This window comes from Chiloscyllium punctatum, chromosome 8 (assembly GCF_047496795.1).
Source record: "Chiloscyllium punctatum isolate Juve2018m chromosome 8, sChiPun1.3, whole genome shotgun sequence".
Classification (NCBI taxonomy): Eukaryota; Metazoa; Chordata; class Chondrichthyes; order Orectolobiformes; family Hemiscylliidae; genus Chiloscyllium; species Chiloscyllium punctatum.
This window is the reverse complement of record NC_092746.1, coordinates 39,136,985-39,281,163: the sequence shown is the minus strand read 5'-3', so window position 1 is coordinate 39,281,163 and position 144,179 is coordinate 39,136,985. Positions and strand designations below refer to the sequence as shown.

At 41.7% G+C, this 144,179-nt stretch overlaps 1 protein-coding gene across 1 annotated transcript; it reads left to right on the top strand.

The window, feature by feature from the left end:
* The first annotated feature begins 95,432 nt into the window (after positions 1 to 95,432).
* Positions 95,433 to 142,270, top strand: c8h7orf78 (chromosome 8 C7orf78 homolog). The gene is made up of 8 exons (XM_072575395.1): positions 95,433 to 95,470; positions 113,937 to 114,437; positions 120,913 to 120,997; positions 122,850 to 122,992; positions 124,143 to 124,220; positions 135,389 to 135,453; positions 141,784 to 141,863; positions 142,137 to 142,270. Exons 2-8 carry the CDS (start codon positions 114,018 to 114,020, stop codon positions 142,151 to 142,153), a joined length of 888 nt encoding a protein of 295 aa, XP_072431496.1. The 5' UTR covers positions 95,433 to 95,470; positions 113,937 to 114,017; the 3' UTR covers positions 142,154 to 142,270.
* The last annotated feature ends 1,909 nt before the right edge of the window (positions 142,271 to 144,179 follow it).

Genomic DNA, 144,179 nt, shown 5'->3' with positions numbered 1-144,179 from the left:
ATTTAGATTTTTATGTGGTATATCTTCTAATACAGGAATCAGGACACTATCATTTGTGTGTCTGTAGTTGTTTACATTCAATCCTCTAAATGTTACCACAATGATAGATCCTTATTATTTCTGTAGATGACTTCAGTGCACAGGTTTGAGGTATGTGGGAGAAGGAAGTGGGGAGAGAGGGGGATTTAAGGGAAAGTGGTGGTGTATAAATGGGAGTGGGGGAGAGCATAGCATTTAGGGTGAGGGACAGATTGGATACAGGAAAAGCAAAGAGAAGAGGAGAATGGATGGAGAGGAGATAGTGCAGATTTATTAACAAGAGTGAGTATACGTGGAGTTAAAGTTACTTTTTGACTTTGATAGGAAAGAGTTAGAAGATAAAGTACTGTAATGGATTTACACTCCATTGACAGAATGTGATGAATATTGTCCTCAGGGATTTGAACACAGTTAAGAGCTTTTCACTACCTTTACAAGTGATATGAATGAATGGACAAATGAATGTATATCTATCTGAGTTTACCGATAGCACTAAGTTCAGTGACAAATGGAAATGAGGTAGGCAGGGGCAGAAATCACCGAAGCTGAGTGAAGACTGTGGCAATTGAAGTTCAATTTAAAAGTATTTTGGGTCATTCACTTTGAACCTAAAAAAGACAGATTAGACAACTTTAATGGCAAGCTAAGAAAGGAGATTTACAGAAATCTACAGAAATATGATGTACAGAAATCCCTGAAAGCTTGTAGATAAAATAGAGAAAGTGATAATGACATGTTGCGGCCAATCTCAAGAAACCTCTCGTATACAGTTTTAGATCATGTTGCAGTTGTACTGACGTTCTGATGTCACAAAGGAAAAATTGGTCTTGGAAAAGTGCAGTGCAGATTCACAGAATATATTGACACTGTATACTTGGACTGAAAAGATTAGCTATTGGTACAGTTTGCACATACATGGCTTTCACTCTCTACAGAATTAAAAGATGATCATAATTGAGATTGTTTAAGAGAATTAAAGGAGTGGACAGAGTAGATAGAGAGGAAGTACTGTTTCTGGTGGGTGAGTCAGAACTAGGGGCACAACCTTAAAATAGGAACTAATTTGGTCAGGGATAAGTATTTCTCCACACTAATGGGATTGGGAATTTGAACCTGGTTTCCCTCAAAAAAGCTCTTGAAGCTACGTCAATTAAAAATTGCAAAACTGCAATCATCAATTATTTGCTGAGAGATGACATTAAGGTTTTAAAAAAGGTGGGTGGATGGACTTAAGTATTATGAATTCAATAGAATACAATATTATTATATTATTTGTTTTTCATCTTTATCGAACTGGCTGTATGATGAATGACTGCAGTGAATGTGCCCCCAGTAGGACTCACATGACTATGGCAAGCCACAAGACACATTGGTTTAGTAATGCATTTCTGTTCCAACTACCTGCTTGCATAGAAAAAAATCAAAGTGGATGCATTATCATTTGCTTTGCGAATTATGCAAATTTCCCACGATGCACACAACCACACTCATGCATTAGCAACTTGTTTTTCTCGTCAGCCTTCTACATGTGTTATGTGCATTCTTTAACATAGAAAAATACAGCGCAGTGCAGGCCCTTCAGCTCTCGATGTTGCGCCAACCGAAGCCTACCTAACCTACACTAGCCCAATAACCTCCATATGCTTGTCCAATGCCCGCTTAAATGACCCTAAAGAGGGAGAGTCCACCACTGCTACTGGCAGGGCATTCCATGAACTCACAACCCGCTGAGTAAAAAATCTACCCCTAACATCTGTCCTATACCTACCACCCCTTAATTTAAAGCTGTGTCCCCTAGTAACAGCTGACTCCATACGCGGAATAAGGTTCTCACTGTTAACCCTATCTAAACCCCTAATCATCTTGTACACCTCTATCAAATCTCCCCTAAACCTTCTTTTCTCCAATGAGAAAAGTCCCAAGTGCCTCAGCCTTTCCTCATACGATCTTCCTACCATACCAGGCAACATCCTGGTAAACCTCTTCTGCACCCGTTCCAATGCCTCCACATCCTTCCTGTAGTATGGCGACCAAAACTGCACACAATACTCCAGATGAGGCCGCACCAGAGTCTTATACAACTGCAACATGATCTCAGGACTCCAGAACTCAATTCCTCTACTAATAAAGCCCAGTACACCATATGCCTTCTTCACAGCACTATTTACCTGGGTGGCAACTTTCAAAGATCTGTGTACATGGACACCAAGATCCCTCTGCTCATCCACACTACCAAGTAGTCTACCATTAGCCCAGTAATCCATCTTCTTGTTACTCCTACCAAAGTGAATGACTTCAGACTTAGCTACATTGAATTCCATTTGCCACCTTACTGCCCAGCTCTGCAATTTATCTATATCGCGCTGTAACCTGTCACATCCTTCTTCGCTGTCCACAACTCCACCGACTTTCGTGTCTTCCGCAAACTTGCTCACCCAGCCTTCAAGCCCCTCCTCCAGGTCATTTATAAAAATGACAAACAGCAATGGTCCCAAAACAGATCCTTGTGGAACACCACTAGTAACTGCGCTCCAAGATGAACCTATACCATCAACTACTACCCTCTGTCTCCTTCCAGCCAGCCAATTCCTAATCCAAACCTCTAATGCACCCTCAATGCCATACCTCCGTAGTTTTTGCATTAGCCTGTCATGGTGGTCTGTTAATGGTAAATGAGCATGTTGTAATCGGTTGTTCATCTGGTTGATATTCTTTTCCTGTAGACTGCCATTTCCATAGACATTGTTGCTGTCCATGTTCATTGTTAAGTTGCTGTGAACCACTGTGACTGAAGTGGATCTGTGATCTGTGCAGATCACTGAGTTCACACTTATTTGATTGCTCACCTGCAGGGAAGTATATCTACTCATTGCTTCCAGTGTGTACAATCCAGGTGAGAACTATTCTTTTGGGTTATAAGTTGTCAACTGGGCTGGCTCTTGTGAGAGCGTTGAAGCTTTCTACCCTGGATGACTCTCCATTGCTCAAACCTGGCAATAGTTTGGCAATTTTGTCAAATGAAATTTTGCTTTCTGCCTTTTCCCCATGACTTTGTCACTTGCTCCTATTCCTACTTCTGGCTTCAGTAGCTTTTTTGCTTTTGGTAAAATAGTTTGAGCATAATTTAACCTTAATCTTTCCACTGGACTATGTTCCATATCTTTTGTAGGTATGTTTCGCCACTTGGGAATTGTCCTGTGTTGTAATGTTCAAGTGGCATTCGAAATGGAGAACAATTGGAAGTACAAACTAGGCAATTGTTCTGCAGTACAGCATGCAGACAGGGGACATAAAATAAGACCAACTTCCCAATAAAAATTCATCTTACGCATTCATATAATTTACAATCATGTCAGGTACTTCAGCATCCCAATTATTGTCTGACTATAAGTTGCCTGAAACCCTTAACAATCTTTTGTAATTCTATGTGAACCCTGAGGAGTGTCCAGTCAACACATTCTACTCTTTCACATCCTTTGTGAGGCCAATCACTTCCTCTCTGTTGTTCATTCCACAAAGCTTATGGGGTGGCATGGTGCTTCAGTGGTTAGGACTGCTACGTCACGGCACCAGGGTCCCAGATTCAATTCCAGCCTCGGGTGACTGTCAGTGTGGAGTTTGCACATTCTCCCGTGTGTGTGTGGGTTTCCTCTGGGTGCTCCAGTTTCCTCCCACAGTCCAAAGATATGCAGATCAGGTGAATTGGCCATGCTAAATTGCCCATAGTGTTAGGTGCATTAGCTGGAGGGAAAATGGGCCTGGTGGGTTACTCTTCAGAGGGTCAATGTGGACTGGTTGGGCCGAAGGGCCTGTTTCCACACTGTAGGAATCTAATTCTGTTGTTTTAAAATATTTCGTTACTTTGTACAATAAATTTTCATCTTTTTACAAGGACTACTTCTTTACAACATTAGATGTGTTTTTGACTTATATGTTTTAAAGTGGTCAAGTCATCACAGTTGTTTTAAATAATCTTCCACTTTGTCTATTTACTGTGATCATTTCTCCACAAGGTTCATTGACTTCCTATTTTATGCATATTATCGTAGTCATGTACTCCTTTGTGATGTCACAGTTTTGAGTCCGGTTTATCTTGACTCCTTTTGATGCCTGCAGCCATGTATCATCCCTTCAATATACTTTGCTATTAATTTACAAATCAATATTTTCCATTCAATATATTTGTGCTGCATTTCATTTACTTCTTAATGATCCCATTTATAATTCTTACTAATATCTCAGCCATTCCATTTGACTGGGGATAGTGTGGAGATGATATACAATTTTGAATTTCCCAATGGTCTATGAGGTGACTGAATATTTTATTTGTAAACTTAGGACCATTGTCACTATCACATTGTCTGTAATGCTCTTAAGACAGTGTTTCCTGAACATTCCACAAACTCATCCCAAGTCAAGTTGTCAATGTCCAAGGAGTCAGAATAGTAGCCTAACAGGAAAAGGTAATCAGTTCTTGTGAGGGTGAAAAGGCCAACTCCCAACTTCATCCATGATCTTTTTGGGATATTATGACATTGTAGCTTGCTAACCTTAGTACTTGTTACAAGCACTAAATTGGTTGATGTGATCCTTGATTTCAGCATTCATTTTTGGCCAGTGGAACACTTCTATTGCCTTCCTGAGTCTCAACTTAGTTCCTTAGTAACTTGCATGGATGCATTCTGCATCTATTCCCTCAATTCTTTAGGGATTTCATTTTTTTTCATTATTTCATTTTTACAGAGTGCCAACTTGAGCTGTCAATTCATCACTGTATGCCCAACACACTTCTGTGATCATAGGAGTGCCCTTGATACTTTTAGACAATCCTTTCAATCCTACCTCCAGCAACACTTGGAGAACTGCAGCTTGTTGGATTATTCACTTGATTTGAATAAGGTATTTGTCCATCAGATTAACTGTCTCTGCTGGCTTCCAGTGTAAATTGGCCGGATCTTCAGGTATGTCTGGAAGATTTCACACACTGTCATGTCATCCTCTAGTTTCTGCATGTGAATAATGTGGATGTTCCACTGCTTGTATGCCAAGCACAGATGATTTCTTTGTAACCAGAGTATCATTTGTTGCAAATGCTTTGGAGCATATCATAATGATTTAAGAAAAATTCTTTGTGGTTGGACTCGACTGTCAATTTGTCTCTTCCACACAGGTATCGATGAAAATTTGTACAAGCAAAGACAATGCTGTGATTTACATCAAAGTATTCATCACTGACATTGCCATCAATAGTTAACAAACTCAACAAATTATCCATCAGTAAGTCATTGAATCACTGCTACAGCTGTCATCTTTTTAGAATCTAGGTGGAGATCTTTAGCTGTAATTTCACACCTACGTATTTCACTTTGCTACCATTAATTGCAATTTGCCTTTGTTCAGCTTCAGGTTCATCTGAAAAACTCTTTTGAACAATCACATGATTGCTTTCATCCTGTTTCATATCCCAGTGACTATCCTTCGCATTTAGGGTAGTGAATTATTTTGTTTTTGAGAATTAGCACCATGTTGTGAGCAATGTTTCCTCTGAGTGAAGCAGTCGTACACGTGCACTGATGCTGTAGGTCCTGTGAGCAGTGATTGGTGTGCCAAGGCCATTTGCAGCATTGACTTCTGATTTTTGAGGCCTCTGTCACATATGGACCTTGAGGTTCGCACGGAAGAAAAACATTAACGGGAACTTCAGATCTCTTCAGAGATTTATCTTTATTATCTGAGTCAATGCATGTTCTCAGTTTTACAGATTGTTTCACTGCTTTCATACTGTGAATTATTTCATTTTCTTCATTGTTCCCTTGTTTTTAAGCTCTTCTGGATTAGTGGTGCTGGAAAAGTACAGCAGTTCAGGCAGCATCTGAGGACCAGTAAAATCGACGTTTCAGGCAAAAGCCCGTCATCAGGAATACTCTTCTGTCTTGTCTTTTAGGTTAGTATTGAGGGTAAGTCAAACTTATTTTGTCAGATATCATATTGGTTTTAGACTGTCATCCACTTTGAAATGAGACTACGAGGAAGGCACCCTGAGGCTACAAACACATCACTGTGCTCCTCTAGAGTCTGATCCCGGGTTATTGGTTTAATGTGCTACAAGACATTATAAATCTCTTTGAAGGTTACCATCCAAGCATTAGGTTTCCTTGGCTGGGATGAGTGGCTTGATCTGCAATTCCATATCTTCATTATTGTCATTGTACTGGGCCTTCAGAGTTACCTGTCATCTTGGCACAGGCATTGTGCCATCATTACAGCTGCATCCTTACTTTCAAGGACTTCAAGGGATAGCCAATTTGCTAAATTCTCAGAAGGCACTGGCATTGTCTGATGCACTGGTGTCTATCTAACCCTTTACGTTTGGCTGATGTTTTCTTTCTGCAGTCATCATTCCAAACGTCACAAATCAGTCATCACTTATTGGCCTGACTGAGTCAACTTCTTATACAGCGTACAGTGATTCGTTAGAACCTTTAGCCAATATCTGTCCAGGTAGCCATTGGTAGCTGCTTGTGGTACTTCCTTATTACCATAACTTGTATGCAAAATTATGTGCTCCATGCAGTGAGAGCAATGATTTCCCCACACGGGAAATGCCTTCTTTTCCTTGGTGTGATTTCTCTGTAATATTAACATCCTGTCATTTGTCTTGTTTTGTTCTGCCCATTCAGACTGGAATGTCTCCCAGAAAGTAATAAGAGTTATACCAGACTGGTAGATATTGACATTGAAATCAGTAGAAAGTGGTAAATCCCAGTGATCCACTGATAGGCCTTTCCCTGGTTGTTGCTGGGTTGATCACAGGTTTCCAGTTGCCAGTAGCAGTTGAAAATGGTTGTCACTGGTAATTTTTCAGTAGACCATATGGTACTGGCTCATACTGATATTTTCTGGTTGTTTTATTCTGGTCACATTGAGCATATACACACTCTGGTTCTGATTGCTTCCAGTGTGTGGATTTTAAACATATGTTAATGTGGATAATAAGCTAGATTGATGTAGTAAACTTGATGAAAATTGCAGGATCACGGCAGTGGCCTGTATTGACTTGACACTAGGCTAAAATGTAGTTCAACTAGAATCTTTCATTAATCAATTCGAAAAAAAATTCAAAGTATCAAATTAAATTCACATGCATGGAATAATTTACATACAACTGCACAAATTATTTAAAGTGTACATGATTCTAAACATTATCAAGTCAATGTCCATGGCATGTTATTCAAATCTTGGAACTTGTTTGGAATGCAAGTGTTCATCTTGCATAGCTCCTTATGGCCTCCTCTCCATGTAGCCCCTGAATGTGCAGGTGGTATCTACGTCATGCTGTGAATGTAAAGGGCAAAGAATTAGCCATGTATGCTGAGCCTGAAGTCTAAATTCATAATACAAAATAAACATCAGTGAGATAAATTAGAAAAGCCGCCAGTGTCAGGCCACCAGAGTTGATACTTCCCAGCATTCAACTTGAGAGATGAAGCGCCAGCTTTGCACTGTCCCCACCGGTCATAAGTTGTGATCACAGCTTGCTGTGTGCGCAATCTACCACAAACCAGCCTTTCCCTAGAGCATTTCCGTTCTCTAGATTCCAACACCAGGCACTTGACAAGCACTGAGTTGGTTGCCTTTCTGCAGACCACTTTCCACAGGTGCTCCAGAATCCCTCCCTAAATTGTTCAGTAAGTTTAGAAAAAGATAGCAATGTTGGTTGAGGGGTGGGATGCATCGTGACTCACTATAGATATATATACTGTGGGCACGGATCATAGTGTTGCAATACAACAAAATGTAGTGCTATTAAAAAGGACCTCAGTTCCACAAATAGCTGCGTAGCCAACTAAAGAGAATTATTGCTTACCTGATTCTGAGGATGTGAAGCTTAATATTACTCCTTGAGAACATGTACTCTTTGCAGGACTTGCCCCATCACCACTGCAGGGCTGTCTCCTCATATTTCCACCTTTGCCCTAAGATACATCACTTTCTCCTGCAGCTTGACAATCTTCCTGTCCCTCCTTCATAGCAACTGAGTGGAGCTGGGGGCCAGCTACACTGCTGAGGGACCGAGCTCTCTCTCCTCACACACAAATCCTGCCAAAAAGGTTATATTCACACTCAACTACAAATCATTTATTTTCATCCTGTTTTGTAAGCCAACAAAGGAACACTGGTGGAGGCTTCTGTCGATAAAGATGGCACTTCAGGAGAATCAAACCTAAGCATGTTCAATCATCTTGACTGAATCTTGAGGTGTTTACAAAGTGGTAGTCTCAACACATGCTCATGTGCGCTCACCACTCTTCAGGGTCTATATCTGGACCTGGACCATGAAAGTATTCCTGGAAAGCTCTGGAGAAGTAGCTGCTGATGTTCGTAAAGATTTTACATGGTGGGATGAGAGAAGGTTACCTCCCATCCAGGCTTCTACCTCACTTTTGTTTGCTCAATATGTCATGCTAATGAAAGTGAAGATGTGGAGGTGAAGAGCATTCACCTGAAGGAGGTGAAAGGGCTGTCAGATTTTCAGAAGTGCCATAAAGAGCTCCTCTTCTATAGAAATCCAACATCGAAGGCAGGGGAACTATTATTTGCCCGAACTTTTGCCATAAGGCACTGTTTATCATCAGCAGTGGTGATACATCTCATTCAACTTGCGAACATTTTGTTTGAGAGATTTATATTTCAATTTGCCAAAACAATTCTTAAAGAAATGGTCTGTAAAAATAATGTGCAAATTCCATTTTTATTGTCTTCATTGTAGTACCTTTGTCTAGTTTTACAGAGGTCTTGAAGACATACAAACTCAATGCTCTCTTGGTGCAGAGGGATGCGACATTAAAGATGTGAACCAAGGGAACATTTTTGTCACCTCTGATCTCAGGACACAGGTAAGAACAATGCTTCAATGAGATACTGCACAAGCAGATGTAGCTTATGGATTGAAAACACAGAACTGGTGCAGGCAAACTTTGAGGATAATATGGTCATGCAATTACAAGGAGAAGACTTCAGGTGGACAACCACTGAGTAATCTTAAGAATTTGCCATAAATCATCAGCTCCAAAGGCCTTCCAGTATTCAACTCTTCCAAGTACACATTGTGGCAATCTATCTACTGATCAATGAGCTACCTTCAAAGCTGAGAACCACAAATTTTATCATAGCAGTGTATGGTTCAGAAATTTGAAATCAAAATGACGATGTTCTTTCATGAGTTTGTTAAGGAGGCCAGAAAGTTCTCCAATGAGGGAGTGAATGTATTCAGAAGCAGAATGTTTACACTATGAGACTGCATTGCTTTCGCAGTGTGAGCTGCAAGCCAAAACAAAGTGTGATTCATTAGTTATCTCCAAGATGGTGGTGGAGTAGATCCCTTCAGCTGGAGCTCATCCACCCACTCATTTTCTTTTCTTCTTTCTCTTCTCTTTTTCTTCCATCAATTTTTTTTTTCTTTTTCTTCCACTTCTCGTTTTTTTTCCCCAAAACTTATTGCTTCCAGTGACCTCTAGCAAGGAGCAATGATTCCTGGCTTCGATGACAGATCCCAGGCTCCAGTGATGATTCACACGCTCCAGCTAATGGTAATTCCCGGCCTCTGGCAATGATTCCCAGTAATGGCACAGGGGCCATCTCATAGCAGCCTCCTACCTGGCCCAGTGACCTCCTCTTAAAGCAGCCTCCCAGCATGGTGAGGTGGCCTCCTGGCTTGGCGTGGCAACCTCCCGGGCTGGCATAGTGGCCTCCCAGTATGGCATGGTGACCTGCTGGCCTGGAGTAGTGGCTTCCCCGAATGGTGTGGTGACCCCCTGGTCTGGAGTGGTGACCTCCTGGCCTGGAGTATCAGCCTCCCAGTGTGGTGTGGTGACCACACTGGGAGGCTTGGCGTGGTGACCTCCTGGCCTGACGTATCGGCCTTTCAACATGGGATGGTGACCTCCTAGTCTGGAATGATGACCTTCCGGCCTGGTGTATCAGCCTCCCAGCCTGGCGTGGTGACCTGCTGGCCTGGTGCAGTGGCCTCCCAAAATAGCGTAGAGTGTCTCCAGTGTGATGTGGGGCCAGAGCCAGGTGCAGACTGGAAGCTAAATGCCAGCATGATCTGCTGTATTGAAATCTTATCTGTAATGCTGAACACTTTATTTCTGTATTATCTAAAATCTTTTAACAAAAGAAGCTGTGCCAAGGTACATTTGTATCTAAGTTAGCATTGTAACTGGCATCATATTGACTTTTTTTATACTCATTGAGTATGTGTGACAAAGGCTATCCAATTCTGTTCTACTCTATTATCGATGTGGCTTGTGCTACCATCCCAGAAAAATGGTGGACTGGCTGTCAAATACCCAATAAACATTTGAGTTGCCATGGATAGGACAGACGAATTGGTAAAGCAAGATATGCAAAGGGTACAGATATAGGGGAGGATAATGAGAGGTGGAAAACGGGCCTTTAGCTTTTGTCAACTTGCTGCATTTGTTGCTATGTTCCCTCTGATATTCTGAACTATCATCCACTGGGCATGGTTAGAAGGTTCACTGAACTGAGCAAGCAGCAATTTTTATGTTGCACTCTCTTACTGTAGCTGTGATAGATAGCCACTTGAGATCCATTTGGCCACCACTTGAAAACTATCTTTTACTTCTAATGTTAAGACAGGGAAAAATGAGATACTTGAGTTGTACAGCATGAACATTTTCAATCAACCATAAAATTTCTTTGCTGAGACACTGAAGTAAAAATCATATTGTCATGACTTAACTGGAAAAAACACACACCAATAACCAAGTCCAACTGTTCCACAAGCTGTCACATCCTGGATAAGATCCCAAATAAATTACTAACATGACCAACTTGTCTGTCTGTTAGCTACTCCTGGCAAAAGCAGTTTGCACCAGGTTTTATTATTAGTAGAAAATAACTATTTATTGCAACACACTTAGCTGTGACAAATGGCATAGAAAAGAAAGATCTAATATTTGTAATTGAAACTTTACAACTCTGAATATATGCACTCATTCACAACCAAGACAGACAAAAGATAGAAAGTTTGACACAGACATTATAGGGTAATAATATAAACTGGCATAAAAATTCTGTAGGACAAAGGATGATGTGGTGGCTCAGTAGTTAACACTGCTGCCTCATAGTGTCAGGGATCTGGGTTTGATTCCACCCTCAGGCAACTGTAAGTGTAGAGTTTGCATATTCTCCCCATGTCTGTGCAGATCTCTTCCCACAATCCAAAGATATGCAGGTTAAGTGAATTGTCTGTGCTATATTGCCATTATTACTCTTTACAGTAATAAGAAATGACATTTATATATTACAACACAATTACTATGAAAAAGTAATGCTATAAATCTAATTAACTAACTTATACTTTACCTTAACTTTGAATGATCATATACCACCACACCAGATCTTGGCACTGATCCATGTGGCAATGATCATCTGGTTTCTTCTTCTGGTGGTCCCAGGGTCATCTTCACTTCACAGTTTTTGGTCTCGACTTACCACTCCCAAGGTTGGTGTTGCAGTTATTCTTATATCTGGAAGCTTTTGCACCCCTTTGGGAGGGTCTTCAATTCTGACTAATGGATCAATCAGGGCTTGATCACTCTGATCAGTCGGGCCCAATCAGTCATTGATGTGTTGATGGCACGATGGTCCTTGGGCCTCCATTCTTGAAGGTATTAGAGGCACGTGGTCAGGTAGCCTTTCCCAAATAAGGGTTGTGAGGCATCCCTTTGTTCTGCAAAACAACTTAATGTTTCCTATTGTCCTGGGAATGGGCTGAGTTAATTTTATATGGTGCTGTCTGCAGCTGTTGCCTGTCTAGGTTTGTAGCTTGTTTATTTCAGTGTTTTTAGCACAGGTACTTTTGGCCAATGCTTGGCTCGATTTCCCAGCATGCTTTATTTATTATTAGGATTTCATAAGTCCACCATTTTGACCATCTTGTCTGGCCACAGTTCCATGTGAGAAATGGGCTGTAGCAAGTTTGGGACTATTAGAAGCATAGAAGCTTATGAAATTGAAGCAGGAGTAGAATATTTAGCTCTTTACAATTCAATGTGAACATGGCCAATAATACAACACTCTATTCCTGCTTTCACCCCATATCCTTTGGTCCTTTTAGCCCTAAGAACTATATCTAACTGCTTCTTGAAAACATTCAAAGTTTTGGTCTCAACCACTTACTGAGGAAGAGAATTCCACAGGCAAATTGGATCTTCATGGAGGAAAGATCTTCAGATTAGATGAGGCTAGTAATTTTCTTGGGAATAATGACAAGATGTTTACTAGTAAGGTCATAGTTCAGGAAGAGATGGGAGCAAATATCAGAGATTTCACATTCAGCTCTATTCTCCAATCCTCAACCATACCAAACTTGTGAACAAATTCAAGGACAAGGAAAGACTGGACCTGAAAGAATCAGAGTGCTACAAATTTATGGCGAGGGAGATTAGAGTGAATGAGAGAGACAGAAAGGAAATTTGTCATACTAGTAGTTGCTTGCAATAAAATTCTAGAGAGGCTAAAGAGATCAGAAAAAGACATCTTATTGAATTTTGAATTTTGTATATTGGAGGAAAGGTCTGTTGTACAGCAAAGAGAAGGACTGGTGTTTTGGTGAGTAGTCGGGTAGGGAAGTAAAGGGGATTAAGGTTTGTGGGAAAACAGTGGGAGAATGGGGTTGAGAAACTTGTCAGCCATGATTGAATGGCAGTGCAGACTCGATGGGCTGAATGGCCTAATTTCTGCTCCTATGTCTTATGGTCTTATGGTCTTATAAGTCTCCTGGTGAAGAAGTAAAGGTGACAGAAGAAGTCATCCTTTTGTTGAGGTCAAAGCTCATTGACATAGAATATTTGGGAATGAAGATGAGGCATGAGTTGAAGACTGATCATTTAGAGTCTGAGAGGGGATAGTTAAAACATGGCAGAGGGTAAGATTGGAAGAAGGGATGGGGTCAGAGGAAAGTGAAGGGGAGAAACAAGTCCAGAGGGGTGTTGACATCCTAACATTTCAATATTATTCCCAAAGGCACCTGGGAAATGCTCACTTTCATTGAAGCACATCTGTGGTATTTTCTGCAAATAAATCTTTTGCATAACAGAAAGTGTCTGGTCTGTGAATCATTACACTGGGGTTAGTTTTCAGATTGAATTAAGATCACTTGCAAACATTTGGTTGTTTTAATTAAGAAAAGATGTAAGAACACAAAAGTCATGTCAGCAGTCACTCCTCTGCTTTCTGCTGACCTTCCAAGGAAGATTGTCTCTCGAGAGGGCATTCTGTTTCCTGCAATTTATTACTTGAATCTGTTAAAGCATTCAAAAGTATAGTGTACTTTGAATGACAAAATGCATGATATGAAGCTTAAGTTTCATAACGCTGAACAAAAAGTCTTTTTAGAACTGCTTCGATGGTTTTCATTGCAATTTCCAGATGGGGTTTTTCCATAAATGTTCAGTTATTAAAATGGCCATTAAGTTTCGTTATCTGCTTCAGTATTGAAATTCTTTGAAAAAATAATAAAATTAACTATAATGGGCTAAATCACCCCTGAAATTGGCTATGTGTGATTTTTGGAGGGTTTTCATTTTGTTTCAAGGAGGGTTTCTCTCCGTGAGCCCTAACGAGTTTTCTCATGCCATCTTCCCAAACTCACCTGATTAGCTATGTGCCTCATTTGTTGTATTTTTCTACTCATCCCAGGCAGGAGTACTGGTCAATGCCAGGACCTCCTTGGTTTCCTGCCACTGAAGCCACCTTTGCAACTCAGCCTCATACCCAGTCAAGTGGTGACACTCTGCAGCAGCCTTGCAATATTTTATTGTTTCACCCAGGACATTGGGCAGTGGGCAATTGGCTTTCCAATTTGTCAATGGTGATCTAGGTATCCTATTTAATGAGGTATGCATTTAGTCATGAAGTGTACCCTGATGTCGATGACTGATGGAAATCTGGAACAACCAGCAGTGAGCTGGAGTCACCAGTAACTGCTCTGACTTTCATGTCAGGAATTGTCACCATCTAATTTCTACCTGGGAACAGGAGAATGGAAATCTGCATATCAATGAAGCGGGATGATATCATAATAAGGATGTTAATGCATGCAAATAGACCTCTCACTGCTCACTGGAGAGAATCTCGTCTCACTGTTCAACACTTGGTTTGAAAATAAGACATTTGTTCTCGATCGTGGGAAGCTTCTCACTGCTGATCTCCTGTAATTCTCCCAATTTTATCGCCAATGCCTGAATCATTTGTGGGTTAGCAAGATTCTGCCCCTAGTCTCCTTAGAAGTCAAATGACTTAAAATTTCTTAAATTAAACTTCTCTCTTTTTAAAACACCAATTAACATTCTGTGACATATCAACACCATATATATTACAGCTTTTACTCAAAAAGAATCATTGTTGTACTTGGAAAATGAACATTATTTATTGTTAACAAAAGAAGTTACAATGTTAGACAAATAATTGCTGTGACAAAATATCAATTATTGCTTTTAGAAACATTCCTTTTTTAACAGAGTAAAGGTCATTCTTGAGTGGAAATATTGATATTTCTTTTTTCACTTGGATGTCAATTATATTTGATTGATAAAGCCGAAGGGTGAAATGTTACCTAAAACAGAGAAAAGGAAATAGACTATAAGTGAACAAAGAACAATAGCACAAAGAACAGTATAACACAGGAATAGGCCCTTTGGTCCACCAAGCCTGCACTGACATATGATGCCTTTCTAAAACAATAACTTTTTGCCTCTATGTGGTCCATGTCCCTCTAGTACCTGCATATTCATGTATTTGTCATGATGCATCTTAAGGGGGATGATGCATCTTAAATGTTGCTTCGACTTCCTCCTCTAGCAGCGCTTTCCAGACACTCACCACACTCTATATTAAAAAAAGGTGCGTCTCACATGTTTAAACCTTCCCCCCTTTTTATCTTAAACTTACGTGCCCTATTTTTCAACCCTTGGAAAATGTCTCTGACTATCCATTCCATAACTTTGTAAACTTCTGCCATGTTGCCGCTCAGCTTCCAACCTTTAAATGACAACAAACCAAATTACTCTCCATAAAAAGGTAACATTCCAGTGAACCTTTTCTGTACCCTCTCCAAAACCTCCACATCCTTCTCGCAGTGTGGTGTACGTAAGTGGTTATGAATTATTAGTATTCAACTATTTTAAATTAAACTTATCCTGAAACACACTAATTATTGCAATTAAAATATTTTATTTAGGCTAAAAAAATTGCTACTTCCTGCACTAGACTGTTGACAGGATTTATCAATGAAGCACTTGTTCTTGTGTCCTGTCAGTGAACTCTTGCAGAAATGCACAGGTAATTAACCGTCAAACCACCAGACTCAGCTGAGATGTACTTGAGCAACCAAACAATAATCTGTTCCTGGGGGCTCTCTTGCGGCAGAGTGGTAGTGTCCATAGACCAATGCTCTAGGTTCAAATCCCACTTGCTCCAGAGGTGTGTAATGCTATCTCTGAACAAGTTGAATAGAAAAATGGGTGTTAAAAAAAGCAGACTCAGAGGCCCTCTTGTTGCTTAGTGGCAGTGTCCCTATCCCTAGACCAGTAGGCTTTCAGGTTCAACTTGCACCTGCTCCAGGGGTGTGGAATAACATTTCTGAACATGTTGATTAGGAAAATAGGTTAATAAAAATAAAAGAATCTCTTCTGAAGTTCATACATTAAAAATGGTCACTGATTAAGAAGAAGGTGGCAAGTGTTCACTGAACAGTGAAAGGACGAATTTGCATTTATATAGAGTCATACAGCATGGAAGCAGACCCTTCGATCTAACCAGTCTACGCCAATCATGTTCCTAAACCAAAGTAGTCCCGCTTGCCTGCGTTTGGCCCATATCCCTCCAAACTTTTCCTATTCATGTACTTATCCAAATGTCTTTTAAATGTTGTAATTGGCCCCAATCCAACAATTCCTCTGGCAGTTCATTCCACACATGAACCACTCTTTATGTAAGAAGGTTTCCCCTCATGTCCCTTTTAAAACTTTATCCTCTCATCTTAAAAATATGCCTCCAAGTTGTGAACTGCCCCACTCTCGGGAAAAGATTCTTCCAATACACTTAAGCTATGCCCCTCATGATTTTATAAATCTCCACAAGGTTTTCTGTCAACCTCCGACACTTCAGTGAAAATGTCCAACCCTATTCAGCCTATCTTTATAACTCAAACCCTCCAATCCTGGTATTTTCCTGGTAAATCTTTTCTGAACCCTCTCTAACTTAATAATCTCCTTCCCATAACAGAGTAACCAGATCTGCACACAGTACTTCAGTAGAGGTCTCATCACAACATCCTGTACAACCTCAACAGGACGTCCCAACTCCTATATTCAAAGGTCTGAGCAATGAAGACAAACTTAACTACCCTGTGTTGTAAATTTCAAAAACATTATGTACCCGAACCCCTAAATCTGTTCTACAACATTACCCAGGACCCTACCATTAATTTAAATGTCCTGCCCTTGTTTGTTTTATCAAAATGCAATATCTCACATTTATCCAAATTAAACTCCATCTGCCACTCTTCAACCCATTGAACAAATTGATCAAGATCTCTTTGTAATCTTAAATAATCTTCTTCACTGTCCACTATGTCACCAATCATGGTGACATCCATAAACTGACTAAGTATGCCTCCTATATTCTGATCCAAGTCATTTATGTAAATGGCAAACAGTGGACCCCATACCAACCTCTGTGGAACACCGCTGGTCGCAGGCCTCCAGTTTGAAAAACAAGCCTCCCACCACCTTCTGTCCCTACTGTCAAGCCAATTTTTTATCCAATTGGCAAGCTCACCCTGAATCCCATGTGATATAACTTTACTAATTAGTCTACCATGCGGAATCTTGTCAAAGACTTTATTAACCTGCATACGAACAATCGCCTTTCCCTCATCAATCTATTTGGATACTTGATCAAAAAGCTCAATCAAGTTTGCGAGACATGATTTCCCTCACTCAAAACTGTGCTGACTGTCCCCAATCAGTCGTCATTTCTACAAATGCATATAAATCCTATCTTTCAGAATCACCTCCAACAACTTACCTACCACCAATGCCAGGCTCACAAGTCTATCGTTCCCAGACTTTTCCTTATTAGCCTTTCTTAAATAAAGGCACAATATTAGCTACCTTCAAGTCCTTCAGCACTTTATCTAGGGTTATAGATGGCACAAATATTTCTGTTTGGGGCCCCACAATTTCTTCCCTCACTTCCCACAATGTTCTGGGATACACTTCATTAGGTCCTAGAGGTTTATCCACTTTATGTTTCCTAAGACCTCCAGCACTTCCACTTCTGTAATGTGAACCGTTTTCAAAACGTCAATGTTTATTTCCCCAAGTTCTCTAGCCTCAATTTCTTTCTCTACAGTAAAAACTGACACAAAATATTCATTTAGTATCTTTCCCTTCTCCTAAGATCAACACATAACCAACTTCATTGATCTTTAAGGGGCCCTATGTTCTCTCTAGTTGCTCTTAATGTACTTGTAGAATCTCTTTGTATTATCCTTAACCTTATCTGCCAAGGCTATCTCATGTTCCCTCTTTGTTCTTAAGAATGCCCCTACATTCTTTAAACTCTTCAAGAGGTTCATTTGATCCCTGTTGTCTATATCTAACATATGATTATTTCTTATTCTTGACTAGAACCTCAATATCTTCATTTATCCATTGTTCCCTTCTCTTATGAGCCATAGCCTTCACTCTAACAGGGACATAATGCCTCTGAACTCTCATTATCATACTTTTGAAAACCTCCCAATTGTCACACATCTCTTTACCTGTAAACAAGCTACTTCAATCAACTTTTATAAGATCATAGGACATAGGAGCAGAAATTAGGCCATTTGGCCCATCAGTGGGCGGCACAGTGGCACAGTGGTTAGCACTGCTGCCTCACAGCGCCAGAGACCCGGGTTCAATTCCCACCTCAGGCGACTGACTGTGTGGAGTTTGCACGTTCTCCCCGTGTCTGCGTGGGTTTCCTCCGGGTGCTCCGGTTTCCTCCCACAGTCCAAAGATGTGCAGGTCAGGTGAATTGGCCATGCTAAATTGCCCTGAGTGTTAGGTAAGGGGTAGATGTAGGGGTATGGGTGGGTTGCGCTTCGGCGGGGCGGTGTGGACTTGTTGGGCCGAAGGGCCTGTTTCCACGCTGTAAGTAATCTAATCTAATCTAATCTAAAAAGTCTGCTCTGCCATTCAATGATGGCTGTTGGTTTTTCAACCCCAGTTTCCTGCTTTCTCCCTGCAAGCTTTGATCCCCTTAGCAATCAAGAACCTATCTACCTCTGCTTTAAATATACTCAATGGCCCAGCGTACACTGCATTCTGTGGCATTGACTGCCACAAATTCACCACTCTCTGGCTAAAGAAGTTTCTGCTTATCTCCATTCTAAAGGGTCTTTCCTTTATTCTAAGGCTGTTGGGGAAAAGTTAACACTATTTGCCTGGAAGCCATTTTCCTGATTCGGCTGAGAGTTCCATTTTGTGTCCCCAGCCAGAACTTTTCTGGCTATGCATTCCTTACTATGAGGTAATGTGAAAGGTTGTCCTTAACTTCCTTCTCAAGATAGTGTCTCCTCCCTTTGCTGACTGATCAGCGCAGGCTGTAGAACCAGTCAAGCTGACATAGACTTTCCAATTAGTCCCCCTTCCTTCTCTAGTTATTGCCTCTTCACAGTCATTCAGCCAATTAGGGATATCTCTGCTTAGTGTTAGCAATCTGTGTAACTAGAGCAGGTGGTGATACCATTTGATCTGTCCATTTGCAGAATGCATAATAGTGCTTCAATTTTAAACTTAATGACTAACTTCTAATTTAGTACCAACTTGTAAGCATGCCAAACTGTGTAATTAATGATCAGCTCCTAGGTTTTCTCTATATAATCCTGTAGCATCCTGATGTACTTTGGAATAACATCGAGCCACTGTTAGGACAGTGAATTCCCCATGATATATCACATAATAAACTTATCGGTTTGCAAGGTCCGAGTCTGAGAGTTTTCATCAACAAAGGCTGTGCCTTGAGGTCATCGTCTGTTCTGCTAATGGAAACATTTTACCAACGTCCACTCTGTCCAGTTCAGTATTCTGTAACTTTGAAAGTTTTTGTCTCACACTGTTAACATTTTCCTTACTCCAATTAAGAACTTTAATTTTTTTGGAAGGCTTATCCTTTTCCATAGCTATTTGAAAACTAATAGAATTATGATCAAAGGCGACTTTCACATCCTGAGGACACCTGAGCATTCTTTTTATTGAGTGAGTTACTTTGAAAGTTTAATCTATGTTGTTTTGTAAGCAAGCATGGCAGTCAAATTTCTAAAATATATCCCTTTAAATCACCTGAGTTTAAGAAATATTGGGCGGAGTTTTTCCAGCTCCCGAATAATTTGATTCATGGTGAGGAAGTTTGAAAAATTGTCTGAGATATCTTGAAACTTCTTGAAAATGAGAGCAAGAAATCACATTTTCCACCAAAGGGTTAGATACTCAATAGCAAGTGGCAAGAGGCCTAGTTGCATGGATTATTGCTTGTTATCATCCTCATTGCTACCTAATTTCACCTCATTAATATGAAATGTCTTATTCTCACGGTTGTAATTAGAAACTAGATGCCAAAAAATTTCCTCATGACAGTTGATGCGGTTACTTGGAATCTCATTCCAAATGCTGCATTTTGGAATGCACTGGCAACTCTTATTTCAATTTGCTGCAGGGATGCTAAAATGTTGTTTTATGGCACCATACCACATAAATCTCACACTTTCAGCATGCATCAGTATATTGCATGTGCTTCAACCAAATGGTCTTGTCTCAAAGTTGAAGGGAAGCAATGGTCTGTCAGTTCAAAAGGGGTGCTGCTGTCAGTAAATCTCGGTCCAGCCAGTCAAGGTTACCTTCTGCAATCAGTTCAGGAAGTTGGTCATAGGCAATCCTTTCATTGGGTCTGTCTCACTACAGTACAGGAAGTGGGTCATTGCAAATCCAATGCAAGCAGTTTGGGATTTGTGGCTAATCAGTTGTGGAGATGGATGGAGAGCAGTCAGAGGTCAATCATCAGTTTCTTCAAGTTGTTCAGAAGGTTTGGTCACAGACAGTTCCTGAGGGTCAGCAGAATCGAACTCAAAGGGTATTATCAGGGATATTGTGTGTAGTAGGGAAATGGGGGAAGTTAATGTTGAGGATTGGAGGCAAAACTGAATAAATTCTTAATTATTGATTGAAATTTTCATATCCTTCCAGTTCAAAACTCATCCTTTAAGTTTTACTGTGTTTTTGTTCTTGTTTTAGCTTTCCATTCATGAAATCACAGATTTTGATGTCATTTGCCTATACATAAACCACATTGTTTTTGTGCAGTCTCTTTTTGCAACATAACAGCCACTCCGTTTCATCGAATCTCGACAGTGTAGAAGCAGGTCTTTTAGCCCAATGAGTCCACAATGGCCCTTTGAAGGGCACCCCACCCAGACCAACCCCACTTACCTCATCCCTGTAATCCTTCATTACCCTTGGCTGACTATCTAGCCTACACATTCCTAGAGTCTATGGACAATTTAGCTTGGTCAATCCACCTAACCTGCACATCTTTGGACTGTGGGAGGAAACTGGAGCACCCGGAGGAAACCCACACAGTCACAGGGAGAACTTGCAATCTCCACACAGACAGTTACCTGAGAGTGGGATCAATCCTGGGTTCCTGGTGCTGTGACGCAGCAGTGCTAACTACTGAGCCACCATGCTGCCCCCTTTCCTTTACCTACGCACTCTTATATCACATTAAACAATCATGATAAGTTTCTGAGATATAATGTGCATTTTATAAATTCAAGTTGCCTGTCTTTGATTAATTTTCATGGTTTTATGGAACATTATTCAATAAAACCACTGAATATATGAAGTAAAATGCAGCAATTGGTGATTGAAGATAGGGTAGGAGAATGGAATCCAGGCAAAATGACCAGCTATGGAAGCCAGCATCCCCTCTTGATGTTTAATTGATGTTGATTCTGATTTGTGTTCAAGTGAAAACTACAAAATATGAAACCTTGTTGGTAATTTCTTGTTTGGAAGTCATTTAGTAAACGTGATTATTTTGGGTCATGGTTTTCCAGTGGGATTTGTAATGCCCACTCTTGCAGCTAAAATATTTATGCTTTGTATACAGCCTTGGCTCAATAAATGCTTCCAAATCTACTTTTGGACAGATTAAAAAAAAACTCATGAAGACTTGTATAAAGGACATTAGATTGATGTTTCCCTTCCTGCATTTACTGAGCAGCTGGTGAGCAGGGTGATGACATTGCCTATTTCCTGAGAGGTCCCAGGGCCCTGTACCAATTTTACAGTGACTAGAATAATATCAGTGAGCTGGCAGTATCGAAAAAAGCATGACAAATAACTTTTGACTGAGTTAGATCTAAACTTGGCTGCTCCTCAAAGTATCTGAGCCAAAAATCAATGTTTAAGGTTGATGGTGAGTAGGAGAAAGTTCTTCTGGGTTGGAGGGGGTGTTGTTGGAGGCAATGGTGCAGAGAATGAGGGTACTGACAGTTGTGGGAAAATTTCTGTGATGCCACAATAATTATGGAAATTGTTTGGTGAATAAGCAATGTAGTGGCACTCATTTTAATTCACTTTATTTTACCTGCCTATCAAAGAAAATCTAATACATTTATAATGGTTTACTCTGCAGGGAGCTTGCAGAAAAGAACAATGACAATGTCAGGAAAAATGCAGAGTGGAAAATAATATTTTAATATCACCGAATAAGCATTTTGAGGGATATATCTGGAGGTATCGAATTTTAAAAGATCAGAGTCCAAATGTACAGTATGTAAAAGAAAACCTAGAGTATTAACTATTACTAGGTGTGGACCATGTGTTAACTAGGGCTGGTAAATTCTGGAATGCTGAACTATAGAAACAATGATTCTGCAAGGTTTTCATGGGTCTGGCAATGCACCCTTTCATACATTTAAACAATGGATAAACTACCTACTCATTCTGGTCTGAACAGGATGCAGGTAAGGCTCAGGAAGGAAAGATAATGTACTTGGTATTTTGAGAATTTACAGTTTTGAATTTTCTTTTTATTTTTGTCTCCAATCAATTTATTTCTCTATTGAAACCTTATACTTTAGACATCATTTTATGAAGTGGTCAAAGCAGAGGGAGCAAATATATTGTGTGGTGATACAATGGTCTTCAGAGATGTATTTCATCCTGGTTTCTTCATGAAGAGAAGTTGAGACAGAGGTGACAATCAGACTGCTTTAAACCAATAAACAGCTTGCGATGCCTTGGGTTTTTGTTTAATATTGGAACAATAGAAGCAACCTTAATGGGTGAGGTCAAGATCCCACAGATATTTAGTTGAGCTTTCAGTAGCTGTTGGGGTTGTGAAAGCTGTTACATCTCTCTCTTTCTCTTTGCTACAGCTAAAGGGTTCTCTTCCTGCTACGACAATTGCTTGTGAGATAATGAATTTTACTGATTTTGCCTTTGCTAGGGATGTGTTTATAGGGTGTTACCATGTTTATTATCCCGTTTAACATTTCAATACATTTACAGTTAAGCCAATTCCTTTCTTTTATTTTTTGTTTTGTTTGTATTTTAACTGCAGTGCATGTATAAAGAGAGTTTTGCTTCAGATTTAGTAGATTGACCGATTGAGTTGCATCTGGAATTGTTTTGGCATTTACCTGTAAAATAAGAAAAACTTCGGGTCGAGGCTATCTCCTTGACATGTTTTATGGGGTTTGGTCTGGTCCACAACAATCATGAGTGTTCTAGAATGTTTACTTGACAGATTCCTGTGATGAGCTGTTTATCTTATGAGGAAAGATTGGACAAGTTGTGTTTGTATACATTGGAGTTCAGAAGCATGGGAAATGATCTTATTTAAGCATATAATGACACTTTATCTGGTGGATACTGAAAGAATGAGTCAATGCAAGAGAGATACTGTGTTATTGCTTTAAGGGCGAAGTATGCTAATTGGACAAGGACCGGATGACACCACATGACCAGCAGCCATGAAGGCTCCCAAGTATCTGCAACTGCCCTAAGAATGTGTACGTAAGTTGTTCTCTGTAACTGCAATTTTGTCTGTTCAGTAAACCTAATTGAGAATTTCAACGAACTTGAACCAATGCTATTTACAACTCCAGCATGAGAGTGGTATTTCTACATTAAGGAAAACAACACAAGAATATGACATGGTGATCAGTGGTGATTTTTCTTTCAAAAAATGAAAGCAGTGATCCAAATTTGAAAAGCTCAGGAAAAAGCTTCAGACAAGATTTGGAGCAATAGAGAAGTTATGTTTAAATCAAAACCCCAGAAAATTCCCGCCTTGTCTGTTTGGAGTTTGCACATTCTCCCCATGTCTGTGTGGATTTCCTTCGGGTGCTCCGGTTTCCTCCCACAGTCCAAAGATGTGCAGGTTTAGTGAATTGGCCATGCTAAATTGCCCATGGTGTTAGGTGAAGGGGTAAACGTAAGGGAGTGGGTCTAGGTGGGTTGCTCTTCGGAGGGTTGGTGTGGACTTGTTGGGCTGAAGGGCCGGTTTCCACACTGTAAGTAATCTAGGAATCTAGTTTTTAAAAAAGTCACTATCCAAAGGACGCTGGCTGAACAGTGAGTACTGAATTTGTAATGCGGTCAGGTTGGCAATCCACACTAGTGGTGAGTTGATTTTGAGTTCACTTGTCAAAGTTGCAGGGAAACTGAGATAAACCTGAATGACATTTATGCACAAAAGTGAAAAAAAAAGTGCATGAAAGAAAAGACTGAGCCTTTGCTGAAAACAACACACAGAAGAATTGTTCTTAAAAAAGTGAAATATGCACAGCAATTGTATTCCTGATTCATCACATGGAGTAACCTTATAGATTTTCTGCAATAAATTCCCTATACATTGATAACATTTGCAACAGTCAGTGAATATCAGGAAAGTGACTATCAAATTACCTCGCATAAATTGGAAGGTCAAAGATGTCTTATCCAAAGTTAAGCATCTAAATTAAAGGTTGCAGCTATGCCTTTTAGATTTAGCTATTGGAGAAATGGGCAAGCAAGCAGTGAAAAAGAAGGACAGCACTGGAAATGAGGGACTGTGTAGAGTCAACTCTTCAGGCCCACCTAAAGAGGATCAGAGAGATCGCGCTAAGCTATGAGAAATGCTGGATGATCAGCTTTCTGTAAAAGTGAACTTTAGAATTCACTGTCTTGTGAAAACCAGCCATGAGCATCATTTGACCAGTTTGTCAGTTGGTGCTGTGACAAGGGTAATGACAGTAATTTCTCAACTGTGATAATTGTGAGCTCTCAAAGTAAAAGAAAGGTAATGACATTGACAGACTGCTAAAGTATTCTAGAAAATATGAAGACACCATAGCTAGACAAAAGGCATCTGCAAGTATTAGCTACAAATGCCAGTATTGGTATAATAGTCAAGAGACAGAATAGAAACTGTGTGGGAGGTGATGTTGATTGCACCTTTTGTGAAGCTGTCCTATGCTTCAAGATGCTTGCAAATCACACAGTACATAAGGACACTGGGTCTACCTCTGCATGTAATCTGTTTCTAGAGATATAATCAGAGGCTGCAATAGCATGCAACCAAATAAAAAACGCATGTGCTGTACCTTGGCATCAGCAATGGGGAATGTACCAGTACCAGCACCAGCACAATGAAAGCAATTATGTCAACTTCACAATAAACAGACCAGGGCCAAGGTTCACATTGATAGAACCTTCAACCACTTGGCAAACAGGCTTTCCCACATTATGTATTTGACATAATGTGTGGATTATCAAACAGTTAGAAGCTTCAGGCATTATTAAAATTCATATGTCCCCCCAAAAATGGTAAACATGTGCTCAAAGCCAATGGCAACATGGGAGCATAATGCAAGTCCCTTGTAACCATATTACTGGAGGATCTGTAGCTTAATTGTGGGGAGGTTCAGAAAAGATTTACAAGAATGTTGTCAGGAATGGAGGTTTTGAGCGATAGGGAGAGGCTAAATAACCTGGGGTTGTTTTCCCTGGTGTGTCGGAAGAAGAGGGGTGATATTATAGAGGTTTATAAAAGCAAGGGAGCTCATTTAGGGTAAATTGACAAGGTATTTTTCCTGGTTCAGGGGAGTCCAGAACTAAAGGGCATAAGTTTAGGGTGAGAACAGAAAGATTTTAAAGGGACCTAAGGAGCAACTTTTTCATGCAAAGGGTGGTGCATGTATGGAATGAGCTGTCAGAGGAAGTGGTGGAGGCTGGTACAATTACAATATTTAAAAGGCATCTGGATGGATATATGAATAGGAAGGGTTTAGAGGCATGCGGGCCAAGTCCCAGCAAATGGGACTAGATTAATTCACGATATCTGATCGGCAAGGACGAGTTGCACCGAAGGGTCTGTTTCCATACTATATATCACTATGAATCTATGACTCTAAGTCAATAGAAAAACAAATTTTCCTGCATATAGTGGGTCACCTATCCATTATTTTGGCATAAAAATGATGAAATGCAGTTATGCTAATGGTACATGGAAAGAACATTCTACTTGGTTGATATGAGTGGCCATTGGTAATGGCCAATTCTGAGCTGACTGGTCACAGCCAGTGTTCTGTTCACATGTATGTAAAGGGTGACATGGTGATAGATACTGGCTTCTGAGCAGTCATGATTTGGAGATGCCGGTGTTGGACTGAGGTGTACAAAGTTAAAAATCACACAACACCAGTTATTTCACAATAATTCACTGTGAAAATTGATCACAAGCAATTGGAATGATTTTACAAGAAGTCTGGAGAGGAATGCAGTGGTGTTTGTCGAGATTCATCCCGAGCAGCGCCGTGACGCGGAACTCCGTGCTCTACGGTCTGTTCCCCGGGATGCACACCGAGACGAACATCAACTGTGCCTGGAGGATCATCAACTCGGTGAAGGATGCTCTCTGGGTGGTCCGAAACTTGTTGATCTTCCAGCTGAAAGAGTTGACCCCAACTGAGTGTTGCAGACTGGCACATTCCAAGGTCCAGGACTACATGTTGAGGGACACGTTGAAGCTTGGGGCAGCTGCCACCAAGGCGTGGTGGGGAAAGACCACAGTGTAACATCTGCCTGCCTAAGAAGAACAGGGGGCCCACGCAGTCATTTGGGATCCGCTGACACCTCAGCTAAATATATGGATATATGATTGATACAGACCTGTATATATGAATGATAAATTCTGATCTCTGTATGCAAATGTTTACATATGTATGGCATGACCAATTGTACAGACCATCAAATTATTTTATGAATAAAGTATATTTTTGAAATTAAAAAAAAGATTTTACAAGCATGCACACTAATCAATATTGTGACCATCCACAATGTCACCCAAAATAGCAACTACAATAGAAGAGTAAAATTATACCACATTAAGATGGATCAGGATTTCAAAAGTGATACCGTTTTACACCTCAGATGATTCTGCAAAATTGACCCTTCCAAAACATGCAGTGATTATACACAAGAGAAACTGAAGAGTGAGCTGAATGATGCATCCTTCATATACGTAAGTACACAGACTAGTGCAAATTCTATTCCAGGTGTGCTAAAGGAAGATGGCATAATCAGGATATATTTGGACCCAAGATGGTTAAAGGGATGCCCTCATAACATTAACTCCTGTGACTTTAAGGATTTTTTTGACTTGCTTTCCAAATGGGTCCCAAGCATAGATATTGGTCAGTTCACTTGGCAAAGGGATGTCAAGAAATCTCGACTTTCAAAGTACTTCTTGCAAGATATTGTTTCCAGAATCTACTTCTGAGTCTATGTGCCTTTCAGGATCTGTTTCAGCAGCATGTGGACAGAACTGCTGCAAATAATCCTGGATGTGTCTGCATTGCTGATGATATTGTGTGATGGCACAAGCAAAGAAAAGCATGGCTAAATTGATACCAATAGTTGCAGTTCACTGTGAGAGACGTGCCTTCAACAGCAAGAAATATTATGAACATGGAGGTATGATCAATCTTTTTTTGAATCTATTCATGCAGGTTATGGGTACTCTCTGGATCTGGGAGAAGTTGACATATTACAACATGAGCCTATTCCCCAAGGCAAAAAAGAAGACCTGCAGAAAATATCAGCTTTTTAAATTTCATAGCATGTTTTCAATCAAAGCTACATCCTTATGAGAGCTCTTAAGGAAAGATGTCCCATATTTTGGTAGGGGGACGATTAACACCTTTTTAAATCACTCAATCAAGAATTCTCAAATGAACATTTATCTAACAGAGTCAAGGATGAACACAATCATGGAGGTCAATGCATCTCAGAAAGGGCTAGAAGCATATTTCATATAAGGTGGAAACCAATATCATTTGGATCTAAAGATCTATTGCAATCCCAATCCTAATATTGAAATATTCCTTGTATTTAATATTACATGATTTGATGCATCCCTGTTTAGCCAACTGTCGTGAGTGGAACCAGGTGGATCTTATTGACTATGACATCCTTATTTATGGTTGTTTACCTGGTCCAATCAGGAAGCCTGGCTGACAGGTATAAACAGGGGATTCACATTAAAACACAATATTGTGCACATACATTGCAAACAGTTAATAAAATGAAATTCGAGTTCATTCCAGTGAGAAACGCAACTTAAAACAGCATATGCTTCTTTATCACTTGTGAAGTAGAATTATTGACATTTTTTTTCCCTCAAACATGTCTAATGTTAACTGTTAAACCAGCTTTTAAAAGGTAAATCATGTATTTATAGAAAAAAAAAGAAAAAAAAGGAAAAAAAGAATAAACAGGGGATTCGGGCCGTGGAGGGGGTCGTTAGGGCCGACTGCCTGCCCCTCTTCCGGGGTTACGTTAGAGCCCGTGTGTCCTTGGAGAAGGAGCACGCGGTGTCCACCAACACCCTGGAGTCGTTCAGGGAGAGGTGGGCACCGCAGGGAGTGGAGTGCATCATTTCTCCCTCCAACTCTATTTTGATTTAGTCCCTACCCTCCCCTTCACTGTTTTGATCACACAGCATTGCCCTGTGGTTTGAAGGGCAGTGCTTGTCACTGGCCACTCGGGTGTTTTTCCTGTCTTCCTGGTGGTGGAAATTGAATAAAGATTTGTGCACTTTGTGTCTTTTCACTGTGTCTCACACCTGCACGCACACACCATGGGTGCTGGGGAATAAAAATAAGCACTACCACACTTAGGCGGTAGTGTGGAAAAAGAAAAAAGAAAAAAAAATAAACAGGGGATTCGGGCCGTGGAGGGGGTCGTTAGGGCCGACTGCCTGCCCCTCTTCCGGGGTTACGTTAGAGCCCGTGTATCCTTGGAGAAGGAGCACGCGGTGTCCACCAACACCCTGGAGTCGTTCAGGGAGAGGTGGGCACCGCAGGGAGTGGAGTGCATTATTTCCCCGTCCAACTCTATTTTGATTTAGTCCCTACCCTCCCCTTCACTGTTTTGATCACACAGCATTGCCCTTTGATGTCAAGGGCAGTGCTTGTCACTGGCCACTGGGGTGTTTTTCATATCTTCCTGGTGGTGGAAATTGAATAAAGATTCGTGCACTTTGTGTCTGTCACTGTGTCTCACACCTGCACACACACACACCATGGGTGCTGGGGAAAAAATAAGCACTACCGCAGTTAGGTGGTAGTGTGGGGGTTAAATAACAAAAAAAAGAAAAAAAAGAAGAAAAAAAAATAAAAAAATAAAAAAATAAAAAAAAATAAAAAAGTTTAACAGTGGGCTGTGGAGGGGGTCGTTATAAGAAAAAAGAAAAAAAAAATAAACAGGGGATTTGGGCCGTGGAGGGGGTCGTTAGGGCCGACTGCCTGCCCCTCTTCCGGGGTTACGTTAGAGCCCGGGTGTCCTTGGAGAAGGAGCACGCGGTGTCCACCAACACCCTGGAGTCATTCAGGGAGAGGTGGGCGCCGCAGGGAGTGGAGTGCATTATTTCTTCCTCCAACTCTATTTTGATTTAGTCCCTACCCTCCCCTTCACTGTTTTGATCACACAGCATTGCCCTTTGATGTGAAGGGCAGTGCTTGTCACTGGCCACTCGGGTGTTTTTTCATATCTTCCTGGTGGTGGCAATTAAATAAAGATTTGTGCACTTTGTGTCTTTCACTGTGTCTCACACCTGCACACACACACCATGGGTGCTGGGGAAAGAATAAGCACTACCGCAGTTAGGCGGTAGTGTGGGGGTTAAACAAAAAAAGAACAGGAGATTTTTTTTCACTGTTTTGATCACACAGCAAAAAAAAATAAAAAGCTTCATTTGATGTGATGGGCACTGCTTGTCACTGGCCACTTGGGAAAAGAAAAATAAAAAGCTTCATTTGATGTGAAGGGCACTGCTTATCACTGGCCACTCGGGAAAAAAAAATAAACAGGGGATTCGGAGAGTCTCCTGACTTCAGGGACTGATTCTGAGCTGGCTGGTGATAGCCAGGGTATCTGCACATGTAAGTAAAGAGTGACTTGGTGATGGGATACTGGCCTCTGAGCAGTTATTTCACAAACAATTCACTGTGAAATTTAATCATAAGCAGTTGGAATGATTTTACAAAACTGCTGATAAGTATACTACCAAGACAAACATTATTTCAATTAAAAGTACAGGATCATTTGTTTACAAGTGATCTGATACATTTTGGTCAGCATAAAAGCAATTTACTTCAGGAAAACTAAACTGATAATCCCCAACTGAAGTTATTACAGGGCAGTCTGCTACCAGATAGGAACCTGGCTTGATAGATCGTATTTTGATTTGCCTTGGTTTTAATGAGGTGGTTCTCACTGAAACACACGCACACAATGCTGCAGATTTTGCTTTAGCAATAAAACAGAAGTTTAAAATAAAAGCAATGAAGTTAAAGTAGAAAAATACAAACAATCTATTTATAATAAAAAAACAAAACATTTAGACTCACAATACTCCATTATAAATGGGAAAGAATCAAAACAGCTTTTGTATAGTATCCAAGACTCTTGGTACAATACTCAAAACATTATTCAGACAATTCTTACACCAACACCCTGTATCTCATACCTAAGTATCTTGTGACTTCACCTTTTAATTTGGAACTGCAGATAACTTCTTCCTGGAGGTATTATAGACCTCAACTTCAATGAATTCAGCTTTAAGGAACTTGTTCAGAATTTATCTGAATGAATCTTGTCTGGAACTTACATTTATGCCTAACACTTGTCTGGAACTAACACTAAGCTAACCTAGTTCCCCCAAAATCCTTCTTTTCACAGGGGCACTTTTCTACACCTCATTCTATTCTAAGGACTTCCCAGGACTGCTCCATTGAATGTCAACACTGAACTTAAAAGTTTCTCTCTCTCCCTTAGCTGGGGTGATTCCCTTCAACTTAAAAACAATAAATCAGTACTCTCTTACCTTGCGGCCCCATTATTTATCTTGCTGGGTTGCAAAACAATTTTAAAAACTCCATTAGTACTGTACAAAATCCATTGACTCTAATGCAAGGTTTCAAAAGCTGCTGAAATAAATTAGCGTGGCTTCAGAAATACTTTCAAGTTAATTATGAACTCAGACAAAGAAAAGCCACTGGCTACTAACTCAAAAATCAGAAGCACAAGCTCACAACAAGCAATCTTAAAAACTGAACATATTACGACACAATTTCAACAACATAAGTTGTTGATCTGTAGATGTCATATACATGAACTTTAGTAAGGTTCCCCATGGCAAACTCATGGAGAAAGTGAAGTCACATGGTGTGCAGGGTATTCCAGCTAGGTGGATAAAGAACTGGTTGAGCAACAGAAGACAGACAGTAGTAATTGAAGGGAGTTTCTCAAAATGGAGAAAGGTGACCAGTGGTGTTCTACGGGGATCAGTGCTGGAGCTAGTGTTGTTTGTAATATACATAAATGATCTGGAAGAGGGCACTGTTGGCCTGATCAGTAAGTTTGCAGAGGACACGAAGATTAGTGGAGTTGCAGAAATCATAGAGGACTGTCAAAGAATACAGGAGAGTTGGGCAGAGCAGTGGGAGGTTGAGTTCAATCTAGGCAAATGTGAGGTGAATGCATTTTGGGATGTCTAATTCTTGAGCGAACTATACTGTAAATGGAAGAGCCTTGGGAAAAGTTGATGAATAGAGAGATCTGGGAGTTCAGGTCCATTGTACCCTGAAGGTGGCTGCACAGGTGGATAGAGTGGTCAAGAAGGCACATGGTATGCTTGCCTTCATCAGACGGGGTATTCAGCATAAGAGATGGCAGGTCATGTTAAAATGTACAGGACATTGGTTCGGCCACATTTAGAATACTGTGTACATTTCTGGTCGCCACATTCCCAAAAGGATGTGGATGCTTTGGAGAGGGTGCAGAGAAGGTCTACGAGGATGTTGCCTGGTATGGAAGGTGCTAGCTATGAAGACAGGCTGAGTAAGTTAGGATTGTTTTCATTACAAAAAAGGAGATTGAGGGGGGACCTGATTGAGGTCTACAATATCATGAAGGGTATAGACAGGGTAGATAGAGATAAGCTTTTTCCCAGGTTGAGGGATTCAATAACGAGAGGTCATGCTTTCAATGTGAGAAGTGAAACGTTTAAGGGGGATATATGTGGCAAATACTTTACACAGAGGGTGGTAGATGCCTGGAACGCTTTACCAGCAGAGGTAGTAGAGGCAGGCATAGTAGATTCATTTAAGGTGTGTCTGGACAGATACATGAGTAGGTGGAGAGCAGAGGGATACAGATACTTAGGAATTGGGCGATAGGTTTAGATGGTGGATTTGAATCAGCTCAGGTTTGGAGGGCCGAATGGCCTGTTCCTGGGCTGCAAATGTTCTTTGTTCTTTGTTAGGATTGGCTTGTTGGTTTCAGTTCTTTCATATGTAAATCCCAGAACTTCCTTAAAGTTACAGTCTCAAATGAACTTTAACAATATGTGTCATGTTGGCCCAGATAATGCATTGAAGGTGCAAAGCTGTCTGTGCCTCTAGTTCTAATTCTAATCTAAAAAAGAGATTTACAGAATCTTACATGGATTCATGTAGGTGTGAAAAACTGTCACAGCAACAACCAATGGTTTAATAACACAGAAGAGACCAAAGAACAACCAAGTTTAAACTCCAGTTCTTTCAAAGTTTATATACTATCAGAAGATCCAGAAGGATTGTTATAACACCTTTATGTTATACAGACTCTCAAACACATGCACATTTCAATTGCTGTTTATTAGATTAGATTAGATTAGATTACTTACAGCATGGAAACAGGCCCTTCGGCCCAACAAGTCCACATCGATCCGCCGAAGTGCAACCCACCCAGACCCATTCCCCTACATTTACCCCTTCACCTAACACTACGGGCAATTTAGCATGGCCAATTCACCTAACCTGCACATTTTTTTGGATTGTGGGAGGAGACCGGAGCACCCGGAGGAAACCCACGCAGACACATGGAGAATGTGCAAACTCGACACAGAGAGTCTCCTAAGGAAGGAATTGAACCCGGGTCTCTGACGCTGTGAGGCACATTTTGCAATGACCTGATATATATATGTATTTTCATTCTTAATTTATTTTGTTTTGAGAAAAGGGGATGCTGCATCACTCTGTTTCAGTAAAGGATTCCAACCAGCAGCATGATAGATGGAGAATGCAAGGGCCAGCCTGACCTCCCAGTCACTGTATATTTCAACTCCCCTTCCCATTCCCTCTCTGACATGTTCATCCTTGGCCTACTCCATTACCACAATGAATCAGACTGCAATTTGGAAGAGCAACACCTTATCTTCTGCCTGGGCAGTCTACAGCCAGAGCACTCAAGATTGAGTTCTCCCCTTTCAAATAACCTCCCTCCCCATCCCCCGGCCCCCTTTTCAGCCCCTCCCCCTCCCTTCCATTCGTCTGACTGACTCTTCCTTCCAGCTACCAACCTGATTCCTTTTTCCCATCGACCAACCATTTTGTACCCACTACCTAAATTCATCTATCACCACCTCACCACTCTGCCCCTCTCTCGACTCGTAACCTTTCAGCCCCTCTTTATCTGCAGCTCCCCCTACCCCACTTCCATTCCTGAAGAAGGCTTATACCCAAAAAGTTGGCTTCTCCGCCTCCTGATGCTGCCTGTTTTGCTGTGTTCTTCCAGCCCCCAGCTTGTCTACTTTGGATTCCAGCACGTGCAGTTTTTTTTTCCTAACTGGATGTGTATGTTATTAGCAGTCCTAATTTATACAAGTACAATTATCGGTTTGTCTGTGAAGCAAACCTCTTTGAGACTTTCAGGTAAACTAAAGCTACTGTCCTCACCATTCAGTGTGAATGATAATTCTGTGCTAAGGATGACAACACATGAGTGCAATAGGAGTGATTAGAACAAAAGGGCGCACTTTAAAAATAAGAGATCTCTCATAGAGTTATACAGCACAGAAACAGACCCTTTGGTCCAACTCATCTGTGCCAACCAAATATCCTAAATCAAACTAGTGCCAGCACTTGCCAGAATTTCGCCCATATCCCTCTAAACCCTTCCTATTCATATACCCATCCAGATGCCTTTTAAACGTTGCAATTGTGCCAGTCTCCACCACCTCCTCTGGCAGCTTGTTCCATACATGCATCACCCTTCCAGTGAAAACGTTGCCCTTCAGGTCCGTTTTAAATCTTGCCCCTTTCACCTTAAATCTATCCCCTCTGGTTTTGGACTCGCCCACCCAGGGGAAAAGACCTTGGCTACTCACCCTATTCATGCCCCTCATGATTTTATAAACCTCTATCAGGACATTACTCAGCCTCTGACGTTCCAGGGAAAATAACTCCAGCTTATTGAGCCTTTCCCTGCAGCACAAACCCTCCAATCCCAGCACCATTCTTGTAAATCTTTTCTGAACCATTTCAAGTTCAACACCATCTTTCCTGTAGCAGGGAGATCAGAGCTGAATGCAGTTTTTTTTCAAAAGTGGCCTTACCAATGTCCTGCAGCATGACATTGCAACTCCTAGACTAAATGCACTGACAATAAGTGCAGGTGTGCAACATTCCTTCTTCTACTTTCAACTCCACTTTCAAGGAATCATTCACCTGCATCCTTTCATTTAAGGTGAGAATTTTTTTATCAAAGGGTCACAAATCTATGGAATGTTCTTTCCTCTGAGAATGGTGGAGGCTGGATTATTTAATATATTTTTAAGGCCAAGGGATAGATCTGTGACTAACAAGGATGTCTAAGAACATTTGTTTAAGCAACTAAGTAGAGTTGAGGCCACAGTCGAATCGGCCATGATAGGATCAAATAAAGGGCAGACTGACAGACTGATTCCTGAAGAAGGACTCATGCCCGAAACGTCGATTCTCCTGCTCCTTGGATGCTGCCTGACCTGCCGCGCTTTTCCAGCAACACATTTTCAGCTCTGATCTCCAGCATCTGCAGTCCTCACTTTCTCCTAGAAGATTTTAACCTAGTGTGAATCCTCTTGCAAGGATGCCTTCCTTGAAGAAACTCTCTTCCTCCCTCTACAAGGATTTTAGTGAGTCCCTCTCTCACTGCACACCCCAGGTCATCTCCTCTGCCCAGAAGTTCTTCAGCCTCATTCTCAAACAGACTCGCTACTACAGCCACGTCTCCTTCCTCAGCACCTGCCTACGGAACCGACTGACCCCGCACGGACTCCGGACTCCTGAAGAAGGGCTCATGCCCAAAATGTCGATTCTCCTGCTCCTTGGATGCTGCCTGACCTGCTGCGCTTTTCCAGCAACACATTTTCAGACTGGTTAATCCTAGTTCTAATTTTTACGTGTAGCATTTAATAATTTGCAGTATACCAATGTTCTTTTTTTCTCAGAGTATCACTGAGATCATTTTCCGTCTTCAATCTTGTATTTCAGTGTATAATCTGAAGATTAGGCAAATTCTTCAGGTGACACGATAATTCTAGTGTTTCTAAAATAACAGGATTGAGACAAGGATTCCTGTCCATATAAAACTACATTTTAATAAATGAAATGATGCTATACAGGTCTTTTATGCAAGAGATGATATTGTTAAGGGTTTAAAAGCTTTGGTCTGTGGGAAGAAACCCACACAGATATGGGGGGAATGTGCAAACTCCACACAGATAATTGCCTGAGGTGGGAATCAAATCTGGGTTCCTGGCACTGTGAGGCTGCAGTGCTAACCACTGAGCCACCTTCTCAGTGTATGACTCAATAATTTTCAGTGAGACTCAATCTGTGCCCTGTTCTTGGCAGAACAATGAAAGACAAATTTCAAATAACCTACTCTTCACACCATAGTTATATTTAACAAATTTATATTCATTTATATTTAAATATGTTTCGGGTGTTATTCACCCACGATAAATTATAAAAAAGGAATATTTGAATACTCCAAAAGATGACAAATTGTGTTAATATTTTATTTGATATTACATTAATTTTGACTTCCATATTAACTTCAGTAAGATATTTAATCTTAATATTTCATGAGGTAAGATGAGGGAAATGGTCATTTTGATATTTCAATTGCTATGTGTTCTGGATGTTAAGTTTTCTTATTTAAATTGTTTTAGAATATTGCTAATCAACAGAAATGTTGCAAATAGACTCAATAAGACGGCTTTTCATTCTGGGGTCAGAAAAGGAGATGATGGGACTATTTCCCAAGCCTGAATAGACTAATGTAATCACAAGGCAAGCCTCTAATTGGTTGTAGGACAGTTTAAACAGTCAATTAGCAACTGAAGGGACAGTATCAGGGGCAGGATATGAAAACACCAGTCTGGACTGAAACAGAGTATCACAGTCATTATATAGTATCTTGCTGTTCCATGAAACTGTCACTATTGTTGATGGAGCAGGAGTGACACCTGCCATTTCCTTATTTTCTATTATTAATCTATAGTCTCAATTTCTGTAAGAACAACACTCTCACTTTGTTAACTGTTCCACACTGCATGCCAATGGCTAAGTCTTCCTTCGTATTACATTCCCTCTTATGGGCCCTATTTAATTCCCTGGGATGGCCATGACTGGCTCCCTGTAGGATATATATCTTATATACCTGGCCATCTCCATACAAAATGCTTGAACTCCAATGAAAGCTATAATATATTACACAAGAAGTTCATAAAGAGCTCTCCAACAACCTTCTTAGATGGTTGATGGATCAGGTGGGCTTTCTGGATTGATGCTCCATACTCTTGATCAAATGGGCCAATGTGCTGATAGTAGTAGATGGAGTTTAATTTATATCAATGTGAGGTGCTGCACTTTGGAAAGGCAAATCAGAACAGGACTTACACACTTAATGGAAAGGTCCTGGGGAGTGTTGCTGAACGAAGACACTTTGGAGTGCAGGTTCATATTTCCTTGAAAGTGGAGTGTCAGGAAGATAAGATAGTGAAGAAAGCATTTGGTATGCTTTCCTCTTTTGGTCAGATCATTGAGTATAGCAGTTGGAAGGTCATGTTGCATCTGTACAGGACATTGTTTAGGCCAGTTTTGGAACATTGCATGCAATTCTTATCTCCCCCCATAGGAAGGATTCAAAGTTTGTGAGAAGATTTGTAGCTCGGTTGCTTGTGGTGGTTCTGTCCGTGGAGCTGGGAATTTGTGTTGCAGGCGTTTTGTCCCCTGTCTAGGTGACATCCTCAGTGCTTGGGAGCCTCCTGTGAAGCACTTCTGTGATGTTTTCTCCGGCATTTATCCAGGAAATGATTACAGACGCTCACAACAGACTTCACAAATACAGACAAGAAATTGAGCGCCAAAAATCAATGTCAAAAACCACCAATCAGGAATGGACCCGGACCATAGAACAGGCCGTCACCATAGGACAGAACAGGACCACACACCGCAAAAAAAAGCACTAAAAGAAAAAATGGCCAAACTAACACACAACAGAGAGGACACCACAATACACACCTGGGTTAGAAACCTCTTCCACAGACAACTCACAGACAAGGAAAGAACAATACTGGCCAAGGGACTCAACTACAACCACAGGGACACCAAGACAGCAGACTTCCAAGCAGCACTAGAATGCACACTCAGGAAAAATGGACTGACAAAAGAGACACAACAAACAGTGAGACAAAGTATCGTACCTCTGATAACAAGGAAAAGACAAACACATAACCTCAACACCAAGGAGAGGGAAGCACTAAAATCACTAAGAAATGATAAGAACATAATCATACTACCAGCAGACAAAGGCAGAATGACAGTCATCCTGGACAAAGCAGAGTACACCCAAAAAGCACAACAACTACTTGCAGATACCAACACCTACCAAAAGAGGGAGTTTGACCCCACCCCACAGCTCACCAATAGGATAAACAACGCACTGAGGAACCTACAAAAAAACGGACAGATAACCAGGTTTGACCTACAGAGAATGAAACCTGAAAGCAACAACACCCCCAGATTCTATGGACTACCTAAAGTGCACAAACCAGACATCCCACTCAGACCCATATATCACTACCAGGGACACCATCACACAAACTGGCTAAAGAACTACAGGAGAAACTGAAACACCTGATCAGCGGATCCAGACACTCTATACAGTCAACACAGGAATTCTTGGACATCATCAGAAATATACACATAGACAAGGAAGAAACCATGGTTTCATTCGATGTAACGGCACTGTTCACCTCTATCGACAAAACCCTAGCCAGAGAAACAATAGCCAACCTGCTGGACATACAGAACAGACAACAGGACGTTGAACCTATCAACAAAGACGGCATACTCAAACTACTGGACCTGTGTCTCACAACACACTTCACATTCAACAACCAAATATATGAACAAATCAACGGTACACCCATGGGCTCACCAATCTCTGGACTCATAGCAGAAGTGGTAATGCAAAGATTAGGACAAGCAGTCTTACCGCAAATTCAACCTAAACTCTGGGTCAGATATGTAGATGATACCTTTGTAATCATTAAAAACACAGAAATAGAGAACACACACCGGATCATCAACACCACATTCACAGGAATCCAATCCACTAGAGAGGAAGAGAAGGACAACCAACTCCCATTCCTAGATGTGATGGTACAGAGAACACCGAATGGAGAATTCACCACAAAGGTTTACAGGAAAGCCACACACACAGACCAAGTCCTGAACTATGAAAGCAACCACCCCAACACACACAAAGGAAGTTGCATCAAGACACTATTCAAAAGGGCCACAACACACTGCAGTACACCAGAACAGCAAAAAGAGGAAGAAGAACACATACACAATGTATTCGCCAAAAACGGATACCCCCGCAATTTCATCAACAGATGCCTAAGGGAAAGACAACGGAATGAGAATATGCCGCAACCCAAAGGACTAGCCACACTACCATACATCAAGAGCATTTCCGAACTGACAGCCAGACTACTGCGACCACTAGGACTCATGACAGCACACAAACCAACAGCCACTCTCAGACAACACCTCACCAGGACAAAGGACCCAATACCCAGCATGAGCAAAACCAATGTAATGTACAAAATCCCATGCAAGGACTGCACAAAACACTACATAGGACAAACAGGAAGACAGCTAACGATCCGCAGCCATGAACACCAAATAGCCACGAAACAACACGACCAGCTATCCTTAGTAGCCACACATGCAGATGACAAGCAACATGAATTCGACTGGGACAACACTACTGTTATAGGACAAGCCAAACAGAGAACAGCCAGGGAATTCCTAGAGGCATGGCACTCATCCACAGATTCAATAAATAAGCACATCGACCTGGACCCAAGATACTGACCACTGCAATGGACAGGTGGAACTGACAACCGGAAGCGGGAGATTCAAACCACTATAAATGCCGGAGGAAACATCACAGAAACACTTCACGGGAGGCTCCCAAGCACTGAGGATGTCACCAAGACAGGGGACGAAACGTCTGCAACACAAATTCCCAGCTCGGCGAACAGAACCACAACAACAGAGGAAGGATGTTGTGAAACTTGAAATGGTTCAGAAAAGATTTACAAGGCTGTTGCCAAGTTTGGAGAGTTTGAGCTATCAGGAGAGGCTGAATAGGGTGCGGCTGTTTTCCCTGGTGTGTCGGAGGCTGAGGGGTGACCTTATAGGGGTTTATAAAATCATGAGGGGCATGGATAGGGTAAATAGGCAAAATCTTTTCCCTGGGGTGGGGGAGTCCAGAACTAGAGGGCATAGGTTTAGGATGAGAGGGGAAAATGTTAAAAGGGACCTAAGGGGCAGCGTTTTCACACAGAGGGTGGTGCATGTATGGAATGAGCTGCCAGAGGAAGTGGTGGAGGCTGGTACAATTACAACATTCAAAAGGCATCTGGATGGGTATATGAATTGGGAAGGGTTTAGAGCGATATGGACCAAGTGCTGGCAAATGGGAATAGATTAGGTTAAGATATCTGATTTGCATGGACGTGTTGAACGTGCTGTAGATCACTATGACTCTATGAATCTGGTGAAACCCACTGGTGGCAATGGCATAGGGAACTGGCATTCTAGCTGGTGTTGCTATTTTCATCACTTAACCTCCCCCATTCCTGTCACCAGAGTGTGCCCAAACCTAGCCCACAGACAGAATTGGACCCAACTGGGCCACTAGTATATGCATCTCACCCACCATCAGGAGTTGAATGGCAGTGTTCCCAGAGGCTGCCTATAAATTGGGTGCCAGTGGGTAGATTGCCAGTCTCTCTGTCAGCAAGTGCCTGCTCGATAAGTCTATTTAGCCCTGATGTTGTTACCCATGTGGGGAAATGAAAAGGTATCAGTAGAAAATGGGAACAGGGTACTGAGTTGGATGATCAGCCATGATCATATTGAATGGTACAGCAAACTTGAAGGGCTGGATGGCCTACTTCTGCTACTATTTTCTATGTTTTTATTAAATCTTGCCTAATCTGCTTAGTTTTCACAATCAGTTTCCATCCAATGATGACTTACAGAAGAGACATCAATGGTGTCACCAATTTGCTATTAACCTTACAAGGGAGCTGCTTGTTAATGTAAATTCCCAACTTCCAGAACATTCCCAGATAACACGTAGATATCAACAGCCCTCCTGTAATTGACCTACAAGAATCCCTTTATAAATCCTCCTCTTCTTCCAATCAAACTAAATAGGAGATTCTCATTATTTCAAGCTATGAAACTGACAGCAAAATAGAATTGACCCAAATGCTATGAAGAATTTAAATGATAAAAATAAAATAAAACAAAGAAGTTTATAATATAATTGAAACAAATTTTCTTTGTAGTGCTGTGTCATTCCATGGCCTACAAAACATGTACACAATGAGCAACTTTCACCTCAAATGGAAATGAGAGAAATTTAATAATTCACAGCCAAACTGAAGGGAATTATGTGCAATTATCTGATATGTCCCACATTGATTTTTTATGAGGGGTATTCCAGCTTAAAGTGGATATTTCTTTTCAACTGATCTGGAACTCCAGCAGATTGTTTTCTGGAAAATGGACCACCATCCTCTTCTGGGTGTCCATTTTATGTCACTACAATGGGAGGCTGAGTAGAGAAAATTGAAGCCCAGAATGCAATTTTTGCAATAAAGCCTTTACATCCAAGTGATTTATAACTTCTAACTTTGACTTTGCCAACATGTTTTTGTGAAATTCTAATTCATGATAATAGTTTCACTTGAAATACTAATATGTCACAATTTTAACTAAGCCATTTAATACTTGGAGGGCAGAAAATTCCATTACACCATAAACATTTCAAAGTATGTGGTTAATGAATGCATTATCGGAATTATCGAAGAATTGTTCACAGTTTAGTCCCTCTTGATGATTACTTTACAGATCTATGGCTATGACATTGTACTGAATAATTCATGTACTTGAAGTTCTAACAACTGGTTGTTTTAGCAGATCTTTGAAATAAACTTGGCATTAGTCAGTACTCAAGCACTCTGCTTTTGCCATTACTGCGGTATGTTATGTTAATACTGTCCTAAAATAAGTGGAAATTGAAATATCCTTTTCAGTTAAAGTTGGAGTACTGACTTCCTCCAGGTATCATTAACTAATAAACTTTTGCATTATTCACAGAAGATTTGAACTGTAGGAACAACTAAATGCATAGGGTATGAATAGATAGTGTGCTCCATAAGCAGTTGAAACTATGTTCATTTTGAAAAAATAAACACTTTGCACAGTGTTGGTCTTTGTGTTAGTAACTTAACTAATTGCAAAATTTTAAAAGATCTATTCTTGAAATTAATGTGTACTAACAGTTGACTATCACTCTCTGGCATAGTTAATTTCCTTTATCATGAATTACTTAATAACAACTCACTTCTGTGAAATGCATAATAGGTTTGGTTTAATTTTATAACATTGTAAGTAAGAGGTAGGAATAAAATATACTGTTCAACAAGCAAGGGAAAAAGCTGTGTCACCAGAAAATATTCAGTATGGAAACAACAGATGTACGACTTCCATGATAGTTCACAGAGTTTATCTCAATGAGTAGCAGAGTCATACAGACTTGAAAGCTGTGACCAATTGCAGTCCCTGGTTATATACTGATTTAGTGGATCTCAGATGATATAGTGATAGGGGCAATACACACAGCTTTATTGTTCCTGATTTAGGAAGAGAACACTCAGGCAGACTCCTTGATCACTGGAAGCTACATTTGCAAATGTTGAAGGAGAGTAGATTCAGAGTTGGCTTATAGTCAACTTGCCAACTTCCATTGTCACAAGTCAGAGGAATCATGATCACCTGGATGAGACACCACAGGGTATTTGATTATTTTGGATTCATACATTAATGTATGGGAAGAAAATGGTAAAGCTGAAGGGGGGAAAGAAATCTTGTTTTACACTGGCATGCTCATTTTAAGTTTAGAGTGTTCTCCTCTATTGAGGTAGGTTTAAACAAAATGGGAAATAGTAACTGATCATAAATATGAAGATTAAAATATAGAATGGTCTACATTGCTGAACTGCTAATCAAAGTGATCTGACTATCCTTTTTTTATGATGAAATGATCCTGTGTTTATGATCCTACATTTAACTTATGGATATTAAATCATTGCTGTTTATTTGTAAAAAAGACAGTTATTACTTTCAGAAATGTAGCGATTCAGATTTAGATGTGAGAATTGAAATCACTTAAGCATCTGACACACACAAAACCTGCTGCGAGCCTTATAAAATTAATGATCATGAGACAATATGAAACAATAATTGTTTTTCTCCACTCCGGCCAGCAAAATCAGAGTTTCATTCCTCAGGCATGAATCTCATAAATGTTTTGATCTTTGATATTTGAGAAAGAGTAACCAATGACCTTCTTCACAATAAATAAGCAACCTTAGTTTTATGGCCTATAAAAACAGGTTGTACATATCCCACCTTCTACTTCTATCACATCTGGCACAGATTTATCAGAATATGACATTCACTTTGTTTGTACATTTCCTCAGCACAATGCCTTAGGACAAACCTGGAATGTCATTCTACAAATCACCAATGTGGTATTTTACTTTATATGCATATAGCACAGGTAGACAATAATATCATAACATTTTTGCCATCAGATCTAATAAATGATATCTATTTTAACCCACAAGGATCTATTCCCTTTTCATCACAAGGTCATTCCAGATATTTCAGTCCCGTCTTTCTTAATCATAACAACAAAGGAGAACTCTTATAACATGCATAGCACTGAATGCATCACAAATACCCAACCTTCTGCACGCAACAGAAATCCTTCAGACATTGCTAAATCACTGGAACAAGGAATTGAATTTTTTGCCCACCTCACCTTTAGTAAATCTCCTGGGCTCAAGTTAATTTGCGTGCCTTACATAGACCTCTGCCAGTATTCCAATAAGTACTCAGGAAAACAGGATGTGGTTATGAGTGTGGAGAATGCTTACTGCAGACTTGTCCACCAGTAATAGCAGAATGATGCCTCCAGGACAGTGTAAGCCCTGTTGCTTCTCTCTCTAACATTTAAAAACCACAGTATTTGAACCATTCCTGGAAAGGAAGACTTTAAGAATAAAGGTCCACCCTCCAACCATAGCAAGGGAAGATGTCTTTTTGACCTGTTTGCATTACCAAGCACTAGTCTTGCTGCAACAGTAAGGATACACTATACTGCATCACTAGTATAATACCTACTTTGAATGTACCCATAGTTATTGAATGTGCAGCTGCGTTAACAATGGAAAATTCAGAAAGTTTCATCAATTAGCACAGACCTCCAAAACAGCTTGATGCTCAAGTTTCACTCATAGAAACATCGTCTAAAATTAACAGCAAAACACAGGAAATGCAAAAAAAAACTGAGGAGAGAAATGTGAAGCAGCAGTATTCAGAGGTGGAGTTAGAGACCAAGGGGGAATCAAGAAAGTCTTGATGGGGTAGTGAGTTAGGGTGATAGAGAGCAAGGATGATGCAGAAAAAGCAAGTGCATACATGTGTTCGGGTTGAGCAGGGAGAAGTGCAAGAAGTATTAAAGCCTTTCAAGGGCCAAAAAAAAGAACAAAAAATAATAAGCAGAGAGAAAGGGAATAAAGACAGCCAAATCTGATTTTCAAAAAGTAGTCCACTGGAAAATGAAAGTGTGAATACCTAATCTGAGAAAGAAAGGAAAAGGATGAAGAAAGGCAATCAGGAACAGGTGAGAGATACAAAGGAGAAAAACAAACTAAATTCAGGAAGTGTTGTCTTTTTCCTGTATGTACTTGTGTGCATTTTTTTGTATATGTTAATCTGTGTAGACTTTCATTCAATGATTATATGCAGAGTTTTCATATTTGCTTTTGTATTCACAGTCACGAGTAAAATAAAACTGCCAAGGGCATATAGAAAAAAAGTGCAGATGAAATTGTCTCAAAACTGGTTATGGTCTTTTATCAGGAAAACAAAGGACAGTGCACTTTGAACAGCCTCTATTGTCTGATTCTGGGCTTTGGGTTCTTTTTTTAATCCAGGCATGCTGCCAAAGCCATCCAAAGCCATTTCCTTACTGTGGTTTGATATGGTTTGGATTGTTTAAGTAGCTCCTGGACAAGTTCAAGAAGACAATGAAGTGAGGGATCATGGTTTGTGGATCCAGCAGTTCCTCAACTTGACTCTGCAGCAAGGAAATTGAAAAAAATCTTTTTGATGGCAGCTGCTTAGGCCTCAACAATCCCACGAAAGCCTCAGTGGACAGACAAATTTAAATGACTGCTCATTAAACAGGTGTTCAGCCTTATATTAACATGTGCTAGAGGCTGAGCATCTACTTAAGGCAGCCACTCGGGATCTCTAAAGATCATTCCAAGCCACGATGACATTGTAAGGTTTTCATGTGTCTTTGGGGCGCACTGACTGACTTTGTGAAATTACCAATTCTTTGGATCTGTTTTTGACTTGCAAAGATGAAGAAAGTGAAGAACTATCTTTACTCCAAACCGATAACAATCTTGGAATGGACAGCAACTTGCTCACTAAATTATTTAGATCCTGATACATATAATCTTGTTTATTGCTACAGAGGTACTATCATTAAGGAGAACGTTCTTGTTCTGTTAACATTTATTAGCCTATTAAAATGCAAGTGTCAGAATGAATTGTTGTATGTCCTAGACTGAGACAACATGAAAGGCTAGCATTAACGAGAGCAGTTAATAGCAAAATGGGAAAATGTGCAAATGTTCATTCATGAAACATCAGGATAACTTCAAAACAAAGATATGTTTTTAAAGTGAGTATTTTCTGCAGAATTCAACATTCTGTGAAACATTATATGTTTAGACTACAGACTGCATGGAGTCATAACTTCCCTCTGAAACTGAGCGGAGGAATCACAAAGTGATCCCCAAGGTGTAACATTTCAGACTGGGCTGTATCCACAATGCAGTGGAACACAAACGGTTGGTTGTGTTTGTAAACAAATTATGGATTTTTATAATCCTTTAGACAAATGGAAACCCTTCTCAAGAAAAGCAGAGTTTCAATATCTAAAAATCAACAATCTGCATGTTTTCGTGAGGCTGAAAGATGATAAAAGTCTTTAGAGACTCTTTTGAATAAATTTAACTATGGTTTGGATTTAGTTCAAATTTTAAGAAAATATTGTGACCACAATACTGTTAAAAACATTCCAGAGTCCCCCAGCAAAGAGAGTTTAAATGTGGTAATAAAATGCAAGTAATATCTTTGGCCATGTACAACTGTGAGAGACAGAAAAATCAAATCAACAATAATTAAAATTTGTACTTAGAATCAGATAGTTTTAACCAACATAAGTTAAGTCACTCCGGTTGAAAACTTTATATCAATGCTAAAGACTTTCTGTAGATGTTTATCTTCTCCATGATCACTGTAGTAACATAGCAGAGAACATCTCTGGGACACACGCACCAATCAACCCCACTGTCCCGTGGCTGGCCACCTCAACTCTCCATCCCACTCACCCACAGACAAGCAAGTCCTGGGCTTCCTCCACCACCAAATCCAAGACACCCAACAAATGGAGGAAGAGCACCTCATCTTCTACCTTGGGACCCTTCAACCACACGGCATCAAAGTCGACTTCACTAGTTTCCAAACCTCCCCTCCCCCACCTCATCCCAGATCCAACCCTCCAACTCAGCAAAACCCTCTTGACCTGTCCAACTTGTCCATCTTCCTTCCAACCTATCTGCTCCACTCCTCCCACTGACCAATCGCCATCACCCCCCCCCCACCTGTACCTAACTATTGCCTTCCCAGCTACCTTCCTCCCACCCCCACCCCCACATCTCCCCCCCACCCCCATTTATCTCTCAGACCTCTTCCCCCTCCAAATTCCTGATAAAGGGCTTCTGCCCGAAGAGTCAACTCTGCTGCTATTCAGATGCTGCCTGACCTGCTGTGCATTTCCAGCGCCACATCTTTTGACTCTGACTCTCTAGCATCTGCAGTCCTCACTTTCCCCCAACATAGAAACATTGTAAAAGAGGAACAGGAATAGTCCATTCAGTCCTTCAAGCATACTATGCCTTTCAATATGATTATAGCTAATCATCCAACTCAATACCCTTTTTCCGCTTTCTCATATCCTTTGATCCCTTTAGCCTGAAGAACTATACCTAACTCATTCTTGAAAACATTCAATATTTTGGCCTGCAACAGAGTCATAGAGTCGTAGAGATGTACAGCATGGAAACAGACCCTTTGGTCTAACCCATCCATGCCGACCAGATATCCCAACCCAATCTAGTCCCATCTGCCAGCACCCAGCCCATATCCCTCCATATCCTTCCTATTCATATACCCATCCAAATGCCTCTTAAATGTTGCAATTGTACCAGCCTCCACCACTTCCTCTGGCAGCTCATTCCAAACACGTACCACCCTCTGCGTGAAAAAGTTGCCCCTTAGGTCTCTTTTATATATTTCCCCTCTCACCCTAAACCTATGCCCTCTAGTTCTGAACTCCCCGACCCTCAAATCCTTTCTGTGCCAGAGAATTTCACAGGCTCATTACTCTCTGGGCAAAGGAATTTCTCCTCATCTGTCCTAAATGGCCTATATCATAATCTTAATCTGCATCCCCTGGTTCTGGACTCCCTGATCATAAGGAATATCCTTCCTGTTCAACAGAAACATCCTTCCTGTTTTTAGCATGTCTAGGTCCTGTTTGAATTCTATATGTTTCGATGAGATTCCCCTTTCATCCTTCTAAACTTCAGTAAATATGATCCTTCACTGAGATGGAAAGTATAATTGATGACCAGAACAGTGTCACATGTTTCAGACTGTAATTCACTTTTGTGAATCCTCACTGCAGACATAGATAACTTCTCCTAAGCAGCTTCTGGACATTGCAGGTGCTTTGTACACTTACAGATGAGTTGATGATGCTTAGGAACAATATTTCTTCATGGATAAATGTTGGCTGAAAGTTATTCTGGAGCCTGATCAACATGGATGGCTTGAGATGAACCTCTAGGCCACAAGTTCCTTGATGCCACCTCTTCTCACTCCCTCACTACAAAGTCCGTCACCTCAAAATCTTAATCTCCCAGAATAGATCCATTTACACTGATTTGTGTGATATGTTGATCAAATGATATGATATGCTGTAGATATTCTGACATTTTAGTATGGAGATTTGTGGCTTTGTGGGAAATAAATGAAAACAGGTTTGAAGAGGTTATCAAGAGCACATTGCTTGTCACACATATAACTTATTACCTACAGAGATGTACTTTCCAAATTTCCTGCTGTTGTAGTGTTGGCTACTTGTTGGCCCCTTCTCCTATTTTCCAAACCTCCGTGTTGTGTTGGGTAATTTGGGAATACCTTATGGACAGACAGAATTATGGCATAATTCTCCCCCTTTCTCACCTCTCAACAAGATGAATTTTAGAGAAGGAGTATTTATACCTTTTTATGTCCTGTAACTTCATACAATTGACATGAACATTTTTTTGTAAGCTTAAAATCAAAAGAAACATGAGCTTCTGTTTTGACAACAGCCAGAAAGTACATGTAACAGCATACCAACTCCCCCAACATTCTGACGCATGGAAAGATGATTTCCACAGATGTAACATGCACTTGGATTATTAACAGCATAATATGAAACAAGTCATTTCTTTATAGTCCTTATGATGGTGATTGAAAATGGTGTAGGCCTGTAGAACTCCCACAAAGATCCTTGACGAAAAATGGAGGTTAGAAATAAGTGTGTTTTGCAGACAAAATTGTGGCCAAGCAGGTAAAATGATTTGCATCTGCAATCCTCACTTTCGCCCAGGTAAAATTATTTTTACCATTTTCACGACTGAGATTCCCATCCTTATGAAACAATGTTCTTTCCTTCAGTGTTTCCTTAAGGTGGGTTGGCCTCAGACTGCATTGCTGGGCCTGCTTGTAATTAATAAGTATTGGCTGCCTTTTGACCCAATTTCTATTACGAGTTGGCAACATCACTATATTCCCTTCTCCACATAATGGGTTGGAGCCGATGTAATTCACATCCAATGGGGAAATACTTGTTATCTCACCAAACATTCTACACCTCACCAAGAGACTTTCTTTGAAATTCCGTCTTCTTATGGTGTCATGTCACCTGACCGCCTTTCTGGTGAATTGGTGAGGGGCAGCCAATTGGAACCTGTGAAAGAAATTTACATTTCAATTAATTTCCCAGACTTTGCTCTGTCGCTACAGGAAACACAATCAAGTGACATTATTCCATGTAGCTGTGTTCTCTTTTCTGAAAAAAAAGTGTCTATTTTTTAATTAGCTTAACAGGCACAGCATGATAATCACAAATGTTTCTCGGACCTTTGCAGTTATACATTTCTTTTGCCATCATAGATAAGTTTTTGAGACTCAGATTTATTCTGTTTTACTGTACTCTAAACCTCATGGAATAAAGAGGTAGGGTGGGATTTCCCATTGCTTCTTTCCCCCTGCTATCGGTCAGCCTTTGCAAGTAACATGTGATGCTTCAGCTGCATTTCTTGAACTACTTCCATCAGCCAGAGGGGTGGGTCCTGAACTATTGTTTGCAAGAACCTTTTGGGATTTACTGTGGAATTAGAAAAGCCAAGTGTTTCGTTCATAGCATCGCTGCTCATGATATGTGGTTCAGCAGGAGTTTCCCAATTGATGGGACGGAAGTTCTGGGTTAAGTCCCACCTTCCTGGGAATATGACCAAACAGGATGATTAATGCTAATTTTGTTTGATCTCTTGTAGTGCAGTAGGAGTGTCTTTATCTCTGGGCCAAGGACGTCTGAGTTCAAGTCCAATGGTATGTCATAATATGTCTGAATGGGTTGATGACAAGTTACAGGCTTTTGACATTGTGAAAGGAATCCCGACAGAATCATAGAATCTCTACAGTGTAGAAACAGGCTCTTCAGCTCAACAATTCTACACTGACCCTTCGAAGAGTAACCCACCATCCCCCAACCCTATTATTTTATATTTACCCCTGACTTCTGCATCTCACCTACACATCTCTGAACACTATGGGCAATTTAGCACAGCCAATTTACCTAGCCTGCACATATTTCGATTGTGAATCAAGGAAGAGGTGCTCATCCAAATATCTAGAAGTAACATAATTAATCCACATTGTTTCAGATATTTTCTGATGTCATAAAATGATGGATATGAATTGCAGGCCTCTGCATAGATGGTCAAGGGCGGGTGGGGTTTACGTATGCTTTGGTGGGGACCTCTGATGTCACCATGCTGGTTTAGTATTTAACCAACGATAATTGAAAGCTTGTTAAGTTAATTAAATATCTAACTGAATAGAATTATTCAGGCTGCTTCAAGTTTAATGAGGCACGCACAAGAAGACTTGTGTTTTTAAGGGCAGCAATGGGTGGTAGGTGAGGTCAAAAACTATGAGTGGTAACTGTGGGATTGTGCTCAATAATGACTGCGATCGGTGAGTGGTGAAAATAGCCTCTTTATTGAGCATCTGCAGTAGCACAGTTTGAGGTGACAATGGAATCCAAAGTAGAGGTTTTACAGTAGCCTCTGTATACATAGTTCTAACATACACTAAAATGTTAGCACCATGGTGTTACATAGTTGTATCTATTTTACACAAAAATTTGCATGCCATCTGCACTGCTAGGATTAGAATGTCTGTCTGGTTTGCTTAATTAAGAAGTGTAATTAAGAAGTGCCTTTAAGTTAGTAAACTAAACCTACATGATCTAAATACGTTAGAAATTATACATAAACTAAGTAACAGTACAGAGAATATTAAATTGATCTCCCGAAGCCAGGTCATGAGATTTCATTTACTATTGCTGGTTTGGATAGTTCTTACACATTCAATCATGCATTTCACAGAGGCACTGTTTTGATTATATGTTTCTTAAAAGGGGTGGTGACCCTAACTAATATATATTTAAAAGGTGCACACTAGTGGAGGAAACTGACATTCTGCAATCTGTTCAGGTCCGGAAAGTTGGTTATGAAGGTCAGATTAATATTATAATGTTTCCATAGTTTTGAGTAAGTTATGGAGACATGATTATGGAGATGGCATTGTTCTAAGTAGGTTGCAGTATTAACACTTATTCAGCGATGGCGTTTGATACAGAACCGGGTCTAAAACTGCTTGCAGCATGGGACTGATAAGAACTGAAAGGTGTAAAGAAATAGGAATAGGTTGGAAGAGATGTTAATTTAGTTTATCTTGTAATAGTGAAATATACAATAAAAATGCAGTTTTAAGAATGAATGAATGGAAACACAGGTATAGTAAGCATAGTGCACTGATGAGTGAGTTAGTAAAGTAAATTCATATTACAATATCTCACATAGCTGTGGGGGACCAGAGGTTTTGCCTTCATTGAAAAACTGGTGCCCTGTGTAGTGTGTCATAGGGTTCAGTCTGCAGGAGGGAGAACTGAGGAGTCAGAGATCTCAGGCTGAACCCGCTTCTTGCCAAATTCTCCTGGCATAGAGATTCATTGATGGATTCTGAGGGGGTTGGTGGGGAGAGGTGGTAAACATTATGGAGACAACTGGCAGCAAGGTTCTTCAAACTGGCAATGCCACTGGAGGTGGGCCCTCCAGTGAATAGAGGAACATAGGGAGGGATTGGGTTTGCAGGAGGTGGGGGAGCGGGGGGGGGGCAGTGGGCAAGGGGTTTTGGTGACAACGATCCAGACAGGAAAGGCATCACGGTGTGCTATGTATTCTCAAATGTCGAAACAACAGAAGGCTGCAGAAGGAATGAAGAGGACCCCCTCCACTGCCAAGAAGAAGATACGCTATACAACAACTCGGACAATACAGATAGAAGATGAGCTACAGGTCATTCTGCTTTAACGTGCATTTCATTAAAGTGAATTTGCTGTAATGCGATTGACGAATTGGGGACACTGTTTCTAGAGCATGAGCTTTTAAACTGTATTAGTTATAACGCCATTGTGGCCCCACGAGTTTAAATGGTGCTGCTATTACACAATTTTTTTAAAGCATAGGTTTGCATGAGAACGGAACTTCTGCATTATATCAGAACTGACTGGACTTCCAGATAACAGCATGATAGTGTAGCCTGAGACCACCACCTATTTATTGGGGTCGTCACAGATGTTTGTGTTATAATAAGTTTCATTGTACATTGAGTTCCCTTTGTTACCGTGGTTGCTTAATGCCAGTGCTGGTAAAGATCATTAAGGACTTTCATTTCTGAAAATGTTTGATGACACCTGCAATTACACGTACACTCATTCAGGAACGCACAGTTCCAAACACTGATGTCATCATGTAGACCAGTGATTCCCAACCGTTTTATGACCACGGCCACCCGAGGAGCTGCTCTCAGGTTTCAGGGTCCCCTATCAAACAGGGATACAACACAAACAGGAGATGCGAGGAATCCATACGATAAGTATTCCACTGAACACTGCTGACATTTTTTTTCAGCAAGGAACTCACGAGTAGAATTATTTCTGAAAATAATAAAAATAATCATGAGGCACTTCTTACAAGGAAAATAACGAAGAAATGTAGACTGGTTAGCAAGGGTAAATCTCACAGAATACAAGGAGAACTAACCACTTGGATACAGAACTAGCTCAAAGGTAGAAGACAGAGGGTGGTGGTGGAGGGTTGTTTTTCAGACTGGAGGCTGTGATCAGTGGAGTGCCACAAGGATCAGTGCTGCGTCCACTACTTTCGTCATTTATATAAATGATTTGGATGCGAGCATAAGAGGTACAGTTAGTAAGTTTGCAGATGACACCAAAATTGGAGGTGTAGTGGACAGTGAAGAAGGTTACCTCAGATTACAACAGGATCTGGATCAGATGGGCCAATGGGCTGAGAAATGGCAGATGGAGTTTAATTCAGATAAATGCGAGCTGCTGCATTTTGGGAAAGCGAGTCTTAGCAGGACTTATACACTTAATGGTAAGGTCCTAAAGTGCGTTGCTGAACAAAGAGATCCTGGAGTGCGGGCTCATAGCTCCTTGAAAGTGGAGTTGCAGGTAGATAGGAAAGTGAAGAAAGCGTTTGGTATGCTTTCCTTTATCGGGCAGAGTATTGAGTACAGGAGTTGGGAGGTCATGTTGCGGCTATACAGGACATTGGTTAGACCATTGCTGGAATAATTCATGCAATTCTAGTCTCCTTCCTTATGGAAAGATGTTGTGAAACTTGAAAGGGTTCCGAAAAGATCTACAAGGATGTTGCCAGGGTTGGAGGATTTGAGCTAGAGGGAGGGGCTGAACAGGCTGGGGCTTTTTTCCCTGGAGTGTTGGAGGCTGAGGGGTGACCTTATAGAGGTTTACAACATTATGAGGGGTATGGATAGGATAAATAGGCAAAGTCTTTTCCCTGGGGTGAGGGAGTCCAGACCTAGAGGGCATAGGTTTAGGGTGAGAGGGGAAAGATATAAAAGAGACCTAAGGGGCAACTTTTTCACGCAGAGGGTGGTATGTTTATGGAATGAGCTGCCAGAGGAAGTGGTGGAGGCTGGTACAATTGCAACATTTAAGAGGCATTTGGATGGGAATACGATTAGGAAGGGTTGGGAGGGATATGGGCGGGTGCAGGCAGGTGGGACTAGATTGGGTTGGGATATCTGGTCGCATGGACGGGTTGGACCGAAGGGTCTGTTTCCATGCTGTACATCTCTATGACTCTAAAAAAAGGTCTAGCAAGACATGCTGACCTTCAGGTAATGAAATATGGTGATGGATGCGAGAACCCTTGATTGAATATATTGAACCAGTCCAGTCTGATTCACAACTGACTCTGGTGAGGCTATGTGGGAGGAGCTTAAGCAATTAATTCACCAGGTGCGCTGAATTCAAACGGTGTGTTGGAAAGATATTATAAAGAGGAGGGAAACTATTGACGCCAATGAAGGTCATTGCTAAGGTATTTCATCGGTTCTGTTACTAGGGCCCCCATAACCCCTTGGGGCTCCCCTTCTCAGAGATTTCAGTCTGTGCCATCCTTCAAATGTGCCAGGGCCTCGAAGGAGACCATATGGCCCCCATTGAGAATGGCTGATGTTGATTTCACATGTGACGTCATGTACATATGCATCATGCATGTGCATAGAATAGTGTGTTTGACTTTGAACTGGGCTTCAGTGGATGGGGGGAAGCCCCTGGAGTGAGAAGGAAAAAGGGCCCAGAAGACAGGGAGTTGTGGTTGACAAGCAGGCCCTAGGATCTGGGAGGCTGTCCCCCCCACCCGCCCCTTCTGTCTCTTCTGCAGTCTCTCCATCTCTCCACCTCCCCCAATCCCCCTTCCTAATCTCCCTGCCTGAAATCTGCACATGCACATTTGAAGTGATGCGTTGCTTGTATTCATCAGTGTTAGCAAATGCTGCCTTAGTGTCTGTGACTCCCTTTCAGGCCAGGACCCATTGGAATCATTTCCTGTAAAACTAACGTACCTAGGAGCAGACAACTAAGCCCATGAAGTCTGTCCTACCATTCAATGAGATCATGGCTGATCTGATTATCCTCAACTCCACTTTCCTGACCTTTCCCCACCACCCTTTATTCCCTTACTGATTAAAAATCTGTCTATCTCAGCCTTGAACATGCTTAATGACCCTGCTTCAACAGAAATTTGTCATGTAGAATTTTGTATATTCTTTGAGAGAAAAAACTCCTGTTATGGACTGGGCCAGACCACTCAAAACATTCTTAAGCAGGCAGCCCTAGACCTAACTTTGCAATGTGTTTTGGTAAGTGGAGAGTGAAAATTACCTGGAGTAAGGTAGCTGGGCTGGCTACTAGATTTTAAAGCAGACAAAGCATTTATTCACAAAATTACACAATGAAACAAAAAGAACAGAATAAAGAACCCCTACAGAACTCAACCTGTCTAACTAGACTTAATAATGCTGTTTGGAATACACACAACAGTCCCAATAAGCAAACTCCTTTTAAAACCCAGTATAAATGGAACACATGTTTACAGGTTGAAGTTGAAGGGCAGAAAAGAGAGAGAGTTTCCACACAGCTCCCTGTTGAACTTCCCAATTCAGACTGAACTAAAACTGCTTAGCTCAGCTAGCTAAAGAGCTGACCACTCCCCTTTCATTATACAGATCACTTCTAAAACATGACCACTTTGGCCTGAAGTCTTCCCTGTTTACATATAAGTAAAAGGCCTCTCAAAAGCCTTTTCATCTCTGTACCAAACCAGACTGATTGGAGCCCGGCCCGGCTTTTTGACCCTCTGAAAAAAATCAGGGACAGAGTTTCCTTGAGCCAAGGAACAGCTTTTTGTAAAAAGGGACTAGCTTTATGGCACTCCTCCCCATCTCTGTCTCAAATGTGCCAAGTGTGTTCCAGTGTGACATGACAGCAATCAAGACCATTTATGAAGTAAATACCATTGTAAAGAGTGTGCTAGAGCCTTCAGGACTCAATATTGAGTTCAATAATTTTAGGTCCTCAGCAACTTTTTCCATATCCTTTACCCACCTCTGATGACATGGGCTGCTTTCATCACAGTCAAACCATTTTCACCCGTTAATAGTTCCCATGAGTGGCTTTTTTTTCTCCCTGGCTCACCATAATCCATTCCTTTGTCTGCCCAATGACTGTTGTCGCTCCTTCTGAGCTCTATCTCCACCTTTTGTTTAGTCCATCTCCACCACCCTGCACCTTCAGCATACATTCCACCTCATCCAAGGTATAATAGGTTCTAAAGAATGGTCACTGGACCCAAAACATTGACTCCGCTTTGTCTCCACAGATGCTACCAGACCTGTTGAGTTTCCTCCAGACATTTCAGTTTTGGATCAGAAGTCCAGCATCGGCAGTTCTTTGTTTTTGTTTTTGACCCTTGTAAAGGTACCTGGTCATGAGAAGACATGGAGTGCAGTGATTCCTTCTTGTATGACGCATGGTGTTTACAATTAAAGCTGATTGCGATACTAGAATAGAAAACCCACCTCAAAGCCAAATTTCAGTGAGTCATTGTCAATCATGTTTGTGGGAAAGGCGTGATGAATGAAATGGTTACAAAAATGAATGGAAGACATGTGGAGTTTGGGACTGGGCGGACTATGGAAAGAAAAAAGATGGAGGGGAATTTCTTCTCTCAGAAAATATGCTCAATTCTTGACAACAAATTTCTGCCGAAGATGGGTCATTAAGTATATTCAAGGCTGAGATAAGCAGATTTTTAATCAGTAAGGGAATCAAGGGTGGTGGGGAAGGGACAGGAAAGAAGACATGAGGATTATCAGATCAGCCATGATCTCATTGAATGGCAGAACAGACTTCATGGGCTGAATGGTCTGCTCCTAGGTCTGTTTGTTTTCCGTGTTGAAGTTCCATTTTGTTGAGGTGTGGTCCATAGATTACTCACAGACACAAAGGGCAAAATCTTATTGGAGTCTGTTTGATATGGGCTATGGTGAGATGTTTGATGAAGCCTATTTCAATATCAAGATCATCTTGTCACATCTTGCACACATTTCTCAAATAGTGTGTCAAGATTTTCACTCAGCAGTGATGAGTTTTCAATTGAGGCTCATTATTTCTTGGTAAACATGTTGTTAACAGTCCACCTCGCCACATAACTATTCAGAGCCCTCATGACACATCTCTAACCCACTTACAGGACACTTGTGCACTTCAGGCTGTATCAGTAACTAATATTGTAAATTAAAGATCACACAACAGCAGGTTATAGTCCAACAGGTTTAATTAGAAGCACCAGCTTTCGGAGCGCTGCTCCTTCATCAGGTGGTGACCTGATGAAGGAGCGGCGCTCTGAAAGGTAGTGCTTCCAATTAAACCTGTTCAACTATAACCTGGTGTTGTGTGATTTTTAACTTTGTACAACCAGTCCAATACCGGCATCTCCATATCATAATAATGTAAGGACACTAAAGGACATGTACCCAGCTCACGGATTCACCCAGTCTGTATTTCCACGTTCCTCAGTTACTGTCATAGTGCCTACCCATTTTGACCTAACTAGAATGCTCATAGCACCCTTGCCATGCCTTGCACTATTGTGCATTGCCCACTCAGTCAGTTATGAAGCTCATATTAATATGTCTTGTTGTGCCATTTGGCATAGATACAAAGCCAGGAAGCTTGTCACAGTTGTCAGTAGGCCTCATTCAGTCAAGAAGTATCACCCTTGCTTAAGAGATACCAGCACCAGCAAGGGTGGTCTTTGATATCAGCCCAGGTCCTGATTGGGATGGTCAGCGTCAGGTTCCTTTCTTCATAAGGGATGAGGAGCCAAATGACCAGCACCCATCTTGTGGATGTTGTTGGCTAGGCCAGCATTTATTGCCTATCTCTAAGTCTCAATGTCTCAGGAATCTAAAACTCCTCCCTCTCCAGCCATGTTTTCATCTGGTTTATCCTTCTATTCTTACGCTCCCTGTGGCATAGCACTGGGAGTAATCTGGATTGCTACATAACCAGTCCTGCTTTTCAATTTCCTACCCAACTCCCGAATGTCTGCCTGCAGGACCTAATTTCTCTTTTTTTCCCAATGTAATTGAATCCAAAGTAGACCATGACCTCTGGCTGCTCCCCTTTCAGAATGGGGGGCCTTGTAACCATTCCATGACATTTTTCACCCCGGCACTTGGGAGGAAACATATCATCCTAAAGTCATGTGTATGTTCCTTACTAATGCTTGTCTTCCATCTTTCTTTGTCCTGTCTGGAGCGGTGAGTCCACCCTTAGTGTCCTGGCTATGTCTCTGACTGGCCTCCACTGAGGACATTACATTTGGACTGGTGATACGTAAGTTAACATTATTATCAGAGTTAATAATGAGGAAGATCCATATGATGATCTTAGGTATCTCGGCTGCTTGAATAATTTTTTCAATGATACGGATAGTGACCAGAAGAATTTCAATGTGAATTGTTGTAATTAATTCATTCTATTGGATATTCATATTGTGTGGAGTGAAATATATATCATTTGTAATGTTATAAAATAAATAATGATGAAGAATTAATATGAATTATTTAGTGCTGTTGGCTTTTTATTGCATTGCAATGATCTTCTTTGAGTACAAATCAAGCACGCATATCAGTCCCTCAAAAACAAAAATCAACCCCCTGACTTCTGGCAGAAACATTTGGTCTCAAAAATTCAACTTCTACACAAGTATTATATGATAAGTCACAATTTCATTTCATTTATCATTGTGAAGGCAGAGAAAGGAGCTTTTAATGCCATCGTGTAATGCTAGATTCCAATACATGTTCCTGAGATGGAATGTGAAAATGGATTTGAACCAGACAAAATAAGTTTTCTGAGATCTGTAAATTGAATGAATTGTCGAAATGTCAGTAAACTAGTTATATTTAGTGTGAGATCCTCTACTGAATCCAAAATACTGGCAACACACGAGGAAAATATAAACATAAATTGGTTACAGTAAATAAATTGGAACACAGTTTATAAAATATTTGCGGGTAAAGGAAGTGTCAAAGTGCACCTGCCCAGTTTTTAAAATAAGCACATGTTAATTACTGAATTACCGATAAATAAAAGCTTGTTGGTTAATAAAAAAAAAACTCTCATGGCATCAGTTTCTAGCTACAATAGTTTTTAGTTAAATTCTGATCCTGCCAAGAAATACTGTGTGAAATCAGCAGATAATGGAATTATTATTCATTCAACCAACACTACGATTAGACCAATCTAGGTCTGGTCATATTCGATCTTTGTACATCTCTGCTTTTCAGTATTTAGTTCTTCCTCCTAACCTCAACATGAATGTCATCTCCTAAAGATTAACTGAAAGGATTTAAGCATTGTTTCTTTCAAACAGAGTATTGCAGGCAATCTAGTGCACATACACTGGTGTTGGTTACATAATTCTTTGTGCACAGGATTAATGCACCACAGGTTTATTCTTATTTGTGTCAACAGCAACACTGCCTGAAAGAAAATAATGGAATACATTGGAAATCAATTAAAATGGAGATTTTAGTTTACTTTTACAACAGAGCATGCTGATTCAAAATGGTGATTTTTAAAAAAAAATCTGTCTCTGACTGACATAAGCCAGGCAGTACGTGCATGGAGTCCAGATGAATTTTTGAGTATGAATTTTTGAAGTTCCTGGCTTTCACTCCAGTTCAGGAACACTCTTAGGTTGCAGATGACAACTTGTTCCTTATAAAAGGCTGTAAAGACACCAATTGCCACTGGCTTAGGGTCCTTCTGTATGTGGTCAAACATTTCAGCTAGGCAGCCTCCAGCCCCAATGTTTCTACTTGCTGGCTAAGAAAATGATAAGGTAATACATCCCCTGATTTGGCAATACATGGCTGGAAGCACCCTTTCAGATGTTCCACTCTGAAGGGACTACATCCAGAGTTGACATAATGTCATTTAACTGAGCTGAGCATGGGTGTTGTCTTGGCTTCCTCAGAGTCTATCAGTTGTTCAAACTTGTTCTGATCAGGTGAGGAACAGTTGAATGGATCACTTCTTTGCCCTCCCCTCAATTGTTTACAATGGGTTTTTTTTTAGCTTGAAAAGGCTAAAATTGCCAATTCAATTAGCTAATTTATATAATATCATCATGAAAAAAGGCAGTTTTTCCTGGGTTTAATAAAGAATAAGATAGGTTGGTTATACTTAAGTGGATCTAAGCAAAAAATAAATTATACATCACCTTTGCACACAAACACTCAAAGTTCATATATGAACAAACAAAGATTTTAAAGTGGGAAGTAGAAGTTGACTAAATTAAAAAGCTTTGAAAGTGTACATAATCTATAGCATAGGTAACTTGAGTTGAATTGAGCAGTCTTAACTTTTGATTTGTGTTTCTTCTGTTTAAACTGAAAGTGGACAATCTACTTGTACTCCTAGCAACATGTCTGTTGAGTTGAAATCTCTCATTAAAATCTCTGTTGCTGTACAAGGAGAGAGAGTAAGACAACAAAAGATAGGGCCCATAAGCTTGCAAACTGAGTGAAGAGACAAAACAGGGATCACTCTCTGCTTCTCTGTTGCTTGCTTAATTCTGTTGAGAAAATATATATTTAAAACATACAAAGTTTTGTTTTGTTACATGAACTGAATAGTAATTCAAACATGATCATATTTTCCAACTGTAAATGAAGTTGGTTAAGTTTGTGAATTTCTGTATTTTGTCCGGTGTCCCATTGTTCAAGTGATTAAATTTAATGGTTTGTCTCAACCCATCTGAGTGCCTGGATAATGTTGAACGAGTAAGAAATATGGTTCATTCACATTCTTCTGAGTCATAGAGTCATAGATATGTACAGCATGAAAACAGACTCTTTGGTCCAATTCATGCATGCCAACCAGATATCTTAGATTAATTCAGTCCCATTTGTCAGCATTTGGCCCATATCCCTCTGAACCCTTCCTATTCATATACACATCCAGCTGCCTTTTAAATGTTGTAATTGTACCAGCTTCTACCACTTCCTTTGGCAGCTCATGACATACACAAGCCACCCTCCACATGAAACATTTGCCCCTGAGGTCTCTTTTAAATCTTTTGGTCATTGTCTTTGATGAACTTTTGTAGACATGTCATCTCTGCCTCAATGGAAGTTGGAATATGGAATGTCGGGTAAACTAAATTAGGTTAGCATCTTTTTTGTAAGTTGAAGTCACTCCAATCTGTCTTTTCAAAAGTTAATTGCTTTAAGTTTGATTCACGTTTCCAGCCAGTGTATTCCAATCATTATTTAGCATGAAACACATCTTCATGACAATTTGAAATTCCTCGTAAAAGACCTTTTTGAAAGACCTCTGTCGATTTTAGACTTACCTGAAGACTTCAAGGTTTTTGTACTGCTGATTTCCTAATGAATCTAATATCCAACTGGTTGCTGATTAAAGTTGAACACCTCTTAGATCTGTTTAGGCCCATGTTTGATCCAATTTACAAGCACAAGACACATTATTGGTCTGACTAGAGAGGAAGGAAAATTCAACTTCAACAGAGCACTCAAATTGTACAAATGACCCAGGACATTTTAGGTACACTGTACCTTTTGTTGCATATCTGCAATCAACAATGAAAAATCCTTGTCATACATTTTCTCAGTATACTTTCAGCTTTCTGATTTAATTAGCATCAAAAGGGAAATTAAAAGTATGAGAAAACTTATTAACATGTACACCATTAACTTGAGATAAGAAAGCTTGAAACAGAGTTATACTTAGAGCTTCAAATGAAAGGTAATGTAACAAAGATGCAACAGTCTATTCAACATGAAGTATCAGCAGACAGATATATCTGATATTGCATTAACATGACAATATTGCCAACATCCTAATTTTCAGCAATGACTCCAGAAGAACTGTGCTGGCAGCCTCATATAATCTCATTGTATTATCTGTCTTTGGTATGAGTGGGCAACTTTACAGGAACACTGTCATGAGGATTACACCCAGGAGACCAGTTTCAGTTTTATACGGTTTCTGCCAATATAAGCTTTCTTCCAATCCGCTGCATCATTTTCCCAACTTCCTCTTTTAAATGGCATTTGTTTGAAACCCACCAAATGGGTAAATTACGAAGAAATGACTCTTTACATCAATGGGAGTTACTTCTTGTCAGATTAATGCTGGGAGATGAAGGTTACCTTCACACGAATTCAGACTCCTCCTCAGCCTTGTGTTGAAACCACCAACCACTCCACCCCACCCCACCTTCCACAACTTTGGAGGAAGTAACTGCGAAGGTGAGGGAGTCATGTCACCTGAAAATTGGAGAATGCTTCCTCCAACTTGTTGGTTCTGCAGCTGTGGCTTTTTTTAGATGACACATTTAGAACCATGTGGGTACCCGACCTGAAGAGGCAAGATTTTATGTGCATTGTCATGCTTGTTCATACTCTTCTGACTTCCTCTTAAGCATTGAGGCCATTACGTCAGTGCTGTTTATAACATAAAGAATTCTCTAACATTCTCCGACAGCCCACAAGCTAATGCCTGCTGGCTTTTCGCAGACAGGCTGATGGTGAAGATCCTGTCTATTTAGCGCTACTGCATTGCCAGCTGCAGATCTCAATAAAAAGTGGAAACAATCAAGTGAGACAAAGAGTAATCAGGGTGAGGGGTGGGGGACAGCAGGAAGCTGGAGGATTAACTGGGCAATTGGGAGGTGTAGAGTCATGAAAGAGCATGAGCTAGGCCAGGGAAAGCAACCAATGACTGGCACCAGTCTGGAACTTTAGCATGAAAGCTGAAGGAGTATCTTTGCAGTTCCTTTATCATATTTTCATGAATACATTTTAAAGTAGATGCTTTCTTTAAGGACTACCACGTATGTCACATATTCAACCCTGCAGCACAATTAAACATAGAGCATGGCAGACTTGCAAGTGTCACCCATATTTCAAGAATAAATTAAAAAACAGGTGCACTCAGTTGCAGTTGAGAGGCTGATTTTCATTACAGTTAAGAGAATTATTTCAAAGTCCAAGATTATAATTCAACAAAGGATTCAACTTACAGTCAATACGTACTGTATTAATGATGAATTTCAATATTCAGGCTGTCCTTCTGGGAAATTAATGTGAGATTAAAAAAAAACTCATCCTATGTCGTGGTTGGTCTACATTGGGATTTTTGCTTTTCCTGTGGGACTGCCTGCAGTGAGTTGTCATCTGTAGTTATCATCATTTCTACATTATCATTTTCTACTCATTTCAACTTAACTAACCTTGCTGATATATTATTTCTCAATATTGCCATGGTATGTTCCTCCATGCTCAAATTTAAATTAGAATTCAGAGTTTTTATTTCTGTGAGTTAAACTTAAGGGAACAGTTCTTCCTGCATTAGAGCCAGATGTCCAAGTGAGAAAGAGTCCTGCAGATGCCCAAGTTGGAAATACAACGTTCTGGTTCTGTTCGCCGAGCTGGGAATTTGTGTTGCAGATGTTTCGTCCCCTGTCTAGGTGACATCCTCAGTGCTTGGGAGCCTCCTGTGAAGCGCTTCTGTGGTGTTTCCTCTGGCATTTATAGTGGTTTGTCTCTGCCGCTTCCAGTTGTCAGTTCCAGCTGTCCGCTGCAGTGGCCGGTATATTGGGTCCAGGTCGACGTGTTTATTGATTGAATCTGTGGATGAGTGCCATGCCTCTAGGAATTCCCTGGCTGTTCTCTGTTTGGCTAGTCCTATAAAAATAGTGTTGTCCCAGTCGAACTCATGTTGCTTTTCATCTGAGTGTGCGGCTACTAAGGATAGCTGGTCGTGTCGTTTCATGGCTAGTTGGTGTTCTTGGATGCGGATCGTTAGCTGTCTGCTACAATCTGCAATGGCTGATTAGCCTGCCTTTGGTGCAAGATGCCTTCTTAAAAAATGTTATGTGGGTGCTAGGAAGAGGAATGTTATGAAGATATCCAGTTAGGTACAATTGCTGTAGGTGAGGAGGTTGAGGAAGAAATCTCTAACATTCTCCGACAGCCCACAAGCTAATGCCTGCTGGCTTTACCCAGACAGGTTGATGGTGAAGATCCTGTCTGTTTTGTGCTGCTGCGTTACCAGCAGCAGATCTCAACAAAAGGTGGAAACAATCAAGCGAGACAAAGATTGACTTGTGATCCACAATCTGGATACATGGAGGAACAGCCATAACAACCAGCAATTGTGCCAGAGGTCAATCTCAGAAGGGGAAAAGGGATGTGTATTGGGTGGGGATTAGTGAGTGTGGGGCGTGGGGATAGATGATTCACACTTGAGAGGTATTCACTGCCATCTAAATTAAAAGGCTTTTAAAAGACATCTTTCACCATCTGACTTTGGAGTATTGTTGTCACTTGCCATACCGTCCATAAGTGAGGATCCATTAAGAAGTTTATTCTCTGCACTCAATCCTTTCAAACCTCTCCTCATAAAGAACACAGTAATGAAAAATCACTAATTCCATTGCTACATAATCACTGAAATCGCTCCTTATGTGGAGCAAAAAATGTAAATGTGACACAAATACCTACTTACAAATCTTAAATATCCATTATATGTTCTGGCCACTACATTAATGATGATCAAAAAGTCCCCTTGTCCAATCAGATGTAGAAAATGCAACCACAGTGTGAGTGACAGTCAAAGTGAATGGCTGCTGGAAATCGGAAGAAGAAAGTTCATATATATCCTTGTGAATTACCCTCAAGAAACTCTGGATCATTATGGTCCTACCTAAGGGACACCATCTCAGCATGAGCTTCAAAACACTGATCCATGTTACAGAATCAGGGAAGGGTGAAGAAATACTGCCAAGCAGAGAAAAGGCCTGGATTCCTGCTGCATGAATTCCACCCCATTACCTATACTTCTATTCAGACATCATAGCAATCTGCTAGAGGTTGGATCCCTGCGGAACTGAAGCACTCTGCAAGAACCTTTCCATTGAGCAGCCGCCAGGGCAGCTTCCTGAGTTTCTCTTGCAACATATTGCCATTATATGTGAGAATGCTTAGCAGTCCATGGATACTCTTGTGCTATCAATGGCAGTTGTGCCCTCAATGATTAGACGCTGAATGTTCCACAGTCTGCTGGATGAAATTGACCAACGTTTCCATATTAGATTAGATGGGGCTCCAGCGTTGAAAATGAGTCAAATTAAAGGCAGTCTCCTGCATCCCCTTACTCAATGAATGAACTAAATATGCTTAAAAATAGAATTTAAAAAAGTCCCTTCAACTTTCAGAGAGATTGTCTGTTGCATTAAAAATTTGGTTTACCAAAACCTTCTGATCTCCACTGGGAGATCCTTATCTAATTTTTCAAAAGGAGGACTTGGTGCTATTCACCACCCTCTACCCACTTGATCCTCCCTGATGGCTGCTGAATATTAGTGCCCAGTTTATTTCCGCGGTAAGCATCCCTCTTCAAGTCTAGTAATGTTTGATTCCTTTCCCAGAGCTAGTGCCGTGACAGCGGCATGATGGACATGGACACTTCTTCCTCAGTTTCTCCTTTTCCATTTCTGGGTGTGTGGATTGAAGGGGTTGATGCTCATCCTGAACTTGGTCTGGTAGCAGGAAGGTAGGTCTTGCTCCTGAGATCCTGCAATAATAGAACTAGAAGGGTTCAGGTGGGGTGCTTGAGACCTTAAGGAGCTTTTGAGTCAGGATTTGTTTGGGGGATGATAACAGCAACAGATGGCTTGTATTTATACATCACCTTTAACATAATAAAGCATTTCTAAAGTGCTTCATGGAGCATCACAACGAAAGAAAATCATTGAATTACATGAGGAGATATTTGGTCAGATGACCAAAAGCTTGGTCAAAAGCCATCAACGCTGAAAAGATTGAAATTTGAGATGAACAAGGGGCCAGTATTAAAGGAGTGAAGATTATAGAACTGGAGGAGATTAGAGAACCAATAAATGGGTAAGGCCATGGAGGGATTTGAAATTGAGAGGGATAATTTTACTATCAAGGTGTGGTTGCTAGGGAGCCAATGCAGATCAAAAGACTGAAAGTACTACAGATGCTGGAAATCATAAACAAAAACAGAAGTTGCTGGAAAAACTCAGCAGATCTGGCAGCAACTGTGGAGAAAAATCAAAGTTAGCATTTCGGGTCCAATGACCCTTCTTCAAAACCGCCGATGCAGGTCAATGAGCACATGGATGATCTCAAATTGATGGAATGTAGAAAGGGAAGTATGGTCAGCAGGGTATTGAAGTAGTCAAGTCTAAAAGTAATACATTCATGAATCAGGGTTTCAGCAGCAGGTGAGCTAAGGCAGAGCAGAAAGTCGAGGAAGGTTACAGTGGTAGAAATAGGTATTCTCAGTAATGACACAGATTATGGTTGAATTCGGGATCAGGAATCGATATGGATACATATAGAAGTTGAAGTAGTCTTTGTGGGATGACTCGATCTACCTCTGACCATGTCGCTTCCCCTCCCAATTACCACTATCGCTGCCCCCTAAAATGAATAAAGTCACAGAGCTATGCTGAGCTTTTTACAAACAGGTCCTGCTGGTACTGCTTTATACTACTTTGCCCTGGAAGAGAAAGCATGTTTGCTGTATGTGACACCTCATGTGATTGTAGAGCTGTGACTTGTTCCTGAGGCATGAGTAGTGCTTGTGAAGGGTACAGTAGCATAGTTGTATGTAAATATAGATGTGCACTTCGATTGCAGCTCAAATATGTTTAGACTGTGATGCTGATGGTGGTGCAATTATTGAGAAGTTATTGTGTAGTGAGATTGACTTTTACCTTGTTCACCACTATCATTTTTTTTGTAACCCTGGAATGATATCCTTGAACAGTGTTCCTGAATGGCTGCCTTAGCAGACCCTTCTCAATTTTTTTTATTCATTCACAAGATGTGTGAGTCACTGGCTGAGCCAGCATCTATTGCCCTTTTCTAATTGCTCAGACAGCATTAAGAGTAAACCACATTGCTGTAAGTCTGGAGTCACATATAGGCCAAGCAATGACAACAGATTTCTTCCCTAAATGACATTAGTGAACCAGATGGGTTTTTCTGACAATTGGCAATGGTTTCATCATTAGCATTAAACTCTCAATTCCAGAATTTTATTGAATTCAAATTCCACCATCTGTCATGGCAGGTTTCAAATCCAGGTCCCCAGGCCATTCGATGAGTCTTTTTTTTGTGGTTTCCTTACTTTGTGGATAGAAGATGTCCCACCCAATACTTTCACTGCTGCCTTTGAGAACCAGTGAAGACTTCTCTTCATATCTGAGCCTGAAATGTCCCTTTGTGTGTCTACCAGCGTACTGTACACCTTTAATAGTGCCTGTGTGGAAACTGGATGTGCCACTACAGAATAGTTTTAGGACCATCATGCATGTTTAAATTTTCATAATTAGCAATCAATTCCAAAATTCCTGACTAAAATCAGAATTTTAAACAGTGTGTCTCATTATCCTGTTTTCACCCTTTCCTCAACCCCTTTAATTTTTCATAAACCCCCACCCTTATCTTTTTCAAGACCTTTAAAAGTCTCCTTCAACCCACTTTAGAAAACCTGAACCATTTAAGAACTTATGAAACAATGTCGTAGTTCTCTGAAAAACTATCTGATTTGAGTCAACAAGGTATACTCACAAATACTTTTTATCACGCAAAGGTTCTCTCATTAAAAGAGACACAGTCATTAATGATCGACTGAGTCAATCAATTTAATCATACAGAGCTTTTTCTTGGTATCATTTAGATCTTTGTTAAAAACTGTAATTACCAAGTACGAACAATTTAATGACAGACAGGTTACCAATTAGGGGCAATACTGTTTTAATTGCCAGCATCAAAGTCTTAAAACGAAAACATTGCTTCTGATATCAGGGTTGCTCAAGGTTCTTTTAAGCCATTAAACTCCCCTACTCACTGACTGTAACACATTAATCAAAGCACATTAATCAGTCTATTGGACTGCAGCCTCAATTAGATGCCAGTAATCATGCCAACACAATCTTAATTACAAAAACCTACTGATTCTGTGATGTTTGACCTCGTGTATGTGTCAAAGACATTGTTGCAGCCTTTGTAGTATGCATCCATCAGCTTTGAAAATATGAAAATGTGACACAAGATTTCTGGCCTAGGAATATGCATGAGTATTCCTGATGTGATTATCCAATCCTAAGTACAGTGAGAAGAATGCTGGGAGGGGAGAATTGAACTGGACCAGAAGATTCTCACTTTCACATTACACTTCAGTGATTGAGTTCACCCTCAACAAAAAAAACAGAAATTTCTGGAGAAACTACAGAAATCTGGCAGCATTTGGGGGAGAAAAATAGAGTGGCAAGAAGCATGTATTTTCATTAATAGCACAACTTGCTGGAGTCAATTTGGCCTTCCTTATTAACCATACGCAATTGAGAAATGCAATACCTCAGTGAAAAGTAGGCTTGTAACTAAAGACGTTTTTTCATTCATTCATGGATGTAGGTGTCACAGGCTGGACAAGAACTTATTGTCCATCTTTAACTGTGTAAAGAAAGTTAAAAGGCAACCACATTTGTGTGTCTGGTGTTACAGACTAGGTTAAATTCCTTCCCTAAAGGATATTAGTGAATCAGATGGGTTTTCAATAACAATATGGTCATCATGAAACTCGCTATTTTTAATTCTAGATTTTTAAATTTGAAGTCAAATTTTATTAGTGAAGGGAAGGAAAGATAAGTTGAGCAAGGGTGCATTCCAATCAATCTGGGGATGTTATGCTACAGTCAACCCAAAATTTGTGCTCAAGTCAGGCTGGGGAATCTTAAGTCAGTCCAGGTTATAGCAGATTCTGTCCAGGGCATCACCCATACTGAGGATGCAGTGATGGAAATGACCACTGGAATAGGGAGCAGTTGAATATTATAGTTTGAGATTTGAATGCTGAAGTGTGGGAAGAGAATGGTTGAAATGATGAGGGAATGGTGAAGGCATGTGAGGGTGCTGGTGTCCTTGATTAGTGGAGGGATAAGCCTCAGCAAGGTCAATGGCAAATCTGATTCAGCAAGAGCCCAGTGGTAGAACAATCATATTCATCTGTCCTTGACTGATCGATTGCCAATACATCAATAGGACTCAGCAGTGTTTGTGTCCCTCTCTCTGGGCAGAAAGTCTACGTTCAAGTCGCACCTGATCCAGAGTGCTTTATGACCAAATAGCTTAATGAAAATAATTTGAGTGCTTTAGGTGCAGTGGTAGTGTCACCACCTCTGGGTCAGAATGCCATGTGCCAAATGTTGGACAAAAGCCTGGGTCCTCAATCCCATTCTGGTTACGGTGTTGTTGACAGCGGCCTCTAATTACTGAGTGTATCATTTCAGGGAGCCAATGGACACCTGTACAGAATCTCAAATACGTCCACTTACAAACCTATTCAGGAGATTATTGATGGTGTCTTTGCTAACGCACACCAGTTTATTAATTTCCCCTTAGATGCAAGGTGTCAGGCAGCTAGGACAGAGACAGATTTGCTGCCTTTGCAGGATTTCCACAGGAGCAGGGTACAATCGATTGTATTCACAAAGCCATCAAGCATCCTCTCAGCAACCAGCAGTCTTTATGAACAGGAAAGGCAGCAACTTCATGAAGATCATCAGTGACCACACCAGTCTGCTCATGTTACCCAGAGAACTGTTATAATGCTTATATTCAGGAATTCAAAAAGGTGCCAGCATCTTTCTGCTCCCGCTCAGTACGTATAGAGATGGTCAATTTGTGACAAGGGCTACCCTCAAAACCTGGAAAGCTGGTTCAAGTAATTTTCATAAGTTCCTAAGTTCACAAGATATAGGAATGGAATTAGGCCATTTGCCTGTAGTGTCTGTGCCGCCATTCAATCATGGCTAATATTCTACTCACTGCCATTTTCCTGCCTCTCCCCATAATCCTTCAACCCATTACCAATTAAAAATCTGTCTAACTCCTCCTTAAATTTACTCACTCTCCCAGCATCCACTGCACGTTGGGCCACGAATTCCATAGATTCAGAACCCTTTGGGAGAGGTAGTTTGTCCTCAACTCTGTTTTAAATTTGCTACCCTTTATCCTGAGACTATGGTCTCTCGTCTTAGAATGCCTAACAAGGGGAAGCATTCACTCCACATCTATTTTATCCATACCCTTTATCATCTTGAATAGCTCAATTTGATCTCCCCTTATTATTTCCATACTCCAGAGAGTATAGGATTAAACTGTTCATTCTCTCTCTTCATACAACAAACCCCTCATTACTGGAATCAATCTAGTGAACCTCCTCTGAACTGCTTCCAGTGCTCCTCCATCTTTCCTCAAATAAGGGGACCAAAACTGTGCATAATACTCCAGGTGCAGTCTTGCCAGTGTTTTACAGTTGTCCCCCACTATCCGAAAGTAGAGCATTCCTGTGAAACCTTTCATAAGCAAAGAAGCAATTACCATTAATTTGTAGGGGAAAAATGTTTGAGCATTCCCAGACCCAAAACGTAACCTACCAAATCTTACCAAATAACACATAAAACCTAAACTAACACTAACATATGGTAAAAGCAGGAATGTTATGATAAATACACAGCCGATATAAAGTAGAAATAATATATATAGTGTAGTTTCACGCACCAGAATTGTGAAGACAGCGAGCACATTGGAAGGCTGAGAGGTGGTGATGATGGTATATTAGGCTGAGTTGACGGTAGTTGGGTTGGGGGAGGTAAAGGAGACTGGGGTGGAGGAGAGATGAAGAGGGAAGAGGAAGAAAGCTTCTCAAAAATCACAACCACAACTCAGCCAGAGAGGAAGAGGGTCATCTATTAACACTTCCAAGAAAGACACTTGGTGGCGCCATTCTTGCTGCACGCACTTTTTCATAAAAGCGAAAATCTTTTCTCGGTTAGTGAAAACAAGTACTAACGTAGGTTTTTCGTAAAAGCGAATTGGCGTAAAGCGAACATTCAAAAAGTGGAGGATACCTGCATATAGTTGCAGTAATACTTCCTTACCTTTATATTCTATTTCCTTAACTTTAGCAGCATGTTCTGCAGAATTCAGAGTTGAGACCCTTGCTGTTTTTTTATACATTAACAATTTGGACTTGATCATGAGGGGCACAATTCCAAAATGTGCAGATGACAGAAAAAATAGTCATGACTTGGTTAGGATAAAGGATAGCTGTAAGCTCCAAAATGATATAGATGGGTTGGTGGAGTGGACAGAAAAATGACAGATGAAGTTCAACTCTGATAAGTGTGATGTAATGCATTTAGGGAGGCCAAACAGTAAAAGCAAATACACAATAAATGAGAACATACAGTGAAGGGTAGATAAAGTGAGAGATCTTGGCGTGCAAGTGCACACATCCCTAAAGGTAGCAACACAGGTAAATTGAGATTATAAAGATTGTAGAGAAGGCATATGGAATGCTCTTCTTCATTGGCATAGGTATAGAATACAATAGACTTGGGGTTTGCAATTGAGATATAACAGTGAAACTGCACAAACACTGGTGAAGCCACAAGTGAAGTCTTGTGTGCAGTTCTGGTCAGGAACTACAGGAAGGGTCAAGTTCCTCTGGAGAAATTCCAGAGAAGATTTATGAAAATTTTGCTAGGAATGGAGAATTGTGGCTATGAGGAGAGCTTGGAAGGGTTCAGGTTGTTTTCCTTGGAACAGAGAAGGCTGAAGGGCAACATGATTGAAATTTACAAAATTGTGAGAGGTACAGACAGGGTAGACAGGAGAAACCTGTTTCCCTTGGCAGAGAGTTCAAAAACTAGGGGTCATAGATTCAAGCCAAGTGACAAAAGGACAAGAAGGGATGTAAGGAAAAACATTTTTATGTAGAGGGTGGCGGGTTTCTGGAATTCACCAGCTGAGTTAATGGAGGAGGTAGAGACCTTAACTCTTGTTAAAGGTACCTGGATCTGCACCTAACGTGCTGTAAACTGCAGGGCTATGGGCCATGTTCACAAAGGTGGAATTAGAAAGGCATCTGTTTGTCATTGGGATCAGCATGGATAAATTCGGCCAAATGGCCCCATCTAGGTCTACATCATACCTATGGTTTTCCATGGCTTGAATTAAAACAAGACTACTTTATTTCAGTACTCCAAATCCCTTGCTATTAAGACCATCATGCTATTTGCTGTGCTAATTGTTTACTCAGCTCCTATTAAAAATGTGATAAATGGAGCAATAAGACCATGGTAAATTTGGAGATTGATACTTAAATCCAGCTGGTGCAAATTTGGCATCTGTGAAGCTTTAATGAGCTGGATTTCTTTCTTGGCAGGATTACAAAAACAGTTACTCCTAGCCCTTCCAGCATTCTTTACCTGACCGACACCAAGAAACCATATCCATTTTATGCTTTACAACTTGTCCTTTTCCTCCACTCCTCACTCCAGTGACAAAGTGGATAACAAGTTAAATAATGACAGCAACATTGCAAGGGATAAAATGGTTGGTAGCTAATAATCATTTACAGAATAAAAAAGCAAAGCATTTATAATTTGGATGTTCCTTCCAATTGATACAATCTATCCAATCAGATTTCTTTTTCAAAGGTAAACATCAGCCAAAATATGCATTAGACATGTAAAAAAACCCTCAAAGCATACATAGTGACATCCTGCAATTCTAAACAGATCTTAATAAATTCAGCTCCTCCACGAGGCTCATGTGGAAATTTTGACCTCGAACTTACCACCATTTGAAACATCTGTTGGGAATTGTAAAGTCTCAGTGGGCAACATTGATTCTGGTCTGACCCACACTGTGCTGAATTAAAAACAAATAATATTACAAACTAAAAGGAGGTTGTTTGGATTTGTTGTTCTCTCTGGAAATCGGAAATAGTTTTGCAATATTTGTAAGAGCACGTTTGATTCTTGGACTCTGACGGCAGAGCAAAGGCAATTTGCAAGCTTCATGGGGAGACTGTGCAGATGAAAGATGTAAGTAAAGTTTATGGGTCATACTTTCTGATGTCAATTCGATTGGATCATTACATTTTTCATTGTGATATTTTCATCTCCCAGGTCACATAGCTGATGAGAAATGCACCAGTGTGGCATGATCTCAAGTTGCCCTTAAAATGTCAATGTCAAAATGGAATTTGGATCAGCCAGAAGGTGTTGAGGTTGGATTTTAAAGAAAAGTACAAAGACTACATAGAGATTTCATGAATGCTTCCCCTAAAATTACTGCTGGGTACAGTCAGATTCAGGAGGGATATATAACTTCCTGCTGCAATAGGAGAAGCCAACTCATTTTGATGCCAAGACTCATGGCTGGAGGTGCCTCAGTGCTCAGCAGACTGAGTGTTCAGCCTATCAATATCAATTTAAAATTTGCTGAGTTAGCTCACGTAAAATGAAATGAAATTAAATGAAATGATGTGAAGAAATGAAGTCTAGTGGTGGCCTAGTTTAAAGTGGTCACTGAGTTTAAAGTGTTTCTGTGGTTTGCTGTTTTGAGAGTGTGTTTCTTTACATTAAATCTTTACATTAGATTTAATACTGTTATGAAATGTCACAGTAACTGGGGAAAAGCTGGTTTATTTCAGACACAGTGAATCAGAAGTGTTTATTAGGACTATTAATCAGCTGAATTTGTGATTGCCATAGAATTGTGTTGTGTAATTATCAAGCAGTCGATTAGACAACATAAAAGAGGTGAACTGTGAGTGCAAGTTAATACATGAGGTCAGAATTCATTAAAAGCAAGGGATAAATCTCTTTGCAGGGAAACATAAGCAAGTCTTAATTGATTAAACTGGCTGTGGTAGATGACATGTTTTTAATGTTTGCCAATGGTCAAACTGATCATTTGCTGGAGACTGGACAGTGTCAAGACTTGGAAAACATAGCTTCTTTGTATGGAAGGAGCAACAATCTCTTGTCTCACAGCACAATTTGTTAGCTTGAATACAGTCATCTGATCAATAGCTGGAAGTTGAGTTGGTGCATGCTGATCACCTGTTCTAGTCTGAACTCCAGATAAATCCATGGAAAAGGGTTCACTTGTAATTGCAAGCATTCGATGTATAAGATTTTAGCAGTACTTTGTTTTTGTGGCATACTTTGCTGTATAAAAGTTATTGGATATATCCTGTTGTTAGAACTACTTTGGCTTATTGATATAAAGAGTAAACTAGATGAAAATGGGAAAGTGGGAATAAAAGCCTACAGGCCTGAGTGTTGGATGTAATCCAGGAAACCATTTAATGGCCCAACCAGTTAGGTTTGCTGATTCTTCAACAGATTGTGAAGCAACTCACACCTTTTGCACCTTACCCTTATTCCATTACTTCATTCTTCACATCCGTTAACTATCAGCACCATGTATCATTTGCTTTCTATTTACGTTCTCACCTCCCTAGTTATCCTTCTAAGTTTTCTTTTACCTAAATCAATGTGTGATGTGTTGCATTGATCTGACAGATACCTTACCAAATGTACTGCATCCATCACTTGAAAAGGTGGCCTTCACTCACCCACAGATCCAGTTTTGTCCTCTTTACAAAAGATGTGAATACAAGGGAGAGGATTTCCAGTCATGTGTGTGCCTGTTACAAAAGCCAACATTTCTTGGAGGAGGTCAATAGCCTCCTACCTGAGACTATCCACCTGAGACATAGCTTGAGGGTGTCACCTCCCATCAAGCATGGCTGACCAAGAGGCTCTTCCCTCTCACTCATACCACTTGCCATTGGTGTATTGGAAAAAATTATAGATTTAATACTGTTATGAACACATCTTCCCTGATAATCAAATCCTGGTGTGGCATTTGAACCTGGAACTTCTGGCACCAAGAGAGAGCTTCTACCCATTGAGCCACAAGACCTCACCAGGTGAAAAATAATGGAGTTAATCTACTTTCTTTAATTTGAGATGGAGAGACTAAAAAGTCGTGGATAGCTGATGACAGAATTGCAAAGATTGCTGACTCACATGGCAATTTGTAATAGTTATATGTTCACCATTATGCGAGTCTTTTCTCAACAATTTTTATTGAATTCAAATGTCATCATCTAGCATGGTGGGATTCAAACCCATGTTCCCAGATCATTATCCCGGTGTTCTGAATCACTAGTCCAGTGCCATTTTCAATACCTCTCTGCCACCCGATTAATGATTGAAACATGAGATGCTTGTGTGCAGTGATTATCAAGATCACAACTTTGCCGTGACAAATTCATATTGATTTATTTAACTTCCAAAGCCCTCAGAAAGTTTTGCGTGACATTCATGGGTAACAATATCTCAGAAGCCATTAGTCCTTCTGAGGATGCACTATCCCAGCACAAATAGACATGCACCCTTGCAAATGCTTGACTTCAGTGAGAAAATTAGCAGAGGTTATCCCTGGTAAATAGCAATTCAGGAATTAGAATGAGTAGATTCTAGTGTTGTAACAAGCAATTATCATTAAGAGGTACAATCCACTCTAAGCTCAGCTCCACTAGGCATCAATACCATCCCCAGGGGCTGCCATAAGAACAGCATTGGAAGCACTTCAGAATGTTAATTACGGACTGAGAGATGTGTTATATATACTCTCCACAAAACTAGAATTGATGGAGAAGTTCAACTCGATTCCCAGTGAATTGGTCACAAAGGCAACTGTGGGAATGTCTGCAATGCAGAAAGCAGTTATCTCCATGAAGCTTTAAGCACTGCTTTCAATGAGATTGTGCAGACCATGACCATGGTATTGCAGGCTTTTCATGCCAACATGTCTGCTTTCTTAACCAAGACGACTGTTAAATCTATTAATCTATTAATCACTGTTCTTTACCAATTTGGTGTGTAGCAAAGAGGTAGGAGTGAGGTTGTGCTGACCCAGCACAGGAATGATCATGAAAGAGAAATACCCTTAAAATGCTGCCACTGTTTATGCTCTGCTACCCCACCCTCACTGCCTCAACCCGCAATTGCTGAATCTGCTGTGCACCGTTGAAGGTGGAGCAAATTCTACCAAGACTCTCAAAGGTTATTAAACTCAGAGACTGTAGATCTTCACTGCTTGTGGATACCTCTGGACTAATCTAAACACCCAGAACACATCTTCAACATGCTAAACACATGCTCAGTGACACATTTCACAGCATCCCTGCAGTGTGGAAACAGGCCTTTGGTCCAAGTCCACACCAACCCTCCAAAGAGTATCCCTCCCAGACCCAATCCCCCAACCTATGGGCAATTTAGCATAATCAATTCACTTAACCTGCACATCTGTGGACAGTGGGAGGAAATCAGAGTCACCTGGAGAAAACCCACACAGACACGGGGAGAATACGCAAACTCTACACAGATAGTCGCCCGAGGCTGGGATAAAACCCGGGTCCCTGGTGCTGTGACACAGCAGTGTTAACCACTGAGCTACTATGCTGCTCTCTCCATTTGTCTCTCACTTTAGCACTCCTGTGTTTCTTAGGTGGATGTACTTAGTGTGAGAGGAATGTGGATTATCTTCCAATCAGTCAAGTTGAAGGATTTCTTATGAGTCAACCCTTCAGCCTGCTTCCTACAGTGAAGTAAATGGAAATGTTGGACTGCTGCATTTTGAGAGCATTCTGACAGCATTGAGGGATTCTGATACACACCTGCATGAGTCTCTTTCTGCATACTGGCTGCACATTGGTTTAAATCAATTCTTGCAATTGCTCTGATGGATTTAGATGATGATGTGGAGAAATTGTTGACATTCTAAGTGCAATAGTAACATTGATAAAGATGGATAATGTATGACCACCAGTCCAATAGGAAGCTGTTCTCTCTGTAGGAGGTTATGGATGGTTATGGTTATGGATTGCCACCCAACTTGGTGATAAGACCAAAAAAGAACTGCAAATGCTCAAGATCTGAACCAAAAACAGAAATTGCTAGGGAAACTCAACAGGCCTGGCAGCATAATTGGATAGAAAGCAGAGTTAATGATTCAGGTCCCAGTGACTCTGCTGCCAGATGATGTTGAGTTTCTCTGAAAATGTGTATTTTTCTTCCACTTCAATGATATCTGTTTGAAAGTTTCCAAACTTCTCAATAATCTATACTATTGTAAGCAGAAATTAGAAGTGGCAGTCCAAATCACAAATGAAACTTTTACATTTAAGTATTGGGTGGTGACCTAAGATGTCCAAGTCATGGAAGGCGTGAAATGTACCAGCAGATAGTGCCTGCTTCCTCTCCGAGAACACCTAGATGGGATGAAGGATGGAAAAGGAGCTGGCAGTCAGGTGTAAACATGAAACCTGGAGATATTTCTAATCAACCCATGCAGACATGTTGTGACACAGGCTCTGAACAAGGTGGGACACTACCAGCGCGCATCATAAGAGCCCTGAACAGATTTGCTTACAAGAACTCTCTGCTAATCATTTGCCACAGGGAGCTGACACATTAGCTGTCAGTAATGGTCTTTTATTAGGCAATCAGAACTCCAACCACCTCATAAAGTACACCTTGGTCCCATTAACATTTTCTTGGCAAGTTGCTCAAATCCAGTTTTGCGATGCATTAACTTCAGTAGTGGATTAAAAAGAATTGGAAAACCTCTCAGTTCCTTGTGAATATGATGTTAAGCACTGATTTGTTTGCATCAGTGCTTGTGCTAACCCTAATGAGCAGATTATTTGGACACTGCCAAATGTATTAAATGGAGAAATTGGTGTGTTACAATCAGATTGAACTTGTGCTTTCTTCCACTATTTTAATTTATCCCCAGATCACAACTTACTTACTCTTGGGTACTCTCTCAAGAGCAATACATTTTGTCGAAGATTTTTGCCAAGCTTTGTTTACATTTTAAATCAGGCAGGTTGATCCTGATTGATCAGGGTATTGCCCTGAGAAATGAAGCAGCAAATGGCTGTCACCTAATTCTGTTGGTTTGAAACAGGTGCAATGTGTGCACAAGTTCTTTCTGTATACAAGGGACAAGGTCCTGTGTAGTAACATACGGACTTGCCAGTACATGTCAGGATGCCCAAATTGTTTTTATTTGTGTGTGGGATGTGGGCACTGTTGGCTGGCCAGCATTTATTTCCCATCCCTAGCTGCCCTTGAGAAGGTGGTGGTGAGCTGCGTTGTTAAACCATTGCAGTCCACCTGCTGTAGGTTGGTCCACAATGGCATCAGGAAGGGAATTCCAGGATTTTGACCAGGTGACAGTAAATGATAGTAAAATATTTCCAAGTCAGGTTGATTAGTGGTTTGACAATCCTAATTTTTTTTTAATGTAATTCTTTGCACACGGGTTTATCCAGAATCACCTCTAACATTGGACACTGAGGGCAAAGTCTGATAGGGGTCTGGGTGACTTGGAGAGGTGTGGCAGAATCAGGCAATATGTTCAATGAGGACCATCGTGACATTAAAATCATACTACATCACCCAAGTGATGTTACGAGTTTCCAATTAATTCTCTTTATTGCATTTTAATCACCTTATTAATAGCTCAACTTGCCACAATAATATTCCGGATGTGGTCTTGTGAAACTCACTGAACGACCTAGTTTTTGGGAAAATATGACATAGAAACCAAAATGAGTTCTTGATGGGTGAAACTCATTACTTTCTCCAAATGACCTCCATCTTGGACACCAGGCATCAATATCTTAGGGCATGCTCTATGGTTACACGTCCCTCATGTCTACAGACGTTGGTATCCAACATGTATCAGCGCCTGTGAATCCTCATTGCATATGCTCAATCCACTTGTACGATGTTTCTGCAATTCAATGCTGTGCTTTGGGATTCACTTGGATGTCATTGAAATGTTGCAGCAAGGACACTGCACTAATGGACGTCCACCCAGCTTATGGACTGGTGCATCTCCGGGCTGATCACTCACTGACATTTTCAGCCAAGGATGCTCATAGAAGTTCTGCCTTGCCTTGTTTTGCCTTTTTGTGTTTTGACCCCTCAATCAGAGAGAGCAGGCTCTTATTTCTAGTAGAATTATAGAATTTTACAGTACAGAAAGAGGCCATTGGACCCATTGTGTCTGAACCAGCTCCCAAAAGAACTGCCAGCTAGTACCATTCTCTAGCCCTATCTCCAAAGCTCTCTAAATTCATCACTATCTCTTTCAAAACCTCGTTTGGAATTTGACCCCACCATTCTCCCAGGCAGCACATTCCAAATCTTAACAATTCTCTAAGTAAAGAGGTTTCTCCACATCTCACTCCTAATTCTCTTGCTGACAATCTTAAAAATTGTGAACTCTAAATACTGACATTCCAATTAGTGGAAACAGGATATTTGATAGATGTCTTGGCATGATATTTGGCAAAGGCCAGTAAGCTTGTTATAGTTGTCAGCAGTTCTCATTCACTAAGCAAGTTCCAGCACAATTAGTTAAGGGTAATTTTTAATTACAGTCCAGGACCTGCTCGGGACAGTTAGGGTCAGAAGTCTCTCCTCATTGGATGTGAAGAACCCAATAATTGGCAACACAGCAGCCCTTTTGACTTATTCTGTCTTAGTGTGGATTGTCTACCTCCTGGAATGAGGGAGGGGGTAGGTATTGCCGAAGATGAAAGTGGTTGGCACAGCTGTTACTGTTTCTGGGAGCTGTCCCAGTAATTTCCCAAGTGACTGAGCAGGCAGCACAGAGGGCTTTGCAGGGTTGTGGGCTGGGGTGCATGACAGTGGTTGAGTGACGATGCTGCAGGCAAAAGAGAGCCTGCAGGACCATGGGGCTTGTTGGGAGTTGGGTACAGGAGCAAAGACAGAGTGAGTGCAAACTATCAGAGATAAGATAGTGACATTATCCTGGCTGAGTATAGATTGTAATTGACCTTCTTCTCAGCATTTCTCCAGGTGTGATTTATCAAGGTACAGCCTTGTACCAGATTGGCATGGTCTGGTGTTGAGGCTTCTGCTGCTGGTACTGGGGGAAAAGGAAATCCCACCTCGGCGCCACCCTGCCTTTAGGTCACTACCTGCACAGCAGGGTACCAATTTCTTCTGCCAGCCATGTACGGGGCAAATGTCACAAACCATACAGGGCAGGTCCAGACCTGATAATGCTTGTCCCCAAGTGCACAACACATTTTTAAACATAGTGCCTGTGCCATGAATGCTGGTAAATTCTGAGATATCCAGTGAGCAGCAAATTGTTCCAAGAACAGTGTGTGGTAAGAATTAGCAGAGATCAGACATGGGACTTGCCAAAGGGGTGGGAACAGCAATTAAGGCAGTGAGCTTGGTAAAATTCGGTAAGGACACTCGCTTAGACTCGCAGAGAGAATCACTGCACCAATCTCAACACAAGTTACATTCAGTCAAAAAAATGTACGATTCAGACCAAAGTTGTGAGTTTTAAAAGTGTGGGCTGGATTGCTAAGTCAGTATCTTGTTTGTTGCAAACAGCTGAAAGGATATACTGTAAGATATGATTCATCAGCCTATGAGTGTAAAGCCTAAATACCTGGCATGACAATGGCATTACAATAATTTTCAGCAATACGCAAGTTCTGTACTGCAGAACATAAGCGTTCTGAATCTTATTAAGCCTTGGTTTACTCTGATAATTTTTTCAGTTTTAATTTTGCCTGGTTATATAAGTGCCAAATTATGTTCAAATTCATCATAATTATAATTTGTGTCAAACCTCCTTAAACAACCGATTAGATGCTCAATGTTGCATGTATTAAACATATCAATTCTAACTAAAAAAAACATATCACAATTTGTGTTGAATATGAGAGAATTAAATGTATCCTTCTTTACAGCCAGTCAAGGTAGATCAATTCCAGGTCAATACAATCACAAGGAGTTTTTAGCTGTCAAATAGATGTTTTAAAATTTGTATGTAGAATGAGTAATAAACCTGGAATAGTCCATCAAGTTATACAGGACTCAAGAGACTTCATACAGATCTGTTATCCAGTGAAACATAACTATCCCTTTGAGCTTAGAACCGTGTGTGCTCTTTATGACTATCCTTGTCAGTAGCAAATGTGCCCTCCAGCACATTTTTACAGATAGATTTTCCCTGAGGTCAGCGATTACTGTTGTTGCAGTGCTCAAATTCACATGACCTTTAACACTAGTCATTGGGAAATTGCATGGCCTCAGTTACTCAAACATCTCCCTGAATGTCTCTGTTAACTGAAGCCGCATGTGCGCCAGTGTTCTGCTTCTAATCTGGTATGTTAGAAACACTTCTGTTTAATTATTCTTAATAGAAACTTCTTGATCTTTCATATTGGTCGAATACACCTATGTAAAATAAGTAAATTACATAACCTAAATTGCCTAAATTATTCAGTAATGGACAGTAGACATTTTAATATAAGAAATGTTATTTTCTCAGAATTAAAACAACATTACAAGTTATTTAGCTATTCCAAACACTAATGACTGAGGAAGCAACTCTTTTCAGCAACTAATCTCTACATGCTTTACATTCAGAGCCATCAAGTTTCAAACATCTGGTTTAAAAATGTAATCAGTTTTTATGCAAACCCATTGTTAAAAGTAAATCCATCTCTATTTGGTTGGGCTGGGCTTCACAATAACAAATCTCACTTTCAAACATTACAAACAGAAAATCTGGAATTAAAGTTAGATTTCAAGAGGCTTTTCACCGAAAGTTTGTAAATGTTGCTGGTCTGTAAGTGTTCAAAACATGAACTGGATAGGTTCTGAGCAATCATTGATTTTACTGACATTGAATGGGCTCCTCTGTGCCATTTCAATTCTACAATTCTGTGATTGTAAAAAGTGTAATGCATTGGTTTAATAACAGTTGCCTGACGCAGATCCTGGAAGGAGGTGACATGATCAGGCTGCCAGTCTTTTTCTACAATATTTGTGGAGTCCTTGAAAATGTTTAAGGTAGAAATAGATTTATATCAAAAGGTATGGTGCTTGTAAAGCACAGCAGGTCAGGCAGCAACTGAGGAGCAGGACAGTCAACATTTTGGGCATAAGCTCTTCATCAGGAACGGGGGTGGTAGGGGGTGCACAAAGGAGCTGAGAGATAAATGGAAGGGAGAGTGGGGCTGGGAGGAAGGTAGCTGGAAATGTGATAGGTGGATGGAAGTGGGGGGTGATGCTGATAGGTCAGAATGGAGGGTGGAGCGGATAGGTGGAAAGGGTGGACAGGTAGGACAGTTCAAGAGAATGGTATTGAGTTAGAGGGTTGGATCTGGAATAAGGTGGGGCCAGGGAAAAGAGGAAACTGGTGAAATCAACATTGATCCTGTGTGGGTCCCAAGGTGGAAGATGAGGCGTTCTTCCTCCAGGTGTTGGGTGGCTAGAATTTGGTGGTGGAGGAGGCCAAGGACTTGCATGCCCTTGGCGGAGTATGAAGGGGAGTTGAGTGTTTAGCCACAGGGCTGTGGGGTTGTTCAGTACATGTGTCACCTCCCACCTTCGCCTACCTATCTCATTCCCAGCTACCTTTTGCCCAGCTCCACTCGCCCTCCCATTTATCTTTCAGCCCCCTTGCCCTCTCCCCCCAAACCCCCACCCCAACATTCCTGATGAAGGGCTGATGCTCGAAATGTCGACTTTCCTGATCCTCAGATGCTGCCTGACCTGCTGGGCTTTTCCAGCACCACAGGTTTTGACTCTGATCTCCAACATCAATTTCTCCTAGAAGTAGAGTTATATATATTCAGCAAAGTGTTCAATGGTTATCAAAGTGTTCAATGGTTATAGGGGTTTGAGCTAATACTCAGGTCAACAATGATCTCATTGAATGGCAGAGCAGACTTGAGGGGCTGAGTGATCTACTCTGCTCATGATATCTGTGTTTGCATGTTTGTATTATATGGTGAACTAGCAGAATTATAGTTGTGAACATTTACACTGAATCTTCTGACATTAATATCCACAAATTACTCATTTTAGGAAGTAGTGATGAGCATATATGCACATTACTTAACTGGGAAGTTTTAAACTTCCAATTGCCTGTTTCACTGTGCCCAGACTCCACAATTCCCTTTGGCAATTGATAAGAAGACCATACCTATGTAGACTTGGTTTGTTTGTCCTATTTGTACCCTGCCATATACACAGATTTACTCAGGTCTGTTCCTAGCAGGGATGATATCTGCTTTTATGTGTATCTCTATGTCAATCAGTTGGTGCATCCAAACACTCCAGGAGAATGGTTACATACATATAAGAATATACACCTTGAATAATGCTCAGCATGCCCCAATAATGCACACTCCCGTTGTCAATTCATGATATGATTATGATTCACCACTCGGCATCCGCAGACTAATGCTGGATTCCAGTGAAATGGGAAGGTTTCAGGCTCCATGTAAAAATATAAGTGGCCCATTTAAATCATAGTCAGCAGCAGACTGGATGATCTGGATATTCTTTGAATACTTTATAATATTGAACCATATCATTGCTGTTTTCAATGTTACACACAAAATCTTACCACTAACCAACTGAATATCGGGGTAAAATTTCACATTCATCCGCGCATGATCTAATTGAGGCAGGCAACCTCCTTTTGCCTTAATATTTGCGTGATTGTAATATATAGTTAAATACAACCCATGCTGTTAGCTGAGTGCATGCTCATCAAAAAGTGGTTCAGCCAGCCTGCAGCTGACTGCCTCTGTTAAAGGGAAGTTGTGCTGACATAAAAGGAAGCTACTGCTGATTGCTGCTATTGCAATAGGTTGCAACAGGGAAAACAAATGGTAGAATAGCAGGTTAGAGAATGGGCTCCCAGGATCACAGATACAACACTACTCACCTTAGTGATGGAGGCCCATATGTAGGGAAATGCCATGCTTTCTTGCAGCAAGTCAGAAGTCCCTCAAGGAATGCTGTATAAAGGGAAGGGAAACAAGTGACCAGTGAGGTAAATTCAAGGGGTCTGATTCCGAGGACCTATTGCAGTTATGTAAAGGTTCAATGATCTCTCATCATCTCACCTTTGTACAACGTCTCATGTCTGTCAAAGCACCAATCTCTCACACAATTTAATTTGTAAGCTGTCAGGACTCAAAACTAGCATTCACAATATCTACAACATTCTCACACACTTTTCAACATTGTCAGGCTCACATCTATTTCTCATCACTTCCACATTCCTCCTGCTATTCAACTATGGCAGGCACATCACACAGAGTGCAACACAGTTCCTGACATTTCTGCCGTCTCCCTCCTCCTGCACAAGGTTGCCTCTCGGAAGCAGAGCGGAAGTGGCTGGGCAACAGGCGTGGTCAAAATCTCTGAACACAGCGGAAGGGATGGTGAGCTATCGGATCTGGTCAGGCATCACAGAACCCATTGTATTCAAGGACACTTAGGATGACAATATGTTCGTACTCTGAGCACCTTTTCAAATCCTAACTCCCCCCTCATTGTCCAATTGTCCATGAAGTGCAATCTGCTAATCATGTGCCCTTGGCAAACATGATTTCACCATATTTCTCCTCCCTTACCTTAACCTTCTCCTTCTGAACACAGGTATCCAAGAACTGTTCATGTGTCATTAGCTTCAGGGGAAGGGAAACATCTGGAGAACAGTGTTGATGCGAAAGCACCATCATTTGCAACCATCAGTTCAGATGTTGGCACTGCATGAACTTTAAAGGGTAGAATGGAGTCAGAATCTGCCAACGCTGACTCAGCTACAATAAGGTCAGGCTGAAAGTATGGGCTGTGGGGCAATTACTAGACGGCGAGGTTTTGGTTATATTTTACTGCAAGGCTTTAGTTAGACCACAGTTGTAATTCTGTGAACAGTTTTGGGCCCTTTATCTGAGGAAAGATGGACTCGTATTGGATGCAGTCCAGAGAAGGTTCACTTGGTTGACCCTGGGTATGGAGGGATTTTTGTATGAGGACAGTTTGACTAGATTGGGCTTGTAGTCATTGAAGTTTAGAAGAATGAGAGGCAATTTTATTGAAACATGCAAGATGCTTAGGAGATTGGTATTGTATATGTGGAAAGGTTGTCTTCCCTTGTCAGAGATCCTCGGACCAGAGGCATAATTTCAGAATAAAGGATCACTCGTACAAGATAGAAATGAGCAGAGATTTCTTTTCTGAGAGTAGTTTATTTACCACAGAGAGCTTTTGAGGCTGGATCATTAAGTTCATTCCAGGCTCAGATATAGATTTTTAATCAGTGAGGGAAGCAAAGGTTGTGGGTAAGAAGCAGAAATGTGGTGTTGAGCATTATCAGATCAAGAATAATCCTATTGAATCTCTGGGGTGTCACTAAGGACCTGAGTTTGATTTCACCCTTGGGTGACCGGCTGTATGGAGTTTGTTCCATATCTGCATGGTTTTTCTCCAGGTGCTCTGGTTTCCTCCCACAGTCCAAAGATGTGCAGGTTAGGTGGATTGACCATGATAAAAATGGCCCTGTAGTATCCAGGAGTGGCAGTGGCACTATCCTGCAATAGACTGCTAACCTCTGACAGGATGACAATACTTGTGTTCTAACCCACTGTCACTCTATTGGTGCCCTGGCTCTTGCTTGTAGCCTGTCAGACCTCCCATAGTCAGGTAGTGTAGTCTAAAGCTGGGCTCGCAATGTTGAGAGTTGCTCAAGGGAATCTGACAAGGCCATGTGTAGTCTCTTTCATTGAAAGTCAATAACCTTCCACCGGTTATTTTGCAGGTAATGAGGATAGTCCTGCACTGGAGAATTATGACAGGCAAATACACCAACATGATAGGCACTAAGGGGATATCCAAGGGTGATTTGTTCATTTCCATTTGAAGAGATCATGTACAACTTGATGAAGATGTTATAGATAGCTTAGAGTGGTGCTTTTTATTTAAGAACCTTAGCCAAGGAGATGTTTTAATTGGATGTTGGATATGGATGGTAAGGTGCAAAATGCTGGTGCCATAGTATTGAGGGATATTCCCCCACACAAAGTTGAGCAGGTGCTCTAATACAACCTGTCCACGTCAGGGTGGAGACTCTGTCAAAAGAGGACGTCTAGCTGTGTGGCCACCTCCTTACTCAATCTGAGCAGCTGCAGGTGTTGGTAGACCTCAGGTAGTGTTCGAGTAAGGCGGAGGGAGAAGTCCCACCGTAAAACCCAGGATAGCTAGGACCTTCTGTGGAGAACTCATCTCTTTCTCCATCTGTACAAATGCTCCCCACTCTGCAACCTCTGCTCCATTTCTCTGTCATTCTGCAGGCACAGAGGCACTGCAACTTCAGCCCCCAATACTTCTTACCTACTTGTTGTGTAAAGGTGATCTCTCTACTCTCCTGAATGAATGATCCAACTCACCAAAACTCTCTAAAGCTAATTTCGTCAAACATTGCCATAACAAAACTAACTCAAAAACAGCTCACCTACCAGCTGGATGACCACCCTGTTAAATAACATGATTTGTGGTGGTGTTGGGTGGGGGTGGAGGGGATTGCAAGTGATCCCTGATGCAACTGAGAATGATTGACATTAAAAAATGGACCAGGTTTCCACAAATGCATCAAAACTCAGCCCCAACTGTTAATGTGCCAGGCTAACACCCATTTGCTATACTAGCCAGCTCCTAATATGTTTCTTAAATCTGTTACAGTTCCATAGCAACTTTATGTAGCAAAGTACACGAATGAGCAAGATGAATAGTAATGACTTACTGCTACCTAGTGGAGAAGTTTGGTGTTGCTGCCTCTTTTGGAAAAGTATCATCAAACTGCAAGTCTAAATTTGTTGAATATATCAGGAAGTATGATACAAGGACAAATAACAAACAATACGATAGGAAGTAGCCAAAACCCTTGATATTAATTATTGCTCTTAAATGGCTTATTTTGGAATATCTTATCATTTCAGAGTTAGTGGTCTATTTTTACCACAGACCTGTAAAATAAAGAACGATTTGCACTTACACAACAGAGTTCACAAGGTCCTTTAGACAGCACGTTCCAAACCCACGAGAACTTCCATCCAGAAGGAAAAGAGCAACAGATGAATGGCAACACACCCGCCATTTCCCCTCCAATTCGCACACCATCCTGACTTGGAAATATGTCCCCATTCATTCAGTGTCACTGGATCAGAATCCTGGATCGCCTTGTGGCTTTATGGGATTAATTTGCCAGCAATAGTTTCAGAAAGCAGGTCACCAGCACCTTCTGTAGGGCAATTAGGGATTGACTAAAATGTTGGCCCAGCCAAAGACTCCCTTGTCTCTTGAATGAATAGAATAAAAACACTGGATGTCTCACAATGTTTCACAACTGATGAAATACATTTGAAGTGTAGTCACTTCTGTGACATAGGAACTGTTGCAGCCAACCTGAAGACAGCAGAGCATCATAAACAGCAGGATGATAATAATCAGCTAAATCTGTTTTTCTGTTGATTGAAGAAGAATTATTGGTCAAGACACAGGGAACAGAGGAGTTTAGGGCCAGCATGTGAAAGAGTAAGATTTTGGGGCTGTAATAACAGCATGAAAAAAAGTGAAAGATTGAGCCAATTAGAGCAGCTACTAACCTCTACGAGAAAGCCTGCCTGTGTTTGAAAAGTTAAAAATCACACAACACCAGGTTATAGTTCACCAGGTTAAAAATCACACAACACCAGGTTATAGTCCAACAGGTTTAATTGGAAGCACACTAGCTTTCGGAGCGACACTCCTTCTTCAGGTGGTTGTGAAGGACCCAATTGTAAGGCACAGAATTTACAGTAAAAGTTTACAGTGTGATGTAACTGAAATTATACATTGAAAAAAACCCTGATTGTCTGTTGAGTCTTTCATCTGTTCGAATACCGTGATAGTTTCACTTTTTTCATGTGTAAATGACAAAACTGAATTCATGCAGTTTTTGAGCAAAGTACAATGTAACTCTGTAAGTACAAATTCACCCCACAAACGTATGTGTATATGTGTGCATGTGGGTCTTTGTGTCTGTGTGTGTGTGTGTCTGTCTGTCTGTCTGTGGGCCCAACCCCCCACCCCCCCCACCCCCCCCCACACACACATACACAAAGACTCACATGCACACATATACATATACATTTGTGGGGTGAATTTGTACTCACAGAGTTACATTGTACTTTGCTCAAAAACTGCATGAAACCATGTAAGACTCTATTATCTCACTTTTTAGATTAGAATCAATCTAAACATCATGGCATAGACAGAGAACACAGGGGGCTAACACCTTCAACATATTTGATTAGTGGTGCTGGAAGAGCACAGCAGTCCTGATGAAGGGCTTTTACCCGAAACGTCGATTTCGCTGCTCGTTGGATGCTGCCTGAACTGCTGTGCTCTTCCAGCACCACTAATCAAGTATTTGCTTTCCAGCATCTGCAGTCATTGTTTTTACCTTCAACATATTGTCTAGCTCACACCAATTGTTGCAGTTAACCTGAGAATGCAATTTTTTAAAAAAAGTTTTGTGATTTACACATAAAAGAAGTGAAACTATCACGGTATTCGAACAGATGAAAGACTCAACAGACAATCAGAGTATTTTTCAATGTATAATTTCAGTTAAATCACACTGTTAACTTTTGCTATAACTTCTGTGCCTTACAACTGAGCCCTTCACTATCACCTGATGAAGGAGTGTCGCTCCGAAAGTTAGTGTGCTTCCAATTAAACCTGTTGGACTATAACCTGGTGTTGTGTGATTTTTACCTTTGTACACCCCAGTCCAACACCGGCATCTGCAAGGTTCACCAGGTTTATTTATAAAAAACAGCTTTTGGAGCACCCCGAGCAGCGCTCTGAAAACTAATACTTCCAAGTAAACCTGTTGGACTCTGACCTGGTGTTGTGTGACTTTTAACTTTGTCCACCCCGGTCCAACACCAGTACCTCCAAATCATGTGTTTGAAAAGACATGGCGTGGAGCTGCCGGTGTTGGACTGGGGTGGACAAGATCAGAAATCACAGGTTATAGTCCAATGGGTTTATTTGAAATCACAAGCTTTTGGAGTGCTGCTCCTTCAACAGGTGAAGTGAAGAGAAACACAGACACAGAATTTATAGGCAGAGAGATAAAAAGGTTGTACAAAGTTTAGTGTCGATAGGCTGAAGTCTCTGCAGGTCATTAAAGGTGTCAGACAGCGTGAGTAAATTGTCAACAGCTGAATAGCAAGTGAAGTTATGACCTATAATCCAACTAATTGAGCCGGAAAGATCATTACAAAAGAATTAAAAATAAGGTAATGCTGGAAACAATCAGATGGCTGGAATAACATGATACATATAAGAATTGCATATTGACAGTCTGACCAAAGTAACAAGTAATCCAAAACTGCATAAACTAATTAAGGTACAGAGATCATAACAAGTTATCAGGGTGATGGTGTCAAAACAGGACAATAAGAAAGATTTTACAGATACAGAACAGTGTGGTGGGGTCACCTGTAGTGCGATGTATGTCCAAGATCAAAGCTGAAGCCACCTTCTTGGGTACAGAATTTGGCTATCGGTTTCTACTCAGTGATTCTGCATTGTTGTCTATTTTGAAGGCTGCCTTGGAAGACACCTACCTGAAGATCGGAGGCTGAATGCTCTTAACTGCTGAAGTGTTCCCCGAATGGACTGGAACATTCTTGTCTGACAATTGTTCTGTAGTATCCATTCATCTGTGTCATAACGTCTGCATGGTCTCACTAACATACCATGCCTCAGGGCATCATTGCCTGCAGCATATGAGGTAGACAACATTGGCCGGTTCACATGAGTATCTGCTGTGTACGTGGTGGGTGGTGTCCCATGTATCCATGTCGATGATCCAGCATGTCTGGCAGAGGATGTTGTGTGGTGTTGTGGTCAATGTGTCCTAAAGGCAGGGTAGTTTGCTGCGAACAATGATCTGTTTAAGGTTTGGCAGTTGTTTTAAGGCAAGAGGTGGGGACCTAGGGATGGTCTTGATGAGATGTTCTTCATCATCATTGGTCACATGTTGAAGGCTTCGATGAACATGGTGTAGCTTCTCCACTCCAGGAAAGTATTGGATGATGAAGGATACTCTACCAGTCCTGTCCCATGTCTGTCTCCTGAGGAGGTCATTCAGGTTTTTCACTGTGGTACATCAGAACTGGCAATCGGTGAGTTGAGCATTATATCCTATTCTCATGAGGGTGTCTTTCAGCATCTTCAGGTATCTGTAGCATTCCTCCTCGTCTGAGTAGATCCTGTGTGTGGGCAGGGCCTGTCCATGCGGGATGGTCTCTTTGACAAGTTTAGGGTGGAAGCTAGAGAAATGCAGCATCATGAGGCTATCCATGGGCTTGTGGTAGAGTGAGGTACTGAGTTATTCATTTTTGATGGAATTGCGTGTGACCAAGAATGAGACAAATTCTGAAGAATTGTCTGGATTGAACTCCATCTACCAATTCTCTGCCCAACTCTACAATCTATCTATATTCTGCTTTATTCTCTGGGATGAAACTTGTTGATATACAAAGAATAAAGAACATTACAGCTCAGGAAAGGCCCTCCAAGGCTGTGCCAAACCATATCGTCTATCTAAATCTGTCATCTATTTTCTAAGAATCTGCATCCCTTTGCTCCCTCCCCATTCGTGTATCTATCTAGATACATCCAAAATGACGCTATCGTTCCCACCCCTACCACCTCTGCTGGCAACGCATTCCGGGCACCCACCACGCTCTGCGTAAAGACCTTTCCATATATATCTCCCCTAATCTTTTCCCCTCTCACTTTGAATTCATGACCCCTAGTAACTGAGTCCTCCACTCTGGGAAAAAGTTTCTTGCTATCCAACCTGTCTACACCTGTCATGATTTTGTAGACCTCAATCAGTTTCCCCCTCAACTGCCTTCTTTCCAATGAAAATAATCCTAATCTACTCAAGCTTCTTCATAGCTAGCACCCTCCATACCAGGTAACATCCTGGTGAACCTCCTCTGCACCCTCTCCAATGCATCCACAACCTTTTGACAATGTGGCAACCAGAACTGTATGCAGTGTTCCAAATGTGGCCAAATCAAAGTCTTAGATGATTGTAACATGATCTGCCAACTCTTGTACTCAATACCACGTCTGATGAAGGAAAGCATGTCATATGCCTACTTGACCACTCTACTGACCTGCATTGCCACCTTCAAGGAACAATGGACCTGAACACCCAGAACTCTCTGTGCATCAATTTTCCCCAGAACTTTTCCATTTACTGTATTTGCTCTGGAATTGCATCTTCCAAGATGCATCACCTCACATTTGTCTGGATTGAACTCCATCTACCATTTCTCTGCCCAACTCTACAATCTATCTATGTTCTGCTTTATTCTCTGACAGTCCCCTTCACTATCCGCTACCCCAACAATCTTCATGTCATCTGCAAACTTGCTAATGAGGCAACCTATATCTTCCTCCAAATCATTTATGTATATCACTAACAATAGTGGTCCCAGCCCAGGATCCCAGTGGGACACCACTGGTTATAGGTCTCCATTTTGAGAAGCTCTCTTGCACTACTACTCTCTGTTCCTGTTGCCCAACCAGTTCTCTTTCCAACTAGCAAGAACACGCTGGATCCCATGCGAACTTTATTTTCTTCATCAGCCTACAATGAGGAACCTTATTAAACACCTTACTAAAGTCCATGTATATGAAATGTCCATCTCTTCCCTCATCAATCAACTTTGTCACCTCTTCAAAGAATTCTATTAGCTTTGTAAGACATGACGTTCCCTGCACAAAACCATGCTACCTATCACTGATAAGCCCATTTTCTTCCAAATTGGTATATATTCTATCCCTTAGTATTTTCTCCATAAGTTTTTGGATACTCATGATGTCAGGCTCACAGGTCTATAATCAACTGGATTATCTCTGCTCCCCTTCTTAAACAAGGGAACAACATTAGCAATTCTCCAGTCCTCTGGGACCTCCTCCATTTTCAAGGATGCTGCAAAGATATCTGTTAAAGCCCCTGCTATTTCCTCTCTCACTTCCCTCAGTAACCTGTGATAGATCCCACCCAGTCCTGGGGACTTTGTCTACCTTAATGCCTTTTAGAATACACAACACTTCCTCCCTCCTTATGCTGACTTGACCTAGAGTAATCAAAGATCTATCCCTAACTTCAACATCTTCCATGTCCTTCCCCTCGGTAAATACCAAGGCAAAGTACTCATTAAGAATCTCACCCGTTTTCTCTGACTCCATGCTTATCTTTCCTCCTTTGACCTTGAGTGGGCTAACCCATTCCTTATATATGAATAAAAGGCTTTGAGGTTTTCCTTAACCCTGTTCACTAAGGATATCTCATGACCTTTTTTATCCCTCTAATTACTCATTTCAGATTGGTCCTACGTTCCTGATATTATTCCAAAGTTTCGTCTGACTTCAGCCACTTAGACCTTATGCAGGCATCCTTTTTCCTCTTAGCTAGTCTCACAATTTCACCTGTCAACCATAGGTCCCTAATCTTGCCATTTCTATATCTCATTTTCACAGGACCATGTCACTCCTGAATTCTAATCAACCTCTCTTTAAAAACCTCCCACATACCAAATGTGGATTTTCCTTCAAACAGCTGCTCCCAACCTACATTCCCCAACTCCTATCGAATTTCAGTATAGTTGGCCTTCCCCCAGTTTAGCACTCTTCCTTTAGGACCACTCTCATCTTTGTCCATGAGTATCCAAAACCTTATGGAATTGTGATCACTATTCCCAAAGTAATCCCCCACCAAAACTTCAACCACCTGGCCGGGCACATTTCCTAACACCAGGTCCAGTATGGCCTCTTCACGAATTGGACTACTTACACACTGGTCTAGAAAACCCTCCTGGATGCTCTTTACAAATTCTGCTCCATCCAATCCTCTGACACTAAGTGAATCCCAGTCAATGTTGGGAAAAGTAAAATCTCCTATCACCACCACACTGTTGCTCCTACATCTTTCCATAAATTGTTTACATACTTGTATCTCTATCTCACGTTCGCTGTTGGGAGGCCTGTTGTACAGCCCCGACATTGTTACCGCACCCTTCCTATTTCTGAACTTTGTCCATATTGCCTCACTGCTTGAGTCCTTAATAGTGGCCTCTTTCAGCACAGCTGTGATATCTTCTTTGACCAGTCATGCAACTCCTCCACCCCTTTTACCTCCCTCTCTATCCCACCTGAAACATCTATATCCTGGACATTTAGTTGCCAATCATGCCCTTCCCTCAACCAAGTCTCAGTAATAGCAATAACATCATATTCCCAGGTAGTACTCCAAGCCCTAAGTTCATCTGCCTTACCTACCATACTTCTTGCATTAAAACAAATGTACCTCAGACCATCAGTCCCTCTGCATTCATCTGCCGCTTCCTGCATACTCTTCCCCTTAGTCACATTGACTTAATTATCTAGTTCCTTACAGGCTTTAATTACTATCGCCTTCCTGTCCACTAACCTCCTCGTTTGGTTCCCATCCTCCCTGCCACATTAATTTAAACCCTCCCCAAAAGCATTAGCAAAAGCACCCCAAGGACATTGGTTCCAGTCCGGCCCAGCTGTCGACCATCTGATTTGAAATAGTCCCACCTCCCCAGAACCGGTCCTAATGTTCCAAAATCTGAACCCCTCCCTCCTGCACCATCTCTCAAGCCACGCACTCATCCTGAATATTCTATCATTGCTACTCTGACTCGCACGTGGCACTGGTAGCAATCCTGAGATTACTACCTCTAAAGTCCAACTTTTTAACTTGGTTCCTAACTACCTGAATTCTTTGTGTAGGACCTCATCCCATTTTTTACCTATATCATTGGTTCTTACATGCACCATAACCACTGCTGTTCACCCTTCCCCTTGAGAATTTTCTGCAGTCAATCCAAGACGTCCCTGACATGTACACCTGGGAGACAGCATACCATTCGGGAGTCTCATTTTCAACTACAGAAATGCTTATCCACTCCCCTTACAATTGAATCCCCAATGACTATAGCCTTGTCACTCTTTTTCCTGCCCTTCTGTACAGCAGAGCCAGCCACAGTGCCATGAACTTGGCGACTGCTAACTTCTCCTGGTGAGCCATCTTCCTCAACAGTATCCAAAACCTGTTTTGGAGGGAGATGACCGCAGGGGACACCTGCACTGCCTTCCTGTTCTTTCTCTGCCTTTAGGTCACCCATTGCCTTTCTCCCGCAGCAATCCTAATCTGCGGTGTGACCAGTTCTCTAAACGTGCTACCCACGACCTCTCAGCATCGTGTATGCTCGAAAGTGAGTCCATCCACAGCTCCAGAACCATCATGCAGTCTAACAAGAGCTGCAGCTGGACATACTTCCCACACACAAAGGAGCCAGGGACACCAGCTGTGTCGCTGAGCTCCCACGTTGAGCAAGAGGAGCGTAGCATGGGTCTCAGATCTCCTGCCATTTTAAATCTTAAGCCTAAGTTGAGACTGAAGTTACGAAAAAGGAAAGAGAAGTTTTTTTTTAAACCAACTTACCTTAACTTACCAAAATCCTTACCTTATCAACACACCACAGAGTCTTTTTTTTGGTTAGAGGAGGAGGGCAGGTGGGAGACACTACACAGGTAGTGTCTCGGGTTCAGCCACTGCCCAATGATTTCAGCTTCTTAAATTGTTTGCTTACCTTCCCAGCAGCCCCCAGTCATTGTTCTCTCTGCCCTCGCTGCAATTAAAATGGAGCTTTTTTAATTCATTCATGTATTGAGGGCATTCACTGGTCAAGCCAGCATTTATTGCCCATTCCTAATTGCCCAGAGAACTGTTGTGGGGTGCCCATTCATCCATCGCCATAGCTTTTGCTCAGTTTCTCCAATGTACCATGCCTCATGGCATCCTTGCCTGCAACATATAAGATAGACAATATTGGCTGAGTCACCTGAGTACCTGCCATGTACATGGTGGGAGGTGTCCCCATGCATACTGGTGGTATCCATGTCCACACTCTGACACGTCTTGCAGCACCTAATGTGACAGGGCTGTATGGAGTTGTATGGGCACCTCACAACAATCAACAGAGAGGAGTGTTCCCTCCCAGTTGGGGAACACTTCAGTGGCCCAGGACATTCGACCTCAGACCATCAGGTGACCATCCTCCAAGGCAGACTTCGGGACAGGCAGCAGTGAAAAGTGGCCGAGTGGAGGCTCATAGCTAAGTTCGGTACCCATAGGGAGGACCTCAACCAGGACCTTGGTAGTATATCACACTACAGGTGACCCATTGCACTATACATTCACACGCACACACACACATACACAGGCACTCCTACACACACATACATACACATGGACATACATAATCACAGACAATCACACACACCCACACACACCCTTATAGACACACACACTCCCACACTCACACATACACCCTCTCAGAGACTTAGACCACTCTACACTCACACACACACATATACGCTCTCTCACAGACACACAACCCCCCACCCCAGACACACACACACACACTCCTACAAACACACACACTCCCACATTCAAGCATGCACCCCCTCTCATACACACACATATCCACTCTCTCTCACACTCACAAACCCTCAACCCAGACAGACAGACAGACAGACAGACAAACACACACACACACACACACACACACACACACACACACACACACGGAGCTACATGCACACATATACATATACATTTGTGGGGTGAATTTGTACTTGCAGAGTTACATTGTATTTTGCTCAAGAACTGCATGAATTCATGTAAGACTCTGTTATCTCACTTTTTAGATTAGAATCAGCCTAAACATTATGGCACAGGCAGAAGAACACAGGAGGCTAACACCTTCAACATCTTCTCTAGCTAACACCAATTGTTATAGTTAACCTGAGAATGCAACTTTTCAAAAAACGTTTTATGATTTACACATGAAGAAGTGAAACTATCATGGTATTCGAACAGATGAAAGACTTAACAAACAATCAAGTATTTTTTAATGTATAATTTCAGTTACATCACACTGTAAACTTTTGCTATAAATTCTGTGCCTTACAATTGTGTCCTCCACAACCACCTGATGAAGGAGCAACACTCCGAAAGCTAGTGCTTCCAATTAAATCTGTTGGACTGTAACCTGGTGTTGTGTGATTTTTAACTTTGTAAACCTAGCAGAGTCTATGTAACGTTTGATCATAGGCTAAATTGTTTCCTAGGGAGAAAATGCATTCATTCTTTGCAGTAATCTTTTCTATTCCGTACCTCTGCACAGCAGAGACTTCAATTTCCCAGGCAATTGCTTTGGGGGTGTGCTTTAATGGGTATTCTGCAAGGTCCCAGTTACATGCTGGAATAATGACAGTCAGGTCTTTGGAAATTCCAGACCATAAGTTATTAAAAATTCCACATTATTTGTTAAAGGTAGTGAATTTGCCCTTCTGTATTCCAATGTCTTAATAAGTGCCGTTACATCCACAGTCCCATTTTTGCCACAGCTCAAACTCTTAAATAAATATTGTCCTCTTCACCACGGCCCAGTCAAGAGCAATTTCTTAAAGACACTCCATTGTTAAAGGTTTCAACAGCAGCTTAATACCAGCAATCTAGCAAATTCGTGCCATTGCTGCTGCAGCTGCATTTAAATGTATAATTACAACTTTGGCTAAAGCAAAGGCAGACGTCACGCTTTCAGGAGTGGTATTACCAGACTCTTCAATCTTTATATTATTGGAAACAGAGACATCGATAATTATGAACCCAATATAAAAGGGGTGCAGGGCACTGGAACTGAAATTACCCTGGGTCTGTTTTTAGTGGAACAATATTGCTTTCATTTAGCGTCAGAGTGTAACTTTCACGTCTCTTCCATTCAATAAGAGGACGGCAGGAGGTCTGTTTCTTAGCAACACAGAGGAGGAGCATATTTTAGCTTCTCAGCTTTACTGTTTATTTTATCAGCAGTTAACCTTGGTGATCCTAGTCCAAACATTTGCTGATATTGTAATTTGTCTGGTTAGTACTAATTATGTTATTTACTTTAGCTTTCTTTGTTATGCTTAGAAAAAACAGACGTAGTGGCACTGAGATTTTGTGGTTGGTTTCTGAGTCTGTTATCTTGTTTGTTGCTAGGCCTATTATTTATTTGTGACCTTTCAGGAGACCACCAATGTGATTATAGCAGTTTCAAAAGAAAATACAATTACAAAGAACTATTGGAGAGGGGGCTTAAAATAACTGTTCCTCGGTGGAAGTTTGATGTTTAATGCACTTTCTTCATCTCAAATCAAGAGCAAAAGCTTTTCATCGGAAAGAACTGCTTTGTTGATGGTAACAAGTTTATATTTTGCAGGAGCCGGTGTTGGACTGGGGTGGACAAAGTTTAAAAAACACACAGCACCAGGTTATAGTACAAGAGGTTTAATTTAGAAGCACTAGCTTTCAAAGCACCGTTTCTTCATCAGGTAGTTGATGATGAAGCAGTGCTTCAAAAGATGGTGCTTCTAAATAAACCTTTTGGACTATAACCTGGTGTTGTGTGATTTTTTTAAGTTTATATTTGATAGTTTTGTGCTAGCTTTTCTTTACATTGTTGTATTGATTGATTTTTTTTATATAATCCATTTTCTCATCCTTCAATGCTTGCATGATAGCGTTTACATTTATATTATATCTATTTTAGTCTTTTTAAAAATTTGCATACCTCAAATAATAATGATTAAATCTGTAGTATTTCATGTTGTGAGGTCTCTTCTGGAGTAGTGTGTGCGGTTTTGGTCACCTGACATATAGGAAGGATATTATTAAACTAGAGAGGGTTCAGAAAAGATTTACTAGGTTGTTGCTAGGAATGAGATATAAAAATATACTGAATGACTGGAACTTTTCCCACTTAAGCATAGGAGGTTGGGGGTGACCTTATTGAGGTTTATAGATCATGAGGGGCATAGATCAGATGAATGAAAAGAGTATTTTCCTTATGGTGATGGAGATCAAAACTAGGGGACATATTTTTAAGGTGAGAGGTGAAAGATTTAAGAGGACATGAGGGGCAACATTTTTACACAGAGTGGTTCGTGCATGGAATGAACTGCCAGAGAAAGTGGTGGATGCAGGTACAGTTAAATTGTTTAAATGACATTTGGATAGGTTCATAACGAGAAAAGGTTTAAAGAGATATGTGCCAAAATGCAGGCAAGTGGGACTAGTTTAGTTTGCGAACATGATCAGCATGGACTGGTTGGACCTAGTTTCCATCCTCTATGACTCAGTGATGCTATGACTCTATGTTGCACTATCCCTTTATATTCTGTTGGACTCTGTAATCTTCTCTACTGTCTGTTTTCTGTGGCCCACCTATGGCTCCATTATTACCTGTAACAGGGAACTTGAGTTGACACTTTGAAAAGGTTCTTAGCTGTCCCCATATGGCTCCTGATGAGCCTAAGGCAGTACAGTTCTTCCTTTTCCTAAAACAGGCTTTCTTCAAGTCATCAGTTTGACAGCATTTCCTGTGAGCAGACTAAATTTATATCTGAATTTTTATTCCCTGCTGCCCAAACCTAGCAGGGTCTAAGGTCTAAGTAAAAATTGATCAATAGGTAAATAGTTTCCTAGGGAGAAAATGCATTCATTCCTGTGCTCGGTTGGTTGGTGGAAAATATCATAGATTCTAGATGGAATTTAATTAAGTTCACTTGAGAAGGCCAAAAGGCAGTGGGGAAATAGTATAGTTAGCATGCATTGGAGTTGAGAGGGTGCCTGATGGTGTGTTGAGTCTGCATTACACCAGCAGCAGGGAATACAGTAGGAAACCAACTATGATCATTGACCATGGAGTTGATGCTCACTTCCATGATTTTATGTGTGATTTGGTGTTGCCTTGTTGAATTGAATAACAGTCAGCTAGTGGCATCCAAACAAGGCCTCAGGCTCCAAAGTGGAAGTTATCCATTTCAGAATTTCCCTCACTATGAGTTGGAATTGTTGTGGAAAGGGAAAGGAGGCCATTGTTTTAGGAAGGCTTGAGGCCTCTGAGAAGCACCTGGGCAAGAAGCTATGTCAGCTCTGAGATGCTGAGGGGTTTCAGACTTAAACGGAGCACTGTGTGCTTGCGAGGTAGCTGCTTAGAAATGGTTTAAAGCTTTCTGTCAGCTGATGATGAGATTAGTGTCTCACTAGCAATCCCCACCGCGTGATGGAAGACCCCCCAAACTTTCAGTGTGCCAACTGATTGGCCACCATAAAATGGTGTAAATAATATTTTATATTGGTCATGTCGAGCATATTGGGACAATGTTGCTGCAGTTGGGCAAAGGTACTGGACTATGTTGTTATTTTTATAGACCATAATGCTGCTTGTAAATTTTTGAAATTTGATTGACAAACAAAAACTTTTAAACATCACAAAGCAAATCTGCATAACTTTTGATTCTACAAACTTCATGGAAAAAATAACTCACATCAATATAAAATGGCTATCTTTTGTTTTGTACTGTTAATGAAAACCAATATCTCCCGTGAGGACTTTTAAAATAAAGATTGGATCTTCTTGTAAATTTTGCAATCAGACAACAATACCTATTGAAAGAACGCTGCTTTCATCACCTCCTGCAGTTTGATTAAACCTCAGGCAATTAGTTTCAGAGCTACAGAGGCTTGTTAGTGTGTGAAATGAAAAGGATTACTATTGACAGCCAAACTGTGAATATGTTGGTATCATGCAGCAATCATTTGTCAATAAATAAATGAAATTCTTGGACTGGAGCATGTTCACTCTCAATTCACCAATGATTTATTTCTTATGCAGTTGGATAATTAGATTTGCTTTTAAATGCATTCTCAAAGTTAGCACATACCCTGTTACTACTGGGAACAAGTATTATAAAATCTATTGTAAGGACCACTCGAGGTTTCTTGGTGCCTAGGGATCCCACTTTGGGGTGAACTCATTTACCTGCATTCTCCGAAGCTCATCTCTCAGAAATGTGATTGTGGTCATCAATATCAGTAGCCATCTGGGCAAGTAACACTACTTTCTGGTCAGGGCTGACATCACTTGGTATCCTGGCTGATCATGAACTGTTATTAATGCTTGACATTTGAGGCTGTTGGGAAGGATGAGTTGCTTCACCTCTTGCTCCTTGTCATGAACCAGGTGATTGTGGACTTGATCCTTCTCCTCCCAGATCCTCTTCCTACTCAACAGTTCCTGTTTAGACTCTCTCATCAACTGGCACTAGGTCAGTGGATGTTGGGCCTTCCAGTAATGGTGTAGTCTATTAATACCTGCATCAATCAGCTGAAGCTGTTTAAGGTCCTCATTCCAGATAGGTTTCAAAGGTGAAAACCCAGACCTGGCAGTAAAGGAATTAAGGGTTATGGTGAGAGGGTGGGTAAGTGGAGCTGAGGCTGTGAAAGGATCAGCCATGTACTTATTGAATGGCAGAGTGGGCTCAAAGGGCCAGATGGCCTACTCCTGCTCCTAGTTCTTATGTTCTTACCTGTTTTAACCTGGTTGGCATTTCAATCATAAGTGGTTCAGTGACACTTTGCTGAAGCTTCGTGCAAATGTCATCAGGAATTTCCTGCCTTTGACTCGGGATTGGGCCTGGCATCAGCTGTAGCCCCCTTCATTTGGGTGGGAGTAAGTTCTGTTCTGTGGTCAATCTTCTGATTAAGAGCTTCAGAATTTGCATTACTTTTGTCTTCCTTGTATCTGTTTTATTGACATGAGCTTTCAAGTACAGTGATGGTCTAATTGGGCAAAAGAACAGCCCCAATTCTCTGCTACTCAGATAATTTTAGCTCCGGTTTTTAGGCTGAGACACCTTGAGTGTGTGAAGCAAGGTTAAAAACTCCTGAAGCTTATTTGCTGACCTTGTAATCTGCTGTTCAGAGCAGTCACTATATCTGCTTTCCAAGGATATTTGGATATTTCTTCACATGTTCAACTCCAACACCATTAGAATTTATTCCCATTATTTCCATTAGAATATTGACCAGGTCACAAACTGCCAGAAATTCCAGGCTATGAAAAATATGGCTGGGTTCAGATGGGGAAAGCTCGATGTAGACATAGAGTCACAGGGTCATAGAGATGTACAGCATGGAAACAGACCCTTCGGTCCAACCCGTCCAAGCCGACCAGATATCCCAACCCAATCTCGTTCCACCTGCCAGCACCCGGCCCATAATCCTCCAAACCCTTCCTATTCATATACCCATCCAAATGCCTCTTAATGTTGCAATTGTACAAGCCTCCACCACATCCTCTGGCAGCTCATTCCATACACGTACCACCCTCTGCGTGAAAAAGTTGCGCCTTAGGTCTTTTTTATATCTTTCCCCTCTCTCCCTAAACCTATGCCCTCTAGTTCTGGACTCCCCAACCCCAGGGAAAAGACTTTGTCTATTTATCCTATCCACACCCCTCATAATTTTGTAAACCTCGATAAGGTCACCCCTCAGCCTCCAACACTCCAGGGAAAACAGTCCCAGCCTGTTCAGCCTCTACCTGTAGCTCAGATCCACCAACCCTGGCAACATCCTTGTAAATCTTTTCTGAACCCTTTCAAGTTTCACAACATCTTTCCCATAGGAAGGAGACCAGAATTGCACACAATATTCCAACAGTGGTCTAACCAATGTCCTGTACAGCCGCAACATGACCTCCCAACTCCTGTACTCAATACTCTGACCAATAAAAGAAAGCATACCAAACGCCTTCTTCACTATCCTATCTACCTGCAATTCCACTTTCAAGGAGCTATGAGCCTGCACTCCAAAGTCTCTTTATTCAGCAACACTCCCTCGGACCTTACCGTTGTGTAAGTCCTGCTCAGATTTGCTTTCCCAAAATGCAGCACCTCACATTTATCTGAATTAAACTCCATCTGCCACTTCTCAGCCCATTGGCCCATCTGCTCCAGATCCTGTTGTAATCTGAGGTAACCCTCTTCGCTGTCCACTACACCTCCAATTTTGGTGTCATCTGCAAAGTTACATGTAAGAGGATACTGACCACTGTGAAGCAGAGGCCTGGATGAGGGAGGGGACATCAATGAGCTTTAACTTCTCAGCAAGATTGCCAAACTGGTAAGCAATGTTTGACGCCTCCTCTCCTGTCTCAGTTAGGCATGATCTTTCTATCTTGGTAAGTTTCATACTCATTGTAAGCACGTTCCCATTGCTGTACATCAGACTGAGCCTTGAGCAGAAGGAAGTTCACCCTGCCTGGGTCACATTGTTGGTGAAGGGCCTGGTCGAAACATCAACTCGCCTGCTTCTCGGATGCTGCCTGACCTGCTGCGCTTTTCCAGCACCACAATTTTTAAATCTGATCTCCAGCATCTGTAGTCCTCACGTCCTCCTCTCAGCAGGCAGCCCAAATAGTTTAATGCCTGACGGGAAGGGCTTTGCTCTGGGTAGTGTCTCTGTGCCTGATGGCAGTGGTGGCTGAGGGCAGGCTCATTTGAAGTGCCCAGTCCAGACACAATTCCAATTCTTCTTTTGAGCATTCCATGGCTGGGATCTGTCATCAGACTTACCGTGGAGCTAGGACAGCAAGGACAGGATCTGTTGTTGCTGTGAAGTTATCTGTTCCATCTGTCTCTTCAATCTGAGATCTACATCCACATTTGTACTGAGAGTCATCTCCCTGATTGTAGCCTCTTTCGTGATCTTGGAATCTGGTCTTCTCCTGTGATCTGATCTGGATGATGTCATCCTGTTCGTCAAAGAAAGACAATTTAGTTTTGTTACCCTTAATCCTCCTTCAACTCCACCTGGACAGTCCCATTGCTACTGGGTGTTCCTTCAGCTCTCTGTCTCTGGGTGAGTCACAGGATGATGATGTGACAAACAATTTCACCAGCTCCAGGGACACAGAGACCAGGTCATCCCTTCAGGTGTTTGTACTCTGTTGAAACTGTGCCAAGCTAATGTTGTCCCAAAATCCCTTATCAATATCTGAAAGATCAGCTCTGGGCTTCTTTAAAGATCAGTACCACTTCTCTGAATTTCCTGACAGGCTTTCCCACAGTGATGTTACATCATGAAAGCTGTCTTTTCACTCAGAGTGAGGCTTATAGATGTTATAATCAACCGTGCATCCTCCTGTCACTGGATCATTAAATGTTTCAGGTATTCCCCTGAATCTGTCCAGCTTAGGGCACCTGGGACTTGGGTTGAATTCCAACCCCAAGTGACTGGGTGAGGTTTGCACGTACTCATTGTGTCTGCATAGGTTTCTGCCAGGTGCACCAGTTTCCTCCCACAGACCAACGATGTGCATGTTAGAGGGGTTAGCCATGTTAACTTACCTCAGAGTGTCCAGGGATATATAGGCTAGGTTGATTAGCTTTAGTAAATGTGAGGTTATGGGCAAAGGGTGGGGAAGGATGAGTTTGTGTGGATGCTCTTCAGAGGCTTGGTGCAGACTTAGTGGGCCAAATGGCCTCTATCTGCACTGTAGGGATTCTATAATTCCACATCAGCAGTAGAATCACTGGTTAGGATACTACTTCCTTCCTCCACAGCATCAAGAGAACAGACATGGGGAGCCTCTTCCTGGGTTTGCCCTGAAATGTCTTGCATCAGTGCTCGAGGCTCCAATGATGGTACTGGAGTAGCTTTAGTGTTCCTTCATGGATATTGTCATTTTCAACTCCTCTACCCTCTACTTTGTCTTATCCGGGCACCGTCTAACCCCATCCTGTGGAATCCTGCTAACTATAAACAAAAGAAGTAACATGTAACTTAAATACACAGATGTCCCAGATATCATGACGCAGGAATTCTTTATTCCACTGGCATTGAGTCACCACAATCATGAAAGGAAATCACTGATAAATAAAGCAGATGCAATATGTCCAAGGAATCAAGCATGTGGTTAACCTCTGGTTGAAGAAATCCTTTATCTGTCTGATACTTGCTTCATCAGAGCTCTTGCCCCAAAAGGCACACCCAGACAATCCACTCAGCTGTTCCAGTTAGTGTGTGTGGCACCCTCCCTCACTAGCACCATCTGCAGGTGGAGGTCTAGCACAACTGCTCCAGCCATCCTAATCAGTGACCTCCCACACCATCGCCACCTACTGGTGGAGTTTCTGTTACACAATAATTGTGGAAAGCAACCAGCAGCTTCAATCTTCCTCATCCCAAAATGTCTATGGTCCTCTGCAAATCCTTATGATTAGATTTTCCCATGTAAAATGGCTGTGATGTAGATTCTACAGCAAAAAAACTGTAGAAACAGTTTGCTTCCATCACCCAGGCATAAATGAACGTGCGGACATAGGAATTAGGAATAGGAGTAGGCCACTTGTTCCCTTTAACCTGCTCTGTCTTCAATAAAGTTATGGCCGATCAGACTACTCCATGTTACTGCCTACCCCCAGTAGTCTTTCATCCACTGATTTATCATGAATCTATCTATCTCTGCCTCAGAGATATTCAATGACTCTGCTTTCACTCTCTTTTGGAGAAGAATGTTCCAACAACGGTGAGAAAGATGTCTCCACCTTTCTGTTTTAAAAGGGCAACCAGTGATTTTTAAACAGTGAGCATTGTTCTCGATTCTCCCATGAGGGAAGCATCCTTTCCACCCCTTACAACCCTCCTTCAGAAGTGGCCATAGATTGGAGTTAGGAATAAGGACACTGCGGAATTTCCATGAGAGCACTCTCCAAAGGACTTGCCCAGGAAATTAAAATTTCCTAATGGCTAATTCCTCCAAACCTGGAATCTTCTGAAAGTGTTCATAAAAGCTGGAGACTTTGAAAGGTTCTGATGAAATTAAGTACAATAGTTACAGTTAAATTCTTGAATACAGAGTAGGACCCCTGAAGAACCATTTAATGGACCCTACACTGACCTTACACACAACCCAGACCCCTCCTTCTTGGAATCTGACCCTAGCCCCATGGGGACCAACTACTGCATCCCAACTGTAGGATTCAGCTTCTCCTACACTTCTGCTTTGATGCATATCAAACCTTGACTCCGTGGGACCAGCACACTCTGTCTCTACCACTGGACTCAATCTCCTTGTCTAGCACTGTCGTCGGACTGGAACCTTCCAGCTGACCTGATCCAGCCACTCCTCTCCCAAATTGGAGCCGACCCAACCACTACCGCTGCCGTGATCCAACACCTACTCCCCCTAACTCCAACCTCTCAACCCACCCCGACTGCTGGATCTGACTTCTCCATCCCATCCTGACCTACCCTGAACACAGAATGTCCGTTAGGGAAGGTAACATCTGTCCTTACCTGGTCTGGCTTAATGTGACTCCAGAACTCCAGAGTGTGGTTGACACTTAAATTTCTCTCTAGGCAATTAGGCATGGGCAATAAATGCTGGCATAGCTAGCAATGCATGAATGAGTGAATCATCAAGGATTCTGGGTAATCCAAAATGGAGGACAGGAAGAATTTCTGGCTGTAACAGCTGCTCCTTTATTGAGGTATTTTAGATGTTGGAAGTGATTTCTTCAAATTCCAGGAGCAGCAATTACTGTTTTATATGCTGTTGCATTGTTTTGGAACTATGGGGAAAAAAAGTCAAAACAACAACAGTTTTAAAAGTGAGAAGAACAGACAAAGGAAGCACATGGTGAGGTCAGTGCAGGAGAGAGAGAAAAAAAACTGACACAGCAGTGAACCTGCACAGTTACTGCCTTTGCTGTTTGAATTCATGTATCGCTGGACATTGGAGTGCGTCTGGGAAAATTAACAAACAGTAAAATTCACAATTGATCTTGGAGGAACCTGTTTGGGCAAAGTTCACAGCACAGAAGCAGATAAGTGTATTGTTTTTAAGTCTGCAGTAGTGAGTAGAGTGGGTTCTTTCTTGATTATATGTTTTTTGAGAAATGTCTCTTGATTAAATTTAAAATATAAGCCATAACTATTAATTTAACCTGGGGCAGTGTTTTGTAGAGGAATAAGACGGTGTTATTTTCTGGTTCTATAGATTGTGAAGGAGCAAAAATGGTCTTTAGTAGAGTGATATGTGCTTCTTGTCAGATGTGGGAGTTGAAAGAGAGTTCAAGGGTTCCTGCGGATTATATCTGCAATAAATGCTGTTGGTTGCGAATCTTATCAGATCGAATGGATCGGTTGGAGAGACAATTAGAAGCAATGAGGAATTTGCAACAGCAACAGTATGTGATGGATGGCAGTTATAGGAAGGGGGTGAATCTCAGATACAGTCACATAGATGTGTTAACTCCAGGAAAGGTAAGAGATGTAGGCAGCTAGTGCAGGAGCTTTCAGTGGCTATACCCATTTCAAACAGGTATGCTGTTTTGGAAAATGTAGGGGGTGATGGATTCTCAGGGGAACGTAGCACGAACAGCCAAGTTTCTGGTATTGAGATTGGCTCTAATGTAATGAGAGGTACTTCGGGTTCCAAGAGATCAATTGTGTTAGGGGATTTTCTAGTCCAAGGTACAGACAGATGTTTCTGTGGCCAGCAGCGAAAAATCAGAACGGTGTGTTACTTCCCTAGTACCAGGATCAAGGATGTCTCAGAGCAGGTGCAGAATGTTCTCAAGGGGGAGAGAGGCCAGCAAGAAGTGATTGGTTCCAATGTGGACAATGACATAGGAAGGGAAAAGGTTGAGATTCTGAAGGTGATTACAGAGAGTTAGGCAGGAATTTAAAAAGGAGGTCCTCGAGAGTAGTAATATCTGGATTACTCCCAGTGCTACGAGCTAATGAGGGCAGGAATAGGAGGATAGAGCAGATGAATGCATGGCTGAAGAGCTGGTGTATGGGAGAAAGATTCACATTTTTAGGCCATTGGAATCTCTTTTTGGGGTAGAAGTGACCAGTATAAGGAGGACGGTTTGCACCTAAACTGGAAGGGGACTAATGTACTGGCAGGGAAATTTGCTAGAGCTGCTTGGGAAGATTTAAACTAGTAAGTTGAGGGGCCGGGGGGGAAGGGTGTGGGGCCCAGGAAGATAGCGAGGAAAGAGATCAATCTGAGACTGGTACAGTTAAGAACAGAAGCGAGCCAAACAGTCAGGGCAGGCAGGGACAAGGTGTGACTAATAAATTAAATTGCATTTCAATGCAAGCGGCCTAACAGGGAAGGCTGATGAACTCACGGCATGGTTAGGAACATGGGACTGGGATATCATAGCAATTACATGAACATGGCTCAAGGATGGGCAGGACTGGCAGCTTAACGTTCCAGGATACAAGTGCTACAGGAAGGATAGAAAGGGAGGAACGAGAGGAGGGGGAGTGGCATTTTTGATAACGGATAGTATTACAGCTGTACTGAGGGAGGATATTCCTGGAAATACATCCAAGGAAGTTATTTGGGCGGAACTGAGAAATAAGAAAGGGATAGTCACCTTATTGGGATTGTAATATAGACCCCCTAGTAGTCAGAGGGAAATTGAGAAACAAACTTGTAAGGAGATCTCAGCTATCTGTAAGAATAATAGGGTGGTTATGGGACAGGATTTTAACTTTCCGAACATAGACTGAGACTACCATAGTGTTAAGGATTTAGATGGAGAGGAATTTGTGAAGTGTGTACAAGAAAGTTTTTTGATTCAGTATGTGGATGTACCTACTCGAGAAAGTACAAAACTTGACCTATTCTTGGGAAATAAGGCAGGGCAGTTGACTGAGGTGTCAGTGGGGGAGCAATTTGGGGCCAGCGACCATAATTCTATTAGATTTAAAATAGTGATTGAAAAGGATAGACCAGATCTAAAAGTTGAAGTTCTAAACTGGAAGAAGGCCAATTTTGACGGTATTAGACAAGAACTTTCAAAAGTTGATTGGGCGCGGATGTTCTCAGGTAAAGGGACGGCTGGAAAATGGGAAGCCTTCAGAAATGAGATAACGAGAATCCAGAGAAAGTATGTTCCTGTCAGGGTGAAAGGAAAGGCTGGTAGGTATAGGGAATGCTGGATGACTAAAGAAATTGAGGGTATGGTTAAGAAATCGAAGGAAGCATACGTAAGGTGTAGACAGGTGTAGACTTGTAGATCAAGTAAACACTTAGAAGAGTATAAAGGAAATAGGAGTATACTTAAATGGGAAATCAAGAGGGCAAAAAGGGGACATGGAATAGCTTTGACAAATACATTAAGGACAAAAAGATAACTAGGGAGAGAATAGGGACCCTCAAAGATCAGCAAGGCGGCCTTTGTGTGGAGCGGCAGGAGATAGGGGGAGATACTAACCAAGTATTTTGCATCAGTATTTACTATGGAAAAGGACATGGAAGATATAGAAAGTAGCGAAATAGATGGTGTCACCTTGCAAAAGGTCCATATTACAGAAGAGGAAGTGCAGGATGTCTTGAAACGCATAAAGGTGAATAAATTCAGAGGACCTGATCAGGTGTGCCCTAGAACACTGTGGGAAGCTAGAGAAGTGATTGTTTGGCCTCTTGCTGAGATATTTGTATCATTGATAGTCACAGGTGAGGTGCCGGAAGACTGGAAGTTGGCTAACATGGTGCCACTCTTTAAGAAGGGTAGTAAGGACAAGCCAGGGAACTATAGACCAGTGAGCTAATCGTCGGTGGTGTGCAAGTTGTTGGAGGGAATCCTGAAGGACAGGGTGTACATGTATTTGGAAAGGCAAGGACGGATTAGGGATAGTCAACATGGCTTTGTGCATGGGAAATCAGGTCTCACAAACTTGATTGAGTTTTTTGAAGAAGTAATAAAGAGGATTGATGAGGGTAGAGCAGTAGATGTGATCTACATGGACTTCAGTAAGGCATTCAACAAGGTTCCCCATGGGAGACTGGTGAGCAAGGTTAGATCTCATGGAATACAGGGAGAACTGGCCATTTGGATACAGAACTGGCTGAAAGGTAGAAGACAGAGGGTGGTGGTGGAGGGTTGTTTTTCAGACTGGAGGCCTGTGACCTGTGGAGTGCCACAAGGATCGGTGCTGCGTCCTCTACTTTTTGTCATTTACATAAATGATTTGGATGCGAGCATAAGAGGTACAGTTAGTCAGTTTGCAGGTGACACCAAAATTGGAGGTGTAGTGCTCAGCGAAGAGGGTTACCTCAGATTACAACAGGATCTGGACCAGATGGGCCAATGGGCTGAGAAGTGGCAGATGGAGTTTAATTCAGATAAATGCGAGGTACTGCATTTTGGGAAAGCAAATCTTAGCAGGACTTATACACTTATTGGTAAGGTCCTAGAGAATGTTGCTGAACAAAGAGACCTTGGAGTGCAGGTTCATAGCTCCTTGAAAGTGGAGTCACAGATAGATAGGATAGTGAAGAAGGCATTTGGTATGTTTTCTTTTATTGGTCAAAGTATTGAGTAACAGAGTTGGAAGGTCATGTTGTGGCTGTACAGGACATTGGTTAGGCCACTGTTGGAATATTGCGTGCAATTCTGGTCTCCTTCCTATCGAAAAGATGTTGTGAAACGTGAAAGGGTTCAGAAAAGATTTACAAGGATGTTGCCTGGGTTAGAGGATTGAGCTAGGGGAGAGGCTGAACAGGCTGGGTTTGTTTTCCCTGGAGCGTCGGAGGCTGAGGGTTGACCTTATAGAGGATTACAAAATTATGAGGGGTGTGGATAGGATAAATAGACAAAGTCTTTTTCCTGGTGTGGGGGAATCCAGAATTAGAGGGCATAGATTTAGGGTGAGAGGGGAGAGATATAAAAGAGACCTAAGAGGCAACGTTTTCACGCAGAGCGTGGTACATGTATGGAATGAGCTGCCAGAGGATGTGGTGGAGGCTGATACAATTGCAACATTTAAAATGCATTTGGATGGATATATGAGTAGGAAGGGTTTGGAGGATTATGGGCCGGGTGCTGGCAGGTGGGACTAGATTGGGTTGGGATATCTGGTCGGCATGGACAGGTTGGACCGAAAGGTCTGTTTCCATGCTGTACATCTCTATGACTCTACCCCGTGAATTAATATAAAACTAGATGCTCCCTTTTCACCTCTCACACCTGACCGAACTGACAGCTTACTTACCTGACACCCTGTTCACCTGGCATCAAAACATCTCACCAGCTCTCCTCTCCCCAGCTGGTACCCTACTGAACTGATAACCTTGCACCTGGAACTCTACCCACTAGGCATCCCACTTAGTTTACACCCAATGTAGTTCACTGCCACAGAAGGCTGTGGAGGCCAAGCCATTGAGTATATTTGACATCTGACACCCTACTCGGCCAGCATTCTAACATCACATTTACCTTATGGCAGTAGCTTACCTTTTTGGCAGTAGCTGTTAGTGTGAGTATCCTGGCCCTTTAAATTTCTGAATAAGTTGGTTGATTGCTGTGAAAGGGGACATGATTTTCCTTCCTGTGATGGTTCTGTCCTGGCAAAGAGCTGTCAAAATGGAAGCTCCATATTTCTGATGGTGTCCTGAGTGGAATGTCCTGTTAGAAATGTGGAGTTCCCTTTTTTCTTAAATCAGTAATCCACCTGAAATTGCTACTCACTTGGAAACGTAACCCAGACTATGTTGGCAGGGATTCTAACTGTGCTAGCAGTTTATTTGTCACCCAGGCCTTATTCTCGCGCATTAACCTTGCCAGTGGAAGTTATAATCCTTGATATCATTAAATACAACCTGGGCTCCACAATAAGTCAATTCTCTTGGATAACAATATTCATTTTATGGGCAGCTAATTTTCTCTGGTCTTCTTGCAAACTTTAAGCTCTGCCTTTTAAATCATTCCTTGTTTATCCATAAGACTATAAGACATAGGAGCAGAAATTAGGCCAAACATCCCTTCAAGTCTGCTCTGCCATTCAATCATATCTGGCAAGTTTCTCAACCCTATTCTCCCACTTTCTGCCCTTAACCCTTGATCCCCTTGATGATCAAGAACCTATTTATCTCAGTCTTAAATATACTCAATGGCCTGGCCTCCACAGCCTTCGATGGCAGTGAATTCCATAGATTCGCCACACTCTGAATGAAGACGTTTCTTCTTATCACTGTACTAAAAGATCTTTCCTTTCCCTTAAAGCCATACCCTCCGGGGTCCTAATCTCTCCTACCAATGAAAACATCTTCCCAAAATCCAGTCTGTCCAGGCCATTCAGTAGATCACTCCTCATCCTTCTAAACTCCATCAAGTATAGACCCAGAGACCTCAAATGTTCCTCATATGTTAAGCCTTTCATTCCTAGGACCATTCTCATGAACCTCCTCTGAACATGTTCCAGTACCAGTACATTTTTCCTGAGATATAGGGCCCAAAACTCTGTTGTGGTTCTGTTCGTCGAGCTGGGAATTTGTCTTGCAAACATTTCGTCCCCTGTCCAGGTGACATCCTCAGTGCTTGGGAGCCTCCTGTGAAGCGCTTCTGTGCTGTTTCTTCCGGCATTTATAGTGGCCTGTCTCTGCCGCTTCCAGTTGTCAGTTCGAGCTGTCCGCTGTAGTGGCCGGTATATTGGGTCCAGGTTGATGCGTTTGCAAGACAAATTCCCAGCTCGGTGAACAGAACCACAACAACGAGCACCCGAGCTACAAATCTTCTCCCAAACTTTGAAGGCCCAAAACTCTGCATTATACTCCAAAGGTGGTCTGATCACAGCCTTATAGAACCTCAGAAGTGCATCCTGCTTTTATGTTCAAGTCCTCTCAAAATATCAACATAGCATTTGCCTTCCTAACTACTGACTCAACCTGCAAGGTTACCTCGAGAGAATCCTGGACTCGAGCTCCCAAGTCTCTTTGCACTTCAGACTTCTGCATTTTCTCCCCATTTAGAAAATAGTCCATGCCTCTATTCTACCTACCAAAGTGCATGACCTCACACTTTCTCACTTTGTACTCCATCTGTCACTCCTTTGCTCACTCTCCTAACCTGTCCAAATCCTTCTGCAGCCTCCACACCTCCACAGTATTACCTGTCCTTCTACCTATCTTTGTATCGTCTGCAAACTTAATGAGAATGCCCTCAGTTCCTTCATCTGGATCATTAATGTATAAAGTGACAAGTGGTGAAACCAGCATGGAGCCTTGCAGAACACCATTTGTCACCAGTTGCCATTCTGAAAAAAGACCCTTTTATTCCCACTCCCAGTCCACTTGAGAGATATGGAAAGTCTGAATGCTGTTTCCTTATCTTTTTTCTTCTTTAGAATTCACATTTTTACATGTCTTAATGGAGTTACAATGGAATCACAGCAGGTGGTGGTGTTGTACAGTGTGTCCAATTCTACATTCTGAAGTGTCACCCTCTGCTGGCAGAAACCACATTCTTTTGTGTGGTAAAATGATTCTTTCCCTGGAGTGGTGTGATTAATGTCAAGAAAGGTGGGAAATCATAATGAAAATGGAAAAAAAAAATTATTCTCAATGTTGAGAATGACTCCAAGTTTTCCTTCAACTTTTAAATGACAGAATCTCACTGGGTGATCGTTGCATAATTTCCATGTATTTGCATGTCACAAAAACTAGATGGCGCAAATTTCCAGCATGTAAATCACACCGGATGCCCGACGGCTACAGTTTGTCCCAGCTATTATTCAACTATTTTTCAGAACAATATCCCTGCATGGTCCATGGCAACCGACCTCTTTGACACTTCATCAGTGCAAGCCACCATCAACAAACCACATCATCAAGGCTGCTCTCAACCTGAAAACACCACTTTATTCTTCAGTATATTACTGTAGAGCTTAGGGATACCTATGACTTGTGTACTTCCGCTTTCCACTCAACTTTGTAAATGCATTAACTCAAGACGCACCTTATGACTCTCATTTTACTTTCTTAGTGCTCACTCACTTTGCATTTCATTGAAGGATGTCTGCTAGTTTCTGTCTACTTCAGATTGTTTTCGTAGCACTCAATCAGTTTGCCTCTTACCTCAAGGCTGCCAGCCTCTGTGGCTTCCTTTGCTTTTCAGGAAGTACGTATGTCGTTGCATTACGCTATGTTCCATCAGCAGCATAGAATGGAAAGAGACCATTTGGCCCATCAAGTCTGCACTGACCCTCTGAAGAGCATCCCACTAAGAACCAGCCTCATCCCCATAAACCCACATTTCCCATGGCCAATCCACCAAGCCTGCACATCTTTGGTCTGTGGAAGGAAACCGGAGCACCCAGAGGAAACCCACACAGACAGTCACCCAAGGCTGGAATCAAACCCGGATCTCTCACTCTGCGAGGCAACAGTGCTAACCACCGTGCCAGTAATTTGCATAACAACACATTGCTTCAAACAAACAGCCATGTGTGAAAGTTGAAGATGAACAGTCCTTAGTGGGATGAAGGAAGTCCACAGACATTCAGAGGCTATTACCACAATCTGTCCATTTAGATTGCCCAGTTCCAGTTTAGGGTCGGCCATGGTTAATTAGGCACTTGGTCCGACGAGAGCCTGGGGATCCATTTCCTTAGGTCCAAGGATAGATCCACCAGGTATCTGTTGAGACATAAGTTCCAGGGTTGGGCAAGCTTTTCATGCAATGTGATAAAAGGAAAGATTGAATGTAATAGGAGTAGATGGAAGAGCAGTTAGTGGTGATGCATGAGCAGGAGAGGTGGTGATGTGAGTGAATAAGTAGCACTGAGGACAGGAAGGATAAGTAGTTTGTGAGGAAAAGGTGGGTGAAAGCCACTGAATACACATGGTGCATGCAGTACTGAGAGTATATGAGTCTTGGTAAAATGCAAATTCAAAGTAAGGGTTAGAATGAGTGGTGGCCCTGTGAGGTAGCAGCATGAATATTTAGTCTGCCTCAGCACAGAGATCATTGACTTTTCTCCTGCAATGTTGGGTGTTCCGCTTCAACCTGCACAGAACATTGATCTGGTCTGAAATTTGGTTTCTCAGTTGGCTTGGTCTCATATTGTAGCCTTCTATGGTGCATAGTTGGAAAAAAGCAGTTTTTGCCTTCGCAACTCCCTCCACAAATATCTCACGTCCCTGTCCACAAAGTGGGGAGCAAACATTCCTTTCCTCAGTAAAAATAGCTGAGCAGCATAGAGTGAGGGGTAGATCCTTAGATTAGATTACTTACTGTGTGGAAACAGGCCCTTCAGCCCAACAAGTCCACACCAACCCACCAAAGCGCAACCCACCCAGACCCATTCCCCTACATTTACCCCTTCACCTAACACTACAGGCAATTTAGCATGGCCAATTCACCTAACCTGCACATTTTTGGACTGTGGGAGGAAACTGGAGCACAACCACAAGGAGAATGTGCAAACTCCACACAGAGAGTCGCCTGAGGCGGGAATTGAATCCGGGTCTCTGGCACTGTGAGGCAACAGTGCTAGCCACTGTGCCACCGTGCCGCCATCGTCCTGGCTTACAGCATCTGAGCTGGTGTGCTGTTGGTCTTTGAATAGGGTCCCGGTGGTGGGTGAACATTGGACAATGCCAACAGCGGTGAGTACTTCCAGCTCCCCAGCTACGTGATACCTTGAGAAAGGCCACAGCAGCCCAGTTGGATAATTCATGAGATGCAGAGCACAAGAGTCATTGGAGAAATGTCACACTAAGCCATGGCAGATGAAACGCCATGAATCTAAACAGAACAGTTGTAGTTGGAAAATGCTTCCCTTGGAGACATACTGATGTGGAAATTGGTTGGTTGGGGGTAGGAGATGTGTAAATCAGGACTTTCCCCACTTTAGGGATGGTAATTTCAGAAGGTTCCATTTAAACCAGTATTGGGCTGGTGAAGCAGTCTGGCAGAAATTATTTCAGTTTCAGGATGGGCTGGAGGAGTGTCTGCCTACATTGACAGCCATTTCCAAACAACAGAGTTAGCACAGCTTGGTTTCACCATTCAGGACACTGAGGTTTGCCAATGGAATGCTGTTTAAATTGCACAGTTTGGCAACCAGAAAGTGAGAAACACATTGTTAAAAGGCCACTACTCAACTGAGATTGTTCTGAATTTTGACCATGCCTTGGGGTCAATGCCTTGGGGTTGAAAAACTTTACTCTTAATCCAGACACCCCCACTCCCGCTCCACGTTACATTCTGTATTTCCGTGAAAGGCTTACTGTTTCAAAGACCTCGGATTTCAGTGCTGCAGAATAACTTCCCTCGTCTGAGTCCTACTTTACATAAGCTGGAGGAATTGAGGCAAGGAATACTTACAAGAAGTCAGATCAACTGGGCAACTACAGAAGTGAGGCAGATCATCACAGCAGTACCCATCTAGGATCAGTGGGATCCATACACCCAGACCCTCAGAAACCCCATGCATAGAAAACTTGGTGATCTTTGCATGAATCTAGTATCAAGTAATGTTAACCATAGTATTCACAGTATAACCACATAGCTGCACAACAGGACTGGTTGTGAGGTAATGCTGTTGCATATGTAAGAATATAATGTGAGTATTTCTGGAGGGAGTTTTCATGGAACACCTACAGCTAACAAAGTTCTAGTGAATATTTGGATGATCCCTGCTGCAATCTAACAACTTTATTTTTTTTTTATTTACTCCTAACATCTCTTTCCTTTTAAAGTAGGATTTCATTGCTATCCTTCACTCTGCATGTGCTTATCCAAGGGAAGTCCGTGAACCAGGAGTGGCAAACGGAGTGAAAATGGATCCAGAGATCACTTTATTTAGTGGACCTTCCTTTGGATTTTCACAAAAGAACAAATTTGCTGCAAGGCAGAGCTTGGCTGTGACCAGAGGGAAAACCAATGTTCACCCTAAACCAGTACCAGCCCCCAGTGTATGGAACAGGAAACCTCCAAATTTTAGCCCACAGTTCTACACATCCTCAACAATACTGGATGAGAACACGGCTCGGAAAAAAGTAAACATGTCAAAAGATTTCAAGAAAGTAGAAACGAAGACAAAAGTTAGATTTCCAGAAGTTGTTCCGAAGAAACAGATTTCAAATTTTGTCTGCAGGTTTAAAGTTCTCGATCCATTTGAAGCTAAAATTCTGTTTGTGAAAAATGGGAAGTATGCATCAGGTGTTTTTAAAGATTCAAAACCACATGATTTCAGACAGGTATTTATTATTTAATATTATTCCTTTTGTGCATGAGGAGACCGCCAACCTCTAGTCACAGGGATACACACTGGTTGCGTTTATGCAAGTATGCTTCTAAAGCATGAGAATGTTCAGAAATCCAGCTTAATTATCCGCTCCTGTAAGTGTTGTCTTATTTGATGTCCAGATCGATTGTTGTCTTCAGTCATCCATTTACCTTCTCATTGTGAGCTGTATTCTATGACGTGTTTTTGGAAGTATCAGATTCACAGCATTTTTGTAATATTTTGTGACATTGCCAAGTCTGAAGCATTGCGAGGAGCTCCACACTCTATACCCTGATTGATTTCTGGGAAGTTGGCAATCAGACTCAGTCCAGCAATGCACCACATCATTTGGCCCAGAATTGCACCATCAAAGCGGACAGCTTGACTTAGGAAATTAACTAGCACTCAAAAACACCCAAGACAGCTTCCAGATAGCTCAATCTTCAATTGGGCAGGCCAGTGCAAGATGAAGTCAAGACCACTGTTCTTAAAAGCAGCGTATAAGTGAGCAAGGGGTGGCTGAGTGCCAAGGTGGCTGCTTAAAATGCCTGCCTCAGTTCTCCAGGACAATGTCCCATTTGTTTGTAATGTGACCTTTTAGACCCTGTATCATGAAAAGATACTTAAGGTATATTTGTTCAATGGTGCCCATATAAAGAGAATCTTTTACATTTACTACTACTATGTTAATTACTACTCGAGTGAGGGGGAAAGATATAAAAGAGACCTAAGGTGCAACCTTTTCATGGAGAGGGTGGTACGTGTATGGAATGAGCTGCCAGATGAAGTGGTGGAGGCTGGTACAATTGCGACATTTAAAAGTCATCTGGATAGGTATATGAATAGGAAGGGTTCAGACGGAAATGGGACTAGATTGGGTTGGGATATCTGGTCAGTATGGACGAGTTGGACCTAAGGTTCTGTTTCTGTGCTGTACATCTCTAGCACACAGCTACAACATTTTATTAACAAACACCTACAGGACCAGGAGTGTACTGACTGATCAAACATTCCAGTTGATCAAGTGGTCCACATAAACAATGTAAAACACACACAAAGTAATTGAAGTGTAATGCAAGGGGTATACTCATCACTGTTTTACTTCAGTTATAAGTAAAAGTATAAGTCACCTAAATAATAATGCAACTTTGCCTTAAATGAAACTTACTGGCAGAGAGCCTTCTCACTCAACTGACTACTTGGATATCACAGTGATCGCAATTATACAGTAAACCTCTGGTGTTTCAGCTTTCTGGTGGCTTATCAAGAGTGCCGGTCATATTGTGCCAGTTAAAACAAAGTTTGCTGTGTTTCCAAAATTACTATTTTGAATAGTCGCTTACTATGGATAGTAGGCCAATGTAATCACTTCTACCATATTTTTTCTCAAATTTTGACCAAGCTTATACATCAACATTCTCTTCAGACATCAGCCCTTCACCATCACCAACCTGATCCACGGCCTTCATACCTTTCATGGCAAAACTTGCAGCATTCCCATCCTCACATATCCCTTCTGTCCTCCCTGAAAACTCCCCAGTATCAAACATGGCCATACCACAAGACCTGAAAAGATGTTGAGATCAAATAAAATAAAATTCTGAAAAAGCCTAATGCTTCATACACGATATTATAAACAAACGCTCCAATTCTTCAAAGTCCATTTCAACCTTTTAAATCTTAAGTGATTATTAATCATAAAAGCAAGCAAACTTCTGTTTATACCTGACATCAAAGTCAGCTAATCCTTTAAGAGCCTTGTCAGCTTTCAATCAAAATGTGAACTGAGAAACCACATTAAGACAATTCAAACATTTTGAAGTCAGCCAAGCATCCATAAAGATCCCTTCGAAAAGTGTCTGCAAACAGGTAATGAAGCTGCCAGAATAGGCCTTTTGATTTTACTGTCACTGACATCTGCAGCATGTTTTCTTTTCAGCTTTAAAAGCTGTAGATTTCAATAACTTCACAACAAGATAATTATATCGACCTCACTCACTCTTCGTAAGCATTTACATGTACTCTATAAATTTGTGACTTGCACACTGCTGATTTATTTGAACTTGGTATTGTGGGAGATCTCATTGTCTGGATGCTGTTCACCATGTTGAGAGCTCAGCAGAGTCTCCACAAAAAATGTGAGCTGTGGTTTCAAGCTTAACATAATTGAACTTTGATCCTCACTTCTGACCTATCACTGCAAGTAATCACTAAACACTGAGAATAGTACTCATTTCCAATAAAACCTTATCATTAAAACTATCATCTGTGCACTCATTAACTTCAAACTTTAACCTTTTGAAGCTTTCCTTACCAACCTTCTGAACCGCAATTGCATAAAATCCAATTCATCCAGAAATACATAGGCTCAATCCTATCTTGTAGAAAATCTTATTATCACATATCATTGACACTCCACCTCCTCTCCCAACATTAGTTTAGTGGAAGTAACTCCAACTACACTTTAACAAGTCTTTTTTTACCATCTTTCCACCATATTTTAAATTTTCTGAACTCTTATGTTTTGCTATTGCCTCCCTGTCACCAACAACCTTCTTATAAACTGTCACTTTCACACTTAATTGCGTCCCCAGCCTTTCTCGTGCTGGAATGTCTACATCTGTTATACCCCAGTGACATATTTTTCTATGTTAGAATTTGGTGGAAATAATTTACCCAAAGTGGAACTGGTGGGTTGCAAACATCAACTGGCAGTTTGTTAATCAGAACTTTAAATATGGGGAAAGTGACAGCTGCAGATGCTGGCGATGAGTGTGGTTAATGTGGTGCTGGAAAGGCACAGCAAGTCAGGCAGCATCCAAGGAGCAGGAAAATCTAAGTTTTAGGCAAAAGCCATTCATCAGGAAACCAGTAGACAAGGGGGAATGCAGTGGTAGTTTGGTGCATTGTCCTCTACACCGGTGAAACCAGGCGCCAACTTGAAGACATTTCCTCCTACTGCCCCCTTGACTGTGACCTCACCTCCCATCACCAAACCATTATCACCCAGACCGTACATAACCTCATCACCTCAGGGGATCTCCCACCCATAGCTTCCAACCTCATAACCTGAGAACCTAGCACCACCTGATTCTACCTCCTACCCAAGGTCCACAAGCCTGGCCAACTCAGCGTCCCGGCCTGCTCCTGCCCCACTGAACTCACCTCCACATATCTTGATACTGTCCTAGCCCCCCTGGTCCAGAAACTCCCACATACATTTGGGACACCACCCACATCCTCCACCTCCTCCAAGACTTTTGTTTCCCTGACCCCTAATGCCCCATTTTCACCATGGGCATCCAGTCCCTCTACACCTCCATCTGCCATGATGAGGGCCTCCAAGCCCTCCATTTCTTCCTCTCCTGGCATCCCCACCAGTAGCCTTCCACTGACACTCTCATTTGTTTGACTGAACTGTCCTCACCCTCAACAATTTCTCCTTTGAATCCTCCACTTTCTCCAGATGAAAGGGGTAGCCATAGGCACCCGCATGGGCCCCAGCTATGCCTGTGTCTTTGTTGGCTATGTAGAATAGTCCATCTTCCATAGATACACTGGCACCATTCTCTACCTTTGCCTCCATTACATTGATGACTGTATCAGTGCCACCTCATGCTCCTGCGATGAGGTTAAACAGTTCATCAACTTCACCAACACATTCCACCCCGACCTTAAATTCACCTGGACCATCTCTGACACCTCCCTCCCTTCCTGGACCTCTCCATCTCCATCAACAGGGACCAATTCATTACTGACATCTTTTAGAAACCCACCTACTCCCACAGCTACATGGACTGCACCTCCTCCCATCCTGACTCCTGTAAAAATGCTATCCCTTATTCCCAATTCCTCTGCCTCCACTGCATCTGCTCCCAGGAGGACCAGTTCCACCACAGAACACACCAGATGGTCTCCTTCTTTAAAGACCGCAACGTCTCCTCCCACGTGGTTGATGATGCCCTCCAGCGCATCTCATCCATGCCCTGCACCTCTGCCATCGAACCCCACCCCTCCAACCACAACAAGGACAGACCCCTCTGGTCCTCATCTTCCATCGCACTAACCTCCGTATACACGCATCATCCTTCACCATTTACGCCACCTAGAAATGGAACCCACGCCAGAGATATATTTCCATTCCCACTCCTATCTGCTTTCCATGAAGACCATTCCCTCTGTGACTCCTCGTCAGGTCCACCCCCCCCTCCCCCCTACCACCCTCCACCCTCCCCTCCCAGCACCTTCCCCTGCCACCGCAGGATTGCAAAACCCGAACCCACACCTCCCCCCTCAACTCCAAAGCAGCCTTCTAACATCCATCAAAGTTTCACCTGCATTTCCACACATGTCATTTACTGTATCCATTGCTCCCGATGCGGTCTCCTCTACATGGGGGAGACAGGGCACCTACTCGCACAACATTTCAGAGAACATCTCCAGTATGAACCAACTCCACTGCTCCATTGCCGAACACTTCAACTCCCCCTCCCACTCTGCTAAGTTCATGCATGTCCTGGGTCACCTCCATCGCCAGTCCCTAACCACTCAACACCTGAAGGAAGAATAGCTCATCTTCCACCTCAGGACCCTCCAACCCCATGGCATTAATGTGGATTTCACCAGTTTCCTCATTTCCCTTCCCCCCCCCCGCCCCCCCCTTATCCCAGATCCAACCTTCCAACTCGGCACTGCCCTCATGACCTCTCCTACCTGTCCATCTTCCTTCCCACCTATCTGCTCCATCCTCCCCTCTGACCTATCACGATTACCCCCACCCCCATCCAGCTATCGCATTCTCAGCTACCTCCCCCCCCCCCCCCACCCCCCCCGCCCCCAACCCCACCCTCAAGCCATTTATCTCTCCAACCCCTAGGCTGCCAGCTTCATTCCTGATGAAGAACTTTATACATGTCAGACTGCTCAAAACGTAAGCCGGCTGTAGTAACTCCTAGGTCAGAAGCCAAAGCAGAAGGTGACCAGACTAAGGAGAATCTGGTTCCCACTGAAAGTAGTTGCTTAATTTTCAGAATGTTTCCACCAGGTGTCCCTTGAAAATTGTTCTGTTAAACCACAGAAGACGAGAACATCCACGTGTATTGTGTCGCTAACTTAACATAGACTCTGCAAATGTTCAATACTTACTTATCAAGTTTGCATCAGAATACGGAAACTGAAGTTAGGGCCTTAATCTTCATATTGATGGAGCCAATGCACATTTCAGGTAGGAATTCTATAGGAATTACTGACTGTACTTTTTTGACCATGACAATACCATGCAGGCAGAGAGTCATAGAGTCAGAGATGTACAGTATAGAAACAGACCCTTCGGTCCGACCTGCCCATGCCGACCAGATATCCCAACCCAATCTAGTCCCACCTGCCAGCACCCGGCCCATATCCCTCCAAACCCTTCCTATTCATATACCCATCCAAATGCCTCTTAAATGTTGCAATTGTACCAGCCTCCACCACTTCCTCTGGCAGCTCATTCCATACACGTACCGCCCTCTGTGTGAAAAAGTTACCCCTTAGGTTTCTTTTATATCTTTCCCCTCTCACCATAAACCTATGCCCTCTCGTTCTGGACTCCCCAACCCCAGGGAAAAGTCTTTGTCTATTTATCCTATCCATGTCTCTCATAATTTTGTAAACCTCTATAAGGTTTATAAGATTTATATAAGGTTTATAGCCTCCAACGCTCCAGGGAAAACAGCCCCAGCCTGTTCAGCCTATCCCTATAGCTCAAATCCTCCAACCCTGGCAACAACTTCGTAAATCTTTTCTGAACTCTTTCAAGTTTCACAACATCCTTCCGATAGGAAGGAGACCAGAATTGCACACAATATTCCAACAGTGGCCTAACCAATGTCCTGTACAGCCGCAATATGACCTCCCAACTCCTGTACTCAATACTCTGACCAATAAAGGAAAGCATACCAGGAGTAAAAAATTGTGAGCTAAAGGTCATCTCTCTATAACCTTAATTTTTCATTAAAGAAAGGTATGAAATTAAGGTGAATTTCTACTCCCAGAAGTTTAAAGTACATCACATTTGGTCCTCAAATTCTGTGCAAGTTCTTTTCTATTCTAAACTAATCTCAATGTCTGATCTTTCCCCATTATCCTATATCCTCTTCTACTTCAAGTATTTATCCACTTTCACTAAATGGTTCAAAAACAACTGAAAGTGACAACTCATTCGAACCATATCAAAGAGATCAGGATCTCCCCGCTGGTGGAATACAGATGTAAGCTCATATTTGTAAACCTAAGCTGCAGTTCCAGATCCTGCCATTGTGCTGCATCATTTGGCATTAATTTTTACATTGATCTTATATTTCACATTGTAGAAGCATACAAAGGCTGCCATGGTTATAAAGTATGTTTATTTCTACAAACTGCATGCAATGGTTATAATACCTGTCTTTCCCTTTTGTCATTAGTATGAGACCAATATTCCAGACTTCGTGACCAAATTTGACAGAGACATTCTCAACGTGAAGTTTGAGTCAAAGAATGTAAACATAGGTATAATAATCATTCTGAATTAGTAAATTAACCCACTGAAAGAAATGATTTGCAGAACAAATATTTTAGATTGTTCCTCATCTTAAGTTGAAAAAAATTGTCTCTGATGTTTATGAATATGTTTCGTGGTTTAAAAGTAGATTAGCAGGTAAACAAACAACTGTATCATTAAGGAGGTTGGATAATGACCTCTATTTTTGAAAGATTTAATGGAGTCCAATATTCATGATTAGTTTTGAAGAGCATGACTAAAGTTTGGTATTGATAATATTCAGTTACAATCACAAATAGGAATACCGTCTTTGCTCTTTGACAGAAGTCAGATACACAGTAAACAATTAATGACTACAGTTAAATATACAGTAGATGGTGCACTATGTCAAGTTACACATGTAGATTTGATTGTATAAATGTAGGTATTTTTAACACAATAATGAACAGGACTACTGACACTTACCCAAAATTACATAAATGTGTTAACCAACCTTATATAATTTCTTCAAAACCCAAGTTGCTTCACCAGTCTTAAACTAATATTTCCACCAATCACATCTTGACTTACCTTAATTGGCGCCAACAGCTACGCATTCTAATTCAGATTAATTTTAACAAAGCACTGTTTACATTTTCATATTTGTTTTCTTAAAATCAATTGTTTCCTACTGTGAACTACCTATTCCTTGATCAGAATTGTTTGAAACTATCTTTCAACTATTGGGCTCCCTTCCTTTCTCCAGTTCTTTGTAAGCTATGCTTCATAAAAGCTTCTATTATTTCATCACATTGCTGCAGTTGATGCTGAAAAGTATCCTTACTGCTAAAAACTTCTCCTTGTGTGTTTTTCCCAGGTGGTCATGGCTGGTACTTTATGGTATTTGCCACCTCTACCAGTATGTGATAGTCGACGAAGGTTGTCAAAATAATTCATTGTCACCAATCCTCTTTTGTTGTTGCTTTTCCTTCGCCCTACCTCATGATTCATTGTGGAGGATTCACCACTGTAGGATATCTATAAATGTGACACTGTTCTCAGATAATAAAAAGGTTTATTGCATGATAACAATAAGTATAGTTACATTTAGTCAAGTATTATTACTAGGACTTTGGGAGCTGGTACAGATATGTCTACTCCCTTTATAAAAAAAATTGGAATAGGATTTCTTGTCTCTCCCCACCGACTATATGCTGTATCAGTAGAATGGTTGCAGCCAGTGTAAAAGAACATTTGCTCCTTCAAAACCATTATCTTATACAACACACCTGACACTTCCCCTGCTATCTTTTATGATGTTTTGTAGGCCTAAGCTGACCGGCTGCCAGCAAACATGAAAAACTTGCAAATATTCTCTATGACTCTATCAGGTGGGACTAGATTGGGTTGGGATATCTGGTCGGCATGGACGGGTTGGACCGAAGGGTATGTTTCCATGCTGTACATCTCTATGACTCTATTAAAGACTGAAAAGCTTGGATGTATATATTTCTTTCAAAAACACCCAGATATCTCAAAGCAGACCATGAAGTACTTCTGAAGTGTAGTCTTTTTGGTAACGTAGGAACTGTGACAAGCAATTTGTGCAAATCAGGTTCACAAAAACTGCAACAGTAATGACCAGATAATCTACAGGTGTCATGTAGCTTGATGGATAAATATTGACGAGGACGCTGGGGATAGATCGCTCATTCCCAGTTGAAATAGTGCTGTGGAGTGTTTTATATCAATCTGCAAGGGCAAACCAAGTCTCGGTTTAACATCTCATCAGAAAGCATTAACAATGCACGTGAGCAAGATCTATTGGTTTGACAACAGATGAATCACATTAACTAAATAATGCTTCATTTCTTTTCTTAGTTCATGATCTTCTTCAAGAATCCAAACAGATTAAGGATGCAAGATCTCAAAGCTTTATTACTCACAAACCTCAGGAACATAAATGGGACTCTGAACTCATCCTGAGGAAACAATCCTGGCCACAAAAGTCAGCTTCCTATTCGGTTAGCATTTAATAATTTCAGGCAATCACATATCACATTCCTAATATCTGGGGCTTAATGTTAGTTCTAAACACCCAACCATGATGGTGGGCAAATTGGCAAGTGGAGGCTCTAAATCACATTAGTGCCTGATGCTCAAGGAGAGTTTGTTTCTTTCTTTTACAATATTAAACATATGCGAATTGTTGATTGGCTGTAACTCCTATTTACTTCTTGAGCTAGCTTCACCATGGGCAGCTGAAGGAGGCAGCTTGTGAATTCACTACAGCCATTCAGCCAACTCAATCCTTTCACATGTACATTGTAGCCTGGAGCTATGGACGGTGGCGGTAAAGGCTCCAATTTCTTTCCATCACATATCTCTCACTCTCACCACCTGACATTGGTCTAAAGTAGAGGCATTTGTAATTTGGTATTCAACCTGCTTAACTGTCCTCCTCCACTATCAAGCTCTTGAGAGGGCATTGAACCCAGAGCTTCTGTTTCAGAGGCAAAACACCACCCACTATCTCAATGACCTACTCTTTGAGGAAATTTATGAAGAGCTGGACCACTCAGGATGGTGGGAGGGCCACTGAGGCTGGAGGGTCAACAAAATGTCCCACAGTTCTGAGAGGCTGGCAGCCCCACCATCAGAAGTAGGAAGGAAAAAGGAGTTGACTCATGATCGAGACATCTTCTGAAGATGTTTACAATCTGGAATGCAAACTGACCACAGCTGTAAGACTACTGTCACGGGAGATACCACTCACCAGAGTGACTGAGAGTCACCGGTATGGTCATATTGGGATCACAACTATTGGAGGGTGTCTGAGATGGTGGAAGGAGTTTTTCTTTCCCTCTGGGTGGTTGTTTATAACACTGATCCATGTTTCAACCTCAATCAGCTGACAATTTTCAGTTAGTACAATCAGAATTGGCTTAATAGATCACTAATGATGTTCAATTAGCTACCCACCACCGATGAGTAGGTAGCCACTCCCATCTCAAACTATCACATTCAAAACTTCCCAGAGCAAATGTGCTGCATCTGTTCCTAACTCAATGGCCATTTATAACCTCAGCCCATGGTGTTTGTGTGTGAAACTTTAAAAGTAACATGAATGCAATTATTCAGTGAAAAATATGTATTATTTTAATTCATTTCCAGAGACATAGAAGGGGTCGAGGTGCATACACTGCCCTCATGGACCGAGTGGAAGAAAAACTTACAAAGCTTTGGCAAAAGGTTGGTGAATGGAGGGAATAAGCAGCAAATATCATAATTGTATTCTTTTACAATGATGAATGTATATATAGTAACGAGTCAAAGCAAACAAAATTCACCCTCATAAGATACAGTAATATTATTACATATTTTGCCTAAAATATTTAGAAATGTAGATTAACATAACTTAAGAAGAAAGCATATGTCAGGTATAGACAGGATAGATTGAGTGAACCCTTAGAAGAGAATAAAGGAAGTAGGAGTATACTTAAGAGGGAAATCAGGAGGGCAAAAAGGGGACATATGATAGCTTTGGCAAATAGAATTAAGGAGAATCCAAAGGGGTTTTTACAAATATATTAAGGACAAAAGGGTAACTAGGGACCCTCAAAGTTCAGCAAGGCGGCCTTTGTATGGAGCTGTAGAAAATGGGAGAGATACTAAATGAGTATTTTGCATCAGTATTTAATGTGGAAAAAATATGGAAGATATAGAATGTAGGGAAATAGATGATAACACCTTGAAAAATGTCCATATTACAGAGGAGGAAGTGTTGGATGTCTTGAAGTGCATAAAGGTGGATAAATCACCAGGACATGATCAAGTATACCCTAGAACTCTGTGGGAAACTAGAGGAGTGATTGCTGGTCCTCTTGCTGTGATATTTGTATCATCGATAGTCACAGGTGAGGTGCTGGAAGACTGGAGGTTGGCTAACGTGGTGCCACTCTTTAAGAAGGGTGGTAAGGACAAGCCAGGGAACTATAGACCAGTGACCCTGATATCAGTGGTGGGCAACTTGTTGGAGGGAATCCTGAAGGATAGGATGTACATGTATTTGGAAAGGCAAGGACTGATTAGGGATAGTCAACATGGCTTGGTCCAGGGAAATCATGTCTCACAAACTTGATTGAGTTTTTTGAAGATGTAACAAAGAGGATTGATGAGGTTAGAGCAGTAGACATGATCTATATGGACTTCAGTAAGGCATTCGACAAGGTTCCCTATGGGAGACTGGTTAGCAAAGTTAGATCACAGGGAATACAGGGAGAACTAGCCATTTGGATACAGAACTGGCTCAAAGGTAGAAGACAGAGGGTGGTGGTGGAGGGTTGTTTTTCAGACTGGAGGCCTGTGACCTGTGGAGTGCCACAAGGATCGGTGCTGGGCACTCTACTTTTTGTCATTTATATACGTGACTTGGATGCAAATATAAGAGGTATGGTTAGTAAGTTTGCAGATGACACCAAAATTGGAGGTGTAGAGGACAGCGAAGAAGGTTACCTCCGATTACAACAGGATCTTGACCAGATGGGCCAATGGGCTGAGAAGTGGCAGGTGAAATTTAATTCAGATAAATGCGAGGTGCTGCATTTTGGGAAAGTAAATCTTAGCAGGACTTATACACTTAATGGTAAGGTCCTAGGGAGTGTTGCTGAACAAAGACACCTTGGAGTGCAGGTTCATCGCTCCTTGAAAGTGGAGTCGCAGGTAGATAGGATAGTGAAAGAGGCGTTTGGTATACTTTCTTTTATTGGTCGGAGTATTGAGTACAGGAGTTGGGAGGTCATGTTGCGGCTGTACAGGCCATTGATTAGGCCGCCGTTGGAATATTGTGTGCAATCCTGGTCTCCTTCCTATTGGAAAGATGTTGTGAAACTTGAAAGGGTTCAGAAAAGATTTACAAGGATATTGCTGGGGTTGGAAGATTTGAGCTATAGGGATAGGCTGAACAGGCTGGGGCTGTTTTCCCTGGAGCGTCGGAGCCTGAGGGGTGACCTTATAAAGGTTTATAAAATCATGAGAGGCATGGATAGGATAAATAGACAAAGACTTTTCCCTGGGGTCGGGGAGTCCAGAACTAGAGGGCATAGGTATAGGGTGACAGGGGAAGGATATAAAAGAGACCTAAGGGGCAACTTTCTCACGCAGAGGGTGGTACATGTATGGAATGAACTGCCAGAGGATGTGGTGGAGGCTGGTACAATTGCATCATTTAAAAGTCATTTGGATGGGTATATGAGTAAGATGGGTTTGGACGGATATGGGCCAGGTGCTGGCAGGTGGGACAAGATTGGGTTGGGATATCTGGTCGGCATGGATGGGTTGGACCAAAAGGTCTGTTCCCATGCTGTACATCTCTGACTCTATGACTCTGTTTGACCTTGTGTTGAAGCTTGAGATTGATCTGAAGGCTACGGAGTATGAACATTTAATTTCTAAATATATATACAGGTACACAATCCTTTATCCAAAACCCTCGGGGCCAACTGTGTCTCACTGGTTAGCATTATTGCCTCACAGCGCCAGGGACCCAGGTTCGATTCCAGCCTTGGGTGACTATCTGTGTGGAGTTTGCACATTCTCCCTGTGTCTAAATGGGTTTCCTCCGGGTGCTCCGGTTTCCTCCCACAATTCAAAGGTGTGCAGGTTAGGTGAATTGGCCATTATAAAATTGCTCATAGCTTTATGTGTATTAGTCAGACGGAAAATGGCTCTGGGTGGGTTACTCTTCGGAGGTTCGGTGTGGACTTGTTGGGCATAAGGATCTGTTTCCAAACTGTAGGGGATCTAATCTAATCTTAAAAAAAGAACTGGTTTTCAGAATTCAGAATTTTTCAGATTTCGGTATTTCGGATAAAGGATTGTGTACTGTACAAAATAATTGCGGAAGATGGAGATCTGTTAGTGGTGAGTCAGAGAATACAAAAACAGTGCACCATGGTGGCCTGGTTCAGGAGGCAAGTTTAGGAACATGAGGTGAGGAAACTCATTAGAGATCATGGAGAGAAACCCTCAACAAAACAATTGCCAAAATAAACTCTTTGCAAATTTCCAGTAAAATTCAGCCCTCAGTATAAGACAGCACTGAGGAAGTGATGTCAGGTCACTTGATATCAGTTGTTGGAGGAATTCCTCCAACTCAGTCATACACAGATTTCTCTTGACACTAAATATACATTTATATTTATTTCAATAAACAGTTTTGGTTACTAAGACATTGTCCTAGGCCATCTCCAAGCTCGAGGTAAAAACTATGACTGCAGATGCTGGAAAACAGATTCTGGATTAGTGGTGCTGGAAGAGCACAGCAGTTCAGGCAGCATCCAAGGAGCTTCGAAATTGATGTTTCGGGCAAAAGCCCTTCATCAGGAATAAAGGCAGTGAGCCTGAAGCATGGAGAGATAAGCTAGAGGAGGGTGGGGGTGGGGAGAGAGTAGCATAGAGTACAATGGGTGAGTGGGGGGAGGGGATGAAGGTGATAGGTCAGGGAGGAGAGGGTGGAGTGGATAGGGGGAAAAGGAGATAGGCAGGTAGGACAAATCTGCACAAGTCATGGGGATGGTGCTGAGCTAGAAGTTTGGAACTAGGGTGAGGTGGGGGATGGGGAAATGAGGAAACTGTTGAAGTCCACATTGATGCCCTGGGGTTGAAGTGTTCCAAGGCGGAAGATGAGGTGTTCTTCCTCCAGGCGTCTGGTGGTGAGGGAGCGGCGGTGAAGGAGGCCCAGGACCTCCATGTCCTCGGCAGTGGGAGGGGGAGTTGAAATGTTGGGCCATGGGGCGGTGTGGTTGATTGGTGCGGGTGTCTCAGAGATGTTCCCTAAAGTGCTGTGCTAGGAGGCGCCCAGTCTCCCTGATGTAGAGGAGACCGCATCGGGAGCAACAGATACAATAAATGATATTAGTGGATGTGCAAGTAAAACTTTGGATGTGGAAGGCTCCTTTAGGGCCTTGGATAGAGGTGAGGGAGGAAGTGTGGGCGCGGGTTTTACAGTTCCTGCGGTGGCAGGGGAAAGTGCCAGGATGGGAGGGTGGGTTGTGGGGGGGGCGTGGACCTGACCAGGTAGTCACGGAGGGAACGGTCTTTGCGGAAGGCGGAAAGGGGTGGGGAGGGAAATATATTCCTGGTGGTGGGGTCTGTTTGGATGTGGCAGAAATGTCGGCGGATGATTTGGTTTATGCGAAGGTTGGTAGGGTGGAAGGTGAGCACCAGGGGCGTTCTGTTCTTGTTATGGTTGGAGGGATGGGGTCTGAGGGCAGAGGTGCGGGATGTGAACGAGATGCGTTGGAGGGCATCTTTAACCACGTGGGAAGGGAAATTGTGTCTCTAAAGAAGGAGGCCATCTGGTGTGTTCTTTGGTGGAACTGGTCCTCCTGGGAGCAGATACGGCAGAGGCGGAGGAATTGGGAATACGGGATGGCATTTTTGCAAGAGGTAGGGTGGGAAGAGGTGTAATCCAGGTAGCTGTGGGAGTCGGTGGGTTTGTAAAAAATGTCATTGTCAAGTCGGTCATCATTAATGGAGATGGAGAGGTCCAGGAAGGGGAGGGAGGTGTCAGAGATGGTCCAGGTAAATTTAAGGTCAAGGTGGAATGTGTTGGTGAAGTTGATGAATTGCTCAACCTCCTCGTGGGAGCACGAGGTGGCACCAATGCAGTCATCAATGTAGCGAAGGAAGAGGTGGGGAGTGGTGCCGGTGTAATTACGGAAGATCAACTGCTCTACATAGCCAACAAAGAGACCAGCATAGCTGGGGCCCATACGTGTGCCCATGGCTACCCCTTTGGTCTGGAGGAAGTGGGAGGATTCAAAGGAGAAATTAAGGGTGAGGACCAGTTCGGCCAAATGAATGACAGTGTCGTGGAAGGCTACTGTTGGGGACATCTGGAGAGGAAAAAACGGAGGGCTTGGAGGCCCTGGTCATGGCGGTTGGCAGTGTAGAGGGATTGGATATCCATGGTGAGGATGAGGCGTTGGGGGCCGGGGAAACGGAAGTCTTGGAGGAGGTGGAGGGCGTGGGTGGTGTCTCGAACTATGTGGGGAGTTCCTGGACTAGGGGGATAGGACATCTCCAAGCTCACCTACAACAGGAAACACAACGCTCCATTTGTATACAGAAGATTCCACAAATCTATTTTGGCGATGCTGGTTTAAGGGTAAATATTGACCAAGACATCAGGGTATTTTCAGTGGTTCAATCGGTAGCACGCTCACCTGTGTAAGAATGTTGTGGACTCAAGTCCTACATCAAGAATCAAGAAGAAGCATCTAGATTGATACTGCAATGACGTTTTGAGGGAATACTACCTTGTTTGAAGCATCAACTCTTGGACCAGATGTTTAATGGAGGCCCAATTGCCACAAAGAGTGCAAAGAATCACGTAACCTTCTGAAGAAGAGCAGGCGAGTTATCGTTGATGTTCGGGCCATTATTTATCTTTCATTCCTAAAACACATTATCTTGCTTTTGTCACAGAATCTGTGGGACCTCATTGTGTGAAATATGGCTGTTGTGACTGCACTCCAAAGGTACTTTATTGGCTTTTGAGTGTTTTGCAGTATCCTGAGATTGTAGAAAATTCCCAAATTAAGCTGGTCCATTTTGCTTTAAACAGTGCCATGGGATCTTTAATACCCACCCATAAAGGCAGACTCAGGCTAGGATTCTCCTATGATTTGAATAAGTGTGGGATGAGTGGTTTAGTTTGACTAACAGGCCACTCCCGCTGATGAGATAACTCAATGTGTGTTTCTTACCATGTCAAGTGCCTAAATGAGATACATCAGGTCACCTGAAGCTGCTGACCAAAGAGAAGCTGGCAGCCCCTGAATATTAAGAGCTGCCAGTCAAGGCCTACTCTGGAGGAGGATGCTTTTATCATCGACAGCCATGAATGAGGTGCTGGAAGTTGGATAATGTGGTGCCATTATTTAAGAAAGTTACTGAGGAAAAGTCCAGGAACTGTAGATTGGAGAGCCTGATGTCACTGGTGGGTAAATTATTGGAAGGCATTCTGAGAGATTGGACTTACATACACTTGGAAAGGCAAGGACTGATTTGAGATAGGTAAAAACAATGACTGCAGATGCTGGAAACCAGATTCTGGATTAGTGGTGCTGGAAGAGCACAGCAGTTCAGGCAGCATCCAAGGAGCAGTAAAATCGACGTTTCGGGCAAAAGCCTTTCATCAGGAATACAGGCAGAGAGCCTGAAGCGTGGAGAGATAAGTGAGAGGAGGGTTGGGGTGGGGAGAAAGTAGCATAGAGTACAATAGGTGAGTGGGGGAGGGGATGAAGGTGATAGGTCGGGGGGGAGGGGGGAGTAGATAGGCAGGTAGGACAGGTCATGGGGACAGTGCTGAGCTGGAAGCCTGGAACTGGGGTGAGATGGGGGAAGGGGAAATGAGGAAACTGCTGAAGTCCACATTGATGCCCTGGGCTGAAGTGTTCTGAGGCGGAAGATGAGGCATTCTTCCTCCAGGCGTCTGGTGGTGAAGGAGGCCCAGGTCCTCTGCAGAGTGGGAGGGAGAATTGAAATGTTGGGCCACAGGGCGGTGTGGTTGTTTCAACCCCAGAGCATCAATGTGGACCTCAACAGTTTCCTCACTTCCCCCTCCCCCACCCCAGTCCCAAACCTCCAGCTCAGCACCGTCCCCACGACTCACCCCACCTGCCTATCCTCCTCTCCATCCATCCACTCCACCCTCCCCCCTGACCCACCACCTCCATCCCCTTCCCCACTCACCCACCGCACTCCATGCCACCCTCTCCCCACCCTTCAGGCTCTCTGCCTGTACTTCTGACGAAGGGCCCCCACCCAAAACGTCGACCCCACTGCTCCTCGGATGCTGCCCAAACCGCTGTGCTCCTCCAGCACTACCAATCCAGAATCTTTTAGCACCCAACCAACTTGATCAGTAGTGCTTGCAGAGCCACTCTTGGTGTTGGACATTGAAATCCCCCACAAAGAATACATTTTGTGATCTTGCCTCCAAGTGCTATTCAATGTGGAGGAGTACCGATTCATCAGCTGAGGGAGGATGGTACTTGGTAATCAGCAAGACGTTTCCTTGCCAATGTAACCTGAAGCCATGTGACTTCATGGTGTCTAGACACAATGTTGAGGACTCCCAGAGCAACTCCCTCCTGACTGTATATCACTATGCTGCCACCTCTGCTTGGTCAGTTTTGCTGATGGGACAGGGGATATCCAGGTATGTTAATGGTGGTATCTAGAGCATTGTCTGGAAGGTACAATTCCATAAATGTGTCTTTGTCAGGCTGATGCTTGATTAGTTTGTGAGCCAGCTCTCCCAGATGTTAGTAAAGAGGACTTTGCTAGGTCAACAGGGCTGCTTTTGCTTTGGTAATTTCCAGACTCTGGATCTATACCCAATAAGGTAAAAACAATGACTGCAGATGCTGAAAGGCTTTTGCCCAAAACGTCGATTTCACTGCTCGTTGGATGCTGCCTGAACTGCTGTGCTCTTCCAACACCATTAATCCAGTATCTATACCCAATAGTCCATCCAGTTTCATTTCTTTGCTGAGATTTTACTGCTCCTCGCATGCTGCCTGAACTGCTGTGCTTTTCCAGCACCACTCTAATCTAGACTCTGGCTTCCAGCATATGCAGTCATTGTTTTTACCCTCTGTTTCTCCTTCACTTGGGGAGGGAACTGCAGTGAGAGGGGCTTTCAGAGGCCACTACTTTGTCTGCCAGTCATATTTCTGATTGCACCCAAATGGGTCAATTTGAAGCCCTCCCACCCAAATTCAGAATATCCAACTGGACAGTAAGGGGTCACCACTAAGTTGTGCCTCTCCACATGCCCATCTCTCTTGCCACCTTCGGGGAGGGGAAAGTTCAACCCAAGTCTTAGTTTTGAGGTCGGCCACTCAGCACAGAAATGAGGAGACATTTCTTCACCCAGAGATTAGTGAGCCTGCAGAATTCTCGGCCATAGAAAGGCAGGACTGGCCAAAACATTGAATATTTCCTAGAAGGAGTTAGATATAATTCTTAGAGCTAAACAGATCCAGAGGTATAAGGAGAAAGCTGAGTTGGATGATCAGCCATAATAATGTTGAATAGGGTAGAAGGCTCAAAGGGCTGAATAGCCTACTCCTAGGCCTGTTTTATATGTTTTCTATGTTTAACCCCCACTCAAAAAGACAATAGCATTGATTTGCAGTACTTCCTCATGTTAAGCTGAAGTAACAGCGTTTATCAGACTTGTGAATTTACCCTTCATATGTTAAAGTTGATCTTACTTCATGCTTTCTCTCTAGCTGCAAATTCCATTCTGTTCTATTACCATGATGTACTGATGTAAGTTTTATGATTTGTCTGCTTAGCATGCAAATTAATACTTTTCACTGAATCTCAGTACGTGTGACAATAATAAATCAAATCAAATCAAAGCCTATGAAAGCCCCTCTCACTGCAGTTCCCTCCCAAGGTGAAGGGGCAACTCCTTCTGACTCAGAGCATGTGAGTGTTTTGGCACTTTTGGAGCCTACCTAACTTGCCAAATAGAATTAGTATAGAGTAGAATAGAATGAGGTTTATTGTCACCCATACTTAAGTACAGGAGAACATGAAATGTGTATAATGTCGCCACCCAAAGCGCTATTTTAGCTACAAAGTACCTATGTACAAATCTTAAGTACTAAAATAGATTAGGTACAAAAATAAAGAAACAAAGAGAAAAGCTAAAATTTCTACATTACAGTTCTTCATAGCATAATTTTGGAAGATAAAGAAATAAAGATAAATGTCACAGTCCTTTCAGAGCCTACAGTCTCTCCACATTGTGGGTTTTTCACATGGTCTTGCTGTCCCTGCACTGCTGGGCTCAAGATCTCTGACAGGACTGCACTGGGCTCAAGTCCACCAGCCAACCCCTCTCGGTTCCCAGCTCATCAGCCTGCTCTGCTCTGACCCGCCAACCACCCTACTCCAGACCATCAGCCACCCCAGTGCTGCCACTCTCTTCATCAGCCAAGGTAGGTTAATTAAACACTAAAATACATAAAGAAAAGGAAAAAAGAAGAGGAAATAAAGAGAAGCAGACAGAAAGGATGGGCCCCTAGCTGAGCCCAGACACTGCCTACTCCAGCATCACTATCTTGAAGATATATATAACAAATATTCACACATCTAATACCTAAGGTGGAGTCTAGAGACAAAGGCATCTTAGAAAACTACACATCATTAATGAGGACATTTGTGACAAATTATTCATATTATTAATAATCTATGGAAAGACTAATGCAGAGCTGGAATTGTGGCTTTGATGTACTTTGAATTTATTTAATTCCATGTCTCTGTCTCAGGAGAGTGTAGTAGTAGAATACATACCTCCACTAGACCTTTGTGAAATGCACTTTTTTCCAAGTTGTAATTGTTATAGACCAGGCCAGAAACCCTCAAAATATTTTAAGGAGGGAGCCTAGACCCTAGCTTTTTCTTATTTTAAAGGCAGATGTTAAGTAGGTGGTTCCAGGTCTGATGTAACAGGCCAAACCACATGGCCTTAACCAAAACAGAATTTATCATTGGAAATGAAACACAAACAACAGAAAAGAGGAATTTAGAATAACATAATTATTGGAGAACTTAAATGACCCGATACAGCAACTTAACTAACTAACTGTTCCAAACCAGTAACATCCCATAAACACACCCTTTGACAAAAAGGTGAATTCAAACACAGATTCTTACAGTCAGGAGGGAACAATATCCAAAGAGATTTCAGAGAAAGTCGGTTAGGAAGCATTTAATGAGGCTTGCAACCTTTCTGGTACTCACACATCTGTGACTGTTACAGCTAAAAAAAAATGAGAAAACTTGAACTGGAAGAACTGGCCATTCCCTTTTCATATTGTTAAACTGTTTTCAGGAAATAGTGACTCAGTCTGGCACACCAGCCACTTTAGCACCTCTGCCTTTCCAACCTCTCTTCAAAAAAAACTCAGGACAAAATAACCTTTTTTAAAGTTTCAGCATTGTCACAGTAATGAATGAAATTGTTGCATCAGGTTAGACTACCCTAATCCCTAAACCTGGAATTAAGAGTCTAACTATGATTATGAAACTGTTGCCAATTGTTGAAAAAGCTACCCAGTTCACTAATGTCCTCTAGAGAAGGAAATCTACCATCCTCACCTGGTCAGTCCTATATGTGACTCCAGAAATACAGTATGTGATTCTTAACCCTTTGACAATTGGAGATGGACTATAAATATTGGCACAGTCATTGATGCCAACTTCCTGTTAACAAATAAAAACAAATTAAAAGGGTGCTGCACGCAGCAGTCCCCTGCAACCGCAGGTTGCGGTGGTTCACGGACTCCCAGCCCAACTGCTTGTTCTGTGGCGCTGTGGAGTCCATGGACCATGTATATATTGGGTGTGGGCTTTGCACCCCCGTTTTGATTTTCTTAAAAGCCTCCTCCTCTGCTTTTGGTTGCACTTCAGTCCCACGCTTCTGATGTTCGGGCACCCGGTACAGAGGAGGGAGGGCAGGTCCGAAGACCTCCTCGTGGGTCTGCTCCTGGGCCTGGCCAAACTGGCCATCAACAGGTCCAGGCAGCGGGCCGTGGAGGGGGTCGTTAGGGCCGACTGCCTGCCCCTCTTCCGCGGTTACATTAGGGCCCGGGTGTCCTTGGCGAAGGAGCACGCGGTGTCCACCAACACCCTGGAGACGTTCAGGGAGAGGTGGGCGCCGCAGGGAGTGGAGTGCATTATTTCTTCCTCCAACTCTATTTTGATTTAGTCCCTACCCTCCCCTTCACTGTTTTGATCACACAGCATTGCCCTTTGATGTGAAGGGCAGTGCTTGTCACTGGCCACTCGGGTGTTTTCCTATTTTCCTGGTGGTGGAAATTGAATAAAGATTTGTGCACTTTGTGTCTTTAACTGTGTTTCACACCCACCCACACACACACCATGGGTGCTGGGGATAAAAATAAGCACTAGCGCAGTTAGGCAGTAGTGTGGGGGTTAAATTTTAAAAAAATAAACTGGAGTCTTTGATAAAAAGAGAAAAAAAAAAGACTGTGAAACCCACACAGCATTAAAAAAACAAATTAAATTGTAGCGGAGAATCCCAGTTTCCTTTCCTCACTCTCACACTTCATAAGAATAAGCCTGATTGATTTGGACCTACTTCCACAAATGTATTCCAGCAATTGCTGGAAATCCTGAGGCTGCATTGAAGGAAAAGACCCAGCAATTCAACTCCCTGTCCCTTAATTTTCCTGATCTATGTGCCTGATACCCATTTCTCAGGAATGAAGTCCAAGAAAATTCATCCTTTCATTTCGAGCCACTTAGGATTTTGTTGTTCTGCACTTCCAATCAAGACATTATTTAAGTTATATTTCTCTCAATTTTTTCAGGAACAAGAGTTGCAGCACAAACAACCAATGGACGCCAATGATTCAGCAAGAAAGGAAATAACTCAGTAATACCACTGCATTTTCAGTTTTAATGCTGGAAATCACCAAAATGTTGTAATACACTAAATATATTTCAGGACAATATTATAAAATGTCACATGAATTTCTTAGAGTAGTGTCTTCGACCCAGCCATCTTCAGTGACTTCATCAACCAATTGTCCATTCATCAGAAAGTGGGCATGTCTTCTGATGATTGCACAGCGTTCTGCACCATTTGTGACTTCTCAAATAGTGAAACAGTCTTTATTCAGCGAGACCTGGAAAATATCTAAATTAGGGCTGACAAGTGGCAAGTAACATTACAGCTGTAGAAATGCCATGCTGACAAATTGTTTTTTACACATTTCTATCAAAGTCAATCCTTTCTCTATCATTTTATCTTATTCTACAAGAAGCTGTTTTATAGACTGAGGGAGCCATCGAGAGCCAAGATGGGCAGAAGATTGCCAGATGGACTGAGCTTAACATCAAGCCAACAAGCCCTTTCAGATAACCAGGATCATTTCCATGGTGACGGAAACATGGATGGGCCAGCTCACTCTGTCTTCTTGAATGAGCATGTAGGCAAATTTTTTAAAAAATCAGCATCTTCACCAACTGGTTCTTTCTCTTCTCTCTGCAGGCCCAGTGCAAAAGGCTGCAGGCTGAGACACACAGCTTCAATCTCTGAGGAAGAAACCTGTGAACTCTCAGAGGAGCTACCCGCTTGATTTTGATTTGATTTGATTCATGATTGTAACACATACCTCAGTACAGTGAAAAGCTTTGTTTTACAATGCCATACAGGCAGATCATACCATATAAACTGTGTAAGGGTAATAGAGCAGAGCAAGGAATACCTGGTTACAGCTGCAGAGAAGGTGCGCAAAGAGCAAGGTCAATGTTTGATTGAAAATTTGAGATGTCCATTCAGAGTTCTAATAACAGTGGGGGAGAAGCTGTTCTTGAACCTGTTGGTATGTGTGATTAAGCTTTTGTATCTTCTTTCTGATGAAAGAGATTGGAAAAGGTGGTAACTGAGGTGGGAGGATCTTTGATGATGTTGGCTGATTTCCCAAGGCAGCGGGAAGTATAGATGGACACAGTGGAAGGAAAGTTGACTTATCTGATGGAATAGGCTGCGTTCATAACTCTGTAGTTTTTCTATGGTCTGGTTAGAGCAGTTGCCAAACCAACCCATAAGAAATCCACCTCAGTGGGTATTCTGTCTAAATGGGAGCTTAAACTGGTGAGCGCATCACTAAATGTCCGCAGCTGGTTGAAGGAGAAACCCTCAAGGTCTCTGACACTGAGGACTGCAGCAGTCAAGATGCCTGCAGAAGATGTAGCTATGTCCTCAGGAACCAATCACATGGTCAGCATACAAAAAGAGGGAAAAGAATGTCAGGGAGGTATGCAAGAGGCCCTCAATAGACTAGCGTGAAAACTGGAGGAGTCGCTCTGTATTCTTACAACTGTGAAGGCTTCACTGTGTGAGTCATGGAAGGGATGGAGGCCACCGTATGTGTACAAGTAGAGCAGAATGCTCAAGGGCTGCCCGTTGTTATCTTGGATCTGCACTCTAGTGCTGAGCACATCGCTCATTATTAAGGGAAGACGAGAGGAAAAAGGCATGTTGACCTCAGTCCAGGTGTCCTTCTTTTTCAAAGATACACTGTTATGTTAGCAGGCTCCTACCGGGGGGAAGACAACAGACAGGAACATTGGCAGCTTCAGCTAAGGAGACTCCTGTGCCCTACTGTTCCACCTCCCCTCTGCCAGTCACCCCACTGCCTCCAGAAACTGAGGCCAAGGATGTTGAGCCTGCACCTATGCAGGAAACGTGCACCATTCCTGGGGGCGCCCTAGGCCCAGACCTGCTAGAAGACCCCCATCAATATCTTCCAAGTCAGCAGGGAGTACAGGTCAGCTCAGCCTTGGAGCTCAGACCAACACCAGGACATAGTGGAAGAAGAACAAAGAGAAGGTACCACACAAACATAAGTGGTGGGCTTTCATAAAGGCAGTATCAGTAATTACCCAGATACAGTTCTTGAGAGAACAGCTCCTTGCCACCAAAATTGCAGGAGACTAGACCCATGTTCCACTGTTGCATTATCTTCTGACCTGACAGTGCCCCTTCGCATCCTGACCTCATGTAAGCAGGTTTAAGAATGTGTCAATGTGGTCTTGGCATGAAACAACAGCCGTAAGGACCCCTCACCACATATTCCCACCCAAAGCCCCCTCCCCGACCTTACCCTGAAGCCATCTCTGAACACCCTTTGTCTGATGTGTGAAGATGTGGCATAAACTTGCACTCTCAATGCCACTGAACAGTATTCACTGAAGACCTGAATAGAAACACACGCTATTTTTTATTGTACACTTTTATTTATTGTAAGTCAGAGAAGTGAATTTTTCATAACATTATGTCCAAGTTACACTGATATATTTTCATGTTTTACATTATTGTGTTATCTGTTCCTTTAATAAAAAAAACACAAGGTGAGTCTTATCAGCTATCAACATGTGACAGAGGTGGAGTAGTGCAAGCTGTAGATAGACTCCTAAGCTCTGCTTATATCTATGGTGTTGAAGAAAAACAAAAACCACACTTAGTAACCACTCTTCATAAACAGATCAAATTATTTCATGGAGTTATTGCAATGGAAACAGTCTACAGAGCAACGCCTTCTTGAGGTATTTGGATGGATTATTTATAACGACCATCCTTAGAATAATTGATACTGGGAAATACATTAATTTAAAAAAACTTCCTGTTACAAAATATCACTAATGGCATACTCATACTACTAAATTGTTGACAGAAATCTGTTCAAAAGTTCTTCCAAATATTGAAATGTATTAGCAATTTATTTTTGTTTGATGCAACTTGCTTTATTATGGTTAACAATGATTAGATCTCGCTTTCATTAACTGAATGAAATGAGCAGAAGGCCCAAGGATCCTTCTATTAGCAGTTGAGCAGATTTTAAGATCAGGCACTGGGTGACAGTAATGTTTGATAATACACGCTTTTTTGTAACAAACTTTTCTGGCAATTACTGCTTCTGTTCTGATAATTTTTGGTTGTCACAGAAACTTCACATTAATCAGACTTTGAGAGTTGTTACAGGACAATTATGTTCAAAGAACTAATATTAGATCAAGCTTCATACATCTATTAGGAGTATAATAGCTTAAGCTTGTATATTATCAAGTTTAAACTGTCAATGTGGTGAAATAATTCCACAGAGACAGTATTCAGTTACCAACCCACCCTTCATTTACATGTGGAGAGTCCTTGGCACTGATCCAGCTCCCAGAGTGAACAGGATCTCTGACACTCCTGCTCTTATGTGTTCGCGGGGCTCCCTGATTGGACCAGATTAACAGCCCCAGTCAAGGATCTCATGCTATATGAGGTCCACCTGGCTGACCTCAATATAATCACTACACAAGATTCCACTTTAAAACTAAATTGAATGCATATTCCACACAATTATTGAAATTTTACATGTCAAGCGTACTTTGAAAGTGTTAGCTGAGGCACATTGGTTGCATCTCTGCCTCTGAGTATGAAGGTTCTGTAAATAAATCACAGAATGGTGTTGAAACTGTCTGATTGGAAACGTCGAAGGTCTGTCCACCCTCAGATGCCGTTTGTACTTTTTGAAGGAGAGCAGTGTGTTCTCCCTGTCTCCTAAGTACCATTTATGGCAGACTGCTACAGGATTGAAACAAATGGATGGAAATTATACGAGTGATGAAGCCACAATATGTAATCTCCATCAGTTCTTTATGTTCCAAATCACACATAATAGAACAATATAAGGACATATGAAAATTATTACACAAAATGATATAAAATGTTTAATGCAATTATACATTTCCAGTTAAAAACAATTATTTTTGTACCTCAAAAATTGTCACATTTGCTGTGACATTCTCTTCACAAATAATTTTCATGATTAAAACAGTGGAAAAAGAAGCAAAACTAGTGGAAGTATTTATTTTATACTTGCTATCATTCATGTAGTAATAGGAGTGTTAACAGGCACTTTGGTTCCTAGAATCCTTAAATTGTAGAAGCAAGCCATTCAGCTGACATTAACCCTATGAAGAGCATCCTGCTCAGACCCATCCCCCCAATTCCCATGGCTAATCTACCGAGACTGCACATCCCTGGTCATTATGGGCAATTTAGCATGGCCAATCCACCTTTGGACTATGGGACAAAACCACACAGACACAGAGAGAATATGCAAACTCCACCCAAATAGCCATCCAAGGGTGGAATCAAACCTTACTCCCTGGCACTGTAAGGCAGCAGTGCTAACCACTGAGCACCCTGTCAGTGCTTTCATAGTTGCAGTATGACTCATGTACTTTGTGTTGTTTTTTTTTTGCATGGGATTATGGGGTGGTTTAACCCTGGAGCCTGGGGCTGCATTGTAAATGTTCCAGATATTTCATTACTCCCACTCAACAGTGCCATCACAACAGATTATGTTGGTAGCAATACGTTGTGATGAAATCTAAATCGGTAGCAATGCCCTAATTAAACACACATTTTTTCACAAATCAACAGATTATTTTTAAAGCTTCAGTGGTTTACTGGATTTTAGCCTACCATAGCTAAAGTCATTTGATGACTATGGTTTCTGTTTTCTTTCCTTGATGATTTCGATAGAAGTGTTATTTTAAATACAGAAAAAAAAAACAAGAGCACATATTCTAATTTTCTGGGCAGAGTTCCAAGGGATTAAACACTTCTCTGTCTCTTTGTATGTTCCCCAACCGGATTTATTTTCATAAGTCTGAGTTCATTATATGCGCACAATATTCTTCTGGCAGGATTCATGTCAATGAAAGAAGCCAGTCAATGTGGAAGCAGATTCCTGTGGCGCTGTAGCAAGGAAACTAATGCATCAATAGAAAAAGGTAATGAGTTATTTAAAAGAGGCAAGTGCACCTTGATCCCTTTACCAATGTTTCTTGAAGGCTCCAGTCATTTTCCATGTTGCAGCCCAATGAATGGTCGCCAGAAGAAAAGTGGGGCTTTGACTTTGAATACTTGTGACCATTTTAATGGTAGTCCTGACTGGTATGGGGAAGGTGCTCTTAGTCTGAAACCCTAGGTGTCTTATCATACAATTATTACTATACTCTTTACTCAATCCCTTTGGATTTCAGTTGGAATCACAAAGGTCAATGATCCTACTCAATTCTAATCAGCAAGATGCAGTGCATGGAATTTTCTAGCTCCATCTGGAGCCTTTAAAAATGGTGAGGAGAGGGTTAGGGTGGTGTAAAGGAAATTGGTTAAGTAGAAGCAAAATTTCAGTTTCCCAAGCTGCAAGCATCTAACTCCTAACATTTCTAGTCATTCATTGAACTTTCCCAGGAAATGCAGCTGAGCAATGTTGATGGTGGATGCTTTGTGTGGTGAGGGTGTGATTAAAGCACTACCATCTGCACAGGACCATTCACAGATCAATGCAGATGAGAGTTCATGACTTGGGACGAAATCTTTATGCAGGCTGAACCACCCAGTGTATAAATGCTATATTGCAGGGGGTAATATAGGGAAGTAGATTCTCGTTGTGTTATTTAACACATGATTGCAAAACAACAGTAAGAAGATGAGCACAAATATTTTACATGTATCAGTATCAGGAAAGGGGGAAAACAGTCATGGGTTATAGAGGATGCACCTATATGTCCAGTTACCACCCCATTGTTTGGTAAACATGGGCCTCTTGGGAACTAATTTACTGAAATTACAGTGGGGAGAAAGCCTTCTTCTGTGAAGTGCGACAAAACTTTTATGCATTAAATAGGACAAGTTTAACAGGAAAGATTTATAAAGATGTGCAAAACTAATGGACCCTGGATCAGATAAAAGGAATGAGATAAAATTCAGATTGCCACTCCACTCACTTCTTTTATCCATTCAGAGTGATCTCTGCTTTGCAAGCCAGGAATTCCAATCTCAACTTTCTCCAATAAATGTGAACTGTTGCTGAAATCAAAATCATTCCCTGTAGAGCAGTGTAGTCAGGGGAATGTCAAAGTACACCCTTTCTCAGCAGTCAGTGTGCCAGCTTCCAAGGTTCAAATGTCCAAAAACACAGGCAGATACTTTAACAAATGCTATGAAAGGTAAGTATTGCAAGATATGTGTGGGGCAATTAACTTTGCTATTTTTGCTCCCCTGTCTGTATTCAACTTCTTCTTTCTGATTTTTATTTGGGGAATGTTCAACGCTGTTTTATGTTGATTGTTAGATTATAATTCTTCCATGTGAATGATAAGGATTTTTTTTCACTTTCACCATGTGTGTTTGCAGATTAACCACCCATTGGATATACCAAGCAATCTACAAAGGAACAATGAATTGGAAAGCTATGATAGGCAGCCAATCTACAGGTACTTTGTAGAGATAAGAGGGAAGAGATAAGGGACTGATATCTCTCTGATCAACAGGAAGCTATCTGTTGAAAATTATTTCCCAAAGTACAGATATATTTTGTGGTTTTCCCTGTGAAGGGTGTACAAAGACAAGTGCTAAAAATCTATTTAACTCTACTGAAATGATCTAGTGGGATTGAATGCTCTCACTTATGCCAGCTGGCATTCACGTGTTAACATGTTGTGAAAGTTACATTCAATTAACTATTCCCTTCTCACCCTATGTTACAGGTAATGACTTTCATTAAGTCCAAGTGCTGCAAACCAGTCGAAAGGAAAGGGGACTGCAAAGGTCTAAATCTCTCCCAGCCGGAAAACTGGAATACAATCACAGTTGGAAAGCATCAAAACCACAGAATCTCAACCAATTTGAAAAAATTAAGGATCGTGAAATCAACGGTTCACCAACCAATATCAATGTAACTGATAACCTATACTGTAATGGGCACAAGGTTCAATTATCTATTCTTTGCAAAGAATTCAGAGACAGATCCATTTATCTGTTTATAACTTTTATCACTGCATTAGTAATTCATATTGCTTTTAGTCATTAGTAAACTTACTCTTTGTTAAATCAAAAAAGCCTGGTAAATTTGGTTGCTTTTAAAGCATGAGTTTATTTTGGTATGGGAGGAAAACATCCTCTATGGAAGGGGTCCATTTAAACCAACTTTGTTGGTACCAATGGTGGAGTGAATGCTTAAAGAAAGAGTGCCAGTTCATCCTTCCTAACCTGAAAGCTTAACAACTCAGGGTATTCCATCTGGAACTGTCATGAATTGGGGAACCTCTCAGATATCTGGTAATAGTATCCTAAACACGGCAAAGATGGAGCTGTTCAATCAGAAAAAAGAGATTCAAACTGGGAGGTGGGAGTGGTGGCCAAATGGTGTGGAATAGCATTGGAAGGATTCCCTGATGGAGTCCTGCTGCCAGGCCATTTTTCCAGGAATGGCAGCTTCATGTTGCCCTGTGGGTGTCATAACCCCAGGCCCAGTGGATAGAGAAACCACCATGGAGGCAATCCAGTGTTTTATCTGGGAGGCGTCTTCATTTCCAGAGGCTCCATATCCCAGTGAGGAGGCCACTACTGTAAAGACTGCTTTGTGGATTTTTACGCAGCCATTGATGTGGTTCTGATCACAGTTCCCTACCGTTTAGTCCTGGTACAGGAATACAGTTTTCAATTTCTCGACTGAGCTCCTGCAACCCTGTAGCCAACATTGTAGCCAAATCCTAGCCACATGGCTAAACACCGTTCAACAACTTAAACAGAAAGAGAAATCATGAAGTGAATTTTTTGTTTCCAACTCAAAGTTGAAGGTCTGAGAAATAAAAAGTACAAGAGCTCTTGTGTGCAAAACATTATTTTCTTTACATTTGCTTAAATTGTTAATTTACATCATGAACTATTATAGGTGGGACAGAGAGTAACCACAAAAGAAGTGTCTAAAATGTTAAAGGAACGACACTTTATACAAGCACTGTCCAAGTTCTTTCCTCCCAGACACAATTCATGAAGCAGCAACTGTTTGAAATTCTAATGCAGTGACCAGTTAGCAGAGCAAAAGTACAAAATAAAAATCAAACCTTACATCAGATGTATAGTTTTGACTTATTACATGCATGAAATGACTATTTTTATGAAAAGGGGGAATATATTTGATCCACCTTCAACATTGCTATAATAACCGTGTAGAATTTAAATCTGAAATTTTGCATCCAGCAGTTTTCTTATAACACCCAGCATCATTTACCATAAATTCTTCAGACATTCCAACATCACCAACTTTTAAATTGTTGCATTAAGTTAATAGCTAAGTAGTTCCTTTGAAGTCTTTACCATTTTGGTTATCTTTAGCACCAATTGGTACTCTGATTGTACATATACATGAAAATGTCGCTAACAAGATTGCACTGTTAAGCACATTTAACAAAGAGACTCTTCTTGCCAAGAAAATGAATAATCACAAAGAGAAGTGCAAAGTTGTTGGTAATGTTAATCCACATCTATAGGAAAAAAACGTTCCTTCAGTTTCTTTGAGGAAGACAGAGATCTGCAATAAATGTTACTCAAGAGAGCAACTCCATGACAAGCTTAAAGATACGTCTTGTCAAAAGTACTGCTCCCCTGGGTGCCATCAGCATCAAAGAAGAATTCCTCATGTCAGGAGCGCACTCACATTCTCAGCATAATGTCACTTCAAACTCTTGTCAGATGACAGTTTTAACCTGTGCAGGTTGTACAACTATCCCTGAACATCGAAGTTTACC

Bases quoted from the DNA above. Each gene is read 5' to 3' on its own strand.
- c8h7orf78 (XM_072575395.1), top strand. From the start codon at position 114,018: ATGGATCCAGAGATCACTTTATTTAGTGGACCTTCCTTTGGATTTTCA. The intron at 120,998-122,849 runs GTATAATAATCA...TTCTTTTCTTAG, and splicing joins GTCAAAGAATGTAAACATAG to TTCATGATCTTCTTCAAGAA. The intron at 135,454-141,783 runs GTAATACCACTG...GTGTGTTTGCAG, and splicing joins GCAAGAAAGGAAATAACTCA to ATTAACCACCCATTGGATAT.